Here is a 103,880-nt window from a genome sequence, read left to right on the forward strand (position 1 = left end):
TTTCCTTCCATCCCGGCGAAAAACAGGATGCCGCCGCCAGAGGCGTAACGTGCGCGCCCGGACCCGACCAGCTGCTTCTGCGCTGAGTAATGCCTGAGCAGGGCTGCTTTCCCCAGGCTGGGTGAGGCCTGCTAGTTAATGAGAGCAATTGGAGGTAATTGGGCTGGAAGAGCCTCCAAATGGGGCAGGGCAGCCGCAGACACGTGTCGTTTTGAGGAGGAGCAGGGAATTTGAGCCTTGGAAAAGTCATAGGAGAAGACGCGTTCAGAAGGACTTTCTGGGGAACAAACCACCTCGGAAGGTGGTAGACTCTCCTTCTTCGGAGGTTTTCAAACAGAGGTTGGATAGCCATCTGGCCTGGATACTTTAGCTGAGATTCCTGCGTTGCAGGGGTCCGGCTGGATGGCCTTTGGGGGCCTTCCAACTCTACAGTTCTATGATTCTATGGCCTCAGAGGGTGGTGGCCTCTCCTTCAATGGAGGTTTTAAAGTAGAGGTTGGGTGCCCATCCGTCAGGGATTCTTGAGCTGCAGTTCTTACACTGCAGGGCATTGGACTCGATAACCCCTTGGGATCTCTTCCAACTCTACGATTTTATTATTGTAAATTGTGGGATGAGAACTGCAACTTAGGACTGGGTGCATTTGAAGTCGTGGCTTATCTTCCACACACTCTCAGCTGTAGATTCAGGTAGGTAGCCGTGTTGGTCTGACGCAGTCGAAATAAGTAAAAAATATATAAAAATGTTCAGTAGCACCTTAGAGACCAACTAAGTTTGTTCTAGGTGGCCACCGAGACCATATAACACCGGTCCTGAAAGATCTTCGTTGGCTCCCTGTACGTTTCCAAGCACAATTCAAAGTGTTGGTGCTGACCTTGAAAGCCCTAAATGACCTCGGTCCTGTATACCTGAAGGAGCGTCTCCACCTCCATCGTTCAACCTGGACACTGAGATCCAGCGCCAAGGGCCTTCTGGCGGTTCCCTCGCTGCGAAAAGTGAGGTTACAGGGAACCAGGCAGAGGGCCTTCTCAGTAGTGACGCCCATCCTGTGGAACGTCCTCCTGTCAGATGTCAAGGAAAGAAACAACTATTTTACTTTTAAATGACAACTGAAGGCGGCCCTGCTGAGGGAAGTTTTTAATGTCTGATGCTGTATTGTTTTTAATTTTCTGCTGGGAGCCGCCCAGAGTGGCTGGGGAAACCCAGCCAGATGGGCAGGATATAAATAATAAATTATTATTATTATTAGGTATAAGCTTTCATGGTATCTGAAGAAGTATGCCTGCACATGAAAGCTTATACCCAGAAAAAACTTAGTTGACAACTGTTAACGACTGCAATTAGTCCTACAGGAAAAAGCAAGGGATAGTATGCAGATGGTTAGCATATGTAATGAGACATCTTATTACATATTTCATACATTATTTCCTTGACATCTGAAGGGAGGGTGTTCCACAGGGAGGGTGCCACTACCGAAAAGGCCCTCTGCCACTAGAGTCTCATTGGCATTTTGTCATATCTGCATTCATTCACAAATACGGAGGCCTCAGGGGAGGAAGCTTAAGGGAAAGGAAGCCTGAGACCCTCCAAAAGCTCTCAGACTCTCAGCAGCCAGCATGGCCAATGGTCAGGAATGGTGGAGGTCCAAGAGGCGCCCCCCCCCCTTCTTCCCTGCCTGCCTCTCCTTCACACAGGGACAGTGAGATGATAGCATCCTTAATCTGAACCTTCTCTGATTACTTTCTCTTGTTCAGAACATTCTGGGAAAATTCCCCTATCAAGAAGCAATTGTCTGACCATTTAGTTCCCATGGAAACACATAGAAAAAACACACAGTGTGCCTGGTCAACAGGCTGCTTGACCAGACTGAAGAAGTCCTGGTGACCATGAATTCTCCTCTTGCAGATCTCCTGATCTTAAAAAAAAAAGCCTTTATTCACACAACACTGAGTTAAACTATGGAACTCACTCCTGCAGGGCCAGCTATGGTCCCCAACTTGGATCTCTTTAAAGGACAATTGGAACGGTCTCCCTTGGAAGCCTGTGGACTCTCCTTTATTGGAGGTTTTTAAGGAGAGGTTGCCTGACCATCTGTCATGGATGCTATAGCTAGGATTCCTGCCTTGCAGGGGTTGGGCTAGATGACCCTTGGGGTCCCTTCCAACTCTAAGATTTGATGATCCCAATTAGACAAATTAATGGGGGAGAGGGTTATTGACGGCTACTAGTCACAGTAGCTCTGCTCTGCCTCTACAGTTGGAGTCAGCAATGCTTCTGAATACCAGCTGCCAGAAACCACAGGAGGGGAGATTGGTCTTGAGTTCGAATCCTGATTGCTGGTTTCCCACAGGCAACTGTTCAGCCACTGTGAGAATACGATGCTGGACTAGATAGGACATTGGTCTGATCCTTTTTATATATATACATTTTTATTGTTTTTTTTACATATCATTTCCAACAATCATTTAACATAACTTCTTATCTTATACAATATTTTAGACTTCCATCAACCGCCTCTGATGATTTTCCATTCTTTATCACTTATTCTGCATTTCTTAATTTCTCTATTACTCTTAATTATAATTAACTAATAGTTCTCTTTATAGTCTTTCTTGTAATATTTCAAATAGTCCTCCTTACAGAACTTCTTGCAGTCCTACTGTTCATTACAATTGCTTTTCAGTTAGTTCATATATTTACTCCAGTCTTCTAAGAATCTCTGGTCCTGCAGGTTTCGAATCCTTCCTGTTAATTTATCTAATTCTGCATAGTCCATTAATTATATCCACCATTCTTATTTTGTCGGTAATTCTTCTTGCTTCCATTTTTGTGCCAAGGGACATTGGTCTGATCCAGCACAGGCTCTTCTTATGTTCTTATATACAGTGGTACCTCGGGTTCCAGACGCTCCAGGTTACAGACGCTTCAGGTTACAGACTCCGCTAACCCAGAAATAGTACCTCGGGTTAAGAACTTTGCCCCAGGATGAGAACAGAAATCGTGTGGCGGCAATGGGAGGCCCCATTAACTAAAGTGGTGCTTCAGGTTAAGAACAGTTTCAGGTTAAGAATGGACCTCCAGAATGAATTAAGTTCTTAACCCAAGGTACCACTGTACAGCAATCCTGTTAAGGCCTCTGACCTACCCCTACCCTTCCTTTGTTAGGCAGATGGCTGACAACCAGGCCAGGCTGGTGGCAAATGTTTAATCTGTGGGTGATGGGAGGGCACCCAGTTGGGGAAGGCTTGGCTGGAGAAAACAGAGGAAGCAAGCGTGAGGGTTTCTGCTGCCTTCAAGTTCCCTTGCTGGGTCTCCTAGAGATGTCTGCCTTGCTCTCTGGGGATTGGCTGCCTATTTTTAGGACTGTCTCTTCTATAACCTATTTGCTTCCAGCAGGCTGCACTTGCCTGTTTGTAAATAAAGCAAATATTGCAAAGACACTCCTCTCTCATCCGAAGGAAACAGGCTGCATGCACATGACCGACATATGAAATGCAGCAGAGTCCTTCTCAATCTCGATCGAAGCTGGTTTGGGGAAACCCCATTCAAAATGCAATGATTTTTTTGTAAGAAACAAGAGGATGGATGCAGGATAGGTTTTGTTTAATCCTCTTTTCAAGCAGAGTAAACCAAAGTGTGTGCACAGCCTTATTTGACTTGGAAAGGCATAAGAAACAAGCCGGGAAAAGCAGGCTCAAAAACTTTGGTAGAAAAGGAGAGTTCGCTTCTACAGAGATCTGTCCAGGGCTGGAGAATCAAGGGGAAAAGTTCATTCCAGATTTCTTGGTTGAGGTTATTGCAGGCCAGAAACACAGCAGAGTCATTCTTCTGGGAATTGGGCAATTGACCTGAAACGACCCTGCAAGGTTACTAAGAACAGAAACTGGTTTCGGGGAAGAAGGAGCGAGGCAAGTCAGGGACACAGCAAGCGGAGCAGCCCTTTCTTTGTGGCTTGAGAAGTGACAGGCCAATTGCAGGTTTGGCTGCTGCTGGGAGGAGAAGGCAGCGAAGAGGCTTGCAGGTGCTGAGCTGCCTCTTGAGCAGCTGGAAAAGCTAATCACCACCATCAGAACCTGCTCCTGTCGAGCCCTGACCCTGATCTGGGAGGGCAACACTCACTGGGGTGGTGGGACTGCAAAGGGAGCTCTTGTGGGCTTCTCTCCGGCGATTCCCAGAATTAAAAACAACAGAGTGGAACTTGGAACTCTTCCCAAGGCCCTGAATTGCTTGCACAAAGGCTAGATTGTATCTGTTCTTTATGGAGTATTCATCCTGATTTACCTGCGGCAGAGAGAGAGAGGTGCTCAGCAATGAGCGTTCGTCCTGCATTCACACCGAATTGCTTGCAAGCTGTTCGTTCGTTTCCCCCATTGATCACTCCTTCATCCCACCATTTTCAATGCACATACTCATCACTTTCCAAACTGCAAACAGTCTGATTAGTTTATCAAGCCTGGGGGCAGCAGAACTTTTAACTTCATTTTTAACTCCACAAACCTGTATTTCCCAGGGTGTGCTTGAATTCCCTCTCACGAAACACTCGCAGTCCAGATGTGCCCTTAGTTATCTCCTAAGGAATAAATTCTCCTAAGGAACTGTGGAGCAATGGATGGATTCTGCTCCTCAGGGCCCCTTCCAACTCCTCAGTTCTACAGTGGCCAACCAGGCCCCTCTGGGAATGGGGCAGGCAGGACACAAGCCCAACAGCACACAGCAGTATTCAAGGAGGCAAGCGTCTGCCTCTGAGCCCAGATGGGACAGGCAGTTTTTTGCAGAACTCTAGAAATGCTGATTGCTTCTCCCAGTCCTGGGGTGCTCTTCTGCACCTCAGGAAAACAAATGCATGCCAGATACCTCACAAGATTGCAAAAGGACCACGTTTCTCCTACTCCATACAGCCTTAGGGCTCAGCTATGCCGTCACAGTGATTGACTTCATTTATTCAACATGAAGTAAAAAGGTAAAGGTAAAGGGACCCCTGACCATTAGGTCCAGTCGTGGCCGACTCTGGGGTTGCGGCACTCATCTCGCTTTATTGGCCGAGGGAGCCAGCGTACAGCTTTTGGGTCATGTGGCCAGCATGGCTAAGCCTGGCAAACCAGAGCAGCATTGCACGGAAACACTGTTTACCTTCCCGCCGGAGCGGTGCCCATTTATCTACTTGCACTTTGACATGCTTTTGAACTGCTAGGTTGGCAGGAGCTGGGACAGAGCAACAGGAGCTCACCCCATCAGAACAGCCGACCTTCTGATCGGCAAGTCCTAGGCTCTGTGGTTTAACCCACAGCGCCACCCGCATCCCTCTCAACATGAAGTACTTGCCCCCAATCAGCAGGGTGGTAACCTGGGCTAGCAAAGTTACCCAGGAGAAGGCAGGCATAGATAGTCATGCTATGTAGACCAAGGATGGGGACACTGGCACACTCCTGGGTTGCAATCCCAGCTCTCTCCAGCCAGCATGTCCAGTGGTCAGCAGGAAGGTGGGATTGAAGTCCCCCCTCCACATCTGGAGGACCACAGGTTCCCCCTCCGTGATGCGCCCAGAAGTTGGTGGTATCTGTTTCGTGCCGGGGCAGGTGAGGTAAACATACATTTCTGTTTAGGGGAAACACGTGTGACTCATGGCGAGAAGGAGAGAGATCTCGGCGGTGAATCACATCGGAAAAGGGCAGGAATATCCTCAGGTAACGGATGCGAGGAAGCAATGGGTTATCCTTAAAGGACCGCGCCAGAGACAGTCAAGAGGCCTCCCAAAGAGATGCAGAGGGATGTGTCTCTCTGGGGAAGCCTCCCCCAAACTGGGGCTCCCCCAGATATAGCCAAACTACAGATCCCAGCACCAGCACCCCCGGCCCGAGGCCATCCTGGCTGCTGGTCTTGGTGGGTCAGCGTCTCCATTGGGTCAGCTTCTCTGGGGTCACACAGGGTCTGGGCACCCGCCTGCTTTGGGGCTATGTGGAGGCCTCTGGCTAGCCAGCCCTGGCACTGGGAGAAAGACGCTGAGCTGGATGCACCCCGGTCTGAGCAAGCAGGGGGCATCTTCTGTCCTGCTGGGCCAGCCCCTTCGCCAATCTGGTGCCCTCCAGATGTTTTGGTCTATAGTTCCCACAAGATCCAGCCAGCACAGAAAAGGGTGAGCGGGTAGATTAGGGAACACCTCTGTAAACTGGGCAAGGAGGGTCTTGGGGGCTTTTCAGCTTAGAGAAAAAGTGAGGCCACAGGAAATAAATTTGTGACATCATCATGGGATTGAGGAAGCGCATAGAGAAAAGCTTCCCTCCCTCTCTCCTGAAGCTTGAACTTGGGAACATCCACCAGCTGAGTGGATTCAGGACAGATAAAAGAAAGTGCTTTTTCACGCAGTGCAGACTATGGAACTCACTGCCACTGGAAGCAGTGATGGCCAAAGACCTGGATGGCTTTAAAAAAGGATCAGACAAATTCATGGAGAAGGAGGACGGAGCTATGGGTTGCTGCTAGCCACAGTGGCTGGCCCTGCTCTCCACAGCTGCAGCCAGTTTGCAAATACCAGTCGCTGGAAGCTGCGGAAGGGGAGAGGCCTCTGGTGCTCAAATCCTGCTTGTGGGTAGACCACTGTGAGAACAGGATGCTGGACTGGGTGATCCAGCAGGCTCTCCTTACGTGCAAGGGATGCACGAGTGTGCACAGAGCCCAGGTTCCCGCAGCCCCGAGCGGTGGCTGTCATATGCCCGTGCATGGTGCGCTGACGTCTGCGGGGTCTCCAGAGCGACTGCATGAATGAGGCCATTCACTCCCGTCAGCCGTGTGACATCGAGCGGATCCCCCTCTCTCGCAGGGAAAGGTGTGCCAGTGGGTGGGCGGGCGCGTCAGCGAGGGGGCGTGTGGCGGCGCATGGCTGCAAGTGGGGAGAAGCCGTTCGCCACGTCACGGGATTCACTTGCAGGGTCTCTCGCCCCCACACTGCTGGCTGCGTCGGCTGGTGGGAGCATCTTGCAGCATTGTATAACTTCCGACGCCCCCGGCACATCGCCTAAAGTGGGCAGAGCGGGAAGCAAGATTTGGGGCAGCGGGAGGAGAGAGAGAAAGGCAGCAGTGGGGGGGGGCAATTCCTGCCCATTCAGGAGCACTTGGTACTCCCCAGCCTTGGAAGGCAGAAAGGCAGCCACTCCCGGCCTCTGGTTGCCAAGCACCAGAGAATCTGGTTGCCAAGGGTACGGTAGCCACGGCAACACAGCCCTGTCACAAGCGATGCACACTTGGAACGTGCCTGTGGCTGTTCACGCACAACCTCCTTTTTAGGTGTGTGTGGAAGAATGCAGAAACTGGGAGCTGGTCATGCTGATGCTTGCCCACCCACCACAAAGAAAGGGGAAAGGGGTCACCTGAAGCTCATTTAGCTCAGCCTGCTTCCCAGCCCACACATTTAGTTACGGAAATTGTGATAAGAAAACAGGCTCCCCCAACCTGGCGCCCTCCAGAAGACTTGGACTGCAACTCCTGTGAGCCGCAGAATCATGGGCTGTGCTGGCCGTGGGTAAGGGCAGTGGCAGTCCTCACACATCTGGCGGGTCCAGGGCCAGATTTAGATTTGATGAGGCCCTGAGCAGATGATGGGGCCCTTTCTATGTCCAGCTGTCCTTTGTCAACAACAAATTGTCTCTGCTTTTTTTGTGTTGAATATATGCTGTATGGTCATTTATGGACCTAATAGGTATCTCAAGCCATTTGCACATAACAAAATATGTATTTTATTAAATGTACATCCAGGTTTTTTTCCCTTCAAAATTTTTGGGGTTCCCCAAGAGAGTAGGGCCTTAGCTATAGCTTGTTTAGCTTATACGTAAATCTGGCACTGGGGGTCCCAGGCTGGCTCTCTGAGGCTTCTTGTTCCTGCTTGAGTGCCTTTGCAAGAGACGATCGTCCCATCAGAGGAGTTAAGAGGCTGGTAGGGAAGTGGACGGTTTTCATGTGGGACCATATTTCCCTGAGTGACCTTGGGGCTGGGGCTGGGCCGGCCCTGGTGTTCCCTGGCTGTTGCTGGGGCAACAGAAGCCCTTGGGAGACACAGTTCCGTGGTCCTGGGGTTCTGTGAATAGATTGGTCCCTGTTGGCCTGATCCTGCTGCCTCTTTGTACCTTCTCACATCCCTCACCCTGGGAGCATGAGATGGTCCAGAATCCCTGGGGGTGGCCCAACTCCCTCCTCCACACACCTCATGCCCCCCAACATTTATCTGATTAAAATAGGGACGCCCTACTCAATGATGATGGTGATGATTTTATTATTATTTATACCTTGCTCACCCGACTGGGTTGCCCCAGCCACTCTGAGTGGCTTCCAACAGATACAAAAACATAATAAAAGACTACACATTTAAAGGTCTGTATAGTTCAAGCTATGGTTTTCCCAGTAGTGATATATGGAAGTGAGAGCTGGACCATAAAGAAGGCTGGTCGCCAAAGAATGGATGCTTTTGAATTCTGGTGCTGGAGGAGACTCTTGAGAGTCCCATGGACTGCAAGAAGATCCAACCTCTCCATTCTGAAGGAAATCAGCCCTGAGTGCTCACTGGAAGGACAGATCCTGAAGCTGAGGCTCCAAGACTTTGGCCAACTCATGAGAAGAGAAGACTCCCTGGAAAAGACCCTGATGTTGGGAAAGATGGAGGGCACAAGGAGAAGGGGATGACAGAGGACGAGATGGCTGGACAGTGTTCTCGAAGCTACCAGCATGAGTTTGACCAAACTGCGGGAGGCAGTGGAAGACAGGAGTGCCTGGCGTGCTCTGGTCCAGGGGGTCACGAAGAGGCGGACACGACTAAACGACTAAACAACAACACATTTAAAAACTTCCCTCTACAGGGCTGCCTACAGATGTCTTTTAAAGGCTGCATAGCTACTTATCTCTTTTGCTTGGGGGTCGCTTAACCTTCCAACATTTCTCCATGAAAATAGGGATGTCCTAAGGAAAAGCGGGACATTCCAGGGTCAGATCAGAAACCAGGATGGCTGCGAAATAGGGACACACTTGGAGGGTCTGCCATCTTCTGCAGGCAGAGTGAGGCCTCCGGCTCCCTTGGGAAGATGACATCACATCCTTCCTGCCACCAAGAGGGTTTCCAGCCCAGCTCCTGGCAAGTTTCCCACCTGCACAGCGACAACGGCGACTGTTGAGTGGGAGGACACACATTGCCTTTCATGGCGATGGCGGGGGGGGGGGAGAGAGAGAGAGAGAGAGAGGCGCATCTCACTTTTCACCTAGAACAATTCCCACGCTTGCCTGGATGCTTATTTACAGCCTGCCAGCCCCCACACCACCCCCAGCCACCGCTGAGCTCCCAGCCAGCAGACCGGATCCACAGGTGTCCCCCTCCTCTTCCATCAACACAGACGCTTTGCAGCCGCCCATCTCCAAAGGAGGCTCCCCAAGCAGAAATTCTCCCCCCCCCCCGGGGCACCAATGCCACCTGCGCCCCCTCCACCCAGCACCCCTTCCCAAGATGCATTGGGAACTAAAAGACATGGGCTGTTGAGGGTCTGGCAGAGGCTGTTCCCACACTGGGCAGTGATCCATTCTACCACAACCTCTGAGAAGTGAGCAGCCATGTGAGGGGGTGGAGAAAAGCCCCCCACAATCAGGCTGGGGGGCCCAGCCCTTGGCTGTAGCTCCTGCAATGGGGCTCATTCTTTTGGGATGCTGATGGAGACACCTCGGTGGCCAGCTGAGGTCAGGGGCGTCATCTGGGTGGGGCTGAGGGGCCAAGGCCCCCCAATTTTTCAAGAACAGGGCTAGGGCACCTCCACATTCTGTAGCAATGTGTGCACGCCGTGTTCGTACTCCATGCGATGTGCTCACATCACTCACGCCGCATGCCACGCTCAGGTCACATGCCCAGGCATGCGTGTGACACACCAGCACATTGCGCAACAGGCACAAATGATGCCAGCATGTCGGGTGGCACACACAAATGACACCAGTGTGTTGTGCAGTGAGCACGCATGATGTGAGCACATCGCACGGTGTGCGCGCATGGTGTGAGCATGCGCTTGGCTGAGGTCCTGGTCTTACAAAGGCACTCATCTGACCTGTTTGGCATGCTCCTCTGTGGAATTCTCACCCTCCCTGGGTACAGGACCCCAAGAATTGGAGGGGACTCAGCTCATTTTCCCCAATTAACCCCCCACAACTCATAACACTCCGTGGGTTTCCGTGTGTTGGTGAACTAGATGGAGCAATGGTGTAGCTCACCATAAACAGAGCTTGGCCGGCCATCTGCCATGCCTTCAGTGTAATTCCTGCATTGCAAAGGGTCAGACTAGATGACCCTAGGTTGTCCCTTCCAACTCTACTATTCGGTGATTCCATAAGGTTGTTTTCTGGGCCCACTGTGGCCCCTGCGATTTGCAGGCCAAAAGCAACAGGAATGATCAGTGCCATTGCCTGGGCCAGTTACACACACACTCCTGGATTGCCCACCGATTTTTGCCCACTGAACCACACCAGCCAAACTGGGGAGAGGCCTGCTTGTGAGTCAGGTGACCACCCGCTATCTTTGCTCGGGGCGAGGCCAACACCAGGGTCCCTCCCACCATCTCCCACCATGAGCCAGGCTTGTTTTCTCCCAGGCCTTCTTCCACAAAGGACAAGTCACCGTCCAAGCTGCTCATGTCCCTCACTGCCCCCTTCCACCACCTGGGGGGCTACAAAGCTGCTACACCCCCAATCCAGGCATGCGGCTTGCCAGCCTCAGCTGCAGTCAGGCGGGGGATTGTGTATTTGTGTGCTTGCACAAAGCAGGAGGGGGTGTCTGGCAGCGCGCGGCTCCCCGTCAAGTCAGCAGGGGCTGGCAGCAAGTGGGTGGCGGAAGCTGGAGGCACAGACATCACAGCTGAAGGGTGCCAAGGCGCCCTCTCCAGGGACGCAGCGCCATCGCCGGCTGGGTCTCTGATGCTGCCAGCAAGGCTGCGTGGCGTCCCTGGAAGACCTTTCCCTTTCAAACCCATCTCCTGTCTACCAGGAGACCTCTGCCCTTAAGATAAAGGACCCCTGACCATTAGGTCCAGTCGTGACCGACTCTGGGGTTGCAGCGCTCATCTCGCTTTATTGGCCGAGGGAGCCGGTGTACAGCTTCCGGGTCATGTGGCCAGCATGACTGAGCCGCTTCTGGCGAACCAGAGCAGTGCACGGAAACGCCGTTTACCTTCCCGCTGGAGCGGTACCTATTTATCTACTTGCACTTTGACGTGCTTTCGAACTGCTAGGTTGGCAGGAGCAGGGACCGAGCAATGGGAGCTCACTCCGTCACGGGGATTCGAACCGCCGACCTTCTGATCGGGAAGTCCTAGGCTCTGTGGTTTAACCCACAGTGCCAGCCCCGTCCCTGCCCTTAACCTAGATATGACCAAAAAGAAAGGCACTCTGTGCATGCCCAGAGGTCTTGATCCCTTGTTCCAAGGCTTAGCTTTGGCACCGAGAACACCCTGGGGAGCGTTCCCTTTTGCTGTCCTGCAGAGAAAATGGGGAGTCTCGAATGACAGGCAGGCATCACCAATGCCGCCCCCCCTTCCTGGAAGAAGTTCTAGGGATGTGGGGAAGGGGTGAGGTGGGCATCCTCTGCTCTCGCCTGCCTCCCACAACACAGGAACTGGGTTCAGAGGACAAGGAGGCCTCCTCTTTCCTCCTCACCCCAAAGGCGGCTTGGGGGGGCAGGGAGAGGAGAAGGAGCCCCATCACGTTCAGCTGGGACTCAGAGGGGGCAGAAGCAGGTTTGGGAAAGGAGCCCTGCCCCCTGCTTTGCCCATGGCAAGGCCACCATGAGAGCAGGAATGGCCCTTCCATGAGACAGAGGGAGGTTGCTGCCTTGGGAGGCAGAAATTGCCTAGGAATGTCGGCCATGGAGTCTGCCAGCCTAGATTCAGCTCCCAGCCCAGTCAGATTTTGTGCACAGAAGTTGGAGGGGGAACCATCTTGTCCTTTGGCTCGGGCAGCAAAATGGCTCAGGCTGCTCCAGGGACAGAGGAGAAGGACTCAAGGTGCCCCACACCTCAATGCTCTTCCCAGGGAGGCTCACCTGCCGCCTGCCTTATACACCTTCAGGCACCAGGTGAAAACGTTCCTCTTCATCCAGGCCTTGGGCTAATTCACATCAGATGCTCCTTACAATGTGTTGCTGGAGGGGCAGGGGCGTAGCTGGGGAGTTGCAGCTGCCCCCCCCCACCCAATTCAGGTAAATATTTAACTAACTGACTGATTGTGTCCCAGATAATTCAGCTCTGCCCCCCAACATAAAGCCTGCCTCCCCAATAAATTCTGGCTATGCCCCTGGGGAGGGAGAAATTATTGGTTTGTTGCTGTTCTTCTTTTTATTATGTATTTTGTGTTTTTTTATATTGCATTTTTATGTTGCAGTACGTAAATAATAATAATAATAATAATAATAATAATAATAATAATAATAATAATCACCCACCTCATTACATCCAACTTTGAAGAGAGGGCAACATTTGCAACTTCTCAGTTGTGCAGAAGAGCTCCTCCCAACCTACAAACCTGACAGGCCATTGACTGCCATGACTACCCTGGGGGTTTTTTTGTTTTTTATTTTTGTATATAATTTTTATTATGTTTTCTGTTTTACAATTTAAAATACTCATTTTACATCAATGACTTCCCTTCTTCTCTTTCCATGGTTCGTTTTACATGTCATAAATCCCTGCATATTTTATAAAAACTATACCATTCAGTATTCCATTATTACATCCATCAAAACTTGTTTACACTGTTGATTTTATCTTACTACTGCCAGCGTTTTCAGCTGTAAATTGCCATGACTACTCTGGGCACATGGACACGGGTGGCGCTGTGGGTTAAACCACAGAGCCTAGGACTTGCCGATCAGATGGTCGGCGGTTTGAATCCCCGCGACGGGGTGAGCTCCCATTGCTCGTGCCAGCCTAGCAGTTTGAAAGCACGTCAAAGTGCAAGTAGATAAATAGGTACCACTCCGGCGGGAAGGTAAACGGCGTTTCCATGTGCTGCTCTGGTTCGCCAGAAGCGGCTTAGTCATGCTGGCCACATGACCCGGAAGCTGTACGCTGGCTCCCTCGGCCAGTAAAGTGAGATGAGCGCTGCAGCCCCAGAGTCGGCCACGACTGGACCTAATGGTCAGAAGTCCCTTTACCCTTTCCCTTACTCTGGGCACACTGGTGAAAGATGCTAGAAAAGGCCTCTCTTCCTGCCTAATCCTCTTTTAAAGCCATCTAGATTCTTGGCCATTCTTGCCTCCTGTGGGAGAGTTCCCTAGTTTAGCCATGTGTTACATGAAGAAGATCTGATGTCCATTCACTTCCATGGCTCCTGGGCCCCCTGCTCAATGGTGCTTAGGAAGCCAGGGCTGCCAGTGACTCCCCAGTGTTTTGGTCCCCCTGAGAGAAGCCAGACTCCTTGTCCCTTGCTGGGTTCTGGCAGTTCTGCCACTTCCTGCTGCCTGCCCAGGCTGTTCTGGGAACATGGAAGCTGCGTCAGCTGACTCCTGGCGGCACAGCCAGTCTCTGCGCCGAAGCAGCAGACGGTGCTTCTGCCGCCCTGCCGGCGTCTTTGCCGACGTCCCAGATGGCACCGCTCTGGGGGCCGATCAGGGCCACGTGCCCACGTGCTGCTGCTGCCATCAGGGAGAGGGTGCCAAGCAAACCAAAGGCCCGGCCAGGCCACAAACGGCTGGGGAAAAAGACCCTCCTCAAGGAAAGGAGAACGCCAGCCACTTCTTGGGCCTGGCCAGGCGTGGATGGGATGAGCCACAGAGAGGGCACACGCTCTTCATAGGACCATAGAATTGTAGGAAGGGACCTCAGGGGTCATCTAGCCCAACCCACTGCGATGCAGGAACCGCGGCCAAAGGAAGGGAACTCAGGTCTCTCAGCCTATACATCGCAAGCTCGCACCCTTTCCCTCTGGATGAATCCATCGGGAGCAGCAGGCACCACCCCTGGTCACGGGCTTACAGTCCCAAGCACAACCCAAGGAGAGGCAGCGTGGTGCAGGGGTTAGAGTGCCTGACTAGGACCTGAAGGACCAGGGTTCAGATCGTCACTTAGCCACAGGGTAGCCTTGGTGGCTGGTCCCTGCCTCTCAGCCTAACCTTCCTCACAGGGTTGTGAGGCCTGAACCAGGAGGGGGAGAACGATTTGGGCCACCTTGAGCTCCTCGCAGGAAAGGTGGGAATGAAATGCAATAAATAAACAAATCTGAGACCCCACCAGAAGTCTGGATCAGGACTCAGGGGAAAGGGGGAGGGAAAGAACACCGCCCGCCCCAAAGGACAGCTCAGCCGCGCATTGGGCTTAGGAGCGAGTTCTGGCACGAGCATCCTTAACGGGAGAGGGATGTGGTGTTGGAAAAGGAAATGGGTCGGGCTGGGGTCAAAGATGGGACGGGTGTTAATAAGAGGGTATTCCAAGCACAGGGTTTGGAGAGCACATGCCAGTCAGGTCAGGGAAGCAGAGACCCCCATAGAGGAAAGTGCACGTGTCCCATCGGGACCATCTGGGAGCCCTGCCAGCCTCTGAGCGATGGGAGAGCGCCCCCTGCCGCGTGGCTGGAGAATCGCTGCCCAGGAACGCGGCCTCTTTGCGCACCGGGGAGTGGGGAGGGGGAGGCCTTGGGGACCCTCCCTAGCCTTCACTCTTAAAGATGCATGGACCCTGGCCTCTTCTGCCCCACGCAACCATTGCGCACAGCGGTAGCAAGGAGAAGCAGCCATCTGGCCCCTGGACTGGGCTCTTGAACCTTGCGAACTTGGGCGGAACTTGCTTCCAAGTGAGCGCTCATACAGTCTCACGCTGTGAGGGAAGTTTGCAGCAGTGTAGATTCACACACCCAGCGTGTTTAGTGACCAATTGACCAGAGAAAAACCCTGTGCTTTCAGCAGCAGCTTCATCCCCAGCAATCAACAGGTGAAGATTTTAGCTTAGAGAAAAAGCTAGGAAGCGGCGGCATGGCAGAAGCCTTCAGGATTAGGCGTTGCGTGGAGAAAGCAGGCGCAGACAAGTTCCCATAGCACTAGAAGTTCGTGGACATCCGGGGGAGCCGATTGCTGGAAGATTCAGGACGGAGAAAAGAAAGTCCTTCACGCAGTGCAGAGTTAAACTGCGGAACTCCCTCCCACAAGACTCGGCTGACTTTAAAAGAGGACTAGATGAATTTATGGAAGAGGATAAGACTCCCGTTGGCCGCCAGCCAGGATGGCTATTTACCCCTCCACTGTCAGAGGCAGTTATGTCTCTGAAGGTCAGTCACTTTGCTGGAAGCCACCCAGGGTGGCTGGGGAAACCCAGCCAGTGGCGGGGTATAAATTATAAATTTATCATCATCGGGGATCTCAGGCCAGGCTCTTCGGTTCCCCCAGGCCAGTGCGGATAGGACGAAGCGCCAAAGTACGCAACTTGGGTGAGGGTCGCAGGCTGCAGCCGTGCGCCAAGTTCCTTTGGAATGTGGCCAATTGAATTCAACGGGCTTTTTACCTTTGAGTAAACATGCACAGGATCGGGCCCACAATAGGTTACCAAAGGGCCCAACTTTTTTTTTTGCGGTTTCCCTTCCGGGCGTCCTCAGCTGCAACCCAGAAGGCAGCTGAGATCCCTTTTGCAGAAGCGGCGCGTCCCTTTCCCAGCCTCCCTCCCTCAGCACCTGAATCCCATTCTGGTTGTGAGCCGGAGCAGGCTCGGCGGCCCAGCTGCGCGCGCTTAAGCCCCATCCTCAGCCTCTCCCTCCCTCGCGCAGCCAGAAACCCCTGCCCACATTTAACGGGCCAGAATGGATCCCCCGGCGGGTGTGGAGGAGCAGGCGCGCGCCTTGCAGCCCACCCTCCGCCTGCTGGTGGGCTTGCTCATCCCCTGCCTTCTTCTCCTCTTCCTCCTGAACCTCCTGCTCTTGCTGGGCTGGAGACCCACCTGCCGAAGGGTGGGGAGGCGGGAGCTCGGCCCGGCCCCCCCGGCTTCCCCCCGCCTCTTCCAGGTGGTCTCGGGCAGCGCTGTGCTGAGGCAGGATGGCAACGGCAGGGTCGTCCTGCAGCAGCTCCTGCAGCCAGCTGAGGGTCCCGGGGCCCCCCGTGCCTTCCCGCTCCCCTTGTCCTGCAGCGGGAGGGCGGCTGCATCCTCGGGGTCTCGGTCTAGGGGGACGCCCAGGCCCCATCGCAGCAGCCAAGCTCCGCTGAGGGGCCACCCGGGGAATGGGGCGTCCCGGGGAACCGTTTCCTCCTCCAGTGACCAGGACAAGCAGCCCATCTTGGTGCCCCCCAACACGCCCGAGAGTGGCTCAGGGACTGGGGTAAGTAAGCGGTTGAGCTAATGGGGGGGGGGGGCGAGTGGCAAACATTGCTTGGGGGCTGCTGTTCTTCCTCTCTCCCCGAGGAAGGTGTTTTATGCCGAGTCTTGATCATTTTATCTTTTGTAAACTGCTTGGAGAGTTTTTTCTTTTTTTTATTAAGTTTTACAAGTATTGTTTTACAAGTATTTTTGGACGCGGGTGGCCCTGTGGGTTAAACCACAGAGCCTAGGACTTGCCGATCAGAAGTTCGGAGGTTTGAATCCCTGCCATGGGGTGAGCTCCCGTGGCTCGGTCCCTGCTCCTGCCCACCTAGCAGTTCGAAAGCACGTCAAAGTGCAAGTAGATAAACAGGTACCGCTCCAGCGGGAAGGCAAACGGCATTTCCGTGCGCTGCTCTGGTTCTCCAGAAGCGGCCAGTGGCGTAGCGTGGGGGGTAGCGTGGGGGGTGCCGGCCGCACCGGGCGCAACATCTGGGGGTTAGGGTTAGGGGGCACAAATTACTTACCTTGCCCCGGGGTGCTGACAACCCACACTACACCACTGGAAGCGGCTCAGTCCTGCTGGCCACATGGAAGCTGTACGCCGGTTCCCTCGGCCAATAAAGCGCGATGAGCGCCGCAACCCCAGAGTTGGCCACGACTGGACCTAACGGTCAGGGGTCCCTTTACCTTTACCTTTTACAAGTATTATTTACATTCAAATACAATCAATTTTTATGCATACATAGGATCCCCTGAATCCTTGGACTTCCTCCACCCCTCTGTGGGTTCCACTGTAAATCTTTATCTGCTGTATCTTATAATGTTACCCAAATTTTCTTCAAATTTCCAATTTTAACCATAGAATTGTTACAAGTTTTATGACAATCCTGCTAACGTTTTTAAATATTTACAGCGTTCTTGAAGATAACCTATAATTTCCCCCCATTCTTTGTTAAATTTCTTATCTTCTTGGTTTCTGATCCTCCCGGTCAATTTTGCCATTTTGGCGTAGTCTATCATCTTGATTATCCATTCCATCTCTGGGCAAAAAGCATCATCACAGCTGTCGTCACATCCATGAATAGTCTTTTCTGCTCCTTTGGTATCTCTTCACCTATAATTCCTAATAAAAAAGCTTCTGGGTTTTTCACAAAAGTTATCTTAAACATTTTTTTCAACTCATTTTATATCATTTCCCGGAATGCTCTTGTTATCTTGCACATCCACCACATATGGTAGAAAGTGCCTTCTTTCTCTTTGCATTTCCAACATGTATTTGTAGCAGTTCTATACATTTTTGCTAACCTAGTAGGGGTTAAATACCATGAAGAGTTTATTTCTTTTACAATTGAGGGCTGTGTAGATTTTAGGAAATGAATATAAACTGGGTCCATCTACAGCATTATTCCAGCAGCTAGCTAGCTCTCTCTCTCTCTCTCTCTCTCTCTCTCTCTCTCTCTCTCTTCCCTGCCTGGACATGCTGTCGAGATGCCCTGCAAGAGAATTGTATGCTCTTTCCCTTTAAAACAAAGCAAGATTCTAGCCGGGCAGCAGGGCTTTGCATCAGCACCTCCTTTCAGCAGAAGCTGGGGCAAAGCTCCACCAACCACATTGCCAGGAATGGGAGGAGATCTCCCCATCAGCCAACTTGGCAGGAGGTGAGGCATTCTGCAGAACTTTGCCACCAGTCCCCATCTGCCCCTAGAAGTTGGAGAGACCAGTGGAGGAGCTGAGTGGCAGAACAGGTGTACTGCTGCTTGAGGAGAGCCATCTGAGGAGGCTGCCTCACCCAACATGTGAGTTGCCCCAAGCTCAGACCACATGGCTCTCACAAGCCTCTAGAGTTCCTTTACCAATAATTTAGGACTTTCAACTCTGTAACGAAACCAAGTTTTACTGCCTGTACAACCCCAACCCCCCTCCCCATGGAATGCTACATGGAAAAGCACATGAATCTGAGAGTTTGTAAGTAAACCATTTTTTAACTTCTCAAGTGTGTAGTCTTTTTCTACGCTAGAGGAAGAGGGGAACTTTGGAAGGAACTTAGGGAATATTTCAAAGGTCTAATATAGGCTATTTCCATGCTTTTCTTTGCTGAATAATTTGTGGTTTTAAATCTCTGTTGGGGGTTCTCCCACCACAGAGTACTTGCCCCAAACCTGGATCTTGGCATCCAGTAATTCTCCTTTTATACCTGTTTTTTTCCCCTTGCCACTAACAGTTTCCCATTTCTAGAAGCTCACAGAGCTCTCCTCCAGCACTGGACTTGCCCTCTTGGAGTCTAGTGGCCTTGCTTGTGTAGGCTTTATGGCATAATGGTAACCATAGGGCAAGGCACAAAATGGACCCTCTGTCTTCTCCAGAGAAGATGGAGTCAGGCCTGGGTTTATCTAGCACAGTACTGTCTACACGGATGGCAGCTGCTCTCCAGGGTTTCAGACGAGGGTCTTTCTGCATGCAAGGCAGATTCCCTATCACTGAGCTGAACTCTTCATTTGGAATCACTCTGTTTGGTTTTCAGGGTATCCCAGATAGCACATTCAGCCGCTGCCACACCAGCACCCAGAACAAGGTTTGCCGCAGTAGCAGGTCAGCGTCTGCCACCCTCCCACAAGCGGTGCCTTTTGAGCACGGCAGCAGCATCCGATGTGAGGACCAGAGGGCGCAGCTCAACTCTGCAAACTTCACAGCCTCTCAAGGACCAGGCCTGGACTCGGACTTTGGTGCCAGTGCTGGTGAGTGAGTGCCGACACCTCAGGCCTGGGAGTGCTTTTTACAGACTGCCCAGTGGGGGTTAGATTCTGTTGTGTTCAGCCCTGGGCACCTTGGGCGAAAGAAGGTGGCCTGGTGGTGAGCAGGAAAGGAATTTGAGGGGAGGATAAAACTCTCCTCCCAGGAGAGCCGGCTGCAGGAAATAGGGTGAATATTGCCCAGGGAAGGGCAAAGTTGTTCCCCCTCCAACAAAGACAGGGCAAGAAATAAGTACATAAGATGAGTTGCTGGATCAGGCCAGAGAAACCCCATGAGCTGAACCCCCCAAAAAAGAGCCCTCTCCTCTCCTGTGGTCCCAGCAGCTGATATTCAGAGGCATCCTCTAGTCTGAGTTCAATGGACTGAGCTTGGGGTGACCCTGCTGCCGTGGGAATGTTGTGGATAGTGGGAGAGGATATATTGATTAAATATTATCCTTCCTCACTCATGCTAGTGAGCTAGTAGCAGAGCACATTCCCTTGTACATAGCAGGAAGCTAGCTGTTAGATTCGTTTGAATCTCTTGAGTTAAAGCAATTCAGTCTGACTTGTCCAGATTGGATTGTTCCTGGTAAATTCCCCTTTATTCCCTTTTAAAACAATAAGGACACAACAGTCTTCCTGAAAAGCAATGATAAGAAGTTTACTTACATTCAGTTCAGAGTATGATCCTGAAAGCAGGCTTTAGCTTGTGATTACAGAAGAGCGTGTGAGTTTATCCCATATGGCGATTGAGCCCATGTGCTGCTGGCTGAGAGCCAGCAGACAGCAAAAGAACATCAAGAGAACAGCGTCAAGAGAAGAAATGGCAACAAGAGAAAGATGGCTGCATGACTGGCCCTTTTATGGGGTCTCCTAGGGTCACGCTCATCTACCTGGCCACACGCAGAGGAAGGATGCTCCAGACAGGTGTGACAGGAAGTCCTCCTGGCTGGAGTATCATCCCCGTGTGTCCACCCTGGGCAAACAGGAAATGCTGTACTTGACTGCTACAGTGATATTACAGGTGCTGGGCAGGATGTTAGCCTTGCAGCGCTGGTGCCATCACTTCCTTGAGCAGCTGACTGATGCCCAGTTTCCAATAGCTTCTTTTCCACCTTTGGCATTCACAGTTGATTCAGCTCCCACGTCCCTCCCTCCCATGTCCTGTTCAATCCTCTTATTCTTCCTGGTCATCTTCCTCCCAGGCACCATTTTTTATTTCGAGATCAGTAGGCACAAACGGTCCTTGCCGGTGTGTAATGGCAGGATAAAATGCTTCAAGCCAGGCCCGTGGCCCTCTGCTGGTGCTGCCTTCCAGCATATTGGAAGACTTGGTTCCTGTCGAATAATGTTGGGCTCATGAAGCACACAGATCATCTCCTGCTGCTCTCCTTTCCATCAAGTGGATGCATGCTGGGCATTTTCAGAAAACTTGCCCTGCTGCTCTTAAAGGAGAATTGGGGCTAGGTACCAGTACTCAACCCATTAAATATTTCTGGGTGGGGAGAGAGTTCAGGACAGGGAGATAGGGGCCCCCACCCCCTCCATTGTTTCCACCTCCAACATTCAATGGCTCAAAAGCACTCAACCATAACATGGACTGATTCATGGAATATGGCCAGCTTCCAGTTCCTGGAGAGTCTAAGTTTAGGCCCCTTTTCTTCCTCTCCCAGAATCAAAGCGAGAATTGCCCACATAAAGCAATTGGAAAATCCAGGAATTTGAGCAAAGCTGTGATTTGGCAGCATGATGTCATTTTCTCTCTTCAGAATTCTCCCCCCTCCCAAGCAGCAAAGACAGGCACTCGTCTCTTTGGCATTCAGTGTGAAACTGGAAGCAGGATCTGTTAGGTTCTTTTAGAGGACAATCCATCCCAGGCGACATTGTCCCCCCTCATTGCTAAGTCCTCATTGGCATGGCGGGGGGGGGGGCGGAGCACACTGAAAGTTTTTCGGTTTTTTGTCCTGCAAACCTTGGGAGTCGTCCCCCCCCCCCCCGCAAAAGCCTGCGGATGCTTTTCTCCTGTGTAGGAATCGGCCTGTTTTGGCTACATAAGGACCCACGACAATTGGGGAACAAAGCAGCCATAATGGTAGCTAAATTAGCAGGGCTGCTGGCATGTTTGGCTAGTATCTGAGTGGCTTCTTCTCCGCTCCCACCTGTCTTTTGCAGGTGTCTCTGTGAGGATCTTGTCAGATTGCGAAGCAAGTCCAGGAACACCCCTGTTGGGTCGGCTGTTTGAGTGGGACTATTATGACCCCACCTACAAGAGAGAAGACCAGCTCAGTCGGCAGCTGCCTCCCATTCACAGCAAGCAATACTGGCTCTAGCCCAGGGCAGTGGCAGCGGGTGGGTTGTGGGCCAGTGGCTCTCATACACACCCAGCCCTTTCCACAGAAATGCCTGCCCAAGTTTTTAACTTAATTTATTTTGTGTGTGTGTTTATTTATTTATTGTGTATTTTATCTGTTAAGCACTGGCTGCTAAAAGAAAATTCTTGTCTTAATGTCAAATTCAGAATGAGATTTGCACATCTCCTTGATGCACACTTGATTTGCACTCTCCCTCAAAGCCCTGCATTTCTCTGCACAAATGCATGGCTGCCCACCCTGTCAATTGCTAATCCCTTCACACAGTCGGTTTAAGCAAAGGGACACTTGCGCTAGCATGGATTTAAGGGGAATTGGGACACAGTTTACAGGGAGGGTCCATCTGAGCAGGTCTTGGATGGCAGGAACTCTCAATGGGAATTGGTGGCAGGGACTTGCATTAAAGAGAACACAGATACTCCTGGCACTATTTTTTGCACAGGCCTGTCTTGTGCCTGCGTGGGTGGGAGGGAGGGAGGGAGGGAGAAAGGAAGCCCTCTGGGGAATCGGCCTCCCTCGCTGTATCATGTAGTACCAGACTTGTGTTCTATCAACTTGTGTTTTATTAAAGAAGATGCTGGAGCTTTTATTCTCTGCTCAGCTGCTTTTTGAAGAATCAAGGAATTGTAGAGTTGGAAGGGACCCCAAAGGGGCATCTAGTCCAATCCCCTGCAATGCGTGTAGGCAGGAGAGCCCCAGCATGTTACTCATTTTACCCAAAGGCTCTTGGTCTTACCTGGAAAGAGAGTGTTGAATGGGCCCCCCAGAGAAAGCACATTAATTCATCAATTAGAAAATCCTCAGTTAGCTTTTCTCTCCTGCCCCTGCCCACTTTTCTTTCACACACTAAGCTTTTGTAGCCTGGAAAAGAGCTTGAAAGTATCTGATGGAGTCTCTCAAGCAGGGGTGAGAAGCAAGACTTTGGGCAAGACTTTGGAAAGCAGAGGGCTGTCCCCTCCAGGCTGAGCAGCAGAAACTGGGATGCAGGTTAAGAGGAAAAACCGAAGCGTGCATCCTTATACATTAAGGGGGCAGTCCTTGACCTTTCCTGCAGATTTCTAAGTGCTGAGGTTACAGAACAACCAAGTTGCCGTGGTCTAGAGAAGATCTGAAGTACACACCTCTCTTGCTGAAATGTGGTAGCTTCATTCAAGTGACTGGCCCAAGGTCTCGCCCAGTGAGCGTCATGGCTGAATGGGGATTTGAACCCTGGTCTCCCAGGTCCCACTGTGACGGTGCTCTTAACCACTGTTCATTCACGTATGATACAAGTGTCCCAGCAGACAGGAGTAGAACCTTTTGAGTTGTAGCACATTTCTGGGAGGACGTGCTAATGTGAGGCCTGCCTAACAAAAGCAATCAGGCCTAAGAACACCCTGGAGGCAGGTTCTGAGTAAATTTTATTAACATTATTTCTCTGTGCTTGAAATTTTGTTTTTGCTTGTTTTGGAACCATTGAGAATTGAGTTAGGTCAGCACAAATGAGGTAAAACAGGTGCTTGCTTGAGCCCTAATCCTACTCACAATAGATAAAATGTTCTAGCAGCCAGCCTTCCTATGTAATTTCAGAAAACAAATGGCTCTTTCCTTTTGGTCTTGGGGAGAGCTTCCAGGCTAAAGATCTCCAACTTCAGCTTTCCCTTTGAATAGCTCCTCAGTTCCATGGAGTGAAAAGGGGTGGAAGCGCAGGACAAAAATAGCATTGGTTGAGCCAATTAAGGGAGTGTTAACGGAAGATTCCCATATTCCTATAGCAACCAAAGTCCGGAAAAAAGATTGCTTATTTTCAAGAGTAAAAACCAGAGAAAGTGGCTTTTGAACCTGAACACTCTGAATGCAAAACTGGTAACTGGGTTGTTGAGAAAAACAAATAGACAATACTATTCTTTATCAAAGCTGGAAAAGAGGGGTCCCAAGAGCGGCAGTTCTTTTTCTGTCTTTAATTTGACTCTCAAATACAACCAGCTTCTCTCACAGCAGCTCAAAGTAAGTCATAGTGAGGTGTTACTTGGAATTGCTTAGGATTTCTATCCTGCTGATTTGATAAGCAACACATCCAGTTCTCTACTCAGAAATGTCTGGCTTGATCACAGAAGCAAGACGTCTTTAGCCCAAGGTTCCAAATTGAAATTGTGCCCAATATCACAAAGAGGACACAGAGGTGAGAGCCACAAAACATGTCACAAGTCATCCTGAAGGAGAGGTTTATCATATAGGTTGGTTTAGCTCTTTCATGTGATGTCCTGTAGTGCCCATCTGTAGGAACACTCATGGATGAGCCTCTATAAAAAAGCACACCCAAACACTAAGTTATATATATATTCAAACTAAAGAGTGGCCTTGGTAGACCAGGCTTCAAGGGGTTCCCTCTAGCCTAGCATCCTGTTCTCACAGCAGCCAAGCAAATGTCCTAACTGGCATCTCACAAGCAGGAGACGAAGGCAACAACAGCTGTGCAACCTGCATTCAGAAGCATTTTGGTTCTGATATTGCAATTGTGTTTTGTTGCAAGTGGCAGAAAATTTCATTAACTCTGCCCTGTGTTAAAAAAGAGCAAATCTTTCAGTTTAACTGGATGCTCTCAGTTATTATGAGGCTCCTCCTCACCCTGATCCCATTCCCCTATGACAGGCACGTCCAACTCCCAAGAGACTGATTTATTCCCAGTATGTATAAGAAAACTGGCAGTGATCTACACGTTGTCTTTGGAGGGAGGAGGAGCATGCGTGGGGTGGGTAGACTGCTCAGAGTTCTTGAGCTTTTTTTGCGGAGGATTGCCCAGAGTTCTTGAGCCCAGAGTTCTTCAGCTTTTGTTAACTTTCAGCAAACTTTATTTAATCCGACATTTGATAAGGGTCCCGCAATCTACCAGGATCAGCTGGAGATCTACCGGTAGATCGCGACCTACTGGTTGGACATGCCTACCCTATGAGACACACCTCCATCCTGTTGTTCCCAGTTTACTTTTCTTCTAAACTGAAAAGCCACAATTGTTGTAAGCTTTGCTGAGGTTATTTCTTCTGCCCCTCGATCATTTTGGTGCACTTTTATGCACATTTTCCAGCTTTACAGCAACTTTTCTGAGATGTGGCAACCAGAATTGTGGACAGTGCAGTCAAACCATGGATTTGTGTAGAGGAACCGATGCAAGCTTTTGTGTCACAACTTTTAGTCAGTAAGCCTGAGGGCAGGGACTCTTGTACTGGTAAGCAGCTTTGGGAACCGCTTGTCAGCTGAAGAACAGGGTAAATAAATATATGCATTAACTGTATTAACTCCCAAGGTAACATTCAATGTACACATAGCTGTGTCCTGTCAGATGTGGATTTGGGAATGAAAAAGTCTATGTGCAAAGGCTGTGCTATAGAGTATCTAATCACTTTGAGAGGGAGCCTTACGCGAGTGCCATTTACAGAAGTGGTTGGAAAAGGGGCAAAACAGGTACTTCACAGGGCTAAGTGGATCTGTATGCAATGTAATCTGCTCTGGTTCAAAATAACCAGCCCCCAAACCACCTCTAAAGTTAGCATGTGAACCAGAATCCAAAACTGCAGCTTTAAATGCTGATGAACTAGCCTAGCACTGCAACTAGCAGTTATAGTGTTTCCGACCTCCATGATGAGATAGAGCTGGCACTTGGTGAAGAAAGAGAAATCCCTTCCATCCAGCCCAGGTGCCCACCAGACTTGGTGCAGACTTTTGACTAACTCTTCTTCCTACCCACAAGGCATACTGATGCCTACTTCTGATGAGGCATCCTTAAGTTGAAGGGGGTGTCTCTAACGTAATTCTAGCTTGTGGTGCCAACATAGAAGGATAAGTAAAAAGGGAAATAACCTCTACTTCAACCCTTGAATTTCTTCAGAGAAAGAACCATTGTAAACACAAACAAAAAACAGAGCCATATTCCAAGAAGGACACAAGCAAACAGAGTTCCTGAAATTGTAATAATTGGTCTGGGGGTGGAATTCAGCCACAAATGACAAAAACGGTGAACATGAAGATAATAAGAGGGCAGGCCCAACAGCTTATTAATTGCAAGCTGCTCCTGCTCCGAAATTGTGTTCTATGAAAGTGAGGCCCTTTTCTCAGTATTCCAACATTGAAAGGTTGTTTATGTGCAGATTGTTAGGATCATTTCATCACCAACTTTTGTTTTGTGGTTCTATGCCTTGTAGGGTACAATCCACTGGAAGCTTCTCCTATTCAAGCTCTCCCAGAACACGTTTAAGTTCTACACAGGTGGTCCTACTGATTCATGCCTCAAAAGTCAGCCACAGGGCCAGTATTATGGAAGTTAAGTGAAGTATGTTGGGTAAATGTGTTCTATTGTCTTTGTTCCCACAGAACTGAAGGAACGCCCTGCACTGATTATGCCCCAACAATTCAGCCCCTTCAAAAGCAAAGTTTCAAACCTCTTTAAGAGTTAGTGCAGCCGTTAAAGAGCTGTGAGCCAACAAGCTCCTGGTTCTCCCTCCATCCTCCCATCTATCCCATTTGCTGCTGAAGAGGTACCCACAACTCCAGCCCACCAAATCCCCACCACACACAACAAGGACAGGTATTGCATCTTTTATATCTGGCAAACCCATCAGCTGGCAAAATCCTCACTATCCCCCTCCTGGCACAACTGCTGTTTTAACCCAAACAGGTCCCTCTTTCTTCCCCCTTCTTAATCTGTCCCATCTGCCTTCCTTTGGTTTTACCCAAGAACTTTACCAAAGCCCTATAAAATCTCTCCCCATCCTCCCTGGACAGCTTCCCCATCTCTTTCTAACAAGCAAGTACCATCACCACCAATACCCCCTTGTCCCTCTATTGGACCACATCCACATTTTCCCCCTATGGCATGCTTGTAAGAATAACTCTTGCACTCGTTTTAAACTGAGCCTGTTTGTGTGTCATTTACAAAGTCCCTTTTTTGATCCAGTACCTTTATTTTTGCTTTATCTTTCTTTATCAACTATTGGGGTGCAAAACTCCAGGATGCACCCTGGTCTTAACGTCAAAAGATCCCTAGAACTGTCAGATTCCATGTGAAAACTGTAGGCTTGTGTGCAAACCACAGAGTTTGTAACACTATTAAGTCCTAATGGAGACCATAAACCCTGCAACCAAGAAGATGACACAAGCTGCAGAGATGAAGTTCATGGAGCAAACCCCGGTTGGGGCACAGAGAACGCCTGACCTTCAGGGTGGCACTAACACCTCCCTCCCACAGGTGAGCAAAGCCTTCAAGCACATCCCCTTCCTCTTGTGACCCTAAAGTATCACCTCTGCTTACAGAAACACTATTATCAGGCATGAGCCTCCACTCCTGCCTGGCAAACTTTAAATATTTTCTACTGAAAGAATCCCTGGAAGTCCTGTACAAACTGACTGTTAAAAGCACTAGGAGTCCTGCTGTCCTACAACTGCACAGCCAGCTTTGCCAAGAGCCCGGATGGCCAAAGCAGCAGAAAAACGACCAACAGGAAGGAAGGAAGACCAATGCCAACTTGAACTTATGGGATTTTTTTTAATTTATTTTTGTGGGTTTTAAACTTTTAAACTTTTTGTTTTTACAGGCTATTGTACCCGTTGCTAAAGCTGCTGATTCTGCCATAAAACTAGAACAGAAATTTCCCAGAAGTGTAGTCAGTTCCTCAACTGCCCGCCCACCTGCCTCCCAACCAACATTGCATTTGCAGCAGCAGCAACAGACTCCTGCTGACAGAGTCTGGCACGCAGCTACACGGGTCTGACCAAGGAATGAAGAAGCCAGGAGTCCACTGACCATTGGAATCGCCCTGTACAACACGGCCTGCTCTGCAGTTTGGTCCGCTCTGGCAGCACTTTAACCATAGAGGTCGTCATCGTTGTCTTCACTGTATACGTTCCCACCACCGGCGCCTCCGGTGCCCTGGCTGGGTCCAGCACCACCCTGGTTACCTGATGGGAATCTGCAAAGAAGAGCCAGAGAAGAGCAGCTGTTGAATACCTTCCACGGAGCAGGAGGCCATCAAGGCTGCTTGGGGTAAGCCACAGCCGCCTTCTTCCCCATGACCAGTTCTCCCTTCGCAGCTGTGGCTCAAAAGTCTCAAATTACCTGACCTGGCCACTTCTGGGTCTGGCCCTCTGGCCAGTTCCAGTTCCCCACCTTTGCTGTGGCACAGAAATGCATGGCAGACACCCTACCTCAAAGTGTCCTCTCAGAGCCCTCTGGGTTTCTGGCTCTCTGGCCAAGCGTCAAGACATCACATGTCCTGTATGCTTCATCCCATTTTACACCTTGCTGTGGAAGGAGGAGCCACACAAATGGGTTCCCCCTCTGCTCAGTTCCATGCAGGCCCTTCACTCTGTCGTGAAGGCACAGAGCTACAAGGGACACCTCAGGATGACAGAGATCCTGGGTAGTAACAGGGAGGGGAGGGGATACGGCAGCAGTGCTGGGCTACAGAGGGAAGAGATCTACAAACAGATCCAGTCCCCTCTCACTAAACTCTAAGTACCAAGCAGCTTAAACCTGCACAACAGTCATGCCATTTTGGTAAATAAATAAATAAAAATTAATTCACGGATTCCCATAAACATACTCTTCCAAAAGCTGCAAATACCATATTGATAAGGGGGGGGGGGGACCCAACACCTCGTACTGGGGAAACACAAGTAGCGATGGCAATCACTGCATTCCTCGTCCTGTCTAATGGGAGCTGTAAGCTCTCATGGCAAGATAGGTTTTGGAATGTGGACAGCACTTTTCTGACAGCAGGTACTGTGCAAAGGCCCAGTAGGAAAAGCAGCTCTGTACACCACAGAACCACAAGTTGCACATTTTTGACACCAGCTGTGGTGGACCTCTTTTGGACCTCTCCAAAAACCCAGGGTCATAAATGAAGTCCCATGTAATATGAAGAGCTACTAAGAGGGAGGACACAAAGTCCATGCCAAGATGCTCTGCTCACCTGAAGCTACCAAAGCCGCGGCTCTGCTGAAGGGTCTGTGCAAACATCTCATATTTGCGGATATCGTTGTCGCTGACTGAGCGGCGGGCGAAGCGCATGGCCTCCTCAAAGTGATCACGCCGGATCTCAGGGACTGGGTCATCCTCCTCCACTTCCTAAACCGGCAAAGTCACAGTTAGGAGCACAAGGTGCCACCAACAGCCACAGTCAACCCCCCCTTCCCACCCCAAGAGTTAATATCCACCACAAGTCCAAAGACACTCACCATGGCAGAAGGGTTGGTCTGCCTCTCCCTCTCCCGCCTGATCTCATTCTCAATCGACTCTCGGATGGCCAGCTTACAGGCCCGCTGGCAAATTTCGGTTAAATCGGCTCCTGAAAAGCCATTGGTCATCTTAGCCAGAAAATCCAGGTCCACGTCCTGAGGAAACACGGGAGGTCCCACATTAATTTATAAAGCCAACTTATCCCCTGCCCTTCCAATGCATTTCCATCATGCAGGGCAGTGTATGACAGCAAGGAAAAACAAAAGCACCGCATAAAAAGAAATAAAACTACGTAAAACAACAGCAACAAAAAAGCAGGCGCAGCAGATAAAAACAAACATTTTAAAATGAGGTTTACTACATAAAACACAAATCAACTGCCTAGTAAGACAAATGTTGTCAGAACAAAGTAGCTTTAATCAGTTGTCAGGCAGGGGGTTGGACTAGATGGCCCTTGGATACCTCTCAACTCTTAAGATTCTATGAACTGTGAGAAGGTGAATTTTTTTTTTTAATGATACCCCACCCTTCACTCTAATGCAAATAATTTTTCTTTTCCCACCATGAAGCAAATATTTCAGTGCATCTTGATTAAAAACTGGAGGGGCGTCAGAAGGCTAAATAAAGTTGTGTCATGGTCCAAGTCATGACCTCTGATCTCTGCAGGACTCCTAAGTTCTCTGCAGACACAAAAAGTGACATTTATCTGTACCCCACCCCCCACAGCATTCCTGTCAGCCCAAAACCTGCCTTGGCAACAGGCGATTTCCTCAGGTTGGCCTTGAGAATGGCCACACGAGACTTCTCATCAGGCAGTGGGATGTAGATCAGCTGATCCAGGCGCCCAGGGCGCAGGATGGCGGGATCAATGATGTCCGGCCGGTTAGTGGCGCCAATGATGAAAACGTTCTTTTTGGTTGACATGCCGTCCATCTCTGTTAGGATCTGGTTGATGACTCTGTCTGCGGCGCCGCCACCGTCCCCTATGTTCCCACCACGGGCCTTTGCAATGGAGTCCAGCTCATCAAAGAACAGCACACAGGGAGCTGCTTGGCGGGCCTGCGTGGAGGAAGGGTGCTCGGTCAGACCTCAAAACATGCAAGCGCTGGGAAACCAACTCACCAAACCTAGCATGGAAATGCCAGTGTGAAAGGGGGCCACCCTGCAGGGAAAATCCAGCAGGGAGAGCTGTACCTTGTCAAAGATCTCCCGCACGTTGGCCTCGGACTCTCCAAACCACATGGTGAGCAGTTCTGGACCCTTGATAGAGATGAAGTTGGCCTGGCATTCGTTGGCAATGGCTTTGGCCAGCAGGGTCTTTCCACAGCCAGGAGGCCCATAGAACAACACCCCTTTGGAGGGGGTCATGCCAAACTTAAGGAATTTGTCAGGATGCTCTACTGGATACTGTGGAAGGAAGAAGATCAGTATCAGCCCCACAAGGTTAAAGGGAAGGGAGGAGAGAACATCCTGAGCTCAGGGCCTCGCCACACTGTGTGGCCGTGGAGCACTTGGGAAGGGCTCTGTAGTAGCAAGCAATGCTTCACTGAGCCACAGAGAGGCAGAGGTGCAACATCCGCTCAGAGTTGGACACCTGTTCTTTCCTCACACATGCTGCTGCTGCTACTTCTTATAGAATAGCCTGGGAGTATAAGCCGGCATCCCCTCACCTACTGGATGAGCAAAAGCTGGTGACCCTGGTAAAAAGGCCTGGGGGTCGGCAGATTGAGGATTTTATGGCGTCATGGTCGTTAATCTCACCAGAAACGCACGACCCAAAATTATATAACTGATGCTTACACTGGAGCAGCCATATGGTGCCAAACATAAATGCTGTGACTGAAAACAATCCAGCTCAAAAGCTCAGAGAAAGTGAGATCTTCTGTTCTGAAGTCAGCCATGAGAGCGCTACCCCCGGGATCCTAAAGGAACATCGCCAGCTGCGTTTATAAATGCAGAGAAAGTACATAAGCCACGTTCCTTGGCAAGTATGTGGCCCTAAATCTGCGGGTCTCATTACAGGGCTCTGAGTTTTGTAAAATGACTTGGCAGGCATTAGAAACAGAACCATTCAAGCAAGATACACTTAAACAGCCAAGAGAACAGAGAAGGCTTATGTGACAGTGGGGCCTCCCTGTTCAGTAACTGGAAGGGTGTGCAAGAGCTATGTGCAGCCCTTAGTCAGGACTACCTCCTACACTTTTAACCAAGAAACAGTAGACGTTCAAAGAACATCTGGTTATCCGGCTCCCCCCCCCCCCCATATCCTGCCAATGTAGCATCCATTTATATTTAAAGAACGATTTATATTTTCCTATGCAAAAGAGTGACTGATAACCAATGCTGCTGCCCATGACTAGGCCCTCAGCTTGGTCTAATGATGGTAACTGGGAGTCTGACATCAACAGCCTCACCTGTACAAGCTCCTGCAGTTCTCGCTTGACGTCTTCCAAGCCTCCAATGTCTTGCCAAGTAACTTGTGGCACTTCTACCACCGTCTCGCGCAGGGCTGAGGGGTTGCTCTGGCTCAGGGCCCACTGCAAGGAGAGGTGGAAAGAGGTGGTTCATTGACACATGCACAATTTGCCGGCATGATCCCCCACACCCACAGAGAGAAGACATGGACGCATCCCCCTTACCCTGAAGTCATCCATGGTCACAGCCAACGAGTTCATCACTTCAGCATCAATGGTCTCATCCTCAAGGTCGATGAGATCCATCTTCTTCCGGATGGCCTGAAGTGCTGCCTCTGAGCACAAAGCAGCCAAGTCTGCACCCACATGGCCGTGGGTCTCATTAGCCACCTGAAGCAAGGGAAGAAGAAGCAGGTGTAAGCAGGTGCTCCAAGCGGCAGTTCCTTGAGGAAAAGGAACCCAGCTGCTCCAACCACTCAAGAAGACCCCAAAAATCATGACGCTTGTGAGCCTTATCACATAGGGGCAAGAAAAGAAACCAACGAACCTGTTCCAGATCAACATCATCAGCCAGCTTCATGTTCTTGGTGTGAATCTGCAAGATCTCCAGGCGGCCAGTAGCATCAGGAATGCCAATGTCCACCTCCCTATCAAAGCGACCTGCGGGGCACCAAAATCAACACTGACATTTGCTTCTGTACTTACGTCACTCCCCCATGCACAAAGGCCACCAAGGCCAAGCCCCCATGCAGCAGAACAGCAAAATGGGAGCACTGGGTGTTAAAAAGACCTCGGGGAAACACAACAGTTAATGGACATTCCCCACAAGGTAACAAGATGATGTTTAACAAGTGAAGCAGCTTTATCTCAGCAGTGTGCTTTCAGGCTGTGTTTGTATGAATATTGACTTGAAAAGAAACTCTACTCAATTTCAGAGAAATTGAGTGTTTTAAAACCAAGGTAAGAAAAGAGGCCTCTTTCAGTAAAAAAGAAAGAAAAAGGAAGTTATTTGATCCAACTTGTTAAATTAGCTGCCATTAGCACTCCACAGACACCCTGTCCCAAGCATAATTACATACATTTTAAAGAGAAGGTTAATGGGGCCAGTGTTACTTATCCTGCCTTCCACATTCTCTCATATTTATCAGAGGAAGGCTAGTTTTGTTTGTTTTTTAAAGGGTCAAGTTTAGCCTTCCTTAATATGCTGTTTTTCTACATAGCAGGAATCACACATGAAAATTCCCAGGTGCAGCTAGAAGTGGTACGATGCAGGAAATGGTTTTTTTTATTCATTTCTGCTGCATATATGAACTAGGCAAGAGTCTCAGTTGGACGGTGGGCCAATCAGCTCTCTGCTATCAAGCAATGTCTGTTTGAAAGGTGCCCACCAAGAAGCGCTCTCTCTCTCTCTCTCGGTTAGAGAATGGTACTGATAACACCAAGGTTGCAGGTTCAATCCCATACGGGACAGCTGCATATTCCTGCATTGCAGGGGTTGGACTAGATGACCCTCAAGGTCCCTTCCAACTTGACAATGCTACACTGCTACGATTCCTCTCCTGTCACCACGTCTGTACCCTCACTATCATGTGAAAGTCTAAGCAAAGGAGAATTGTGATTTGCACAGTACACAGCTTTCCATTTTTAAGTGGCACTGGGAGTTTACAACCTGTGCAAACCTGAAATTTCTCCCAGGGGCTAAAAATACTAATAAAGGAGACTGCACCGCATCCATGCTTTGTGCAGGTCTGCTCTAGTACTTAAGTTACCCACAGACTATTGCAAGTATTGAGCCAACATCTACCACACTGTAACACCCTCACAACAGAACAAGCCTAGTTACCAAATCGCCGGAGTGCTGGATCAATGCTGTTGGGTCTGTTGGTAGCAGCCATTACAATCACATGCGCTCGCTGCTTCAGGCCATCCATAAGTGTAAGCAACTGAGACACAATGCGCCGTTCTACTTCGCCATGTGTCTGTGGAGAGAACAGCCGATAGTGTGAAGATCTGCTAGGAAAGCGCCCGATCCCAAGGCACAAGTTGGGGTACAGCTTCACCACCAGCCACCCTTTCCCCTGGCCACCAAAAAGCAAGCTTAAAAACCAAGTAGTAATTCTAGGGCAAACATGGGATCAAATGCAGACTTCAGTTCAGGACCTACGAGATGCAGAATGCAAACTGGAGGAAAATGCTGGCAACCCAACACTAACTCCTTTCTGTTGCAAGCTGCCCAAAGTGGCTGGGAAAACCAGTCAGATGGGAAGGGAACAAGTAATAAATTACTATTACTACTGTGGCAAGAATTCCTATCATCACCATCATCATCTAGAATGGGTAGGTGTGCTGCCTAACCCTCCTCTCAGAAGGTCCATTTACAAAGCAGAAAACCTAAGAGATATGGAAAATAAGGTTCTGAAATAAGTAAAAACTAATGGTGAGGATTTGCTGAATTTATAATTTGAATTGGAATATAAGAAAGGGAGGTATGAGGAGGTCCGGAAAATAAGTTAAAAGAAAATAGGTAAAGGGAAATTTTATGTGTTTTTAGTTGTTTTTATATTTATTTATTTTTTGTATTTTTGTATTTTTGTTGTTTCTTTTTTGTTGTTTTACAATGTATTATTCTGGAAAATTTCAATAAATATCTTATAAAAAAAAAATACAAAGCAGAAAACCTAACTAGGCCCAGCATTGAAGTGTGGCTCCTCTGCCATGCAACTCATAAGAACGCTAAGCTGTCTTACAATACCTGATTGCAGGAGACAGAACGTTTGGTGAGCTTAAGTCCAGACTGAGGGCCTTCAACATGCCTTGGGACAGCCAAGCGCCACCTGCGTCCCAGCCTATCACTCACCACTTGCTCAAGCATCCCTTCTCAAAGTGCTGTAGCCACAGAACTGAGCTCCATCAACGGATTGGCAGAAGACTCACCTTCTCTCTTTTTGGAGCAATGGCATCCAGCTCATCAATGAAGATGATTGCCGGAGCATTCTTCTCCGCTTCCTCAAAGGCCTTCCGCAGGTTGCTCTCCGACTCACCCGCCAACTTGCTCATAATCTCAGGCCCTGTGGGAAACATGGCAGTATGTTACTTAAAGAGGAAGGTGACAGCAGTCGCAAATGACAAACCCAGGTCACAGTCCTGTTTAAAGCAGCACTGCTGGTAGGAATCTGAGAAGAGGAAAACCAAAGAGACCCCAGCTTCATCTCATATATCAGGCAAGAGACCCCATCTTTCTAAATACAGCGGTCTTTAGCTTTGGCCTCAGAAATTACCGTATTTTTTGCTCTATAAAACTCACTTTTCCCTCCTAAAAAGTAAGGGGAAATGTGTGTGCGTCTTATGGAGCGAATGCAGGCTGCACAGCTATCCCAGAAGCCAGAACAGCAAGAGGGATTGCTGCTTTTGCTGCACAGCGATCCCTCTTTGCTGTTCTGGCTTCTGGGATTCAGAATAATTTTTTTCTTGTTTTCCTCCTCCAAAAAACTAGGTGCGTCTTGTGGTCTGGTGCGTCTTATAGAGCGAAAAATACGGTAGCTAGAAGCAAGCAAGCTATATTAGTTTTGGCCTTCCCAGTAACTTTTTAGCCCAGCTTGAATGGGGAAGAGCCAAAACTTTTGATTTGTCTGTTGCTTTTCCACCCTCCTGACTCATCTCCCATAAGAACTACATTGCAGTGGTCAGCAAAAGCTTTCAGAAGGCTGCTGGCACCAAACTCCCCCATCTCGTGACTATGTCCTTTTCTCTGACCAACGTGCGACACTCCCATTGTTCCAGGTGCATTTTGTAACAGGGAATTTCATGAGTGTGAGCAGTTTCTAGCTGTGGGTGCAGTACTGGGCCTACGATTTCAGATTAAAACTGCAGAATGGAAGGAGGATCTTCTTCTGCCTCCCCACTGCCAGCTACTCTCTGAAGACTGGAGAAGACTCTCTTAAGAATATTGGGAGGGTGGGCAGGGGAAGGGCTAGACCATGTGAAAAATGAACATAGTATCTTAGCTGCAATTCATTCATTTCCAGCTTTGTATTCTTGTTAAAAAAAGGGGCGCATAGACATTCTGTTGTCGCACCCATAACCTCGGTTTAAGGCGCCCTTTAGCTCCTAGCTTTCATATATCAGTTTCTAACCATGGTACTGACCAAGTTAATAATCAGCAGAACAAGCTAGAGAAATCCCCAAACATGCCATCACCCCCCTAGCCAGGTGACCAAGTTGGAACCAACGCATTTGAAATGTATAAATCTGTGTGATCCTTGCCATGTAACCTTTGTACGTGATTTGGAACTGGATTTCCCCTGTATCTTCTGACTGCAGTCTGAATAAACCTTTTCTTTTTCCACCTGTGGTGTGATATTATTTGGCTCATCACCCCAGTTGGACAGTTTGTCCATAACATTGTCCACGTGGCACTCAAACTCCTTTCCAACCCAACACCTGAGCCGATCAACAGTGGCAGCCCCAAACTGCCAGTCTGGGAACTACTCCAGCTGCTCCGTATCCTGGCTTTCCATTTCTCCTCTCTGCCTTTCAATGACTCCATTAACATGCAACTATGGCTTAGTGTGAATGTGCAAGAATGTAGGTTCCTGGAGGGAAGATCATGGCTGCTTAGCTCCTCTCCCAGCCATGCTGCTGGTGCTGCCCTGCTGTCAGCTAAGCCATGGATTGGATTGGCATGTTCTGTAAACCTAAGCTCACAGTTTGTCTCACTCCAGACATGCCACAAGCTGTAACCAAGGTCTATTCTTCTTTTACTGCTTGTGGCTTGTCTGAAACAAGACAACATGATAAGCCAAGCCATGGTTCAACTCACAAAAATGCAGCAGACGACCAGACGGACAAAGTGGCTGCCATCTCCTGTCCGGGAGGCTGCACACACATGCCAAGTCATGGATTGGCTGAATGCTGTGTGTGAACTGAGCCAATGAACCTCTGCAGACTGATGCAGCTATTTTCGATTCAAAAATAGAGAGTAGACTCACCACTTTCTATTCACCTGAAATTGCACTGCATAGATCAAAGTACTTCCTTTAGGCTCCTCAAGGGGCAAGTGAGGTTTCCAAGGAGACAGGTTCTCTATTGACAACTGAGTTTGGCAAAGCCTTTCATAAACACCCAGCACCCAAGGGAAGAATAAGGATCCTCCCCTGAAGCAAGGCTGAGTTGAGATCTTATAACTGAAAATGGGCAGCTGTTTCCAAGAGTTTAGTACTATGTTCTGTTAAAGTGGTGCATTTTGATATATTGTTATATTTTATTTACTGCCTACATTGTAATTTTGAGCTGTTGCCCTACATTGTCAGTTGCATGGATAACATTTACTATTTATTTAGGTTATTTTGAGGTCACCTAATAACTGAAGAGTCTGTGTCAGTTTCTAGACTGATAAGCATGTGCTCAATGCAGCACTCTTCTGGCCTTTATCCAGGATTTTACAGAACTCCCTTTGGTACTAATATCAAAAGGTGGAGGGAAACAGCTTCAAAGAAGGAGAGCACAGCAGGGGGGAGCTGCATATCACTACAAGCTGGCTAGGAAGCACAAGTATACCAAAAACTGCCCAAAGGCACCTGGCAGAAATACACAATATGCTGCAATCTCATCCAACAGAAAAAAGATACAAATACTGAAACTGAGATGTAATTTTAGCAAGGAATCCTCCATACTGAGAATTTAACTCTTGTGAAAGGTCTTGTCCACAAGGAAAGACATTTTAAAAACAGGATCTACTTGAAAGGCTCACTTGCTCTCCACCTCATGGCCTTTTGCTCAATTTCAAGCTAACCATACAGCTGAAGGAGTCAACGTGAAGGTGAACATGACCACAGCAACTCAAACATGGTGACTTCAATGCACTTTATGGGGGGCTTCCCTTACATCTGATCCAGAAGCTGTAGTTAGTTTAGAAAGCTGCAGCACAGCTGCTGATAGCAGTAAGACCCTGTTGGCATAAAATATCTCTGCTCAGAGATGGGCACTGATTACCAATTTGCTACAAGAACAAGTTCAAGGCATAGAGCCCGGTACAGTTTTGGGACCAGTTTACTTGCAGGATTACCTTACTCTAGAGGTGCCCACTCAACCGCTTCACTCTGTGGAACTGTCACTGTCATCAATGCCACATGAGACTCATTCCACAGTTGCAAGTAAGCGTGGCAGCATCTAGCCTTTGCAACTCCCTGCTTATGGACCAGGGGGATTATTGCATTGTCTGTTTTCATTTTTATTATGTATTATGTGTTTTTTATATTGTGATTTTATGTTGTGAATCACCTTCAGATCTGTGGGTATAAGGACGATATACAAATTTTAATAATAATAATAATAATGATGATGATGATGTGGGTGCCTTCAGTACACTTTTCCAAAACTGGCTTAAAACACAAAGGAAAAGCTATCCAGGCATGCAGAAGCTACATGTGCTTTAATCTGTTTTAGCTTACTGTTGATTTTAATTAAATACCCGTTTTAAATGTCTTTTATTGATAATTTTAATGGGTTTTTTTGTAAACCAATTTGAGGCTTTATCAAACACTATATAAACTTGGATAAATAAAACAAAAACCATGAAGCTGCTCGCAGGCACTCACCGTTGATGAGGAAGAAGAAAGCTCCAGTCTCATTAGCCACTGCTCGGGCAATCAAGGTCTTCCCAGTACCCGGTGGACCATACAGCAAGATTCCTCGGGGAGGCTAGAGAAAGGCAGGTACGTTGCTTAACATTTGAGGGTTAAATCCAAATTCTGGTAAAGACCAGCAGTGCTATCCAGAAAGCATCTGTGCAGTCTGGGATCAACCAGTACCATACATCGCCAGCTTGGCCCTAGGACCGTGGGTGCCTGGGGCCGTGCACGCCACAGGCACGCTTGAGTCCGACGTCGGCACACCCGCCGGAGTGTACACCTGACATCACATGTGCACATCAGCAAGGGTGCCGATGTCAGACCGCATGCTTCCCAGCATAAACATTTGTGGCCAGTCCTGTAATGAGGAATGTTGTGGGGGCTGGAGCACCCACAGCCCCGCACACTCGGCACCTATGTACACCACAGAGGACTAAGCAAGGAAGGGCTGGTTTGCACCATCCTGATCTGTGCCTGGTCTGCTCTCCCAGTCAGCAAGAGCGTGTGGGTTTTCACTGAACTTCGTTTGACCTGCATGGTTATCTGCCTGCAGGTAAGTGTGACTGTGCTGACTGTAGCATGGGGCACTGCTTGATTGCTGGCTGGGTGAATACAGACAGGGGATGATGCCAAAGGGATTCACCACCATTTAAGGAGCCACAGAGACAGGTGAATGCCCCCATCCCCATGATATAGAATTGTAGGCCAGACATTGTGGAAGACAGTCCTGCATCCCTCTCCCAGGGTGAGAGCCTGGCTGAGGGGAAGTTTGGTTTGCTGGGGTTCCCCCTTGCCCCCCGAGTGAGCGGCAGGGGGAGAAGAGTTGGGAGTGGATTTATAATCTTCCTTCTGACAGTGTGGGGTGTGCATACACCCAGGCCTTAGTTTACTATCTGTGGCCCTGATCTCCCAGTCGTATACAGTGATGGAAGGTGGCACTCATATTTGCCTGGGTGGGCAGGTGGCAATGAAGATGCTGCCTCAATTTTCACCTTCATTGTGTTCTTCCAGTGCTTGCTAAAAACATTTTTGTTTGGACAAGCCTACCAACATATGTAGAATATTTATATGCATTTTAATCTGTCTTTAGGTTATTGCTGACTTTAACTAACATTTTTGTTATTTTATTCTATTCGCAAAGTACTTTTGAGATTTTCTACAATCAAGCTCTATACAGATTTTATTAAATATAGAAATACACCAGCGCATGTTATCAGAGAACTCTTGAGGAAGGGCTCTAGCATTCATTAGTACATGCACACCTGAGCAGAAGCAGCACCTGCAGGACATGTTTGCTACCCACACAGAGTCCAACCCATCATGAGTGGGGCCAGATACCTACCTTCACACCAATAGCCTTAAAGAGAGCAGGGTGCCGGAGAGGCAGCTCAACCATTTCCTTGATCTGAGCCAACTGCTTTCGACAGCCTCCAATGTCATCATAGCCCACTTCATTCAGGGACTCCTCTTCATCCTGGTATGTTTTCAAGGGACAGAGAATAAATGCACTGAGGACCTCATGGTCAAAGCAGTATGACAACTGTATCTGATAAATTCAGAAATGCTACGTCCCAAGCATACTATATTTTTATGAGCCAGCTCATAAAAGGACTTAAGGACCAAGATCCAGTCAAGTTGGATGAGTGCTTATTTGTGGCTCAGGACCAGAATGCCTCAAGGACGTCTTCTCTACATATGAACTCAGACCCTGCAATCATCCCTGGAAGCTCTTCTTCATGTGCCTCCTCCTCGAGAGGTCTGGAGGGTGGCAGCATGAGAACGGCCTTTTCTGTGGTGGCTCTCCATTTGTGGAATGCTCTCCCCAGGGAGATTTGCCTAGTGCCTTCATTACATATCTTTAGGCACCAGGAAAAACCTCTCTCTTCAACAGGCCTTCGGCTGATTAACATTTTATGGCTTTTTAAATGGGTTTGTGCAAGGGGAGGGTCTATTTATATTTGTTTTATTATGTATTTCTTATTGTCATTTTGTACTTTCCTGTTGTTAACTGCCATGGGATCTTCAGATGAATGGTGGTATACAAATAATAATAATAATAATATTTTCCAACATGGCGCTTAGCCTATGTTATCAAACATTTTCTTTTCCTTCTAACAGACAGTGTTAAAAACCAGCCGGTCACTATTCCAGATACCCATTTGGGTGGTATAGCACCCAAGGAAGTATCTCATTCTACAGCCTTGTCCAGTTCATCCGTCATAGGAACATGTGCCAAAGCTACAATAACCACTTTAGCTGGGAATGGGAAATTCCTTCGACAGGAACATAGCACACGGCTGCTTTGGTATTCAACAGCTCTGCCTTCCTTCCCAGAGGGGGACTTTTTAATCCTCAACTTTGTTTCCCCACCACACTGCTTACGGCCCACTCCAAGTCACAGAATGAGAGCTGTGGAAGAGGCCTGCTCAACTCACCTCTCGTTTGATAGGCTCTCCCTCACAGTGAATCACGGTGTCTGGAGCTACTATGCAGTATGGGCTGGGGTCTGTCTCCACCACTTTGAACTCGACTGCACGCATCCCTCCACGCACAAGGAAGATGTCCCCTGAAATTATCAGCATATTAATGAGGGTCAAGACACCACCCACCTCCAAAACAAGTACTCTCAAGAGTTGTAACAGTTCCCCATCCCTCTACTTAAGAAAGCTCAGAACTGAGGGAGCAGCTGCAGGTTTCCTGAGGAGATGCTTCCTTTACTATAGACTCACAGTTTAGGACAAAGTCACAGTGGCACTAGTAGCTCTGGGAACTTCCCCAAAGGGAACAGGAATGGAGGATGTTGCTACTAGGAGAAACGGCAAGCCAGCCTGACCACTACCACCAGGGGGGAGGGGGGGCAGAACTGCACGGTCTCGCCTCACTTGACTGAATAGGGCCTACAGAACTGTCAAGTTGGCTACACACCAGAGAAGCTCAAAACAAGGCCTCTCTGCTCTTGGCTACTTCTCAATGCTTCACAATCAAAAGACCCTCTAGACTTACAGCTTAGACACTGACAGCTGTTTCGAACAGCAAATAGTGGTCTAGAGGCAGTTTCTGCAACACCACTGTTCACTGCACATGGCAGGAAGCCACAGACTTTCATTTGGGGCAAAACAGAACTGGGAAAATTTAGTCAAAGACACCAGCTCACAAGCAACCCAAATAAAAGTTTATAGTCTTCATAGATCGAAATATCATTTTGATGGGAGATATGAATGGCGTTGTCTCGACATATATGGATAAATCTGAAAGACAAGTAGTCACAAAAGATGGAAGACTACCAAAGACCTTTTTTGAATTGACAGACAATATGGACTTGATTGATATTTGGAGAACTAAAAATCCCCTAGGTAGAGAGGGGACCTTCTTCTCTGAAGCCAATTTGACCTGGACTAGAATAGACCAAATTTGGATTACAAGAGGGATGGCACCCAAGATCCGAAAGGTGGAAATCTGCCCCAAAATCTGCTCCGACCATAACCCAGTGAAGATGGATATGAAACTAACACTGACTGGTTCCTTTAGATGGAGAATGAATGACACCTTGTTTAGAGACTCTGAAATTGTGAAAAAGGCCCAAAAAACACTAAAAGACTACTTTGAGATAAATTTGAAGACTACCGTGGAGAAAAGAGTAATCTGGGATGCAAGTAAAGCTGTAATGAGGGGGTTTTTGATTCAGCAAAATGCTATAAAGAGGAAACTTCAAGAGGAGAAGAAAGAAAAGATTTTAGAGAAAATTAGAGAAGGCGAGAAGAGATTAAGGACTAAACCTAAGTCACAGGATATTCTACGAGAAATTAAATTACATCAGGCACAATATTTGAAAATGGTTAACCAGGATATAGAATGGAAAATTAAACAAATGAGACAAAAAACCTTCGAATCGGCCAATAAGTGTGGAAAGCTGCTAGCTTGGCAGCTGAAGAAAAGACAGAAATTAAATACTGTCACCAATCTTGAAGTAAATGGACGAAATATACAAAACCCACGGGAGATTCAAGACTGCTTTCAGAGATACTTTAAACAACTGTACTCACAAGGGCCACAGAATGAGAGCAAAATCGAGAAATTTTTGGAAACAAATGGATTACAAAAAATATCTCAAGAGAATAAATTAATACTGAATGACAAAATTTCTGAACAGGAGGTTGAAGGTGCCATTAAGAACCTGCAACTAGGCAAGTCTCCAGGCCCGGATGGGCTAACCTCCAAATACTACAAAGACATGAAAGATTACTTAATTCAACCTCTAATGGAGGTTGGCAATGAAATTATGGAAGGGAAAAGAGCGCCGGAGTCGTGGAAAGAAGCTTACATCACGCTTATACCGAAAAATGAGATAGAAAAGACACAACTAAAGAACTACCGCCCCATATCCCTACTTAATGTGGATTATAAAATTTTTGCTGATATTCTAGCTAGAAGATTGAAAAAAGTTTTAGCAACAATGATTCATAAAGACCAAGCTGGCTTTCTCCCAGGCAGACAATTGTCAAATAACACGAGAAACTTAATTGACATTTTAGAAAAGCTACAAGTTAATATAAATACAAAAGCTGTCTTGATATTTATTGATGCGGAGAAAGCCTTTGAAAATATTTCTTGGAGTTTTATGAGGAAAAATTTGCAAGGGATGGGGGTTGGAGAAAGGTTTGGAAACGGTATAGGCGCGATTTACTCAGAACAGAAGGCGAAATTAATAGTGAATAATGCAGTTACGGAAGAAGTTAAGATAGAGAAAGGGACACGACAAGGCTGCCCAATTTCCCCTTTGCTTTTTATTTCAGTCCTGGAGGTCTTGCTGAACATGATTAGAAGGGACCAACAGATTCAGGGTATACAGGTCGGAGTTAAACACTATAAACTGAAAGCCTACGCAGATGACCTAGTACTGACGCTACAGGAGCCAATCCCTAGTTCTAAAAGAGCACTGGAAATAATACAAGAATTTGGTCGGGTGGCAGGTTTTAAATTGAATAAATCAAAAACTATGGTTTTAGAGAAAAATTTGACAGCAGTAGAGAAGGAAAGGTTTCAGGAAGAAACAGGTTTAATATTGGTGAAAAAAGTGAAATATCTAGGGGTGAACTTGACTTCGAAGAATGTAAATTTATTTAAAGATAATTATGAGAAGTGTTGGTCAGAAGTGAAAAAAGATCTTGAAATTTGGACAAATTTGAAACTTTCCTTACTGGGTAGAATTGCTGTTATCAAAATGAATGTATTGCCAAGAATGTTGTTTTTGTTTCAGACGCTACAAATCATTGACAAAATGGACTGTTTTGAGAAGTGGCAAAAAGAAATTTCTAGATTTGTCTGGCAGGGCAAAAAGCCCAGAATAAAATACAAAATTCTTACTGACGCAAAGGAAAGAGGGGGGTTTGCCCTGCCGGACTTTAAGTTATATTATGAAGCAGCAGCTTTTTGCTGGTTGAAGGATTGGCTACTTCTTGAAAACACGGATATTTTAGATTTGGAAGGATATGATAACGTTTTTGGGTGGCATGCATACTTGTGGTACGGTAAGGCTAAAGTGTACAAGACATTTAAAAACCATATTGTCAGGAAAGCATTGTTTAATGTCTGGATGAGATACAAAGATTTATTGGAAAATAAAACCCCTAGGTGGCTCTCACCTATGGAAGCAAAGGCCTTAAAAAAGCTTAATATGGAATCTAACTGGCCAAAATATTGGGAAATTCTGGAGCAGGAGGGAGATAAAGTGAAATTGCAAAGCTATGAGAAACTTAAGGATAAGGTGCGAGACTGGTTACATTATTTTCAAATAAGAGAGGCCTATCACTTGGACAGGAAAATTGGTTTCCAGGTGGAAAAATCAAAGCTGGAAACAGAATTGTTAGAACCCAATGCTAAGATATTGTCGAGAATGTATAACCTGCTGTTGAAGTGGAATACTGAGGATGAAACGGTAAAATCTGCTATGATAAAATGGGCACAAGACGTTGGTCATAACATTATGTTTGTTGACTGGGAACAGTTGTGGACCACCGGTATGAAATTCACGGCATGTAATGCCTTAAGAGAGAATATTATGAAAATGATATATAGGTGGTACATGACCCCAGTCAAACTTGCAAAAATCTACCATCTGCCCGATAATAAATGTTGGAAATGTAAAGAAACTGAAGGGACATTCTTTCACCTTTGGTGGACGTGCCCAAGGATCAAGGCTTTCTGGGAGATGATATATAATGAACTGAAAAAGGTATTTAAGTATACCTTCTTGAAGAAACCAGAGGCCTTTCTTCTGGGCATGGTCGGCCAATTGGTGTCAAAGAAGGACAGAACTTTCTTTATGTACGCTACAGCAGCAGCAAGAATACTCATCGCAAAGTATTGGAAGACACAAGATCTACCCACTCTGGAAGAATGGCAGATGCAAGTAATAGACTATATGGAACTGGCTGAAATGACCGGCAGAATTCGAGATCAAGGAGAAGAGCAGGTGGAAGAGGACTGGAAGAAGTTTAAAGTCTATTTACAAAAACACTGTAAAATCTTTGAATGTTGAGGACATTGAAAAGGAAAAGAAGGGGTTCTAGTGACTGAGTTAAATAAGAGCACAAAGGAAGGGACCAAGAATCAAAATGAACAAAATTGAGCTTGCTGAACTAATTATTACATAGAATACAAGATCGGGAGGCGGGTGGAAGTAAGGAAAATAAGGTTTTGAAGGGTATAATTGGAAAGTGAGTTTATTTTTATGTCAAAATCTCTTTTTTCTTTTTTTTCTTATTTTTTGTCTATGTTTTGCTCTTTTTTTTCTTTTTTGTGTAATGTTTGTGAAAATTTTTCTTTTTGTAATGTTTGTGAAAATATGCTTTTTTGTTCTTTTTTGTGGAAAATGTAATAAAATTATTATAAATAAAAAAAATAAAAAAAAATAATAATAAAAAATAAAAGTTTATAGTCTTGGACTAAAACTGTTCAGATGTTTTGGACTCCAGCTCTCATGATCCCTGACCATGCTTCACCACCTGAAAAATTCAGGGTGGCATAAAAATGTTGTAATATGAGTGTCCAGCAGCTGCGAACAAGCAGCTCGATGTTTACATCACATGATGTGTCTGAGCGTGGGACAGGAAGTTCAAAGCTCTTCTCAGAGTTGTGTTCTCAGTGTAACATGAGATCTTCCTGTTGTTCCTGTACAGGGGGAGTTAGTCAGTTGTACGGAGGCTTCTGAGAGAGAAGTCATGTTTTGTGCAGTGTACAGTCCAGGAATAAAGTAGAATGAAATAGAACGACTACTTTTCAGACTGTTTTTCTTTCTCCTGCTGGCATGCAAGGGAGAAGGGAATGTGCATCTCTCAAGAGGGAGGTGTCGCTTATTGAAGACCTCCCTGGTCTGTCTGGAAACCAGCCAGGGTAGATCATCGGCAACAGGCCCCGAGTGCCTGGGAAGAGGAGTCAGCCTTTCCCGAGGGGGCCAGTTTCCAACAAAAAAATGCAATTAATAAAATAATAAACATGGATGACCGCAGGTTGAAGAAAGCTTGTCTAAAGTATTCTCCACAGCAGCTTCTCTGCTGGTTTAGTGCCCTTACCTTTTCTGATGGGTCTGTATGCTTCCAGGAAGTATGGCTTGAGGTACACCTCAAACAGGTTCCCTGTGATCCCTTCCACTGTGTCATCAATGGGCAGCACATGGATGCGCTTGCCATACTTCACATCTGGACAAGGCTGGATGCTGGAAAGAAAGAAGGTGCCTTTGTGACCCTCAAGTGGCCCCCAATTTGCAAACTAGAAACATGTACAAGAAACAACTTCCCAGCCTCGATGAAAAGGACAGGGCAGTCAGCTACCTTTTCACTTCCTTCAGACTTCCTATTCATTTCCAACTTTTCAATGGTGGACTTAGGAACACAGGAATCTCTCTCATCCAGTCAGGACAAGGGGACATCTAGCTTGGTATTGTCTACATTGACTAGCAGCAGCTCTCCAGAGTTTCAGGCAGGGAATCTTTCTCAGCCCGACCTGGAGATGCTGGTGACTGAACCCGGGACCTTCTACGTGCAAAGCAGATGCCCAATCACTCAGCTATAGACCGTCACTGTCATTTCTCCTTCCATCCAGGAATGATCCTAGCTCAGGGGTACACTATCTGCTCTGCATGTAGAAGGTCAAGACCAAGTATCTCCAGGTAGGGCTGGGAGAGGCCCCCACCCAAAACCCTGTAGAACTGCTCACCAGCTCACTTAATAAGGAGTTACATGGTCCAGCCGTCTGTCTCGTAATAAGGCAGCTTCCTAGTCAATTGGTTTTCTGCCCCACCCCGGCCTCCAGCTCTTCCAACTTTTTCTTTCAATTTCCTTCTCTCCCCCACCCTCTGCAAAAGGACTGGAACAAAATGCTTCAAACTCTACAGCATAATTTATAGAAATGTCAATATTGACATAATCTTTTCCAAGTGAAGAACATTATGATAATAAGAACCACAGGACTCATGATAAAAAGAATTCCAGAGACTCCACTTTTACATAGGTACACCCGTTTAATGAGATAAGAATATGAGGCAGCTTCAGCAGGCAATTTGTTTTGGAGTGAGGCAATTTGTTTTGCAATGTCAATTTAAAGGGGACATTGTTTGCCCCCAAATGGAGTAAGTGTCTCCATAGGTCACAGACTATTCAAAGCATGCAATTTCATGTGATTCCCTAGCCCTACCACACGCTCCTTTCCTCTTAGCAGGGAACACAGAAGCTAGCTTCTTGGAAGTTTTCCTGTTCAACTCTGTTTATTCTAGGTAACATCTGTGTCAGATTAAGCTATTAATCAAGCTCCCCTTGATTAAGTTTTTAATTTAACCCATCTATACCTTCATAAACAAGTCCACACCAATGCCACTAATGTTGACAATTCCCTTTACAAACAGGCAACAATAACCAACACAAGGCAGCATGCTTGGAAGAACTCTTTCCACATATTAGCCACAGGCTTACTGACCAAATTAACTCTGTGTGTTTAACAGGACATGCAGGCCTCACCTGATCACGTCTCCAAGGCGCACCCTCAGATTGTTGCGAACAACCCTGTTCATGCGGATTTTCTCATCAGAGCAGGTGTCATCAGACAGGACGATGCACACTGCCTCTCTCCTCTTCTTCCCTTTCAGCAGGACTGTATCTCCCCTAAACAGCTGCAATTCATCCATTTTGGCCTGAAAACAGTAAGTGTGAGAAAGCAGGTCCCCAGCTGAATTTTAAAAACAAATAGGTATTTTAATTCTGCTGATCTGAAACTGACTACAACTGGTAATGTACTAGTTTGATAAAAGCATCCAGCTAAGAACAAAATATTAATCAGCAGAAGCGATACAAGGCAGAATAAAGGCAAATTTAGGAGAAAGAGTGTCCTGTTGGGAAAACCCACAGGTACCTGGTTGTAACTGTGTGGGGGTGTTAGATATGATGTAAAGCCTCTTCCTGAAAACCCACTGAGCCACTAACAGTCAGAATAGGCAATACAAATAGCCTGTTCAGAGACGGCTTCCTCCATTCTGTGTAAGTCAAAGAGTCACCAACAAATTGCACATATCAGTGATATAGTTCTCTATTGATATGTTGAACACACCTGTGACAGTGACACAACACTGTTGTCCTCGTTGATTGCTTCATCAACAATTAGCCGATTGGGCCTGTTCTTCTGCTTGAGAATTGCAGTTGACAAGTCATCAGCTTTGGAACTGTAATAAGAGAAGACAAGAGTTGTTGGGAGCACAGAAGACGGAGCCACACCCTTGTTCAACCATTTGCATTCTATGCTTCTTTGTTACATTTTCTCTCAGGCAAACCTTAGTTGAAAGGCAAGTACAACATTCTATGCAACAAAATTCACAACAAGCAACAATGTGAGTGCAAGGTGTTCTCCCACAGTGCCCTCTACTCTGTTTTCTACTGAGCAGTTATAGATCAGAAACATTCAGAAACCACTTACCATTGAGAAAAAGAAAGAAAGCAGTGTGGCAAACAACCCACATACAAAGAGCCCCCCCCCTTAAGTGATAGTCCCTAGGCAAATCTTGACACTTATTCTGTCAAAATGTTTGTGTACACTTCCCAGAAGATGCCCAAGCTTAGTCTGCATCAGAACACTAAGAGAGGAGAGGAATTAAAGGGTGTACAATAGCCAGAGTCCTTCTGCAAGCCCTCAACATTTCATTTCCCACATGGAGGTCAAAATTCAACACAGATTAATTGCTCAAACCATTTAAGGTTCTGTGAGCTAAAACCAGCACCTGACTGCCACGAGTCCCCCTTTACCATCACCTGCAGGCAACCTCCCTGGCCAGATATAGAGCAAGATCAAAGACTTGATAACCTAGAGTCCTGAAGGATCACACAGCAAAGGTTCTAAGAAAATGAAGAGTAGCCCTATCCCATCACTTGTTGCTCTACAAACACTTCCACTAAGAAGAGGCAGAATCACAGAAGAGTCTCTTACAATATTCAGTTTGCAGTCTAAATTTTCCAAGGGTTTGGTTTTTTTTAAAAAAACTAAGCAAGAACTTCAACACAAGTCTGAGAATGTGTTGAACTGAACGAGGCCTAGGTAAGTTTCATTAGCTCATCAGTTCCACCCTTAAGTTGGAAACTGACACATCATAGCTTTACATTGCCAAAAACAAAAGTGAAACTGATCATTTCTTTTGCAAAGTTCAAGCAGAAAACACATGAATGGTATGAAAATGGGAGTTCAAGTATTTTGTTCCCTGGCAGATATGCTTATAGACAAAGCCTAAAAGAAGAAAACCTCTAAGAAACTCATGACAACACAGTGTGAAATGAGCAAGCCTACTGGAAGTGACTGATAGGTGCTTTGCAGGATGTTAAATAGGACACCAAGCCAACCCTCCTAAATCTGCCTTCAATGATATGCAGCAACTGAGGAAATACAGATGCGTTTACACCAGTTAAGGCTGACAACTAAGATGAAGAACAACTGTTATGGTACCAGTAAACCCAAACTTGGAGGAGAGTGAGATGCAGCACCCGGGACCAACTCTCTAGAACTAGAGAAGAGCCAGATATTGTTCAGGCAACTTAATGTGCTCAAGTGTGATGCAGTCAAGTAATGCAATGTGGGGGGTTTTCTCCACCATCATATTTTGGTGGGGAATGTGCCATTACTGGACACAAGTTGCTTCATAAAATTGTCAGTCATATTATGACTAGAAATAATGCAATTCAAACTAAGCAACTGGAATGGATTAAGTATCAGTCAGCGCTAAAAAGGTTGCAATAGATTCCCCCCCCCCCCGTTGCATACGTCTGGAAAGCACAGCTTCTCAGGTATGTTAAACAGTTTTCAGTGCCTTCAAGTTTTCTTACCTCTAAATAATGAAAGGGAATAGCTTAAATAAGTGGACATATCTTAAAACGTAATCAGTCTGCATATCTTTAAAAATTTAATTCCAGTAAAATAATTTCGACGTAAAGTATTGAATATGCTTCGGGGTAACACTTAAGTACTCTAACTGCACTCTTCTAATAATGTTTTTCAGTTCATTTACTTTGGGCTATTGGAAAAAAATAAATTAGTATTTATGCAGAACATAAACTTTACTTGGGTGGTCTTAATGTAAGGCAAACAGACATGCTAAATCAAATCACAAAACATATCTGGAAATGGAACATTGAGAAAGTTCTCTGGAACATTTTCCAGTGCAAGAAAACCCACATTCCTGGTGGCAGAGGAGCAACTCCAGGTCCCTCTTACCAGTTAAGAGAGGTGAAGAGTTAAGTACAGTACTGGGAAATGCAAGGAGCTATCAGGGAGCTACAGGGAACTGATTTTAACCCTCTTCCTAACTTTTGGAACGGGGCACTACCCAGGCAACAGTCTTCAGAAGAGCAAAGGAAAAGACACTAAGGACAGCTTGAGGACAAAAGCCTCAACATCCACAGCTGGCTGTACCAATCTAGGTCACTTCCAGTGGAAGACGGTTCTCCAACAGAACATCCAAAAATTGAAAACCGAAGAAAACACAAATGTGAATAAGCAAGCATTGTGGCAATGAAGTTTCAAATAACAGCATGGTGGCTACTACTTTCTTAGAACCAGGCCATCAAGATTCCCGACAGATCTTCAGTAAGATACTTGGCTAGAGGAAATACTGGAAAGCCAAGGGACCAGTTAGCTCTACCACAGAAGACACTTCATTTGGAATTGTAACTGGAAGCAGATTATGGAGGAAGAGATCTGTTGTTTCACAGCTACCGGAAAGTTGGGTTCTTCCAAGCTGCTGTAACTGCATTAAAAATAGAAGGAAGGATCTCAGCAATGACACCTGTGAATTTCAAGCAGCTGGTCTTGCCTCAGCCATGTCACCTGAGAACAACCAGGTAAAAAGAAAAACAAAACCGCTTCAGCCAACAAAAAGAAGATGAAGCCTAGATTTGCAAATAATAATTTATGAAGGTTCAGGAATTTTTCTAGGCAACAATGCTAGTAGGAAAGGGTTCAGCTGTCTGTTTACTATTAGTTAAGAAAAAAGCTAAAAACTGTTAGATTCATTTATTTTGAGGCCTGTATGTTTAAGTAGACGAACCAATACTTGTATTTTGACTGGAAACCAGGGAATTCCACAGGACATATCACATTCATAGTGAAGAGAAGAAAATACTCAACAGTCTACCTACCTGCCAATTATCTTCCTGCTCTCATGCAAAGTCATCCAGACATACTTTACAAGGTTTTAAAAAGGAAGTTGCTGGCAAGGCTCTTTTCACCTCACAATGTTTGCCAAGTTGAGAAGCACCCAGTGATGCAAAATTAATTCCAATACTGATTAGTTAAAGAGTCCTTGTGAACTCAGTGCCCCCAAACTTATCTATTTCAGCCATCAGATTTTTTTAATGTAGCCGAATTAGAAGCAGGAACAAGACTTCTATTGTTATCACTTTTTAAAGAGAGTGCTGTTTTCATACAAGTGTGTCTTTAGGATGTGAAAAGGGGCCATAGTTCATAGGAGCACAAAATACCCAGATTCAATTCCTGACATCTCCAGGTAAGGCCGAGAAGACTTCATGCTTGAAAGCCTAAAGAGCTGCTGCCAGTCAGCTCAATACTGAGATAGATGGGCCAATAGTAAGAAACAACTTTGGCTATTGTTGGGCTGTCCCACCACCCCACTTCCCAGCAGCTGCTTCAAAATTCCTGTTTTTAAAAGGGCATGAGGTTTTTTGGCTGCATAACATCAGAAAGCCAAATCAGAGTGAGGGCATGAAGCAGTCTGCTCGGAGCAGACTTTGTACCAACCCCACAAAGTCAATTAGTTGTTGTGACATCATGCCAAGTAAGAAAACAATGCTTCCAGACCTTACTGTTGATTGGCAATTGCTATTCATATTGGAGGAAATCTCCCCCCACCCCAAAAAATGGACAGTACATTTTTTAAGGTGACAAATGTTTTGTGAAATGCTGTTTCTGTTGTCACTTAACCATGACTGTTTCTCACTTCTCCCAGCATAGCTGTCGAGAGCTCTTTAAGACAGAATTTTTTTTAAAATTATCCTAAGCATTTAGTTACTCTACCAACAGCATAAGACCAGCTTGTTGGTCCTAACATGTTTCCCTCTGATAGCCAGTGGAGCTCAAGCCAAAATGGAAGAGCCTAATCAGCAAGTGATGTCCAAATGGGTTTTATTTCCATTCCTTGTTCACTTGAGAGTTAAGACCAGGAAGTGGTGAACCTAAGGAGTCCTTCTCTAGCTGGTATCACATGACCAATGCTTTGTGGCTTCCATATGACAAGATGGCTGCCACAGCTAAGAATTCCTACTGAAGCACACCAGCATGCTACCTTGCTTACTAGCGAGAAAATCCCACGAGGCAGTGTGTTTTTCCAAGCGGAGCAGGTGCAAGTTTAGCAGCCACAATTCTCCCTGGGAACAATGGGAGGGGGTGTCCAACTTGAGCACATCCTCTTACTGAGCCAGCCACGTGAGAGGCGACTTGGCTTGAAAGTACCTGATGGCAAGCAAGGCCAGTTACCCTGGTGTAATGCACTGGGGAGAAAGAAAGCAGCTGCCCAAGAGCCTCGGAGGTCAGCGGGCGAAGCATTCATTCTGGCCAGTGTGGCTTGAGGATCCATCGAGAACCATAGAAGCATCTGGCCTGCAACTTGACAGCATGTTGGAGAAGGGACCCCCTCGCCTATATCTGACCAGTGTGAATCTGAAGGCCCTCGTTCCTTGTTAAAGAGGCTAGTTTCTCATGTGAAACGAAAGATCATTGGAACCCTAAGGGCTCCTTGCTGCTGGTATTCTCCTTTCTGGGGAGGCCGCCTTCCTGCTCCTGCTCCTCCTCCTCCGTGATTCAGCAACCCTTCGGGGGAGCCACGTTCAGAAGCTGCCCGGCGACGCCCCCGGAGCCGGCAGATCCAGCCAGGGCGGCCCTGGAGGCGCCTGGCGGGGGAGGCGGCGCTGGATCCGCCGGGGAAGGGAGCCCCCCGGCCTCGCTCTCTCCCCCCCCCCCCGCCCTCCCAGCGCCGGCCCAGGAGGCGGCGGGTGACTCGGCAGAAGTGGCCGAGCAGGAAGTGGCCTCGCCGAGAAGGAAGCGCCGCCTCCCTCCGGCTCCGCGTCCCCCCCCCCGGCGCCCGGGGGCATCACGCCCCCCCGGACTCCCCCCCACAGAAAGACCCCCTCAATGGGGGGGAGGCAGGAAGGAGCCGGCGCCCCCTCCCCCCGAGGAAAGGATGGCGCCCCCTCCCCCCCTCAAGGCTAGAAGGCTTGGGGGGGGGGGAGAGAAATGGCGGCGCCTGAGGGAGGTGGAAACGGGGGGGGGGGGCTTTTCTGTCTCCTCCATCCGCCGCCCGCCCCCCGTTCCAGGCCTGGTAGGGCCGGGAGAGGGAGCGAAGGAGGCGGCGAGGCCTTCCTCAGGGAAGGGGGGAGCGGGGGGGGGGTCCTCCTGTCAGGCGGGTCTCCTCTCCTCCCTGCCCCCCCCCCGTGTGAGACTCACTCGGCTCCCGAGGCCATGGCGGCAAGGCTCGGCTGCAGGGGTCTCGAAGGGTGGCTCGGCCTGGGCGCCGCGCTCGCTCGCTCTCTCTGCTGGCTCTCTCCTCGCTCGCTCGCCCGCTCGCTTTCCCCTCACGGATCAACGCCGACTCATCGGGAGTGACGCTCCGCCCGGCGTGCTAGGCCGCGCTCTGCCTAGCAACAGGTGCCGCAGCGGCCAATCGGAAAAAAGGAAACCGGCCCCGCTCGGCCAATCCGCAGGAGGGGCGGGAAAAAAAAGCCGCAAAGCTGCCGGACCCGGAGGTTGGAGGAAGGGGGGGGTCATCCGGGTAGCGCATTCCGTCGGGGACGGGCGGACCAATCGGAAAAATCCCTCGATGCGAAAGGGAGGGGGGAATAAAGGCGTCTGTGGGGGGGGGGGGGAGCGCCGCCCGGATTCCTTTTCTGCCTGGCAACGTAGCGCGGATTGGGTGGGGCTCCGAGAGCGACGGGTGCGCTGCAGCCAGTCGCAACGTGACAAGTAGATGATTGGCGTGGCGGGGCAGCCAATGGGAGAGCGCGCCCCCCCCCGCGCAGAGCTGCGTGGCCCCGGAAGGGGATTTCCCGCCCTCGGCTTGCTGGGGCGCGTGACGTCATAAAGGGGAAGGCGGGGCTGGGGCGAGAGTGCTTCTGAGAATGTGCCGAGCGCGCCGCAGGGAGAGGCGGCGGCGCTGCTGCTGGGCGGGCGGGCGGGGCTGCTTGGGCGCCGGGAGGCCTCCGACGGAGCGGGGCGGCCGGCAGGGGAGGCTCGGAGCTGCGGCAGAGAAGCCGGGAGCGGCTCTCTCCTGCGCGCTCTCCTGCTGCAGCCACAGCCACGCGGCGTCTCCCCCACGCCAGTGTTTCTGCTGCTGCTGCTGCTGCTGCTGCTGCTGCGTGGGATCCTAGAACCTCAGGGTCGCAGAGGGTCATCTGGCCCAGCCCCCTGCAATGCAGGAATCCCAGCTAAGGCGTCTCTGACAGATGGCTGTCCAACCTCTGCTTTAAAAATGCCCACCACCTTCAAGGCAGCCCATTCCACCGTTGTTGTTGTTCCCCCCCCCCATAAAATTTTATTTAGAATATACTAAAAAACTAACCTAAATAAAATCAGAGAAAGGAAAATGCAGAGTCCTTTCTTAAATACAGTGGTACCTCAAGTTAAGAACTTAATTCGTTCTGGAGGTCCATTCTTAACCTGAAACTGTTCTTAACCTGAAGCACCACTTTAGCTAATGGGGCCTCCTGCTGCTGTTGTGCCGCCGGAGCACGATTTCTGTTCTCATCCCGAAGCAAAGTTCTTAACCCAAGGTAATATTTCTGGGTTAGCGGAGTCTGTAACCGGAAGCGTCTGTAACCCGAGGTACCACTGTATAGTTCTTAACGCAAAAAGGGGTGGACCTCACCTAGGAACTTCCCTTTCTTCCCCCAGTCTCCTATTCTGGGACTTCTTCCCTTCCCTGCCTCTCAGGGTCCTTCACCAACCATCCATCACCTTGTGTGTATAATCCCAATAATGTCCCGGAGGAGAGGACACCATACAAAACAAAAGGAGAAAAAAATGAAGAGGGAATATAAAAGGGGGGGGGGGTAAAGGGGAAGGGGATAAGAAGGAATTCTGATTTTCCGTCTGTCAGTTACATAAAAAATATTCACCCTAAAATGACATCCAGCTGTTCTACCTTCTTCTAAGCAATAATTTCCCCAATCTTCAGACCCACATTCCTGCATCGCAGGAGGTTGGGCTGGATGACCCTTGAGGTCCCTTCCAACTCTACAGTTCTCTGATTCTATGAAATGTCTCAAATTTTCATTTCCACACAAAAAGTCTAAAAGGGGTTGTCTGATTATTATTAACAATAAATGACAACAATTTTTTTCCCCTAATGAAACATAACAGCTCTGCTTCCAACCATCCCTCCATATGAAGGCTGCTACATCACTTCTGAAACTTAGCAGAGAGATGTGGGAAGAGTGAGGCCCTTTTCTGCATTCCCAGGGCCAGGGCCAACTGCTCTTTGGTCCCTCCAGTTAGCAGTTAGCAGGTAAAAGGTAAAGGGACCCCTGACCATTAGGTCCAGTCGCAGACGACTCTGGGGTTGCGGCGCTCATCTCACTTTATTGGCCGAGGGAGCCAGCGTACAGCTTCCAGGTCATGTGGCCAGTATGACTAAGCCACTCCTGGCGAACCAGAGCAGTGCACGGAAACACCGTTTACCTTCCTGCCAGAGCGGTACCTATTTTTCTACTTGCCCTTTTGATGTGCTTTCGAACTGCTAGGTGGGCAGGAGCAGGGACTGAGCAACAGGAGCTCACCCCATCACAGGGATTTGAACCGCTGACCTTCTGATCGGCAAGCCCTAGGGCTCTGTGGTTTAGACCGCAGTGTCCCACATGTTAGCAGGTAGATAGTCACTATTCATGAGAGGGAAAGTTGGTATTTTCAGTTTGACTGACCCAACAGCTATCTTTCCAGGACTCCTAGGGCCTCATTCCCTCATTAGATGAAAAAAACAGGATAGTATTCAACTAAATTTTACTCAAAATTAGACCCCTCAAGATTTAACGAAAAGGACTTCAATTGGGTCCATTTACCCAGAGTACTACTTGGCTGAATACCACTCACAGCAGGCATTGCTTCAGACTTCATCCCCTCCACGGCCCTCTTCAAATAATTTAGAACTAAAGATTTCACAAGAGACATTTTGATAATCAAGAGATGAGTCATTAAAAAGAAATACAGGCTTTATAAATTCTTAAGTACCCTGTATGATGATCAGGCAAATGGAAGAAAATAGTTTATCCAACACATCTTTCAAAAGGGGAGCTGGGGGGGGGAGCAAACCTCTGTTGTCAGCCAACATCTTTTGGGCCGCCCCAATACAGCTTGGAAAGAGAAGCTACCCAGAATCAGATGAACAGGAAAGCCCACAATTGTGCCCACAGACCAAAATGGAGACACCACAAACCCATCTGTGTGCTGTTACCACATGGTGCTATGTTTGCAATTCTCTCTCTCGTAAGTGCCAAGCAACATGACTGATGGAGCCCTGGGCATAAAGGAAAAGCACAAAGGAAGAGGCAACAAGAGGACAGAGCTAGGCTTGCTTCTACCTCAGGAATGGATTGTTTTGGTGCCAGTTAAGAAAGCGCCCCCTCCCCACCCCTTCCTCCCAAATCTGCAGCAAAGAAAAGAGCAACTGAAGATTTTCACAATACTGTGGGGCTTCGTTTTACAAATACCTGGACTAGAGTCACCCCTCTTTGCTTGCTTGCTTCCTCCTTCCACTAAGGACATAATCTCAAAAATAACTGAATCTTACGGGAGCAAAGACGTGGAGCTTCTGCAAAACCCCCACATCCTTTCCACTAGGACGAGGGTCACTGTCATCACTTCTCTTTGGTGACTGCAACTGAAACATTCCCCTTCCCAAAGGCAAAGCAGAGCCCTGGAAAATCCGCTGAGGAAGCTGTCTGGAAGAAGGGCCTGGCAAGGGCAGAGGAGAGGAGAGGCAGGAGCAGCAGCAGCTCTAGGGTCCCTGGCTGCTCCCCACAAGGAAGCTTCCCACCTTCTTGGCGAGTGATTCTGTGTGAGGAAACTTTGTCTGCCTCATGCATGGCTGCAGGTATATCGGGAAGGATCTGAAACATAAGGAGGGAGGGGAGAAATTGGTGTCAGTGGTTGCTAAAGCAGAGATGGGCAGGTTACGATGACCGAGGGCAGGAGGAGAGCATGGTCTATGGTGACCAGTGCCGAGGGCAAGAGGGAGGAGATGCCCAAAGTGTTGCAAGCAGCCAAGAGACCAAGGCCCTCCCTGCAGCCTGAGCATCGTTGGTCAGGTGTATGTATGGGTGGAAAGTCGCAGCAGCAGCAGCAGAGTGGGAGCTTGGATGGCCTCTTCCCACATCCAATACTGCACTCTCTCATCCTCTGTTCAGGGGGCAGGGACAGGATTCAGCAGCATGCACACACCTTTCCGCCTCTTCCTCCAAGCCTGCAGCGTCCACGTGGAGCTTCTGCCAGTGGGCAGCTGCCTCCTGCCTTCGGTCCAGCTTCCAGAGGGTGTGCGTAAGGTACAAGTTAGCAGAGGGCCTGTCTGTAAAACACAAAGGAAGCTGCATGACCAGAGCTGGCCTCGGGGCCGCTGGGGACCCCAGGAGAAATCCTAACATGCCCCTGCCCTCCCCACACTGGATCTTGCTGAGTGGCCCCATCTCGCCCACCACCTTAGTCTACACCCTCCCCTCCACCAGGGGCAAAAAGGGCCTGCATTTAGTCTGCCTCAAAGAGCTCCAAATTCTGTCTCCTACTTTACAGAAGTTACCTAAGCATATATCTAAATACTTACTCTGCATAATTTATTTTGCATGCTCTGAAAATTACTCGAGCCTCCCCACCCACTCCTTTAACCACTAGACTGACTGGAGGCCAGGCCCCTCGCATAGGCAAAGGATTCCTGGCTGTGGGTACCTGGACAGACAAGCAAGCTGTGTTGGAAATCTGCCAGAGCCTCTTTATTCCGCCCCAGATGCAGGAACTGGATCCCTCGTCCAGTCAGGGCCAGCTGCCTGATTTGGGGAAGCGCCTTTGCTTCTGACAGCCCCATCTGCTCGGTCTCCTTTTCAGTGCTGCTATTGCTGCCTGGTAGAGAAAGAAAGAAGACCGTTGCCCTTGGGTTTGGCTCTCCCAGCCATGAGCCAGAGAGGTCAACAGAAACAAAGCCAATTCTCTGGCTCTGTTCTCTCCCTGCCTGCTGCCCTTTCTGCAGAGTCTACTCTTGTTCCCACATGCCGGGGGGGGGGGGCGGTCAAGAGAAAGAAAATGGAAGCAGAAACCTCTCGTGCCAAGTGGCTGGACTTCAACTTGCGGTGTCACAAAAGGACCAGTCTGGACTCATGGCATGATTAAACGAGAGGTGAGGACTCTCCTAAACCATTCCCACCTTGGGCAGCAGTAGGTTAGCTCTAGCCCTACAAAAGGTCTTTCCCCAGCTCCAGAAATCACACCAGCCAAGAGGAAGGCAGACAGAAACTGGCGGTAAGCATCCTGATCCATACCTGTGGTCACAAAACAAACTCTCAGAAGATCATTAAGACACCTGTTGGGGAAGGAGCAAAGCACAATCATCTTAGGGTTCTCAGATGAAAGCCTGAGTCAAGAGAATTTGAGGGGCTATTCAGGTATCTACTCAGTTTTCCCGACAGAAGGGGGAACAAGCACTTATGGGCATGCTGGTGGGCTTTGGCCTGCATGCAACCAGACCACACAAGCACAGAAACGACCCTGGGGCCGGCTTCTCATTTCAAGGCTGCAAAGAGAAGCTCAGGGGTGGAAGCAGGACTTTCAACACTCTAAGGAGGCATGCAGTTGTTCCTTTGAGCTGCGAGATCTGGGGTCCTGGGGCAGAACACGGAAGTTTTAAGTACCAAGGTAGACACAGCCTTCCTTAATGGGACACATCCATGAATATCCAGGGAAAGTCCCTGGACAAGCTGCATCTAATACTCCATCCTGTCTCACAAGGCCAGTTCCCTTTGAATGGCTGCAAGAGAATGCTCTCCTAGCATCCAGTGTGGTGTAGTGGTTAAGAGCGATAGACTCATAATCCGGTGAACCGGGTTCGCGTCTCCGCTCCTCCACCTGCAGCTGCTGGGTGACCTTGGGCCAGTCACACTTCTCTGAAGTCTCAGCCCCACTCACCTCACAGAGTGCTTGTTGTGGGGGAGGAAGGGAAAGGAGAATGTTAGCCGCTTTGAGACTCCTTTGGGTAGTGATAAAGCGGGATATCAAATCCAAATTCCTCCTCCTCCATCCAATTAAGGGACGGACAGGACGAGGCACTCAGAACCATCTTCCCTGGATCACAAACCGGGAGCCCGATTACCTGCTCAAGTGGCTTATGGCTTCCTTGGCTTCTCCTAGCCCAGCCCATGCCAAGCCCTGGATCAAATAGGCAGCTGCTCTCCAAAGGACGCAGAGCAGGCTCTCCCTCTTCCGCTTCATGAGGCTGCCAGCAGAATTTCTCAGTGAGGACCCAGCAGGCCCCGGGAGGTCCTCTGCAGCCCTCAAGTCCAGCTCAATTGGCAGCCTCTCGGGGATCAGTCCATTCATTTGGGTTGCCACCTCTTCACACACTGCAATGGCATCTCGATGCCTGGCCAGCTCTTCCAGGGCAGAGGCGGCCTCTAAGAAGACCACGGGGATCCTGGGCAAGGCCAGCTCACCACACAGAGACACCTGCAGAGGAGGAGGAGGAGGGCCCCAGCCAAGGATCAGAAGGTGCTGGGTCCACAACAAGGAACACAGCACAGGCAGTACACTGCTTGAGAGCCAAGAGTGCTAAAGAAACTGGGCAGGCACGGGTTCAAATGTCTCAGGCCACCATCAGCTGCTGAAGCCAACATGGAAGCCAGGATAGCAACTGATAACTGATACATGAGAAAGACGAGGGGGGGGGATCCCTCACTTCTTTATCGTTGCTGACAAGGGTCCTCCTTGGCTATGGCTGCCCCAGAAAGATGCTGGGGTCACTGGGTGTATTTGGGCAAGTCAGCACTGACATACCCAGAGGGTTACTGTGAAAGGACACAATTATGTCTTCAAAGTCATTTGCACACAAGGAGAAGCCTCAGCTCAAGGCTGAATGGCCACCATGAACTCCGTGTGCCCTTGAAGACTGCAAAACACTGCACTCATCTCCCTGGGACGCCTCTGGCCCTGGCTTCCTGTTATCTTCGAGAGACTGTTCAAGATGCTGCTGCTGACCTTCAGAAGGCAGAATACCACCACCACCACCACCCTCTGCCCCAGTAACTGGAATCTTCCTCTCGATGACTGCACATATGCAACACATTGGAAGAGCAAGAAGCGTTACCAAGCCCTTGCAGATTAGGAAGCACAATTCAAAAAGCAAATGTAAAACAGTCTGTCAAGCTCCAGTTGGAGAACTATTTAAACCTTTAGCTGTATAAACCCCATACATTTATGCCAGGATTCGGGGGATGGTTGCATTTATCGTGCTTCTTTATGGAGCTGTTTGAGTGGACTTCCATGCTACTTGCTACATTTGTGATTTGATTTATTGTTAGCCCATGCTCTGCTATTGTTGAGAGTGGGGGGCTTGCACATTCCTTCGCACAAAAACCAGCAGATGGCATGAAGATAAAATAGCTGCAAGGTGCCAACCTGGTGGAGAGGCCCTTCCTGGAACAGAGCCAAGAGGTCCAGGTAGTGCTCCACTGCCTCACTCACCCTGCAGGAGAAAAGAAAACAGTTTGCTTCCACACCTAATCCAAGGTGCTCATATTAGTATTTAAAGCCTTAAATGACATACCCCCCCCATATCTGAAATACCCTCTCCCCCTCTTTAGCTTGGCACCTGGCAGTTAAGGTGTTTTTGTTTTTGTTTGGGGTTGTTGTTTTTGCCATATTTATACTGCTCTGGAATGGTTTTACTTGTTTTTATCATTGTGATTGTTTCATCTGTTTTTATAATTGAATACTGTATGGTTGTAACCTTCCCTGGGCCCTAACAGTGGATAAGGAATCTGATAAATAAATGAAAATAGACAACAGGAGCTGCAAGGACCTACAAGGACATCCCATGGCCTCCTAAAGACAGCTCCCTTCCCTCATTCAAAGTGAGCTCATGAGCTGATGAGCAATTTCCTTCAAGCAGGAGTCTCCTGTTAGTAATTTGAGATGCCTCAGGAAAGTTCTCCCTAGAGAAAACTGAAGCCACCAATTCCCTCCCCACCTCAAATGAGCAACCAGGGAGACTTACGTAACAGGAAGGGGGGAGCACTCACCTCCCTGCCTGGAGGTTCCTTTGTGCCAGCAAATATTTCACATCTGATGGACAGTTCTTGACAAAGATGCTGCTCAGTTGTGATGCGCAGGTGAGCAGCTCCATTTGGATCAGGAAACATGGACTGGCAAGCTCTGCCATTACCCGTGCAGGACCATCCAGAGCCTGAGGCAGGGAGAGCGGAGGAAATGGGAACATTGGTGATTTCAGAGGCAGAGCTAGCTGCTCCAGCACCTGTGCTCCCGGGGCGGGGCCATGGGGATGGGGCAGCTCCACCCCTTCACCCGACGGCTCGAGGTAGGCCTGGGAGTCAGGGGCAGGTGGTGTGCCAAATGTCACCCCCTTCACTGGTGACACCTGGGGCGGGGCACCCCCACTGCCCCCCTTCCTCCGCCCCTGGGTGATTCAACACTGTTGGGCATCAGACAGAGTGGAATTGTTCATCTAAGGAGAGATCTGCATTGGCTAACTCCTCCTGCCCTTCTTCATGAGGGGATATTGGACCTTGAGAAGGAAGGGAGGGAGGGAGGGAGTCCAAGGAAAATGGCTGGTCTGCCTGGACCAAGGGCAGGCAGATATCTACAGCAACCTCCTGGCCAGTCGGCTCCCTCAGCTGTCAAGTAGGGAGGGGAGCAAGCCAGAAGCGCAGCCAGTTCTTCTCAGGCAGAGCAGTTGCAGCGCCAATGCAGCCCCTTGGCATCATCATGCAGAGATAGGAAAACCTAAGACACACCTGATACAGCAGCACCAGGACCTCCAGCTCAGCCTCCAGAAGCCCCAGGTGGTGGTACAACAGGGATGCTTGGTACAGGGCAGGGAGGAATGTGAAATCCACCTGCAGGGCTCGTTTCAGGTACTGAATTGCCACCTGTGGCTTGTCCTGGAACACAGAGGAGCAGATGCAATACGAAGCGCCAAGATCCAAAGGTGCTTTGCTGTAACCTGGGGCATAAAACTACCATCCAATAAACAAAGGTGCGTAGCAGAACTCACATAATTCTCTGCTTGTGCATTTGTTGTTCTAGAGATCTGTGAAAAGCTGGTTTCTGATCACAGGTTGAGGGTTAAGCCCCCCCCCCTGCAAATTGCATAACTGTATAAATGCTTTTATTGCTTTTAGCGTTTGTACCTACTGTATTTCATCACGTTTTATCTCACTGCACACCACTTCAAGGGCGGTATTAGTAACCCTAATTTACTAAATAAAATGTTTAACATTATTTATTAAAGGATATTTCACTAAAATATTTTTCAATATTTAAACATTATTACTGCTTGGCAAGAAAACATTTGCAATGCATATGTTTTATCTAAGAATACTGCAGTATAAGAAATTCTACCCACCTGGTTCTTTTGAAGTATTACCTTTTAGTTTAGAATTTTTAATTCTTATTTTTAACGGGCAGAATTTTAAATGTTCTACCATGTATGCTTTTTTTCACTATGAGTTGCTCTGAGATGTTTTTGTAGTAAGTGACAAATGCATGTAATAAATACATAATTTTAGGCCTTTCCTGCTTAATAAGCCAAATTCCTGGCTCTCTGGCATTAGCACTGCTTAAAAGAAGCCCCAATAGGGGAGTGGCAAGGCAGAGCACCCCCTGGCATGGGGGGAAGAGAACTTGGACCAACATGGCACTTTCTGCTGCGGCTCTCAGAACCGCTGGAGGCCCCACACTTCAGGGGCATATTGACACAGTTTTGCCCTGATAGCAACACTTTCCCCCTTTCCTTCCATGTGCTGCGTTCACAAGCTGTGCCACCCTGCCACCCTCTCCCCCCTCAATGCATCCATACCATTTTCAGGTTGCAGCATCCCATTAAGGTGAAGATGTGGGCAAGGCGGCGCCTGGAACAGAGTCCCGTAGCAGCTGTTTGGAGAAGGGCAACAGCGGCAGGGAGATCACCGGCTTCCAGTTCCTGAACTCCTGGAACAGAGAGGAAAACCTCAAGCTAGCCCTGTTCCCGCCTACTGAGTAGAATGTGACACAGAACTCAGGAGCCACATGACCAAAGCAGAACAGAGCGTGGTCCCCCATCTTTTGTTTGGACTAGGGTTTACACAGAGAAGTATTTTGTGCTGTAGGGTTTTTAAAAATACAGTGGTGCCCCGCAAGACGAATGCCTCGCAAGACAAAAAACTCGCTAGACGAAAGGGTTTTCCGTTTTTCGAGGTGCTTCGCAAGACGAATTTCCCTATGGGCTTGCTTCGCAAGACGAAAACGTCTTGCGAGTTTGCTTCCTTTTTCTTAAAGCCGTTAATACCTGGGGAATCCACGCTCCGCAAGACGAAAAAATCGCAAGACGAAGCAACTCGCGGAACGAATTAATTTCGTCTTGCGAGGCACCACTGTATGTCTTAAAGTTGCTATTACAGTTACTGAACATTAGCAGAAGCTCAACAGGAAGAACATTTGAACAACAAAATCAGTTATCTTGGAGGGTGCTGGGCTCTCCCTCACAGGAGGCTGAAAAGCCATCCGTTGGTGGGGAGGGGGTGCTCTAGAGCTCTGGTTTTCCCCCTCTGAAAAAGGGGTTGGTCTAGACTCCCTACAAGACCCCCCCCCCATTATACAATTCTATTATCCAGACTTTGCTCCTGAGACAGAGTGGAAAGCAATTAAAACAAGTCTATCTAACATCCGAGCCAGAAGAGCAACTGGGAGTGCTATAGCTTTGTTATAATCCAAAACCACATCCTCCTCCTCCTCTTTCTCAGAGGAAAGCATTTAATCTGCCTTGGCACACTCAATCCCTGACTCAAGTACCCTGCAGACGGACTGATTTTGCCTCCCTAGCAAGTGGCTTCCTGGCAGAAGCAACTGTAGCTGCCGAGGTGCGGGTCAAAAGAGAGAAGGCGTACAGAAGCAGCAGGCATGCGGAGAGTGGGAAATCACAGCCCCACCTTGCAGAAAGGCGGCCGAAGTCCACAGGATGCCTTTCAACTCTTGGACACTCTGCACAAGGAGGGGGTCAGACTCTGCCATGTCAGGTGGCTGCCACATCTGGAGCAGGGAAAGGAACTTGTTCTGATGGCCATGGCAAGGAGGAGGCCTCAGGCTCTGAAAAAGGAATAACGGTTCATGGTCAAGAGTCCTGCAGCACTTTCAACAGTAGCGAATTTCTTGGAAGAACGGAAGGGCAACTCTGCTGGATCAGACCCAAAGGGGGCACACCTAGGCCAGCATCCTGTGACTGTCATGGCCAATCGGATGACTCCTCTGGAAAGCCCCAAAGCATGACTCTCCCCATCTGGGCTCCCCGGTATCCTGCCTCCAGGACTGGACGTGGTGCCATTCTCTACATGCCAGCCAGGCTGGCAGCAGGGAGAGTCAGAGGAGAGGCTGGAGGCAGAGGGGAATGCCTGCTTCAAACTATAGACAGGCAATTGGGCTTACCAGGCAGAACTGCAGAAGCCCACCTGTCCTTTTGCTGTTCCTTTCCCAGCCCATGGCCCCTCAGGCTGGTTACTGGTGTGTGATTCAACCAGGGCCAATGAACAGTCAGCGCATGCCAGGTCTTTCATCAGAGCTCCTTGCAGTCCCACAATTTAAGCTGAATGGTCATGTAGAGGTTGATGAGAGGCCCAACTACCTGCTGCAGCACCGCAAGCTGCCATCCCATTTGCAAAGGTTGGGGAAAGCTTTCGCTTAGGAGGGAAGAGCGAGCAATGCCTCAATACAGATGCTATGCAGCTCCAGGCTGCTGTTAGCTACCTTGGCGCCATTCAGAAGCTGAAAGAGGCCTTCCGCGGTTGCGAGGCGGTTTGCTGCAAGCCACAGCACCCCCTGCAGGGCAGCCAGTCGATGCAGAGGGGCCTGCAGTTCTTCAAGGGTCTCATCCTGGAGCACCCTCTGCCAGCGGCCCTCTGAGCCAAGTCCTTGGCCAGACACTGCACACACCTCTAGAACTAGCAGAGACAGACAGACAGAGGAAAACCTGCATGGATATCACTTTCAGTCAAAGGTGGGGTTGGGGAGAGCAGTGCTGCATCGTGGGATTCTTTGCTCTTAGAGAAAGACCAGGCTCCATCCAGAGTGGATTTGGAACACCTGGGAGGAGAGGAAGAATCCCCTCCAACTCCGGCATCCCACTTCCTCAAAAAAACAGGGCCAGCAGCAAAAACATCCAGGTATGTATTTATTCATGACTTTGATTCTACCACCCATCATTTGGACAGCACGTGGAGACATTTCTCTTACCCCTGCTCAGCCCATGATCTATCACTCCCAATAGTTTCTCGCCAGAGTTGCTGGAGAGGCAGATATCAAACACCAGGGAATTGTAGAGGATGGCCAACTCCAGTGGCAGAGCTGGAAGTGCAGCTGGAAGCCCTGCGAAACAAGAGGGAGAGAGAATACAAAGGTGAACCCTTCCATCCACCTGAAGAACTCACCAGGTGGCCCCATGTCAATGGTCGTTGGGGGTCAGCACCCAAGGGGTTTGCAGCATCTGAGCACCCAAAGTCAGGAAGGGCAGGCAGGCAGGCGCTTTCAGGTTCCAGACTTGGCAGCAGTGAGGTTAAGGAAGGATGGCCAGCCAGAGTTCAGGGAGTGATAGTCTAGCTGTTCACACAAGACAGGAAGCCCATTCCACTTTGGAGCAAATGATGCAGCTCTTTTTGCTGAAGCTAAGCAGGTCTGGGCCTGGCCAGTGTTTGGATGGGAGACCACCTGGGAACTGCCTTGATTCTCAAGGTGGAAGAAAAGCAAGAGATAAAGGGCTAAATAAGCAAATCATACTTTTCCTGTTGCCGTCACCTGGACAGTCCTCTCTTGAGAACTGAGAATGTGGGGAACCAATCCAGCCGGGCTGAAACAAATGCAGTCTCTACAACCCCAGCCATTTTTCAGCTTAACTTGTGGAGGGGGAGTTTGTTCACCACCCTCTCCAAGGCCAGAAAGGCGTGAAGAGACCAAAGCAGCAAGGAAATCCAGATTCCTTACAATCAGCTGGGGTGGCCCTGTTGATAGTGCTGCCACTGGGGTTTCCTGTGACAGGGCCTTCTGGGTGGTGGTCCCCTATTTGTGGGATGCCCTCCCTTGTGAGGGTCTTCTGTCTCCTTCACTATTAACTTCTAGGAGAAAGGGAGAATTTTTTTTATAAAAAAACATCACTGTTTACCCCGGCATTTGATAGCTTAAGGTTCTATCCCTGGCTACTCTGAAATTATTGGTTTAGGAGTAGGTGGTTGCTTTTTAAATGGTTTTATAGAACACTGCTTTTCATTGGGTTGTGTTTTTTAGAAGTTTTAATTGTATTGTTTGCATTGCCTGGGGGTCCTTTGGAGGAAGGTGCAGGATATAAATTGAATAAATAAATAAAACATGCAGAAGGAAACCAGGCTTAACCCCATATGGCTGCAAAGCCCTGCTGGCTTCGGTTTCATCAGGGAGACGTCAGCCCAGAACTTCACCATGAGCTGCCCCACACTTGTGCCACAGAGGGGGCCTGGCTACTGCCCATTTTCCAGCCTATAAAGGTTTTTTTTCCCCCTGAACTGCTACCTTGGATCTTCTGCAGCAGCTTAGTGAAGGCGAGCTGGCACTCGCGAGCCGTTTGTGTCACTGAACTGTCAGGACCTGGAGAACTTGTCACCTGCCAAGAAAAGAGGAGGAGGGAGCTTGAAGGGTCCAGAGGAGGTCAGAAACAACGGCCATGAACAGATTCTAGGACAGGAGCAAGACAATTTACAAGAAGATGGGGCTCTCACAACAATCAAAAGTATGGTAGTACAGTCGTACCTTGGAAGTCTAACAGAATCTGTTCTGGAAGTCCATTTGACTTCTGAAACGTTTGGAAACCAAGGCGCGGCTTCCGAATGGTTTCCGATTTAGCAGGCACGCCGGAAACAATAGCAGAAGCCACGCTGGACGTTCAGCTTCCAAAAAAAGTTCGAAAACCAGAACACTCATTTCTGGTTTTCGATCGTTTGGGAGCCGGAACGTTTGACTCCCAAGGCATTCGGGAGCCAAGGTACGGCTGTACTTGTAAGATCTCACACAGAACTAGCTGGACTACTAGAGAGACACTGTACCAGACTCCTTTTCTTCTGTAAGCCCAAGGGCTGTCTATTATTACTGATACTACTCCACCCTGAGAGTCTTTTTGGCACAACTGTGGGGTAAAAATGCTTTAATTAATAAATGTATTTCCATCAGGTTAAAGCCAGAGCTTGGATCTGAGGGCCTAACTGCAGGCAAGGAAGCCTAACATCACCGCCACAAACCTCATTATCCACCATATGTTCTCACGCCTGCGACAGACTTCCATAGGAATGTCATCACTGATGGGATGTTCCAGCTGGGTAACATAAAACAATGTAGTTTAAAATGGGGGTGGGAGTAATATGGTGGACTTTGCATGCAGGTTGGCATGAATCTACCAAAGCCATTGTCCTAAATGGCCATTGGGCCTGCTCTTCATACATTTTAACTGTATGATTACAAACCACCTTGAGGCTTATTATTATCATCATTATCATCTAGTTATATACACACCACCCTTTTTCCTGGCGGGGACTCGATGCAGCTTACAGATAAAATATTCAATTTTATCAGCTAATGTTATATTTCTCAATTTCTCTTCCATGGTGTTTGTTTCATTGTTTTCTAAACTATATACAAAATTGATAGAAGCGTAGAGTTGGGAGGGGCCCAAGGGTCATCTAGTCCAACCCCTTGCAATGCACGAATCTTTTTTAATAAGAGTATTAAAAATGAAACTAATAATACAGCAAATTAAATGTAAACATTTCTTTTTTAAAAAAGGTTTCGGCAATAACAATCAACTTATATTGTGTTTGTGGTGTTTCAGTAATAGCCAATATTATGATAAAAACACGGAGAAGGGATTGAAGCGCCGGGTTTGAGGGGGACCTTGCCGCCGCTCCCCCCAAAAGGGGATTGTGGCCCCGAGTCCAGGAGGGGCCCCCGCTCGCGCCCTCGGCTTCCAGCTCGGTTGAACTACAACTCCCATCAGCCCCGGCCAGGAGGCCTCTGGTGCGGGGCTGAGGCTGCGCTCGCGGGGCCTGATGGGAATTGTAGTCCCAGGTCCTGAAGGATCCCGGCCTGCCGTAGCTGAGCAGCCGCTTTTCCTTCGCCCTCGGTCGGGCGTCGCTCAAGGGAGGCCGCCGGGGGGAAGAGGTACCGTCCGCCAGCGCCGCGCCAGCCCGTCGTTCTCGCCCCGCCAGAGGTCCAAGCAGCTCCCGCCGCCAGCCATGGAGCAAGGCCTCGCCGCCGCCGCCGTCGCCGCTATGGAAACAGGCCCCACCCCCGCTGTTTCTATTGGCCGCGCTCAGCGCGCTGGCGGCTCCCATTGGGCGAGCGGACGGGTTGCCGTGACGCTGAATCGCGGGCGGCAAAATTGAACAGGGACGGCTACGGCACCCGAGATGGCCCATAAAGCTCTCGAAGAGCGGGACGATCCGAAGTCTCTAAGGCCGCCTGCTGTCTCGTTGCGCGGCTGCCCAGGCGGCGCCGGTTCGATCCCCAGCAGCTCCAGTTCCGGAGACCTCGTGTCATTTTCATTATATTCCCCCCTTTTCTCCCAAAGAGTTCAAAGTGCTGCGCATGATTCTCCAACCTCCCCCTTTAACCCCCCAAACTGCCCTGTGGGGTATGTGAGGCTGAGAGGCAGTGGCTGGCCCAAGTTCACCCAGTGAGCTCCATGGCCAAGTGGCAGGATTTGAACCCTGGCTTCCCGGGTCCCAGCAGTCCGACACTCACACCTCAGCTTGCAGGAATGGGAGAAATGTCCCCCAGAGCTGCTGCCAGTCTAGCTGCTGAAGGAATAGCAGGGAAATGCAGCTTTCTAGGTGGAGGTTCTAAGCCAGAAACTCAGAAGCAGAATGGGGAGCAGAGTGATGAGAGATCAGCATTAAGCAAAACTCCCTCACCTTTCTAAGAGTCCCAGCTCAAATTAAACAGCACAGAAAGATCCTCACATAGAAGCTGGCCACTCTGAGAACAGGATTCTGGGCTAAGTGGGCTCCCTTTGGCCTGATGCAGCTTCAGTGCTTTTCTGGTGTTCTCAGTTCTATATCTGCTATGGGGAACACCGGAAGAACCCTGAAGCAGAATCAGGCCAAAGGGAACCTGCTTAGCCCAGAATCCTCTTCTCCCAGCAAGCCAACCAGATGCCCATTATGGGAATCCCACAAACAGGATCTGCATGCAGCAGTGGAGCTCTCCCCACGTGTTGCTTTGTTCTGAGGCAGCAGGGCTTTCCCTTTTATTATCTTTTATAATAATAATTTATTATTTATACCCTACACATCTGGTTTCCCCAGCCTCTAGTTTTACACACATACCAAGAACATAATTTCTTACCCACCTTCACCATGAAGTCCCAGGACTGGTTGCAGCAATATAAGGGACCCCTGACCATTAGGTCCAGTCGTGACCGACTCTGGGGTTGCGGCGCTCATCTCGCTCTACTGGCCGAGGGAGCCAGCGTACAGCTTCCGGGTCATGTGGCCAGCATGACTAAGCCACTTCTGGAGAACCAGAGCAGCGCATGGAAATGCCGTTTACCTTCCCACCAGAGCGGTACCCATTTATCTACTTGCACTTTGACATGCTTTCGAACTGCTGGGTGGGCAGGAGCTGGGACCGAGCAACAGGAGCGGGGATTCGAACCGCCGACCTTCTGATCAGCAAGTCCTAGGCTCTGTGGTTTAACCCACAGCGCCACCTGCGTCCCTGTTGCAGCAATATAGAAACAAATTAAATCAGATCAAACCAATTAGAGTCAAGAGAAGAGGGTGAGATATCTCTATGTACAGGTGTCAAGGCCAGACTAAAGTGGTACATCTTCTGCAGGCAACAGAAACCATCCAATGAAGGTGCAAAATCTGTGGGGATCCTGCAGCTTAGAAGCTGCCACTCCCTGAACTCCTGAGGAGGGTGGAACTGCCAAGGTAGCCTTCTTGGCTTATCTGAACGCCCAAGAGGGTGTCTGCAGAGAAGGAGGTGATCTTTCAGATATTTCAGGCCTAAGTTTGGTAAGGATCCACCCCACTCTCGATGTGGTCAGCACCTGCAGCCCCACACACTGCCCACAGCAGGAGTGGGAAGCGTGGCCTTCCCGTTTTGGGGCTCCCAGCATTGGCAACAATTAGAAGATGGTAGGAGCTGGAGTCCAGCTACTGACTGGTCAGGCAACCCATCCTAAAGTAAGGACTGCAGGAGCAACAAGGTTCAGAGCTGGTTGCAAAAAGGGAACGCTGGCAGAAGATGGCACTGCCCACTTTGAGAGGTGACTTGGCTTACAAGTAATAAGACAGTTGTTGCAGACTCAGGGGGGCAAATAAAACTTACCTTTTCCACCCCAGCATGTTCCTTCCTTTGGCCCCTGCGCACCCCATCCTCTAACACACTTTAGTCTCAGGCTCACTTGCAGCCCCCCCCCCAATTCATCGACCCCTCTTTCATCACTAGAATACGCACGCAACCTTCCTTCCTTCCTTCCTCGCCACCCAGGTACAGATCTTTGTTTACTTCAACAAAGAGGCAATTTTCCATCGTTTGGGATCAGACATTTTATTTACAGCAGTTTTAGAGCCAGCCCTGGCACACGTCTCCCCTTTCAACCTTGTGCACCGAAAACCCTTTTCTTAAAAAAAACTTCCAACACCTACTTTTGACCCTCCCTAAAGGAAGTTAACAGGGTGACTATTCAGCATAAAAGGACCAATGCAGAACTACTTGCTCGTGGGTTTTGGTTTCATATTGCAGAAACAAAAAAGAAGCTGCAGAGTTATTCTATGCAAAGCCACTCCTTTTCTTGGTCTTCCCATAAAACATACCCCAAGAGGTAGGCCAGGGTATACCCAATTTTGCACGTCAGGATAGAGAGGCACATAAGGTGAAAACACTTGCCCAAGGCAATAATGGTTCCAGCGGAGAGAGACTACAGACCATGGTCTGGTCTCCCTCAGAGGCAGGAGCAGGCCAAATAAAGGCACTGGAGGGTTTATCACTACTCTCAGTCTTCTGCTACCCTTCCAGATCTGAGAACTCTAGTATGGATGGCACCTGCTAGGAATCTATAAAGTGACCATGTGCAGGATGGGCAGGAATAAGCCCACCTCCAGCTCAGAACTAGCGATGTCCCTGGTCTGAGCCACAGAAACTCCTGGCAACCTGCTATGTGTGATTTGTACATATCTGTGGGGAGGACAAAACCCACAGGGCTGGCTATTTGTGGGTGCTTCCTTAACACTAGAATACACCAGAGCATTTTACAGAGAAGGAACAAGTATTATGGCATGCAGCAGCAGAATTGCAGGTAGAAAGCCCCCAGGTCCTCTAAGGGAGAATTATCTATATACTATAAAACAAACATCAGAAAAATCCAGGATATAAAAACACAGAAGTATTTCTCTTTTGCTTTTATAGCCCAAGAAAGAACACAGGCCCTGATGTATGGTTTCAAATGTCTGGACGTAATTCCTTCCCATTTTGAAAAGCAGCACTTCTGATTTTGAAGCCCAGATTTTCTGACATAATAATTCATAGTAAAAGCAACTGTCCCTTAGGAGACTGGGTGTCAAGATCTCATCAGCTGGTTCCTCCAGCTTGCAGCTCACAGTTCCCTCTAACAGTAGATGAAGCAGGCTGTCACCTGCAGAAATTCTGGCTCTTTCAGTGCCATGTAAGGAAAACCCGGCCACCAGATCAGGCCAAAGGGAGCCCGTCTAGAGCCCTTGTCTATTGTGATGCCCCAGCAAGTGGTATTCAGGGGCATTTTACTGCCCCAATCCTGGAGGTAGTGTGTCATAACAAGGAACCACTGAAACTCTTTGTACGACTTCTGTTCTTTTTAAGCTAAAGCCAACAGTGTTAACCTTCAGTAATTTTAAAGCAAACAGCTGTGAAATCATGGATGGAGAAGGATGCCGATGAGAGCAACAAATCATGTTTAATGAGCCTGGATCTGCCCCTGCATGGAAATGGTGGGTACTAAACTTCAGAGCAAGTGCTCAGAACTGACAAACTGGGCGGCTGGGGCTATTTAGGGGACACTTAAGAATACTGACTGATCAGGGATTGCAAGGAAGCAGGCATGTGATATTTGAAGCTAAGCCCCAAACACCTGCAAAACGGCAAGAGATGCCAGGAAGAAACCTCTTGGACTGTGCCGAGTTTGGGGCAGAAAAATGTACTGGCTTGGCCTCTCAGGTTCTCAGGACCAGATCCCAGTGTCTCAGGGAAGCTTCAGCTAATGAGGATTTTTAAGGCACCAATTCTGTGTAGAGAGGGAGAAGCAGCACACGCACCTGGGCTGGCTGGCAGGCAAGGCTGAAAGTGTCGCTAGCATTGCTTTACTGGGCAAGAAAAGCCAGAGAGAATGCATAGGGTTTGAGGGGGCTGGAGAAGGTCAGCCCCCCCCCCAGCAGCCCCACCTGTTTGCCTGCAGCAGCCCCAACATAAAGAATGTCAACCACAAGCCTTTGCAACCACCTCATGGAAGTCGTTCCCTGTGCACTGCGTAAGCTTGCCATAAAAATGAATGTATCTTCCATGACAAAAGAACACAGAAGCATAGCAGCATTAGGGTCACTCCTGTGGCTCAAATACCCTGCAGCAGCCGAGAAAACTGACAATGAAAATAGACATCAGGGGAAGGTGTTGACATTGGGAGTTGCGTCCTTCGTTTTCCAAGGTACGGTAAGGCAGAGCAAAACAAAGATCAGGGATGTCTTAGCAGGGCAAAATCTTGCAGCGTTCAGTGGTACAACTGCTCAGCTGCTTCCAGGCGCCTGTCCATTCACTGTGATGAGTTCCCTTGGCTGAGGCTGCTGCTACACCATCCATCCATCACAAGGAAGCAGCATCCAGCAGGCCAAGTGGTCCTCAATGCAAAGCTCAGTGCAAAGCTGACTCCTTGAAGGCATTGCAGAAAACTCAAAATGGGACTCTGGACACAACTCCCCTCTTCCCATGCAGATCCTCTGAAAGCAGCCCCACCAACCCACGTCTTTGAAAGGCAACCCATTTCTGTTTTAGCCAAAGCAAGACCCAACAACCTTCTCAAGGGAGACCAAGCGGCAGAGCAGGAATCCAGCCTGCCAAGACCTTAACAGAACATGGATTCTGAAGCAACAAACAGAAAGTGGATTAAAAGAGCACAAAGTCAGAGCAGATTCATTTGATGACTCCTTTGCTAACAAGCCCAAAGGGAGGAAGAGATGCAGCCAAGGATAAAGAGGGCCTCTCTTGCGTCTTGCTCCTGAGCACACAGCAGGTTCAGGCTAATCGTGGCTGGAAATGGCCTTTCCCTTCAAGGAAGGGACCTTTGGGCTCGATGCTCCAGAGCAGCCAATGAGGCCCAAAACAAGGGGTCTGTCCCCAAAGGAGGAGGAGAAGCAGGGAGGTGGGTTCTGGCACCAGGCGGAAGTGGCGCTGAGTTACACAGAACACTACTGCAGGCGTAAAAGCAGGGGCAGGGAGGCAGGCCGTGGCTCAGTGGGACAGGCACATGCTTCGCATGCAGTAGGGGTGGGATCTTCAGGTAGCAGACTCGGGCAGAAGTGATGAGGAAGGATGATCCACCTGAGGCCGTGGAAAGCGTGTCTGTCTGAGCAGACGACACTGCCTGGGATGGACTGAGCAGCTTCCTTTGTTGCAAAGCCAGCGCAGGAAACTACCAGAACACCCAGCCAGAGGCTGCCAAGCGGCCATGTCAAATTTCACCTTGTGGAGAACTGGAACTCCATTTTTTTCTTCTTCAAAAGGCCAGATTCAGAAATCTGGAACTCAAAACACAACCAAGTCTCAGAGACGAAATGAGACTTAGGCTTCAGCACCAAAAAGTTGAGGTTCCCAAAAGAACTTCTGACCAAGCAGGAGGGTGTTCTGTTCCTGCTGGAGCCTTGGTTCTTGAAGGAGAAGAAACTTTTCTGCACCAACAGGGCTTTGAGGGGAAACCACAGACCGATCAAGCCTTTCTGAATGTGCCAACAGCCACCAGTCAGAAACAGCAGCGGCATCTATTCCTCAAAGAGCAGTCCAAGCAAGACCTTCCTCCGGTTGGCAAAGAGTCCGTTGGCAGGCAGCTCAGAGGGTGCTTTTTCCTGGTCCAGAATCTGGCCATGGATTTCCCTTTCTGCCATTCCCAAGAGGTGCCCACAGCCTCCCCCCCCCCCACGTGCAGCTGCTCCAGACTCGCAAAGGAACCAAGGAGAAGCAAGGAAGTCACCCCCAAGAGAGATGCCCACGGATCTGGATCTCAGCCGCATACGCCCCTAAGTGTTCTCTTTGGAAACAAAGGGCAACTCCCTCTGCATTTCTTCCCCCCACTCAGAGACCAAAAGGCCCACTCCCCAGTGATCCACTGGCGACCCACAAGCCGTGAGTGGCAAGTGAGATCAGGGCGTCTCTTTGGAGCGTGGGAAGGCTCTTTCTGCAAAACAAAAGACCCGGCAACCGCCACCAAGCTGAAGACTCATCTTTCCCCCCCCACACACACTTTGTCACTGACAAATGAAGCTCCAAGCCCCGCAGGAAAATCCAGGTGGGGGAGACCAGAGAGAACGATGGCTCAGCCCACTGAGTTGTGGGCAGCGTGAGAATCTCCCCAAGGCTCTCTCTGCGGTCGCGCGGGGGGGGGTGGGTGGCACTTTGGCAGAAGGTCCCTCTTCCTCTCGTGCTACCTGGACTGAGCAAGGATGAGCTGCTTGAACCACAGGCTGACGGCGCAGTCCACCCGCATCACCAGGCCGATGCCCAGCAGGAGGAAAACGCTGCTCACCATGAAGCCCAGCGCTTCAAAGAGGAACCTGGAAGCGGAACAGAAGCCCCAGTGAGGAAAGTACCACAAAGGCTCCACAGGAGGCGCTCTGCATGCGAGAGGCCCCAAATTTAACCCTTGAGGGAAGAGGGGCACCCTGGGGGGGGGGGGGAGCTAGTGAAGACACTACAGGGGCAACTGGCCTAACTCAGGGGCAAGTCAACTACTCATTTCTGTGCTGGGTGGTAGGGCTAGGCGATATATCATCCAAAACCACTTTGAAGTCCATATCATGATGCCGGTTTCATAATTTTTGACGCGGCAATATATTGCGAATCATGATGTGTGCATGTGCTATGCAAAAACCACAAAGTGGGGAAAACCCTGAAGCCGGCCAATGTGTCTCTCGATTCCTGCAGCCCCTGCTAACTGCCGGCTCAGCGCTTCTCTTTCTCGTGCAGCAAATCACAAAAGCAGGTGCCGGCAAAAATCCCAATGCAGGAAAAAATGTGAAGCCAGCCAATGTCTACACGTAGCTCCATCCTTATTTCAGACATGGCGATACATCAGCATAGCGCAAAGTTTAGCTGGCGATATATCGCAATGTTGAAAACGAGGCATCGCCCAGCCCTACAAGTCATACTTCACAAGCAGAGAAAGCAGGAGGGTGACCATGAAGGTGGAGGGACAGCTTCTGCTAAGCTCTCAGAAGCCAGAGGCAGCATAAAGCAGGCACATCAAGAGTGAGAGCAGCCTATCAATATATGAGAAATACTACTATAGGAATGAATCACACTGAATAGTATTGAATGGAAGAATCTTATATTGTTTTTGTCACTGTCTTTGTTTCGTCTTTTTCCTCTTCTTCTGTTTGTTTCTTTTTTATATGTAGCGATGTAAAGTTATTAAGTCTGATATTATTTGATTTGTGTAGTGGTTATTAATACATGTGTCTGTTAACTATGTATTTATTTGTATATTTAAAATAAAAAATAATGCAAAAAGAGAAAGAGAGCGCAGCCTAAGGCCGAGAGAACTCTAACTCAGACCACCCATTTCCCACCCAGCCTTGCAACTCTGCCCGGCAGCCCTGGGCTCTGAAACACCCAACCCTTTCCCTGCCAGCACACGGAGGGGACTGAGCTCCAGAGCCACAGGACACTTGCCCAACTTACTTGGGGGCAAACACCTTCCAGACCATAAGGTGCCTTCTGAGGATGATTGCTGCCAAGACACAAGCCAGAATCTATTGGGGAAAGAAAAGGAGTTCAGGCTGCAGGTAAACCTCCTGGTGTTCATTCACTGTAGCCTCACATGCACAGCCCACCAGTCCCCACTGCCGCCTCTCCCTCCCTCTCTCTCTCTGGCTTGCAGAAAAAGGCCTCCCCCGTGTTTGCTTCCAGGAACATACCTGAACCCCCAGAACAAGCAGGTACTTGAGCCCCAGTTGCAGAAGCGCTGCTGAAAACTTCTCTGGGGCTTCCCGGAGCCTCATCTCCATCATCTGTTCCTCCCTGTCTGGAGGTTCTGCCTTCGACTTCTTGCCCTTGGAGGCGGTGGGCATTTCACAGACAAACGGCCAAAGCAGAAGCAATGGGCAGCCGGCTACCTCAAGGAAAGCAGGGGGAAGAGAGAGGGGTCACTGGAAAGAACGCTGGGGCCCACCAGCTGATGGAACCCAGAGGAAAGAAAGGGGCGAGAAGATCAATCCCTCTAAATCAGTGCTTCCCAAACTGTTTCGGGGCCCCTCCCACTTGGTTCCATCAACGCAGCCCCAGCACCTGCTACCCTGCCTATAAAAAGCATTATTCAAAACAGTGTTTTGCACAGTCCACAGGAAGAAAATAACACAATTGTCAGGGACAACTCAAAACAGTAACAATTAATTGCAAATTTATTCAGATGCTTTGAATTATGGATTTGTGTAATGAAAATGTAATGAAATATGGAAAACTGAATAAAAATTATGCAAAAAAATAAAAAATTGCAAATTTATTCAGAATCCAAGTAAAACTATTCAGTTTAATTAATTCAACGAAACTGATGAGCTTGATCCAAGGATATCAGCTTTTTCAAGTCTGGTAGCCATTTACACCTCTTTGCCTCCCCCCTTAGGAAACCCCAGCGCCCCCGCCAGTACTGCCCACTTTGGAAAACACTGTGCTAAGCAATGCCTGGGGGGGTTATGCCCCCTCCCTTCAGCCAAAAAGGCGATCAGGAACCAGGTCCCACCAGACTCCACTCTCTGACGCCCTCAGGGCAGTGCAGAGGAAGTTGGAGACCCTCCCTAGTTTGATATATTTAGAAAGAAAAAAACAGACCACTTAATCAGAAAATTCTCCACGTGCTGTATTGAGGACTGCAAAGTCATCAAAAAAATGCAGATGAAATCAGCAAACATGCAAAACAAGCACAATTCTAGGTAGGCTTTCTGAAATAAATAAGTTTTAAGCAGGTGCCTAAAACCCTGTGTGGGTGCTTGCCTCAAAGCAGTTCCCATCACTGGCAAAGCTAGGGAGAAGCGCTTGAAAAGCAAAAGCATCGCAGCCTTTCCTTCCCAGGTAAGGCCCCGTAAACAGACACACACTCCCCCCACTCCTATTGCCAATGCCAAGATGCTGGCGGTATTCCAGGAGCTGCTGTGGGCCTGTAGATCAGGAGTGGGGGGGGGGGGAAGGCGTGTCTCTCCAGGGGCAGCTGTACCTCGACTCCCAGCACCCCAAAAAGTGGCCACGCTGAATGCTGGGAACTAGAGTCCAGCAATGCCGTGTCTTCATTTGCTACCCAAACCCAACTCTTAGTGCTGAGCAGGCAGCCTCTGCCAAGCCGCCCTCCACAATCACTTACCTGGGGCCAAAGCAAACACCATTCATGCTCTGCCTGTTGCAAGCTCAGAGAAGGAGCCCTGGGGCCTTTCCCGGAGGCAGCGGACTCACCCGCAAAGAGGATGTGGGAGGCGAAGGTGTTGGCCCCGACCAGGAGCGCCGGCAGCAGGTTGGTTTCATGCCCCTGCTGGAAGCCGACAAAGGCTGCGTTCCAGTGGATGGCTGGGAAGACTGGCTGGTGGCCTGTGGCATAGAAGAACTGGGCCGCAGCAAGAGCCCAGGCGATGAGGGCGTACCAGGGCACCACAAAGGGATCTGGGGGGGGGGGGAGGACGAGAACCGTCAGGGCCAGCAAGGAACCCCTGGAGACACAATGCGGCAGAGCTTCTGCAGTGGGAACCAGAATTGCGTTCAACTAACCCACCCCATCAATGCAAGGATTTCCACTTGCCTGGCGAGACTCCCCCCTCCCCTGCCAGAGGTTCCCAAGTGTTTTGGGGCCACCACCCTCCCCTCAGGTCCATAAACACGACCCCAGTGCCCCCTACCCCACCTTTTAAAAAGGGTTGCTGTATTCAGAATAGCTGTTTGCATGCCCCACTGAAGAAGATAACAACACAACAAAATTCTAAACTCTAAATTGCACATCTATGCAAAATCCAATGGAGAGGTGGGGAACATCCCATTGCGCAAGCAGAAATCCCTTGTCTCCCAGGTCCTAGTCTGCCTCTCTAACCCCTGCACCACACTGCTTGCTTTGCAGTTTCTGTGGCCTCCTTCCGCTCCCCTCTTCCCTGGGACCTCCCCTGCAGATTCCTAGGGCACCGTTATTCCTTAACAGCTGGGCCATTTTGAGCTTCTGCCATTTCTCTGAGAGTGAAGCCCTTCCTGCAAGAGGACGCTGTCCACAGCCCTGACTCAGGAGGAGTGGCGATCCAGGGCCGTGGCCTTACTCACCAGCCTGCGAGGAGGAGGAGGAGGAGAGCGCCACGGCGCAGGCGTGCATCCAGAGCAGCGCGAAGGCCTCGAGGAAGAGCAGCAGGAAGGCCAGGCTGAGCCGCTCGCTGTGCAGCGTCATGAAGAGGAAGCCCAGCAGGGCCAGGCAGATGAGGAGCGCGGCCGAGTAGACGCTGCCCAGCCCGTAGGCGGCCACCGTGGCCCTGCCACCCGACTTGGCCTCGTCCAGGCGGCTCTTCAGGGACTGCTGCATCCGCCGGTAGAGCTGTGGGATGACGTGCTGGAGCTCCGCCTGGGAGCTGGGAGAGACAATGGGGGCCTCGGCCGGCTCCCGGCTGTCGCGCACAAAGACGGTCACGGGGTCCCAGAGGACCAGCAGGAGCCCCACCAGCACCAGGCCAAAGATCGCCTGGGGGAAGGCCACCAGGGCCAGCTGCACCCAGGCGTGCAGCTTGACCAGGGCCTCCTCGGCCCCGGAGGTGATGGCCCAGTAGCCCCCCACGCAGATGGCCAGCAGCGGGAAGCCCCAGCGCACAAAGAGCACCGGGGCGCTGGGGCTGTTGAGGTTGCCGTAGTGGCGCAGCCAGCGGCGCACGCCCCAGGCCAGGCAGGCCAGCACGGCCAGGCAGAGGAGGTAGCAGGAGTTCTTGGCCCCCGGGTCCTGCAGGCTGGAGAGCGGGGCCAGGAGCGTCGAGGAGCGGCAGCAGGGGGTCTCCTCGCGGCACTGCCGGAAGAGTGCTGAGAGGCGGGCGCAGGCGAGGACCACGCCCAGCAGGCCCAGCAGCCGCAGGGCCGGGGGGGAGCCGCCCTCCAGCCGCCCCTCCCAGTGCAGGTGCAGCACCAGCAGCAGCACCAGTGAGGCCAGCAGGAAGGGCGCCACCTGCGCCTCGGCCACCACGAAGCTGTCTGAGAGCATGGCGCCGCAGCGAGCCAGCAGGATGCCTCCGGGCAGGCCCAGCCCCGATGCCCGCAGCCTCTGCCTCAGGCTGGTGCCCACAGAGGGAGAACAAGCGCTGGCCGAATGGCTCCTCCACGGCCGCTTGGTCCAGCAGTGCCAGAAGAAGGCGCACTGGGAGGCGGCCGCTCCCCAGGAGGAGAGCAGGACAAGGTCCACAGCAGCCCAGCCGAGGAGGTGAGCCAGGCCGGGCAGGGCCACCCCCACCACACCCCAGAGGACGGGGTAGAGGAGGAGGCGGCGGTAGGAGAAGCTCAGGCCCGAGGCCACTCTGGAGGCAACGTAGCACAGCACACAGGAAGACGTCAGCAGGGCACAGCCAGCCAGCATGCGGGCCGGGTGGAAGCGGGCCCAGGACCCCGCGCAGACGGCCCTCGCCTCCTGCAGATAGCGCCGGAAGCGGCCCCGGAGGTGCTCCAGGTGCGGCAGAGCAGGGGGCCCCGGCTGGGCGGAGAGCTGCTCGTGCTCTTCCACGGCAGCAGAGAAGAGGTCCTGGAGCCGCCGCAGCTTCTCCGCCGAGATGTCTTGGGCTGCCCGCGAGTAGGAGCGCAGGAAGCGGTCAACCTGCAATGCCAAGTGTCTCCGTCACTGAGCGCAGGGACACTCAAGGGGGAGGGAGAGGCTGGACTCTAAGGAACCTTTCGCCTCAAGGTCCAGCCGCCAAGCTCCTCTTACCTGCCTGGCGTTGATGCTGTATGCCTCCAGCTGGGCGAGGAGCGAGGAGGCAGCGCCGCCCTCTGCAGAAAACAGCTCAGCCATCACTTCCCCGATGTTGCTGTAGGGCACCGGCACCCCCAGCAGCAGGGCCAGCGTGGGGACCAGGTTCACCTGCGGGACGGTCTCTGGCTCCTGGAGGGAGGGAGGAAGCAAGGGGTCCGGCTGCTGAAGGGCTCCTGTGGCAGGTGGCAGGGAGAACAGCACCCGGTGGGGACCCCAGGACCCCACCCACCCACAGCAGGCAAGCAGCACCAGGAGCACAGGAAGCCGCCTGGTACAGAATCAGACCATTGGGTCCCTCTGGCTCAGTTATGTCTACACTGACTGGCAGCAGTGGCTCTCCAGGGCTCCAGGCAGGAGCCTCTCCCGTCCCGACCTGGAGGTGCCATCGGGGACTGATCCTGGGGCTCCTGAATCCACGACGGAAGCCAAGCCACTGAGGGACAAGCCTTTTGCCTTCTCAAAAGCCTCCCGCCTTCTCCCCCACCCAGCCAGCCAGAAAGAAGCTGGCAGGCAGCCATGACCGCACTCTTCAGCTCTAAAAGGTAACAAGCCTGAAAAAGAGCACCAATCTCCTTTCCAAAGCACAATTGGCCAAGGGGTTATTTGCACCAGTTGCAACAAGCTCTCCAGGGTCTGGCTGATGCCCCATCTAGTCCAGCCTCCTTTCTCACAGTGGCTGACCAGATGCAAAAGGTGGGAAGGGAAAGATCCCTTTTGAAGGGCAACAGAGAGAGAGAGAGAGAGAGCCTCCACCTGGCTTACCTGAGGCGGGTGGCTCTGGAACAGCTGGGCTTTGCTGTACACAAAGAGGGCTGCATTGACCTCCTCTTCGCTGTCTCCTCCGTGGTCCCCGGTCCCCGTCATGCCATGGTCCCCTGCTACCAGGAGCAGCGTGTCATTCGCCAGGTGGTCAACCAGTGACCTGTCCATCAACAACACGGGACTTCAGCTGCCTCCCTGTGCCAGTGGATGCCCCCCACAACAAAGTGGGTGGGCACCAGCCATGTTGTTTAGGCAGGACCTTCAGGGGTGCCTGAGCCCAAATGCAGCTTTGACGGGGGACTTTCTGACTCACAGCCTGGGATGCTCTCCTGCAGCAAACCAGCTTAACTTCCAGGGTGCAGATCCTGGGGCTCAAGGCCAGCTGCTTCCCTTCCAGGGAGGGCCAAGGCTCAAATCCTGATTGGGGCAGCCTTGGCCAAGTGGCTCCAGTTCAAACTGCCTCCAGGGGGTCCTTCAGAGTCTGAATCAGAGGCTCATCCAAGAGCTCTCTCTATATGGAGCTCAAAAGCTAAAGTTTAAAGGGACATTGACATAGTTGTCACCAACCTGGTGCCCTCCAGGTGCTCTGAACTACAACTCCCAGCAGAGTCATGCTGGCAGGGCCTGATGCACTCCAAAACACCTAGTGGGCACCAGGTTGGCAAAGGGGCCCCTAACATAATGTAAACGTCCAAAGATCTTTGAGGTCCCCAAGCAGCTGGAGCCCAAAGCAGAGGAAGGAGAATAAAACAAGCAAGAGAACTCCCACTTCTGGCCCTCCCAGCACTGGCCAGCACAATCCACGTTCCTCTGGAAGGCCCAGCTGCTGTTCAGTGGCAGTCCATCCTGCTTCAGTCCTTGGCACACAATGGGCTGCTGCTGAGAAGCCAGGGGCGCCCAAATGACCCGAGAAACCAGCTCACCTGAGCATGTCATTCATCTGCGAGAGCTTCTTGGCCATTTCGGGATGGTCTGGTCCATGCTTATGGCCACAGTGATCCACGCCCAAGAAGTGGGCAATCAGCAACTCCCACTCGCCACCATCGACTGCGCCACCACAGAGAGAGGGAGAGAGAGGGAGAGAAGGATGAAGACTTGCCCCTTCCACTCTGAGAGGCAGCCAATGTTTCTTTCTTCTCTGGTGCACTTTCCTGAGGGCTGAGAGGAAGAGCACGAGCAGATTTCTCCCCCTCCCCCCCTCCAATGCACACCTTCAGATGTGCTCAGGCCCAGGCCTTGAAGACACAGGGAGGAGACAATAGGAGGCAGGCAAAAAGCCAGCAGACTTTTTAGACTTTGCTGCCAGCAGAGGGCAGGGGGTGACAAAGGCTGGTGGAGGATGACTGGCTTCTCATTGGGAAAACATCCACACAGAAAGGATTTCATTGTGGGTGAAGAAATTCCATTCATGCAATTTGCAGAGCCCTGCTTAGTGCAAAACAAGTCATTTCAAAAACAGAAATTTGAGGAGGCAGCCTACTTCCCTTTTTAAAGCTGACATAAATTCAAGTTAAGGCAATCCATTTTGAAACAAGCGTTTTCCCATTAAAAACAGACTTTTAATTGTTCAGTGTTCCCCCTTTTGCAAAAACCAATTTTGAAGAACTCTTTAACAATTTACTTTAGAATGTCTCTCCCTCAAGGATTCTGGCTGGCACAAGGGGACTCGAGCCACACCAGAGCCTGGAGCCTTCAAGGCCACATCACCCTTCAAGGTTATGGACTGAGAAAAAGGGCAGACAGAGGGCAGGCCACTCCCAGCAGGCCTCTCCTCACCCGGCTGCAAAGTGCCTCTGCCCGCTCCGCCTGGGGTTTCCTCCAGCAGCCTGGCCTGGAAAGGGAGCCAAGAACTCCGGCCCGAGACAGCAGCTCACCTGTCTCATACAAATGCTGCAGGATTCCATCATCTACAGTGTGAAGATCCTTCACGTTGAAAGAAGGGAAGAAGTACGAGCGGTGGAAGGCCTGGGGGAAGAGCCCGTCCCAGGTGTCGTCCCCCATGAACACCACTCTTTTCCCTGCAAAGGGGGGGGGGGTGAGAGAGGGGTGTTTAGAGCACAGCAATCAGCAGGTCACCAAGTTAGGGAGCTGAAACCTAGTCAGCGGAGCCCAGGAGCTCCAGGTTCCGTTCCTCTTGGTTCCTTTCTAGAGAGCTCAGGAAATTCATCCTCAGATCCACCCAACCAGAACATTCAAGGCCAAGGAGGGATATGCACACAGCTCTCCTCCAGCTCAGGGAAACAGCATCACACAGTCACTACAGATCAGTCCCTTTGAGCCGATAACACAGTGGTGTAGTTTCCACCTGACAAAAGTTTGGGTTTTCTAAAAATATATATATGGGAATATGGGAAGAACTGAAAGCTACAGCCTGCTTTTCTTGAGCTTCAGCAAGGATATTGTTTATAGCAGTGTTTCTCAACCTTGGGTTCTCCAGATGTTGTTGGACTACAACTCCCATCATCCCTGAGCTCTGGCCTTGCTAGCTAGGAATGATAGGAGTTGTAGTCCCAAAACATCTGGGGACCCAAGGTTGACAAAGGCTGGTTTATAGTTTCTACATTGTACATCTCTTAAGAAATTTCTTTTAAAATATTAAACCATTTATAAATGTGTTAAACAAACGATCAACAATGACCCACACCATTCCACACATTTCATGCCCACATTCTGCCTTGGTAGCAAACACAGCACAGACAGACCCCCGCAACCTCTTGAGTTCTCCCTGCTGATTTGAGCTGGTGCTCAGCGTATGTAGCCACAAAAGAGGTCCCTGTCTGAACTTTTCCTCCAGCCTGCATCATCAAGCCACAAAGGCAAAAGTCCCCAGAATATATAAGATATATAAGACCACATCCAGACTTAGTTCACTGTCAGTTTTGTACTAATTTATTTCCCCATGTATTTCTGCAGCAGTCTTTTCAGAGTAACCTGTCGGTCTGAAACATAACAGGGAACAAGTTGGCTTTGTACAACATCCCCGCCTAGTCGCTTTGGAAGCCATTTCCCCTCAACACAAGAAGCCAAATCTAGCTACTGCCTCCAAACCACAATATACACCACAGAGACCAGGGCCCTGGCTCTCATTTTCGGCAGGTCAAAGCAACCCCATCCCAAGTGGAGCAAAACTGAACTTGCCAGACGCTTCTTCCCAACCTCAAATATAAATCTGCCTGCTTTCAACTACCGAGTCATAACCTACAAGGAAGTAGCTCATGATGCAAGTCTACACTTAAAGGGAACCATTTTGTCACCAGCACTTGCAGGCTAAGTCCCGAGAGAAAAATGAAAGAGTAAGGAGAAGAGTGCATCTGAGGAAAAGGAAGAAAGAAATGAAGATGAAGAAAGCACTTCCCTTGGTCCACAACAGCTTGAATAAGAGAGGCAAAGCGTTCTGCAAAGAGCCTGCCCTCACCACCCGCTTCTGGAGGCACCCACCGTTCTGCGCCAGCTGCCAGACCAAGTTGTCCTCCTGGATGGCGTAGGAGGCGAAGTTGCTGCCTGCGTCAATGAAGGTGGGCAGGGAGCCGGTGGTGATGCCCTTGATGCGCTGCATGGTGGTGGTGGGAGGGTCGGCCCGGAAGCGGAAGAGGCGGGCATGCAGGGGCTGCAGACTGGCCAGCTGGTGCAGGAACCCCAGCTTGTTCTCATAAGGCCGCGGCTCCCGCCTGGAGGGGTCGTACTGGGCAAACTCAAACTTGAGGGCGTCGATGATGACGAGCACGGCTTTGGGGAAGCGCCTTGGCAGCCAGCAGGAGCCAAGGGGGCCCCTGGCCCCTGGCAGGGAGGTGGCCAGGGGGTCCGAGCAGCTGCTGCGGTTGGCCAGCTCCACACGCATGAGGAGGAAGCCGCTGGTGAAGAGTCCGATGGCCGAGAAGAAGAGGAAGCAGGTCCAGGCAAGGAAGAGCAGCACTGGTAGTCTCTGCATCCTGCAGGGAAGGGGAGAAAGGACCGGTGAGCAGTGGGTGCCCCTCACACCCCCTGGGTGCTCAAAGTCTACCGGTCTCACCACCGGTGTTTTCGTAGGTACAAGCAGTATGACCTGCATAAGACGTAATATAACACAAATCACCGCCTGGGCGAAACATGAGATAAATGATGCATTGCTCTATGCCAGCAATGTCCAACTGGTCAACTGCGATTGAGATGTAGATCACTGGCGTGCTTCAAGTTGATCGCTGGAGTTAAGAAAGTGATTGGCCGGTTGCTCACGCAGCGCCCAGCACCCGGTGCTGTGTCCCATTCCCTCTGCCGGTGCTGCTGTGAAAGCTTATTATCCCTGTACTGGTGGCCTAGTGGTGGTAGCTGTTAGGGCTGCGAACTGCAGGGTGGTCGTTTTCATGCAATCCTTTGCCAAAAAAGCTCAACTAATCCGTTCAATCCTTCCCCCCAAAAGCTGAAGATCTGAGTTCACTCCCCTCTAAAAGAAGCTCAACACCTCTTGGCAATTGTTCCTAAAAAAAAGTTCAACAACTGTGGCCTCTCCCCTTAAGGAAAGTTCAAGACCTCTGGTCTCCCCCCCCCCCCCCGCCCAAAGAAAAGCTCAGCAAAGATGGGCAATGCCAATGGGTAGATCACTGCCAGTTTTATCATACTTGGAGTAGATGGCAGTCTCTAGGGAGTTGGACGTGCGTGCTCTACGTCAACGGCCAAGGCAGGCCCCCCCAAACTCGGCCCTCCAGCTCTTTTGGGACCACAATTCCCATCATCCCTAGCTAACAGGACCAGTGGTCAGGGATGCTGGGAACTGTAGTCCCAAAACACCTGGAGGGCCGAATTGGGGGGGGGGGCTGGCTTAAGGGCTTCGTGGCGGCTGAGGGCGCCGGGCGGGCGAGGGGCCGGGGCTCCCTCCCTCCCTGGGCCGGCGGGGTGACCTTGGGCTGCCCCTGCCAGCTGCTCCGCCGGGCTGTGGGGGTCGCTGCCAGGGCAAGGCCCCCCCCCCCGGAGGAAGGCCAGGGCGGGAGAAACTGGGGATAAGGGGGGCCCCCGGAATCCTGAGGGCCAGGTGCCTTTGGCCAAGGGACGCCGAGGGGGGGGGCACCCCTCTGTCTTCCCCCAGAACCGGGACCCACGGAAGGAGGGAGAGAGGGGACCCCCACCTGCCTGCGGAGGGGGACAGACTCCGCCGCCGCCGCCCTGCCCTTCCTCGGACTGGGCCCTCCTCTTCCTCTTCCTCGTCCGCCCGGCCCCCGGAGGCCCGTTCGGGGCTGCGGCGGCCCCACCTGTCGGCCAGGTGCGCGTGGGAGGGGAGAGGGAGATCCAGGGCGGCCCTTCCGCCTCCCTTCCGGGAAAGGGCGGAAGCGGAAGCGGAGGCCAGCGAGAGGCGGGCCAGAGCGGCAGGAGGGCGCCCCCGCGCGGCCGGGAAGAGCGAGGCTGGTCTCCCAGGCGGGTAGACTGCGCCTGCGCCCGGAGGCCGCCGCCCAGGCTCCCCCCCCCTTGTGCTTTGAGCTTTCTTTTCTGCTTTAAAAACGATCTGCTTTAAAAAAAGACAACAACATGTCTTGCTTTTGCCGTTTTAATCTCCTGGCTTTATGCTTCCCTTCAATGATTTTATTCCTGCGTTTTCTTTCTCGTTTTTTAGCTGTTCCTGTTTCTACCTGTGTTACGGGAATTGGGGGGGGGGCACATCTTTAAAGTTAAATGTTACAAATATTGTGCCTGAATGTATCCTTTCGACTTGACAGCTCAGGGAAGTTAAAAGGTAAAGGGACCCCTGACTGTTAGGTCCAGTCGTGGCCGACTCTGGGGTTGCGGCGCTCATCTCGCTTTATTGGCCGAGGGAGCCGGCGTACAGCTTCTGGGTCATGTGGCCAGCATGGCTAAGCCTGGCGAACCAGAGCAGCATTGCACGGAAACACTGTTTACCTTCCCGCTGGAGCGGTACCCATTTATCTACTTGCACTTTGATGTGCTTTCGAACTGCTAGGTTGGCAGGAGCTGGGACCGAGCAACGGGAGCTCACCTTCTGATCGGCAAGCCCAAGAGGCTCTGTGGTTTAACCCACAGCGCCACCCGCGTCCCTTTTGCTCTTCAAAGGTCCCGCTTATTCTATCCATGTACTGAAACTGGGTTCAGTGATAGAGCTTGCATTTAACTTTTTGGCCTGATTGCTTTAGTGGCTGTTTGTGGTGTGGCGTTTTTAAATTTCCTAGTAGGATGGAAACGTAGTGCAGGAGAGGGGCTCAGAGATACCAAAGTCAAGAAGACGTCCTAAGAACAGGCAGCTCAGCACTCTGCGAAGTTATTGTGTCCCTCAACCTCTCCCTTCACCTCCAGCTGAGCCAACAAGGGCTGAAACCCGTTTCCCTTTTGTGATGGTGCATTGAGAGCCCCCAACACTTTCACTGGGCGCTTCTTGTCCACTCCAACCTCAAGCTCAAGGCTAGCTCACACCAACAGATATTCCCCACCACGGCTAGAATACCTGGGTGGGAACGGATGGCAGATCCTATAGCAGAGAGCACTCAGGATGTGGCCCACTGGATGGCACCAAGGAGAGAGAATGGCACAGCAGGATTGCCACTGAGCAACAGGCCTCTTCCTCCAGCAGACTGCGCTCTGCCAGGATCTGGCCATGGTGCGATGAGGAGCTCCAGCTGCCATGCAGAGCTGGCCCTCAATGCTGCGCAGAAGAGGGCAGAACGAGGGCAAGAGGGGGGCGGGTAGGACTGATTGCTGGGTTGTGTAGCACATTCCCCTCACAGATAAGGCCACGGCTGTCTGAACATCTTGCCCTCTGCCTAACCTTTTGCGGTCTCAGTAGTCTGCCGTGTCCTGTCTGTGACCTTTGTCTCTGAGACCTTTGTCTCCTTTGTCATACACTGTGCAAGGGGAAAATGATGCGGTGGAAACAGGTGCCAAAATAACTTCGTACCACCCCACGATCTCGGGACTGGAAGATGTGTAAAGGTCACAGTCCAGAATGTATCTGCCTGGGTTTGCATATTGTGTCAATAAAAGGAGCCGGCAGCTTGCTTGCAGCTCACCTGCATGGCCAACTCCTGCCTCACGTCCTTTACTTCAGGGGGACACGTTCCACTCCAGACCAAAGGGGCAGGCTGGCAAACAGTAACCAAGACCCTTTGTCCCAAAACCGCTAAGGTGGAGAGAGGACCTGCCCTCAGCCTCACAGCACCCCCAACCCTTCCTGGGCGCCAATGGGGCACGGACCGTTTCCGGCCAAGTTCCTCTGCAGGTTATCTGCGCCCTCCACAGGATTTTGGGCCGATGAGCCCAGGGCCTTCATCCTCGTGTGGTTGAAAATCCCAGTCCGAGACAAGAGAGGTTCCCCCCAGAACAAGGGGAGACGGCTGGTTCCCGGCCATCTCCTTTTATTACATGATTAAATCCAAATCAGAAAATAATCCAAAGAGGGGAAGGACAAGAGTCCAAGGGTGGGGGGCAGGGGGCTTCTCCGTTAGCTGGCGCTCGGCTGCTGCTCCTGCTCAGTGTACTCTATGCTTGGGGGCGGAGGCGGAGGAGGGGCCTGGAGGGCAGGGGGAGCTGTGGCTTCTGCAGAGGCTGCCTTGGTGGGTTGGGGTTTGCTCAGGGAGCCATAGATTCCCATTGCCTGGAGAGAGAAAAGAGGGAGGGAGGGAGGGAGGGAGAGGTCAGAGCCCCTCAACACAGCACATGGCATGGATCACACAACACAGAAGTAGCTGCAAGGATCTGCCCTCACTCTACCCAGCAACCCAGACTGTGGGCAGTTTTGCAATCTGCAAGAGGACCTCACCATATTAGCCTTCCCCCATGGGGAAATGGAGCCTAGGAGTGGATGACCACACACCGGTTATGCCGGGGGTCAGATCAGAAGCAGGCTCAACTTGCAGGTCCGAAGTCAATTGTTGCTTTCCAGCACTGCAAGGCCCCTGCTCCACTAAACAGCCAGATCATAGGCAGAGTTTGGGCTCCTGAAGGGCACCAGCTTCAATAATAACAATAACAATAATAATAATTTATTATTTATACCCCGCCCAACTGGCTGGGTTTCCCCAGCCACTCTGGACGGCTTCCAACAGAATATTAAAATACAATAACCTATTAAACATTAAAAACTTCCCTAAACAGTGCTGCCTTCAGATGTCTTCTAAAAGTCTGGTAGTTATTCTTCCCTTTGACATCTGGTGGGATGGCGTTCCACAGGGCGGGCACCACCACTAAGAAGGCCCTCTGCCTAGTTTCCTGTAACTTAGCTTCTCGCAATGAGGGAACCACCAAAAGGCCCTTGGAGTTGGACCTCAGTGTCTGGGCAGAACGATGGGGGTGGAGACGCTCCTTCAGGTCTACTGGGCCTTTGAGGCTGTTTAGGGCTTTCAAGGTCAGCACCAACACTTTGAATTGTGCTCAGAAACGTACTGGGAGCCAGTGTAGGTCTCTCAAGACCGGTGTTATATGGTGTGAGAAGCGCCCATCTCTGATGGGATCAGGCTGCAAGATGCCTAGTGGAGGCTCCTGACCCAAAGTGAGGCATTCCTCCAACCAGATACTTCCTCTCTTCCTCCCTCCCCAACCCCAGGCCAACAAGGAAACGGTTGAATTCTTGCAATCTTAGAAGCCTTAAGCGGCTATTGTTTCATCTGCACGCAAGGATCTTTTGCTCTTGCGGTGTTTGACCTAAATCTCCTTCCTTATTGGGCCTGCACCCCTGCAAGCTCCTGCCCTCCACTGGTGCCAGCAGGTCCCAATCTGTCCGTCTGCACACCAAACTCACCTGGGCAACCATGCTGGACATGTCTCCTGTGCTGGATGGCAGAAGAATGGTGTTGGACTCTTTTGCCAGCTTGGAGAAGGCAGCCACATACTGCTCAGCCACAGAGAGAGAAGCTGCGCTGTTGCCGTTCTGGGAGGGAGAGAGGAGAGGAAGTGAGATGGTACAAAGACGCAGGAAAGAAAGACCGGGAGGAGGAAGAGAGGGAGAGAAATGTCCCAGAATGGGGCTCTCCTCCCCCAGCTTGCTTGGCGTTGAATAGAATAGAATTTATTATTTATACCCCACCCATCTGGCTGGGTTTCCCCAGCCACTCTGGGCGGCTTCCAACAAAGTATTAAAATACAGTAGTCTGTTAAACATTAAAAGCTTCCCTAAACAGGGCTGCCTTCAGATGTCTTCTAAAAGTCTGGTAGTTGTTTTTCTCTTTGACATCTGGTGGGAGGGTGTTCCACAGGGTGGGCGCCACTACCAAGAAGGCCCTCTGCCTGGTTCCCTGTAACTTGGCTTCTTACAGGGAGGGAATCACCAGAAGACCCTCGGAGCTGGACCTCAGTGTCCGGGCAGAACAATGGGGGTGGAGACGCTCCTTCAGGATTACAGGCCGTTTAGGGCTTTAAAGGTCAGCACCAACACTTTGAATTGTGCTCGGAAATGTACTGGGAGCCAATGTAGGTCTTTCAGAACCGGTGTTATATGGTCTCGGTGGCCGCTCCCAGTCACCAGTCTAGCTGCCGCATTCTGGATTAATTGCAGTTTCCGGGTCACCTTCAAAGGGAACCCCACGTAGAGCGCATTGCAGTAGTCCAAGCGAGAGATAACCAGAGCATGCACCACTCTGGCCAGGCAGTCCGCGGACACGGAGAGTCTCATCCTGCGTTCCAGATGGAGCTGATAAACAGCTCCCCAGGATACAGAATTGACCTGCGCCTCCATGGACAGCTGTGAGTCCAAAATGACTCCCAGGCTGCACACCTGCTCCTCTAGGGGCACATTTACTCCATTCAGGACCAAGGAGTCCTCCACACCTGCCCGCCCTCTGTCCCCCAAGAACAGTACTTCTGGTGTGACAGAGGACACCATTTCTGAGGGATGAGGAAGGACCAAATCAAGTCCCTATCCGTTTGCTTTGCAACCCAAGCACTTCCATCTCCTCTTGCCCAGACGAAAGACAACAAGGCAGGCTATTCTTAGGCTCAGAAGGGGCTTCGAACATCTCCTTCCACCAAAGGAGCCCAGGGTGGCAACTTAGCCAGAAGTTGGCTGCAAGGCCTTGGGAGAGCCGCTCCAAGCTGACACCAAGCGCATGCTGGGAAACTCCCTCCCAAGGGGTCTCCCCAGGCAGGTGCTTCCCTTGAGACCACCCCCTCCATCACCTGCTGTGCCAGAGCAGCTGCCACGACTCGGATCGCTTCTGCTTTGGCCTGAGCCTTCACCAGAATGGCACTGGCCTCCCCTGGGAAAGGAAGAAAAGGGCTGTCAGGCAGGTTCAGGGGAGCCCCAAAGAACATGAACCACCCATCCCCCCCCCGGTAAAAAATGGGCTCAGCTCACAGCACAAGCAGTGCAGTGACTTCCTTTGACCAGGACCCCTTCCCCAATTACTCCAGACACCGCTGGGCCCCAGATGCTTCCCCGGGTGTAGGAGCTAGGAAGGAAATGAGGCAACCTCCCCAAACCGCCTGGAAAGAAGCCCCGATTCCAAAGGAGTGGGTGATAAGCAAGCAGAAATTAGAAGAAGAAGAATTATTTATACCCCACCCTTCCCTGTCCAGAAAACCGGGCTCAGGGTGGCTAACAAAAAAATAAAACACTTAATTGATGGAACAAAAAACAGCATAGGAGAAAGGGGCACCTCCTATGGGTCAGGGTTCTGCTGGACCATGGGAAACAATGTCATCTTTGGGGGATTGGGATCTGGCATCCTTTGCACAAGCAGCATCCCCCAAAATCCCACCTCTGTATATCACAGCAGGTTTCTAGAACTCAAGGCAGATATCCTCCTTCAGGGATGAACTGTCATGCCTGCCCCACATGGGGGCCCTCTATTCCCTGGCTGAGACTCCCGGCTGTTTCCCGCTGCACATTCATCCTTTGCTCACGTTTCACCTCCTGCCCCTCATCCATTCCTCCCACGAGCACCAGCACTAGAGGCTCTGAGATATGGGGCAGAGGAAGAGGGAGACAGCCTCAGAGGTCTCCCTGCCCTTCTCTGCCTTTAACCGGGAGAGGCCTCCCGAGTTTACCGGAAGCCTGGTTGATCTGCTCGGCCTTCTCCGCCTCCGAGGCCAGGATCTGAGCTTGCTTCCTCCCCTCGGCCACGTTGATGGCCGACTCCCGGGTCCCTTCTGACTCCAGCACGGTTGCCCGCTTGCGTCTCTCGGCCTCCACCTGGAAGGGAAAGCGCCGCTTGGTGAGACACCTGCCAACCTCCTGGCAGAAAAGCCGGGCGACCCTAAAGAGGAGCCCCAAGGCACACAAAGATCACCGCTCCCAGGATCAATGGCTCCCACATCACAGGCAGGCAAAAAAGTCCTGCGTTCCAGAGCCTGCGAGGACGGTACCCACGCCAGGGAGAGGGAAATGCAGCTGAGAGGAGGCATTGCCAGGACAGACGGCGGAGTCCCGTTCCCAGTCCTCAGCCAGATCAGAGAAAGCCAGATGGACCACGGACGGAGGAGGCAGAGGGAATGGCAGTCTGCCCCCAGCCCCTGGCCACCCAGAGAGTCTTCCAATGGCCAGGCTGACCTGCATCTGCATGGACTCCTTGACGCGAGGCGGCACGTGGATGTCCTTGATCTCATAGCGCAGACACCGGATGCCCCAGTAGTCTGAAGCCTGGTTGATGGCGTCCACGATGCTGGCGTTGAGGTTTTCACGCTCCTGAGTGGGGAAATGTGGGGTCAGCGAGGGGGACAGTAAAGGAAGCTGCCTGCTTTGCCCCAGGCCAGCCACCACCTGCTCTGACTGGCAGCTACACCTCTCCAGAGTCCTGGGCAGGGAAGGACCTTCCTCTCCACCCCTGCCTGTGGCTGAACCCAGGACCTCCTGCAGGCAAAGTATGAGCTCAGCCATGGATTCTTTCCCAGGCCTGGCTGTTCTCCAGCCCTCGCTGCCTGGGTGCTCTCACCAGCCAGAGGACCTGGCGAAGCAAAGCCTGTGCCCCAAAATCCACCCCCACTTCACCCAAGCCATGCCACACGGGGCACCCGCAGCACACCTGAACCTCCTTGTATCATGCCATATCCATACCCTGCAAGCTTTCTCTGCAGCTCCCCCAGAAACCCAGTCTGCCGCCCCTCCTGTTATACAGCCCTGTGCCAGATACACACCCCAGACCTCACCAGCCACACCCCCCCCACCCCGCTTCCCATGGCTCACCCGAAAGACTTTATCGAGGGTGAGCTTGCCCAGCTCAGACCTCATGGTGGTCTGGGCAAGCTGGGTGACGGCGTATTCAGGGTCCTCCACTCCGTAACTGGCCTAGAGGGGAAAAGGAGGAGGCAGAGGGATGGAACAGGAAGGCAGCACTGGCTGCCTGACACTCCCAGGGCCAAGGACAAAGGGAAAGGCCTCACCCCCTCCTGGCCCCAGAAGATGACAGAAAGCTCAGCAGCCACCCCCCTTCTTGCCCTCTCAGCTGCGCACCCCCAAACATGCACAAGAGCTGCCGAGATGGGGGGTAGAATCCTTTCCTGTGTCCCAGAGGGGCTCCTGGCTTGATTAGGCCAGTCAGTTTACAGGAAGGTCGTACCTTGTAGGGGTCCATGACTCGCAAGTAGAGGACGCCGTCGATCTGGAGGGTGACATTGTCTGGAAGGAAACAAGGAACAATTTCATGAGAACAAGGCCGAGGGCCCACGATGAAGATGCAGAGAAGGCCCAGCAGCAGGGGAACGAGGCAGCAAAGACCTACACTCAAGCAAGTGAAGGTCCAAGCAAGGGTTTTCCCAACCAAATAGCGAAGCTCCTTCCAGCACAGAGAACAGAAAGTCTAGGCCTCCCTTTGTTTGGAGAAGGGTTAAGAACCAGGCAATTGCTCTACAGGCACCTGGTCAATACTTTCTGAGGTAGACCGATTCAATTTGCAAAGGCCTTGGATGAACACAGACAGACAAAGCTCTGCGTTTACACATGTAACTATGCAAAGGAAAACTAAAGAACCTGGGTTATCCTGCACTGGCAAGAAGGTTTTGCTGGCCTGGACAGAGATGGACCACACCACAAATTACCCACTCCAGGGCCGGCCCCCAACTCAGCCCTGCCCGGCCCTTCCTCTCCTTGCCTCCCCAGCCAAATCTTCTCACCAAGGGTAACAGCCGACTGCTCTGGCACATTGATGACGATTTCCTTGAGGCTTTGCACGTAGCGGATGCGGTCGAGAAGCGGGATAAGGAAGTTCAGCCCCTGGCAAAAAGGGTTAGCAAAGGGGAAAGTATTTCTCCAGAACAGTCACCTCTTTCTCCATGCAACTGGTTGTTCCAGATTGCTGAATTACCTGAAAGCTGAGCTTACGTTTTACACTGCTGTAAACCAGGGGAGTGCAGACCCTGTGGCCCTCCAGTTCTTGCATGACTCAAGCTCCCACTAGTCCCTGGGGCCAGGCATCTATGCCTCCTGTTTTAAAACAGCCTCACTGTTTGCCAGTTTGGTTCCCAGGATTAATTTAAGGTGCTCACACTAGAGTTTAAAGCCCTGAATGACTTAGGTGCCAAATATCTGAAAGGTTGCCTCCATCCCGGTGAACCTTCTCAGGTGTCAAGTGCAGCAAAGGGAGTTCTCACAGTAGTTCCAGGACCCTCAAAAGTGCAATGAATGGTGACCTGGGAACAGGCTTTCTCTGTGGCAGCCCCTCAGTTGTAGAATCCCCTCACAGTAGCGCATCTAGAATCTGTCGTATAGCTTTTTCCATATGCCAAAAAAACCTCTTTATGCTACCTTTTGACACTTACAATATTTTTGTGGGACTCACCACTTCAGTTTTGTTTAGTCGATACTGTGCTGCTTTTGCTTGGAATTGCTTTAATTGCTTACTTTCCCAAAAGATATCCAGTTATTCACATGGATGCAACTGATCAATCCCACTAAGTTTTCTGTTAAAAACCGTCCCTTTGAAGATGCTATTTCAAGGCTGAACAGGGGGGTATTTTTGACAGGAAAATAACACTGAAGAGCGAACTTCTGTGCAAGACACTGTCCCTGGAACCTGCACTTGCTATTTCTTTCTTTTTTTAATGTCTAGGTAAAGGTAAAGGGACGCGGGTGGCGCTGTGGGTAAAACCTCAGTGCCTAGGACTTCCCGATTGCATGGTCGGCGGTTCGAATCCCCGCGGTGGGGTGAGCTCCCGTCGTTCGGTCCCTGCTCCTGCCCACCTAGCAGTTCGAAAGCACCCCTAAGGGCAAGTAGATAAATAGGTACCGTTTTATAGCGGGAAGGTAAACAGCGTTTCGGTGTGCAGCACTGGTGCTGGCTTGCCAGTTGCAGCTTCGTCACGCTGGCCACGTGACCCGGAAGTGTCTTCAGACGGCGCCGGCTCCCAGCCTCTTGAGCAAGATGAGCGCGCAACCCTAGAGTCGGTCACGACTGGCCCGTACGGGCAGGGGTACCTTTACCTTTACCTAAAGGTAAAGGTAAAGGGACCCCTGACCATTAGGTCCAGTCATGACCGACTCTGGGGTTGCGATGCTCATCTCACTTTCTTGGCCCAGGGAGCAGGCGTACAGCTTCCGGGTCATGTGGCCAGCATGACTAAGCCGCTTCTGGCGAACCAGAGCAGCGCACAGAAACGCCCTTTACCTTCCCGCCAGAGTGGTACCTATTTATCTACTTGCACTTTTGATGTGTTTTGAAACTGCTAGGTTGGCAGGAGCAGGGACCAAGCAACGGGAGCTCACCCCGTCTTAGGGATTCGAACCGCCAACCTTCTGATCGGCAAGTCCTAGGCTCTGTGGTTTAACCCACAGCGCCACCTGTGTCCCTTTAATGTCTGGGAGAAACCATCAAATGGTAAATATGTTAACTGTGTCATCTAATCTAATGTCAGCATTTGTTTGTCTTTCAAGGTGCTACAGGACCCTTTACTTTAGTTAACAATGATCTCAATCTCCGCTACCAGCCCAACCTGCACTTTCTACTTTCATCCAATGCCAGGCAACAAACTCTGATTCCCTCTTTTCCTTCCTTTCCCTCCTTCAGAAGAGGGGCCTCCATTTTGGCAGTCTTGTGGCTTTTTTGGCCATTTCTCTACATAGGAAAGCCAAGGACACACTAACTCTAAAAACTTGTAAGCCGGACTGCCGTTAAGACCCAGCTGGCACCCCACTGGTTCCTCAAAAGTCGCCCTTTGCAGATTCACCCCAAACCCCGATCGCTGAAAGCAGGACTGTTCCTTACTGGCTCCAGGATGCGATGGAACTTGCCCATCCGCTCCACCACCCAGGCTTCCTGCTGAGGCACAAAGAGGATCACCGTGTTCATAGGGAGACTGGAGGACCATCTCTGCGGCACTCTGGCCAGCCACACCGTGGGCACCGGCCGCCTGCTGCTCTGCAAAGACATTTGGGGGGAAAGTCTGAGAGTGTGCAGAGAGAAGACTCCACCAGCTGTTGGGGAAAAACACCAAGGAGCACACAGGGAAGCGGACAAAGGTATGTCCATGTGCCCACCCCAAAGCTTCAGGCAAGTTTGGGCACAAGTTGCCCCATTTTAGGACCCACCTTATTTTTCTAGGGTTGCTTCACATTGCTTTTAATACTGTGCTTTAATGCTGCAACCCCCCCTGGGAGCTTAGGGTGAAGGGCGGGTAATATTCCTGCCTTTCTATCCCACCTTTTTCTCCAAGGGGCTCAAGGGGGCATATACTTTGCCTCCCATTTAATAACCACTTCAACCTGTGTGGTAGGCTAGGTTGAGAGGAAGCAGCCGAGCCCCAAGGTCACCCCCAGAGGTCTTAATGGCCAGGTGAGGGCGATGTGAACCTTTGCCAGGCCACAGTCCGACACTAACCGCTACGTCCCTGAACAAACAACTAAAAGTGGGTTTAGAAAAGCAACACCGTCCAGGAGCCTTCCCCTAAGACCTACCACCTTCTTAGCCCCGCTGGCCATTGCTCTATGCCTCCCTCAAGGAGAGCAAGGGGGCACCGAGCTGGGGGAGGGATAAGGAATCTCCACCTTTGCCCCCCGCCGGCTGCCCCACTCCCACAGGCTCCAGAGAAGGAGTCCCGCAGCCCTGCCTGCCCCAGCCCCCTGCCTGCTGCCTTTCCTAAACCTCTCCTCCAAGGCCTCTCCTGTGTACTTTTATTTGAAACCCTGAGGATCCTCCAGCCCAACTCCAGCGAACAGATCAGGCTTCCTCAACCTCGGCCCTCCAGATGTTTTTGGGACTACAACTCCCATCATCCCTAGCTAACAGGCTCAGTGGTCAGGGATGATGGGAGTTGTAGTCCGAAAAAGATCTGAAGGACCAAGTTTGCCTATGCCTGTTTGAAAAGCACACTGGATTAATTCAGCAAGCAATTTGCACAGAAGCGAGACGGCGTTAGTTATGCCATATACAAAACAGAAGAAAGAAAGAGATCTGAGACCCCACCATCCAGCCACTGCCCGCCAACTCCCATCATCCCTGGCTAAGAGGACCAGTGGTCAGGGATGATGGGAATTGTAGTCTCAAAACATCTGGAGGGCCGAAGGTGGAGGAAGCCTGGAATAGATGCCTGGAGATCCCAGAGGCGAAGGAGGTGTTTTCGAAACAGAGGCATAAAATGAAGGGAATGCAGGGGCTGCAGGGGCCCCTGGGTGGAGGGCAGGGTCTCTGCCCCGAGGAAGCAGCAGCAGCAGCAGCAGCAGCGCCCCCTTTCCCCGCGCGACCCCCCGCGCCCTTCCTTCCCCCTCGCCCACCTCCCGGAGGAGCAGCCCCCGCGCGACCCCCCGCGCCGCCCGCAGCGCCAGCATCTCGCCCTCGCCGCGCCGCCGCCGCCGCCGGAAGCCGGAAGCCGGAAGCCGGTCCGTCCCCGAAAGCCTTCCGCCCGGCCCGAGAGAGAGGGGCGGCCCCCGCTCAGCGCCGGCTCCCGTGCGACTCCGGCGGCCCCTCGCTCGCGCGCGGGGATGGAGGGGGGCCAGGGCGCGGCCCCGGCCCGGCCCGACGGGAGAGGCGTCTTGGCGGGGGAGGGAGGGAGGGAGGGAGCCGCGCCGGCCTGCAGCGCCCCCGCCCCCAGTCCCTCGCTCTTGCCCCGCACATGGCGGCGGCGGCGGCGCCGCGCCTGCTGCGAACGGGAACCGGACGTGGATTCCCTCGCTGCGCGGGGAGGAGAAAGGGCCGGCCGCGCGGGAGGGAAGCAGTTCACCTGCGGAACTGCCTGCCACGGGAGGCCGGGCACTTTCACGGAGGAGGCGGGCGGGGGCTGGATGGTGGGGTCTCAGATATGTTTCTTTCTTCTGTTTTGTATAATTCTGTTTTGTATATGGCATTACTAACGCCGTCTTCCTTCGGTACAAATTGCTGGCTGAATTAATCCTGTGCGCTTTTCAAACGGGCGTTGGCAAACTCGGCCCTCCAGATGTTTTGGGACTACAACTCCCATCATCCCTGACCACTGGTCCTGTTAGCTAGGGGTGATGGGAGTTGTAGTTCCAAAACATCTGGAGGGCTGAGTTTGCCTATGCCTGTTTGAAAAGAAGACTGGTTTCTGTCTTGGCTCTTGCAAATGAATCTGTCAAGAGCTTGTGGCCCCAAACACTGCTCTCAGCTCTTTGAAGTAGCCTAGGTCAGGGATGCCTGTTGTCTTTGTCCATGGAGTTTTCTTGGCAGGGATACTGGAGTGGCTTGCTGGTTCCTCCTCCAGGTGGATCACGTTTAGTCAAAACTCTCCACTATGACCTGTCCGTCTTGGGTGGCCCTGCACAGCTTAGCTCATAGCGTCTCTGAGTTATTCAAGCCCCTTCGCCATGGCAAGGCAATGATCCATGATAGAATGATCTCGATACGAATCCAAGGCAGACCTTTTAACATCACAGTAAGCCAAGTTTATGCACCAGCCACTGGTGCTGAAGAAACTGAAATTGACCAATTCTATGAAGACTTACAACACCTTATAGAAGTGACACCAAAGAAGGATGTTCTTCTCATTATAGGGGATTGGAATGCTAAAGTAGGGAATCAAGAGATAAAAGGAACAACTGGCAAGTTTGGCCATGGAGATCAAAACAAACCAGGGCAAAGGCTAATAGAGTTCTGTCAAGAGAACAAGCTGGTCATCACAAACACGCTTTTCCAACAACACAAGAGACGACTCTACACATGGACATCACCAGATGGGCAGCATCGAAATCAGATTGATTATATTCTCTGCAGCCAAAGATGGAGAAGCTCTATACAGTCAGCAAAAACAAGACCTGGAGCTGACTGGGGCTCAGATCATCAGCTTCTTATAGCAAAATTCAAGCTTAAACTGAAGAAAGTAGGAAAAACCACTAGGCCGGTAAGATACAATCTAAGTCAAATCCCTTATGAATACACAGTGGAAGTGAGGAACAGGTTTAAGGATTTAGATTTGGTGGACAGAGTGCCTGAAGAACTATGGATGGAGGCTCGCAACATTATACAGGAGGCAGCAACGAAAACTATCCCAATGAAAAGGAAATGCAAGAAAGCAAAGTGGCTGTCCAATGAGGCCTTACAAATAGCGGAGGAGAGAAGGCAAGCAAAATGCGAGGGAGATGGAGAAAGATACAGGAAATTGAATGCATATTTCCAAAAAATAGCAAGGAGAGACAAGGAGGCCTTCTTAAACGAGCAATGCAAAGAAATAGAGGAAAACAACAGAATGGGAAGAACCAGAGATCTGTTCAAGAAAACTGGAGATATGAAAGGAACATTTTGTACAAAGATTACCATAATAAAGGACAAAAGTGGTAAGGACCTAACAGAAGAGGAATCAAGAAGAGGTGGCAAGAATACACCGAGGAATTATACCAGAAAGAAATGGATGTCTCATATACCCCAGGTAGTGTGGTTGCTGACCTTGAGCCAGACATCCTGGAGAGTGAAGTCAAATGGGCCTTAGAAAGCACTGCAAATAACAAGGCCAGTGGAAGTGATGGTATTCCAGCTGAACTATTTAAAATTTTAAAAGATGATGCTGTTAAGGTGCTACACTCAATATGCCAGCAAGTTTGGAAAACTCAGCAGTGGCCAGAGGATTGGAGAAGATCAGTCTACATCCCAATCCCAAAGAAGGGCAGTGCCAAAGAATGTTCCACCTACCGCACAATTGCACTCATTTCACACGCTAGCAAGGTTATGCTTAAAATTCTACAAGGCAGGCTTAAGCAGTATGTGGACCGAGAACTCCCAGAAGTGCAAGCTGGATTTAGAAGAGGCAGAGGAACCAGAGACCAAATTGCAAACATGCGCTGGATTATGGAGAAAGCTAGAGAGTTCCAGAAAGACATCTACTTCTGCTTCATTGACTATGCAAAAGCCTTTGACTGTGTCAACCACAGCAAACTATGGCAAGTTCTTAAAGAAATGGGAGTGCCTGATCACCTCATCTGTCTCCTGAGAAATCTCTATGTGGGACAAGAAGCTACAGTTAGAACTGGATATGGAACAACTGATTGGTACAAAATTGGGAAAGGAGTACGACAAGGCTGTATATTGTCTCCCTGCTTATTTAACTTATATGCAGAATTCATCATGCGAAAGGCTGGGCTGGATGAATCCCAAGCCGGAATTAAGATTGCCGGAAGAAATATCAACAACCTCAGATATGCAGATGACACAACCTTGATGGCAGAAAGTGAGGAGGAATTAAAGAACCTTTTATTGAGGGTGAAAGAGGAGAGCGCAAAATATGGTCTGAAGCTCAACATCAAAAAAAACGAAGATCATGGCCACTGGTCCCATCACCTCCTGGCAAATAGAAGGGGAAGAAATGGAGGCAGTGAGAGATTTTACTTTCTTGGGCTCCATGATCACTGCAGATGGTGACAGCAGTCAGGAAATTAAGAGACGCCTGCTTCTTGGGAGGAAAGCAATGACAAACCTAGACAGCATTTTAAAAAGTAGAGACATCACCTTCCCAACAAAGGTCCATATAGTAAAAGCTATGGTTTTCCCAGTAGTGATGTATGGAAGTGAGAGCTGGATCATCAGGAAGGCTGATCGCCGAAGAATGGATGCTTTTGAATTCTGGTGCTGGAGGAGACTCTGGAGAGTCCCATGGACTGCAAGAAGATCAAACCTCTCCATTCTGAAGGAAATCAGCCCTGAGTGCTCACTGGAAGGACAGATCCTGAAGCTGAGGCTCCAAGACTTTGGCCACCTCATGAGAAGAGAAGACTCCCTGGAAAAGATGGAGGGCAGAAGGATCAGGGGACGACAGAGGACGAGATGGTGGGACAGTGTTCTTGAAGCTACCAGCATGAGTTTGACCAAACTGTGGGAGGCAGTAGAAGACAGGAGTGCCTGGCATGCTCTGGTCCAGGGGGTCACAAAGAGGTGGACATGACTAAACGACTAAACAACAACAAGGTCAGGGATAGCCAACCTAAGGCCCGGGGGCCAGATCCAGCACAATTACCTTCTCAATCCGGCCTGCAGACGGTCTGGGAATCAGCGTGTTTTTACATGAATAGAATCTATCCTTTTATTTAAAATGCATCTCTGGGTTATTTGTGGGGCATAGGAATTCATTCATCCCCCCCCCCAAAAAAAAAATAGTCCAGCCCCCAACAAGGTCTGAGGGACAGTGGACCGGCCCCCTGCTGAAAAGGTTTGCTGACCCCTGGCCCAGACTACGCTTTGTTTCCTGTGAAAGCCCATTAATCAACCTAACTGTCCTTAGCAGCTTTGTTCTAGCCAAGGAATGTAAAAGAGAAAGGGCCTCTGTTAGAACAGGCCTGAAGGAGTTTGTCTCCTGTGTCTAGAAAAGACGACTCAAGGTCTCAAAGTCAGGCTGGTCTAACTACAGTCAGACCTCAGGTTGCAAACGCTGCGGGTTGTGCGTTTTCGGGTTACGGACCGTGCGAACCCATAAGTACTTGAATGGGTTACTTCCAGGTTCCCGTGCTTTGCACATGCACAGAAGCACTGAATCGCGTCACGCGCATGCGCAGACGTGGCGCTGCGGGTTGCGAACGTGCCTCCCGCATGGATCACGTTCGCAACCCGAGGTTCCACTGTACAGCCAGGGAGGGAGGAGGAAAGGGGGGGGAGGAGGCGTATAAAGAAAGGAAAACTTTTTCTCAGTGGGAAATTTCCATTCCTTTGTTTGGAAGTGCTTGCTCTCTCTTTACTCAGCTGAATAAAGGTGTGTTCATTGGATCTCCCTGTCTCTGTCTATTATTGATTCTCTGTCCAAGACAGCTCAGGTCCGAATAGGGGACCCAACAAGATCCCCAGGCCCCCTTCGCCTCTTGACCCCGGCAGTGGGAGATGACGACCTCTGGCCACAAGCCCGACCCACTTGGCTCAACAGGCTCTGGAGGCCCTTTCCATTCGGGTTCTGCAGATCCCTTTTTAAGTGGTTCCCCCTTTGATGTCCTCTGGTGTTTTACAAGGGGACATTATGCAATTATTTTTATCTACTTATAAACGAACCTATTGCTGCATCCTGTCACGGCTTAAAATTGGTCGCTGTTTCTTTAATGCTTAAAAAGCTGGATCAGCATGAGTCAGCAGCCTGCACCGGGTTGTATATATATAGAGTGAGAAATGTTAGTTTGTGTTGTTGGGTTGGTTAGTGAAAGTTGGTAGTGTTGAGGTGTGCATAGTTGGTCAGTCGCTTTTGCAGAAAGACTTTTAAGAATAAAAGCAGAAAGTACTCTGCAAATGCCGTATTTTTCGCTCTATAAGACGCACCAGACCACAAGACGCACCTAGTTTTTGGAGGAGGAAAGAAGAAAAAAAAATCTGAATCTCAGAAGCCAGAACAGCAAGAGGGATCACTACGCAGTGAAAGCAGCAATCCCTCTTGCTGTTCTGGCTTCTGGGATAGCTGTGCAGCCTGCATTCGCTCCATAAGGCGCACACAAATTTCCCCTTACTTTTTAGGAGAGAAAAAGTGAGTCTTATAGAGCAAAAAATACGGTATACTCTTCTTGTGGACTCTTTTATGCCGACAAGGGTCCGAGGACCAGGCTGAGGCAACAAAGGGAGGTCAGAACCCTTTTTTTTTTTTTTTTACAAACCCTGACACATCCATCTGCTGTACTGGGGGCTATTCCATGAAGTTCGTTGCACGCAAGAGGAGGTTAAGGGGTGACATGATAGCCATGTTCAAATATATAAAAGGATGTCACATAGAGGAGGGAGAAAGGTTGTTTTCTGCTGCTCCAGAGAAGCGGACACGGAGCAATGGTTCCAAACTACAAGAAAAAGGATTCCACCTAAACATTAGGAAGAACTTCCTGACAGTAAGAGCTGTTTGACAGTGGAATTTGCTGCCAAGGAGTGTGGTGGAGTCTCCTTCTTTGGAGGTCTTTAAGCAGAGGCTTGACAACCATATGTCAGGAGTGCTCCGATGGTGTTTCCAGCTTGGCAGGGGGTTGGACTCGATGGCCCTTGTGGTCTCTTCCAACTCTATGATTCTAGGATTCTAAGACCCACTGGAATTCATGGACTGAGCGAAAGTCATGTCCAGCGACTAAATGAGGTCTGCTATGGAGCAAAACATAAGCGGAACATCACCTGTTGTGCAACATAGTGTGGGTGATGATTTTGAAACATGCTGCTTTGGTAGGATTTTGTCCTGAGGAGTATTTGTTGGAAATAAAATTACAGAATAGTATAGTTGGAAGGGACCCCGGGGATCATCTAGTCCCACCCCCTGCACTGCAGGAATCGCAACTCAGGCATCCCTGGCAGATTGCCATCCGAGCTCTCCTTAGAAACTTCCAAGGAAAGAGAGTCCACCTTCCCTTAATGGTGCGTCAAGGCCATTTGTAAACCGAATCTCCTTTTGTTCATTTTTCTTAATTAGAAGACATCTGAAGGCAGCCCTGTATCGGGAAGTTTTTAATGTATGATGTTTTATCATGTTTTTATATGTGTTGAAAGCTGCCCAGAGTGGCTGGGGCAACCCAGCTAGATGAGCAGGGTATAAATAAATAAAAAATATTATTTAAAATGTTGAACACCACGGAACATCGGTGTCTCCCTTGTTAAGAGATCCCCATTAATTGTGGCAGCAAAGCCATCTTCTAACCTGTTTTTAAAAAAGGTAAAGGACCCCTGACAGTTGTTGTGAGGGGGATCATACACCATGCACAGAAAGCCAGGCTGAAGTCAAAGGAAGTTACTACTGCTCTCTCAGGCCTGAAAACAAGGAATTTCTGCCAAAGGAGGAAAAAGGGGAGCTGTTTTTAGTTCTCTGTTGGGAGCCACCTAGAGTGGCTGGGGATACCCAGCCAGATGGGCGGGGTATAAATATTATTATTAATTATTATTATTTATTATTATTATTATTACCCCTGATGGAAACTGTAATGCAGCGACATTTGAAGGGCACCAAATTGGCTCTCCTTGCTCTCAGCTGATTATTATTACACACAAAAGCAGCTGTGTAAAGAAACGCCTGAGCAGTTGACGACTGTGATGCCCGTTTCCCCACTAGTCAGGGTCCTTTGGCTATACTAGTGTGACAGAGCCACAAAGGGCCTTGGCAACATCTAGCTCCAGTGGTCACATTCCTGCCAAAAAAGGAATGTTTTGGTGCAATGGCAGAAGGTCCCCAAAGAGGAGTCCTTAGGTAGGGAGTTTGAAAGCCAGGGC

At 50.1% G+C, this 103,880-nt stretch overlaps 5 protein-coding genes across 9 annotated transcripts; 1 reads left to right on the forward strand and 4 right to left on the reverse strand.

Annotated features, from left to right (window-relative positions):
* Positions 1 to 15,792: 15,792 nt before the first annotated feature.
* On the forward strand, positions 15,793 to 21,442 carry LOC307226525 (protein huluwa-like; the record flags this gene model as incomplete). The annotated part of the gene is made up of 3 exons (XM_079995216.1): positions 15,793 to 16,305; positions 18,808 to 19,021; positions 21,191 to 21,442. The coding sequence occupies 3 exons, from the start codon at positions 15,793 to 15,795 to the stop codon at positions 21,346 to 21,348; spliced, it is 885 nt and encodes a 294-aa protein (XP_079851342.1). The 3' UTR covers positions 21,349 to 21,442.
* A 5,443-nt stretch (positions 21,443 to 26,885) lies between these two features.
* Positions 26,886 to 52,797, reverse strand: VCP (valosin containing protein). Its single transcript, XM_079994818.1, has 17 exons — positions 52,626 to 52,797; positions 47,238 to 47,349; positions 46,652 to 46,824; positions 45,212 to 45,354; positions 40,076 to 40,206; positions 38,983 to 39,114; positions 37,608 to 37,710; positions 33,946 to 34,079; positions 32,855 to 32,990; positions 31,559 to 31,671; positions 31,237 to 31,401; positions 31,012 to 31,134; positions 29,792 to 30,004; positions 29,348 to 29,656; positions 28,597 to 28,752; positions 28,332 to 28,486; positions 26,886 to 27,329 (listed from the first exon to the last, which is right to left on the reverse strand). The coding sequence occupies exons 1-17, from the start codon at positions 52,640 to 52,642 to the stop codon at positions 27,224 to 27,226; spliced, it is 2,421 nt and encodes an 806-aa protein (XP_079850944.1). The 5' UTR covers positions 52,643 to 52,797; the 3' UTR covers positions 26,886 to 27,223.
* Positions 52,798 to 55,363: 2,566 nt separating this feature from the next.
* FANCG (FA complementation group G) lies at positions 55,364 to 67,709 on the reverse strand. Of its 3 annotated transcripts, none has more exons than XM_079996212.1 (14): positions 67,594 to 67,709; positions 65,952 to 66,042; positions 64,647 to 64,778; positions 64,161 to 64,354; positions 63,383 to 63,506; positions 62,242 to 62,372; positions 61,178 to 61,324; positions 60,446 to 60,609; positions 59,823 to 59,889; positions 58,522 to 58,874; positions 57,695 to 57,735; positions 57,108 to 57,278; positions 56,610 to 56,733; positions 55,364 to 56,278 (listed from the first exon to the last, which is right to left on the reverse strand). In XM_079996212.1, exons 1-14 carry the CDS (start codon positions 67,663 to 67,665, stop codon positions 56,167 to 56,169), a joined length of 1,923 nt encoding a protein of 640 aa, XP_079852338.1. In that variant the 5' UTR covers positions 67,666 to 67,709; the 3' UTR covers positions 55,364 to 56,166. The 3 variants fall into 3 exon arrangements, with proteins under 3 accessions (XP_079852338.1, XP_079852337.1, XP_079852339.1); XM_079996211.1 differs by having other exon boundaries at positions 63,350 to 63,506; XM_079996213.1 differs by lacking the exons at positions 55,364 to 56,278; positions 56,610 to 56,733 and having other exon boundaries at positions 57,135 to 57,278; positions 57,580 to 57,735; positions 63,350 to 63,506.
* Positions 67,710 to 69,970: 2,261 nt separating this feature from the next.
* On the reverse strand, positions 69,971 to 85,674 carry PIGO (phosphatidylinositol glycan anchor biosynthesis class O). Of its 2 annotated transcripts, XM_079995219.1 has the most exons (11): positions 85,497 to 85,669; positions 83,836 to 84,326; positions 82,272 to 82,415; positions 81,321 to 81,444; positions 80,398 to 80,557; positions 79,591 to 79,764; positions 77,961 to 79,479; positions 77,115 to 77,318; positions 75,590 to 75,783; positions 75,354 to 75,424; positions 69,971 to 74,227 (listed from the first exon to the last, which is right to left on the reverse strand). In XM_079995219.1, exons 2-11 carry the CDS (start codon positions 84,323 to 84,325, stop codon positions 74,098 to 74,100), a joined length of 3,210 nt encoding a protein of 1,069 aa, XP_079851345.1. In that variant the 5' UTR covers position 84,326; positions 85,497 to 85,669; the 3' UTR covers positions 69,971 to 74,097. The 2 variants fall into 2 exon arrangements, with proteins under 2 accessions (XP_079851345.1, XP_079851346.1); XM_079995220.1 differs by lacking the exons at positions 69,971 to 74,227; positions 75,354 to 75,424 and having other exon boundaries at positions 75,597 to 75,787; positions 85,497 to 85,674.
* Positions 85,675 to 87,711: 2,037 nt separating this feature from the next.
* Positions 87,712 to 97,061, reverse strand: STOML2 (stomatin like 2). 2 transcript variants are annotated; one of them, XM_079995037.1, is made up of 10 exons: positions 97,007 to 97,061; positions 95,502 to 95,654; positions 93,415 to 93,514; positions 92,862 to 92,920; positions 92,489 to 92,590; positions 91,856 to 91,990; positions 91,354 to 91,498; positions 90,484 to 90,563; positions 89,111 to 89,239; positions 87,712 to 87,967 (listed from the first exon to the last, which is right to left on the reverse strand). In XM_079995037.1, the coding sequence occupies exons 1-10, from the start codon at positions 97,058 to 97,060 to the stop codon at positions 87,815 to 87,817; spliced, it is 1,110 nt and encodes a 369-aa protein (XP_079851163.1). In that variant the 5' UTR covers position 97,061; the 3' UTR covers positions 87,712 to 87,814. The 2 variants fall into 2 exon arrangements, with proteins under 2 accessions (XP_079851163.1, XP_079851162.1); XM_079995036.1 differs by having other exon boundaries at positions 95,502 to 95,649; positions 97,007 to 97,028.
* Positions 97,062 to 103,880: the final 6,819 nt, after the last annotated feature.

The sequence above is a fragment of the Podarcis cretensis genome, assembly GCF_951804945.1.
Source record: "Podarcis cretensis genome assembly, chromosome: 11".
Lineage (NCBI taxonomy): Eukaryota > Metazoa > Chordata > Lepidosauria > Squamata > Lacertidae > Podarcis > Podarcis cretensis.

Excerpts from the sequence above, each read along its gene's own strand:
- VCP (XM_079994818.1), bottom strand. Across the intron at positions 46,825-47,237 it reads GTGTTGTGTCACTGTCACAG|GCCAAAATGGATGAATTGCA; the intron begins GTGTGTTCAACA and ends TACTGTTTTCAG. Across the intron at positions 31,135-31,236 it reads TGACCATGGATGACTTCAGG|TGGGCCCTGAGCCAGAGCAA; the intron begins GTAAGGGGGATG and ends CTCTCCTTGCAG.
- FANCG (XM_079996211.1), bottom strand. The coding sequence starts at position 67,665 with ATGGCTGGCGGCGGGAGCTGCTTGGACCTCTGGCGGGGCGAGAACGAC. Across the intron at positions 64,355-64,646 it reads AGATCATGGGCTGAGCAGGG|TTCTAGAGGTGTGTGCAGTG; the intron begins GTAAGAGAAATG and ends TGTCTCTGCTAG. Across the intron at positions 56,279-56,609 it reads TTGGAGGAAGAGGCGGAAAG|ATCCTTCCCGATATACCTGC; the intron begins GTGTGTGCATGC and ends CTTATGTTTCAG.
- PIGO (XM_079995219.1), bottom strand. The coding sequence starts at position 84,325 with ATGCAGAGACTACCAGTGCTGCTCTTCCTTGCCTGGACCTGCTTCCTC. Across the intron at positions 81,445-82,271 it reads GCAGCATTTGTATGAGACAG|TCGATGGTGGCGAGTGGGAG; the intron begins GTGAGCTGCTGT and ends GTGGTGGCGCAG. Across the intron at positions 80,558-81,320 it reads CAGATGAATGACATGCTCAG|GTCACTGGTTGACCACCTGG; the intron begins GTGAGCTGGTTT and ends GTTGATGGACAG.
- STOML2 (XM_079995037.1), bottom strand. The coding sequence starts at position 97,060 with ATGCTGGCGCTGCGGGCGGCGCGGGGGGTCGCGCGGGGGCTGCTCCTC. Across the intron at positions 92,921-93,414 it reads GCAGTCGGCTGTTACCCTTG|ACAATGTCACCCTCCAGATC; the intron begins GTGAGAAGATTT and ends GTTTCCTTCCAG. Across the intron at positions 91,499-91,855 it reads AGGAGTCCATGCAGATGCAG|GTGGAGGCCGAGAGACGCAA; the intron begins GTCAGCCTGGCC and ends TTTCCCTTCCAG.